The 113,656-nt window shown below is 50.2% G+C and overlaps 9 protein-coding genes, 2 long non-coding RNA genes and 1 pseudogene across 16 annotated transcripts; 5 read left to right on the top strand and 7 right to left on the bottom strand.

The window, feature by feature from the left end:
• The first annotated feature begins 10,432 nt into the window (after positions 1-10,432).
• Rln3 (relaxin 3) lies at positions 10,433-12,854 on the top strand. The gene is made up of 2 exons (XM_048444491.3): positions 10,433-10,924; positions 12,151-12,854. Exons 1-2 carry the CDS (start codon positions 10,738-10,740, stop codon positions 12,387-12,389), a joined length of 426 nt encoding a protein of 141 aa, XP_048300448.3. The 5' UTR covers positions 10,433-10,737; the 3' UTR covers positions 12,390-12,854.
• LOC146890350 (uncharacterized) lies at positions 11,782-15,814 on the bottom strand. Its single transcript, XR_014999222.2, has 2 exons — positions 15,676-15,814; positions 11,782-13,923 (listed from the first exon to the last, which is right to left on the bottom strand). It is a non-coding gene; the product is annotated as an uncharacterized LOC146890350 (long non-coding RNA).
• Il27ra (interleukin 27 receptor subunit alpha) lies at positions 12,932-25,357 on the top strand. Of its 2 annotated transcripts, XM_048444488.3 has the most exons (14): positions 12,932-13,065; positions 13,312-13,429; positions 14,323-14,480; positions 14,567-14,724; positions 15,769-15,925; positions 16,029-16,102; positions 19,435-19,618; positions 19,711-19,899; positions 22,138-22,239; positions 22,319-22,477; positions 24,072-24,197; positions 24,517-24,607; positions 24,737-24,830; positions 24,933-25,357. In XM_048444488.3, the coding sequence occupies exons 1-14, from the start codon at positions 12,978-12,980 to the stop codon at positions 25,107-25,109; spliced, it is 1,875 nt and encodes a 624-aa protein (XP_048300445.3). In that variant the 5' UTR covers positions 12,932-12,977; the 3' UTR covers positions 25,110-25,357. The 2 variants fall into 2 exon arrangements, with proteins under 2 accessions (XP_048300445.3, XP_048300447.3); XM_048444490.3 differs by lacking the exon at positions 12,932-13,065 and having other exon boundaries at positions 13,424-13,563.
• A 603-nt stretch (positions 25,358-25,960) lies between these two features.
• Positions 25,961-49,656, bottom strand: Palm3 (paralemmin 3). 2 transcript variants are annotated; one of them, XM_085682187.2, is made up of 7 exons: positions 48,882-49,656; positions 31,934-31,982; positions 29,947-30,027; positions 29,346-29,488; positions 29,153-29,237; positions 28,136-28,181; positions 25,961-28,004 (listed from the first exon to the last, which is right to left on the bottom strand). In XM_085682187.2, exons 2-7 carry the CDS (start codon positions 31,976-31,978, stop codon positions 26,197-26,199), a joined length of 2,208 nt encoding a protein of 735 aa, XP_085538313.2. In that variant the 5' UTR covers positions 31,979-31,982; positions 48,882-49,656; the 3' UTR covers positions 25,961-26,196. The 2 variants fall into 2 exon arrangements, with proteins under 2 accessions (XP_085538313.2, XP_048300449.3); XM_048444492.3 differs by lacking the exon at positions 48,882-49,656 and adding an exon at positions 34,702-34,868.
• LOC125407155 (basigin pseudogene) lies at positions 35,168-39,094 on the top strand (annotated as a pseudogene).
• Positions 49,073-51,143, top strand: Misp3 (MISP family member 3). 2 transcript variants are annotated; one of them, XM_087900518.1, is made up of 3 exons: positions 49,073-50,120; positions 50,509-50,582; positions 50,858-51,143. In XM_087900518.1, the coding sequence occupies exons 1-3, from the start codon at positions 49,577-49,579 to the stop codon at positions 50,870-50,872; spliced, it is 633 nt and encodes a 210-aa protein (XP_087756644.1). In that variant the 5' UTR covers positions 49,073-49,576; the 3' UTR covers positions 50,873-51,143. The 2 variants fall into 2 exon arrangements, with proteins under 2 accessions (XP_087756644.1, XP_087756645.1); XM_087900519.1 differs by having other exon boundaries at positions 49,074-50,120; positions 50,855-51,143.
• Positions 51,144-57,150: 6,007 nt separating this feature from the next.
• On the bottom strand, positions 57,151-60,122 carry C22H19orf67 (chromosome 22 C19orf67 homolog). Its single transcript, XM_048444494.3, has 6 exons — positions 59,800-60,122; positions 58,677-58,821; positions 58,470-58,570; positions 58,207-58,392; positions 57,692-57,826; positions 57,151-57,325 (listed from the first exon to the last, which is right to left on the bottom strand). The coding sequence occupies exons 1-6, from the start codon at positions 60,120-60,122 to the stop codon at positions 57,151-57,153; spliced, it is 1,065 nt and encodes a 354-aa protein (XP_048300451.1).
• On the top strand, positions 58,602-60,619 carry LOC125407139 (uncharacterized). Its single transcript, XR_014999220.2, has 2 exons — positions 58,602-58,742; positions 59,103-60,619. It is a non-coding gene; the product is annotated as an uncharacterized LOC125407139 (long non-coding RNA).
• Samd1 (sterile alpha motif domain containing 1) lies at positions 60,620-64,115 on the bottom strand. The gene is made up of 5 exons (XM_085682180.2): positions 63,170-64,115; positions 62,500-62,794; positions 62,314-62,410; positions 62,106-62,217; positions 60,620-62,022 (listed from the first exon to the last, which is right to left on the bottom strand). Exons 1-5 carry the CDS (start codon positions 64,073-64,075, stop codon positions 61,864-61,866), a joined length of 1,569 nt encoding a protein of 522 aa, XP_085538306.2. The 5' UTR covers positions 64,076-64,115; the 3' UTR covers positions 60,620-61,863.
• Positions 64,116-65,319: 1,204 nt separating this feature from the next.
• Prkaca (protein kinase cAMP-activated catalytic subunit alpha) lies at positions 65,320-87,434 on the bottom strand. 3 transcript variants are annotated; one of them, XM_085682181.2, is made up of 10 exons: positions 87,238-87,434; positions 79,417-79,478; positions 78,931-79,059; positions 74,691-74,789; positions 73,252-73,334; positions 71,328-71,454; positions 71,146-71,241; positions 70,898-71,020; positions 66,786-66,950; positions 65,320-66,459 (listed from the first exon to the last, which is right to left on the bottom strand). In XM_085682181.2, exons 1-10 carry the CDS (start codon positions 87,281-87,283, stop codon positions 66,334-66,336), a joined length of 1,056 nt encoding a protein of 351 aa, XP_085538307.1. In that variant the 5' UTR covers positions 87,284-87,434; the 3' UTR covers positions 65,320-66,333. The 3 variants fall into 3 exon arrangements, with proteins under 3 accessions (XP_085538307.1, XP_048300453.1, XP_087756360.1); XM_048444496.3 differs by lacking the exon at positions 87,238-87,434 and adding an exon at positions 83,085-83,121; XM_087900234.1 differs by lacking the exon at positions 87,238-87,434 and adding an exon at positions 79,597-79,618.
• On the bottom strand, positions 81,524-82,351 carry Smim46 (small integral membrane protein 46). The gene has a single exon (XM_087900236.1). The coding sequence runs from the start codon at positions 81,750-81,752 to the stop codon at positions 81,603-81,605; it is 150 nt and encodes a 49-aa protein (XP_087756362.1). The 5' UTR covers positions 81,753-82,351; the 3' UTR covers positions 81,524-81,602.
• A 2,329-nt stretch (positions 87,435-89,763) lies between the features above and the next one.
• On the bottom strand, positions 89,764-102,534 carry Asf1b (anti-silencing function 1B histone chaperone). The gene is made up of 4 exons (XM_087900235.1): positions 102,253-102,534; positions 94,127-94,242; positions 91,958-92,134; positions 89,764-90,778 (listed from the first exon to the last, which is right to left on the bottom strand). The coding sequence occupies exons 1-4, from the start codon at positions 102,359-102,361 to the stop codon at positions 90,572-90,574; spliced, it is 609 nt and encodes a 202-aa protein (XP_087756361.1). The 5' UTR covers positions 102,362-102,534; the 3' UTR covers positions 89,764-90,571.
• Between the last annotated feature and the right edge of the window lie 11,122 nt (positions 102,535-113,656).

The raw sequence follows: 113,656 nt of genomic DNA, 5'->3' as shown, positions 1-113,656 counted from the left end.
TCTCTGTGAGTTCAAAGCCAGTCTGGTCTACAGAGCAAGTTCCAAGACAGCTAGGCATACACAGAGAAACCTTGTCTGGAAAAAAGGGGAAAAAAAGTGGATTAAAGGTGTATGCCTCAGAAGATTGGGTTAAAAGTGGGATTTCTGTGGCCTGAAGAGATAGCTCAGTGGTTAAGAGCACAGACTCCTCTTCCAGAGGACCCAGGTTCAATTCCCAGCACCCACATGACAGCTCACAACTGTAACTCCAGTTCCAGGAGACCCGACACTCATGGCAAAACATCAATGCACATAAAATTGAAAAAATAAGTAAATTTTAAAAATAAAAAACAACAAAAAGAGTGGGTCTTCACAGGTAGTCCACCCCACACCCACCTTGTCTATGAACTTCTGGAACATATGAAGGGGCTGAGCCTACAAATTCAAAACTGTAGAATCTACTAGGATCTCCACCACACACACAGGGCAACAATAGGATGTCCGAGAGGAGCCCCAGTGAGGGCCCAGTATTGAGGGTGTAACAGAAGCCAGAGACCTTGAACCAGACCAATGGCTCATTGCAATGGACACTCACGAGTAAAGATGTGTGGACTAAAGGGTGCACTGTGTGACTCACTGGGCCACACTGCAGCTTCCTTGACGAGAATTATTTTTATTTTTGTTTGTTTGGTTGGTTCCTTTTTTTTTTGGATTTACTTTTAAATTTCCTTCCTTCCTTCCTTCCTTCCTTCCTTCCTTCCTTCCTTCCTTCCTTCCTTTCTTTCTTTCTTTCTTTCTTTCTTTCTTTCTTTCTTTCTTTCTTGGTTTTTACAGACAGGGTTTCTCTGTGTAGCTTTGGAGCCTGTCCTGGCAGTAGCTCTTATAGACCAGGCTAGCCTCGAACTCACAGAGATCCGCCTACCTCTGCCTCCCGAGTGTTAGGATTAAAGGCGTGCCCTCCCCCCTTCAGGTGTGAAGTTGTACATTTTAATATGAGCACTTGGGAGGCAGAGGCAGACAGATCTCTGTGATTTTGAGGCCAGCCTGGTCTACAGAGCAAGTTCCAGGAACTATGTAGAAAGATCCTGACTCAAAAAAAATAAATAAATAAAAAAGTGGGTCTTCCCACTTCATGTGATTTATAAAAAAATGCCTCACAGGTGTACTCAGTCACTTGGGTTTTAGTTGATTCCAGATGGATTCAAGTTAGTAACCAAGAATAGCCATCACACTGTGTGTGTGTGTGTGTGTGTGTGTGTGTGTGTGTGTGTGTGTGTGTGTAATAAAATAATAAAAGAAAGTTTAAAAAAAGAAAAGAAACAAACGGTATTCTAAGAGGAGAAGCAGTCTATCTTGTAGGGAATGAGCAAGTCAGAGACTTCAGGAAGTCTCCAAAACTGATCAGATTCACGAGGTTCTCCCCCCCCCCAACCTTATATAAGCAGTAAGGATGGCTATGAGCTAGTCTCAGACTAAAGAAGTAGCTGGCATGATGGCTTGGCAGTTAAGAGCATATGCTGCTCTTACAGAGGACATGGTTTTAGTTCCCATCACCCACGTGATAGTTTACACACCTGTAACCCAGTTCCAAGGGTTCTGATGTTCTCTTGTGACTTCCATGAGTTCCTGCAACCCACATGGTGTATACACACACAGTTAGGCACACACTGAGTTCCTGCAACCCGCATGGTGTGCACACACACAGTTAGGCACACACTGAGTTTCTGTAACCCGCATGGTGTGTACACACACAGTTAGGCACTCACTGAGCATGTGCAAAACTGTCAGCTAGGTGTGGTGACGCACACCTTTAATCCCAGCACTTGGGATTCAGAGGCAGGAGGATTCCTGAGTTCCAGGCCAGCCTGGTCTACAGAACAAGCTCTAGAACAGCCAGGGGTACACAGAGAAACCCTGAATTAAAAATCTAAGCCACCTGAAAGAAGCAGAAGCAGAGAGAAGGTGAGCTGCTTGGAAAGAATGCTTTCAACCTCTTGCAAGTCCTGCAGACTGCAGTGCTCTTGGTCCCCAGCTTTTGTAAGCTGTAATTCATGCTGGGGTGGGCATTTCATGATGCCCTCTTCTGGTGTGCAGGCAAACATTCAGACAGAACACTGTATACATAATAAATTTAAAAAACAAACCACGGACTGGAGAGATGGCTCAGAGAGTAAAGCACTGACTGCTCTTCCAGAGTCCTGAGTTCAATTCCCAGCAACCACATGGTGGCTCACAACTGTCTATAATGAGGTCTGGTGCCCTCTTCTGGCTTGCAGGCATACATGCAGACAGAACACTGTATACATAATAAATAAATAAATATTTAAAAACCACACACAAGCAATTGGCAGTGTAAATATTGGTTGGAGAGATTGCTCTGTGGTTAAGAGCATTTACTTGCTCTTGTAAGAGGACTCACGATGGCAAAGAAGCATGTAGTTAAGGCTCCTGAACAAGGAAAGCCTGTAAATCCTAACTAAATGCAACTGTGCTCCCTGAGATAAGTGGAAGAGGGAGCCGGGCTCCCCAAAATTGAAACTAATGCTTGACCGGCAAGGTTTCCCATTGTGTGGCCCTAATTTGTCATGGAGCTCACAATCCGGCACAGGCTGCTGGCTACTGTGGGACCGGCAAGTGCCTTCTTCACACTTGGTCTGCAGAGGAATTCAGAACCCACGTCTCTCTCACGTGCAGGTGAGTCCTGAAGTTGGCTGTCTCTTGGTGCACTGGGACTAACAAAGACTGGGCTAGGTGTGTGGCTAAGGGGGTAAGGTATTGGCCTTCCATACACAAAGTCACAGGTTCTATTGCCAGCATCTCAAAAACCAGGCCTTGTAGGCAGAGTTTTTCTGTCCTGCAGCTTCTCTCAAATAATCACTCAGAAGCTTAATATTAATTACAAATGCTTGGCCAATATCTCAGGTTTATTACTGACTAGCTCGTATATTTTAAATTAACCCATGTTTTCTTATTTACTCTCTGCCACATGGCGGTACCTTCTTTCAACATGGCACAATCATCTCCTGCATCTGCTGGCGACTCCTCTGACTCTGCCGTTCCTCACCCCATCGTTCTCAGTTTGGCTTTCCTGCCTAACTTTATCCTGTTCAGCTTGTTTATTAAACTAATCATAGTGACATGTATTCACACGGTGTACAGAAGGAATATTTCACAGCAAGGCCTCAAGGTGACTCCTGTGAGCCAGCATTTGGGAGGTGAAGGAAGGAAGATTAGGAGTTCAAGACCATCCCTGGCTGTATAGTGAATCTGAGGCCAGCCTGGGCTATGGGAAGCCCTGTAAAGAGGTAGGGGCTGTAAACAAGACATTCTTTCCAGGTGGTACCCATCATAGAAGCCAGAACATTTCTGCTAACCGCATAAGAGGCCCAAGATTGATTTTCAGGCTGGTCCCTATAACAAATATACAGACTTTGGGGGCGGGCAACAGTTGTGACTGGGGACGAATTTGGCTCAATGGCAGATCCCCTGCCTAGAATGCCCCAGTGAAGGACTGGGATTGTGGCTCAGTGGTAAAGCCCTGCCTAGCACCTGTGAGGCCCTGGGCTCTAGCCCATCAATGCAAGCATTGTATGTATGTATGCATATAGACAGATATATCCAGGGATAAGATCTGGCTGTAGAGGTTGAATGACTCCCCAGTATCATATAAAAACTTCACGGTGGCACAAGTCTAATCGCAGCACTCTGGAGGTGGAGGCAGAAGGAATAGGAAGCTAAGAACTTTGGAATCAGCATGGACAATATAGTGAGACCCCGTCTCCAGAGAAGAGTGGGTCACTGCATGGCCACCAACACCTTGGAGGGGCATTTGCAGAGAGAGGGATGAGTTAGGGTCACACCCAGCAGAAGTCTAAGGAGGTGGTTTGCTGGGTAAAGGGGTTGCTGTGCAAGCATGGGCACCAGAATTCTGATCCCCAGAACCCGTGGAACTGCCATTGGCCATGACAGTCACCTGTAATGTTAGTCCTCAGAAAGTGGACACCAGATCACCAGAGCAAGCTGGTTAGCAAGACTAGCAGTATCGGTGAGCTCTGGGTTTGATTGAGAGATCCTGCCTCAATGAATAAGGTGGAGAGCAATTGTGGAAGACCCCAAGGCCAACCTCGGGCCTACACATGTATGTGCATACACCCATGTATACACATGTGAGATGCCTACGCACACGCACACACGCCTCACACATGCAGTAGAAAAATGCATACATTTGTGATGTCTGTAGCCCCGGCACTGTTGGGAACAGAGAATAAAGAATCACTGATCTGCAAGCAGTAAGCCTAGCTCCGGGTTCAGTGAAAGACTCTGTCTCAAAGGAACAAGGTAAAAGTTACAGCGCAGGGCACTTGACTTCTCCCTCTGGCCTCTGGGGGTGTGCTAGGCTTAGAACTTTTAGCACTTGAAGGCTGAGGCAGAAGAATCCAAAGTTTAAGGCTAGCCTGAGCTATACAGGAAGACTGTCAAAAAACTAAAAACTACAAAACAACCCACAGAACTCCAAATAAACTAAGGCAAAGGTTTGAACTCTGGGAGATGCTTGGGTTCCCACATGGCTACACATGTCAGTTGTGCCTGTTTCCTTCAGAAAGGCAAATTCGGCTCGAAGGGAGAGCAGAGAAGTGAGTTGGTGCTGTTCTGTCTACAAGCGAACAGAAGCAGCATAGTGCCAGCTTGAAGGGCACAGTCAGGATTTAGCCATACAATGCTTGACCCGGGTTACAACACACATCCACAGACAAACACAGGTGCCTACAAAGCCGTGCATCTGGGCTGGAACTGAGCACAGCTGGGCATTTGCCGCCTGCGGAACAAAGCTCAGGAATCTAATCCTAGTCTTGGGGAGGAAGACTAAGACAGAACTATGAATTTTAGGTCACTTTGGAGTACATAGCAAGACCAGGAGAAGAAATGATAGGCAATTCAGAGAAAGAGCAAACTGGAAGGAGCTCTCTGTAACCCATTTCCTAGGCAGATGGCAAGTCTCCTTAATATGAACGCCAGGAAACCAAGAACGAAAACTGGCCCACCCAAGGGGAGGTGGCTAGAGAGGAGAGACCCAGTGAGCACCGCTGAACTGTGGGTGTGCCGCCGGCTGTGCTCGGGAGTGCACGCTCTCTCCTCTGGGCCCACGGGCACCTGCCGTGCTGGCCAACAGCCAGCGTTTAATAGACACTCTGCTGATAAGGCTGTAAGCAAACAGATTCTTAACCCGGTGTGTGTGAATGTGTTGATTTAGCCCTGAAAGGGGGAGCTCTGGCAGTGTCCAAATTGTGACTGTCAGAAACCTCTGGTGTTCCATGGGACTGTGTGACACAGTTTGAGTGGAACTTAATGGATGAACACATCTCTCCCTGGGCCTGGCTTGAATCGAGGTCCTCTGGGCGGGAGCACTCTGCAGTCATGAGCAAGCGAATGGAGGGAGCTAGCGCAGGGACACATTGATGCTCTGCCCTCCAGTCTTGCTTGTCTCCAGTCCTGGGCTCTCATGCTACACCCACCTCACACCAGGCTGTCCCTCAGCCTTCCAAGGCTGTCCCTGGCCATTTTTACTGAAAAAAAAAAAAACTTTTTAAAAAGATTTATTCTTTAATTTTGTATATATGTATATATGTGTGTGTATCTGTATGTTTCTGTGTCTGTATGTGTCTGTGAATGTGTGTCTGTGCGTGATTGTGTTTTTGTGTCTCTCAGTGTGTATGTCTCTGTATATGCATGCCTGTATCAGGATGTCTATGACATTTTGTTGATGTGTGTATGGGTGCTTGTATGTGCTGTGTGTCCGTGTGACTACATGTCTCTGTGTGCACTTGTGGCTATCGGAAGCCAAGCTTGGGTGTGGTTCTCCATTTCCCTAGCACTTGAGGTAGGGTTTCTTACTTCCTGTGCACAGGCAAGCTGGTCCTCAAGGTCCCACGGGTCTTCCTGCCTCTATTTTCCATCCTGCTGTGAGGTCACGGGGTCACGGGGAGGGGCACAGGAGCATCAGCTTTTACACAGGCTCTGAAGACCCAAATTCAGGTCCTCAGGCTTTCAGGACAAGCACACTGACCCTTAGCCCTCCATCTTTTTCTTTTTTAAGACAGGTGCTCTGACTAAACCTGTATCTCCTGAGTTGGCCAGACTGACTGTCCTATGAGCCACCGGGTTCTCATGTCCCTGCTTCCCAGTGCTGGAGTCACAGGTGAGCACCACTGTTTTTATGAGCACCATTTTTATGGGATGAGACTTGGGGCTTCGAACTTGCAAGACAAAGGATTTACCAACAAAATCATTTCCAAGGCCCTAGTGTTTTGTATCTTGTTTGGGGTTTTGGGAAATGGTCTCATGCAGCCCAGGACGGCCTCAGATTCACTGTGTGGCTGAGAATGACCTTGAACGCTGATCTTTTTCTTTTAAGATTTTATTTATTTATTATGCAGTGTTCTGCCTGCACGTAAGCTTGCATTCCAGATCCCACTGTAGATGGCTGTGAGCCACCACGTAGTTGCTGGGAATTGAACTCAGGACCTCTGGAAGAGCATCAGTGCTCTTAACCTCTGAGCCATCCCCCTAGCCTGAACCCCTGATCTTATACCTACATCCCAAGAGCTGCACAAACAGGTATCGTAGCCCGACTCCCCTCTCTGTCTGTTAGGACTCTGTCACTGAACTGGAGACCCATTCAGAAAATGTAGCATGACCTCATTCCAAGACCCTTAACGCATCTGTGAAACTTCTAGTCCCAAATAAGTGCCCACCCTGGTCCCCAGGCGCCAGACTGGGCGTGTCTCCTCTTGGATGTGTGGCCTGGAGCATCCAAGAAGAGACACTCACCTCCAAGTCCACAGCGGCCTGTCAAGCAAACACATTGACTGCATCTTCTCAGTGAACTCAGAGAGGTGTAAGACCTTCCTCCAGGAGCACAGCAACCAGAATTCTATCTCAGCTGGGTGGGCTCAGATTTCAGACACTGTGGAAGGCACAAAAGAGACTCCTGGCTGAGCCAGGCAGACAGACAGGCATGCAGCCCCAAGGGACCTGCTCCTGTCTGCCAGCAGGCTCCTGACCAGACATCAGGATGCGGGAGAGAAAAGGGCAGAAGGTTGCACCCTGTGAGCTGCTCTGGCAAAGGGGCAGCTGGGATTGGGGAGCAAATTATTCATCAGCCCTTTCCAGGGAGCACAGGGAGACGACTCCCAGGACGCCCATCAGAGCAACAAAGGACAGAAGTGCACAGGGCTGACCACACAGGGAGCGACGACGGAAGAACTAGGTGCACTCTTCCCAGCCTCCCTGTCATGTAGATGAGAAACTGGGCCTCAGAGAGGTCAAGTGACTCTCTTACATTCACACAGCAAGAAGGCAGGTAATGAGATACAAACCTAGGCTGCCCATCTCTAGCGTCCTGATGAACATTGTTTTATTTTACTTTTTGATATAGTCTCACTCTGTAGCCCAGGGTGGTTGGGAACTTAGTATGGAACCTAGGTTGATTTGATTGGAACTTGTGGCAGTCCTCCTGCCTCAGCTTCCTGAGGGCGAGGGCTGGGATTAGGAAGTGACCACTGCTCGTGTTTTTTACTTAGCTTTAATTTTAGTATCATTTTGTCCATGGCTGTGTGTGCATGTGGTGCTTGTACATATGCATCTACATGTCAGAGGCGATATCGGGTGTCTACCTCCACTTTACTCTTTAAGAATGGGACCACTCAGTGAATCTGGATCTCATCCATGCAGCTGCTTGTGAGCTCCAGGATTCTGCCTGTTCATCCTTCACCCTCCCTGCCCCGCACTGTTGCTGGGGGCGGATGGCACCACTAAACCTGGCTTTTAAAAGGTTTCCGGGATGGAGCTCGGGTGTTCATGTTTGCATAGCAAGCATCTCATCAACTAAACCATCTCCTAGCCCCTTGTTCTTAGTTTTCAGATTAAGGTGAAGATGACATAAGTCTTTCTTTGTAGCTCTCGAATCCACCCAGTCAGTCATGATCAGCACTGAGCCATACCCTCGGCTCAAACTGACCACTGTAAAGAGTTCTATTTGGGGGCTAGGCCATGGCTCAGCAGTACAGCGTCTGCCTGGCATGTATGAAGCACATATGCGGTAGGGTCAGGGAGCAAGCTCAGCAGGAAAAGGTGTTTGCTGCCAAGCCTGAAACCAAGTTTGCCCCACTTGATGCAAGAGAACTTATGCCCGGAAGCTGTTCTATGCTCCCCAAATGTACACAAACACACAATAAATCAGTGTGATGATGATGATTTGGTGCTGCATGCCTGGGTGTAGACGTCCGCCCCAATGACATGGTGAATTTGAGGGACATATGAGACCCTGACTATTAATGTATACACACATATTCATGCAGATATGAGACCCTGAATATTAATGTATACACACATATTCATGCAGATATGCTCGCAGGTAAAGGCTTTTGCTGTCTAGCCTGCAGACTTGCGTCTCATCCCAAGACCTACACCACATTGTGGAAAGGGAGAAGTGACTCCCAAGTCTTGGAAAGTATTCTTTGACCTCACACTCATGTCACAGAATTAGCACAAGAACAGAAACATAAGGGCTGGAGAGATGGCTCAGTGGTTAAGAGCATTGCCTGCTCTTCCAAAAGTCCTGAGTTCAATTTCCGGCAACCACATGGTGGCTCACAACCATCTGTAATGAGGTCTGGTGCCCTCTTCTGGCCTGCAGACATACACACAGAATATTGTATCCATAATGAATAAATAAATAAATATTTTTTTAAAAAAAGAACAGAAACATAAAAAATAACTGAGCAGTGGTGATGCACACCTTTAATCCCAGCAGTCGGAAGGCAGAGGCAGACAGATCTCTGTGAGTTCGAGGCCAGCTGGTCTACAAGAGCTAGATCCAGGACAGGCTCCAAAGCTACAGAGAAACCCTGTTTTGGAAAACCTAAATAAATAAATAAATAAATAAATAGAAATTGTGATGTTTAAAAAAAAACACTATTAAATTATAATCCAATAAAAAAAATCCAGCCCTTCACAAACCCACATCTGTGGACTGCGGTGTGGCTCAGTGTCACTTTCTTTCCAAACGTGCCTGAGGCCCTGGGTTCATCTCCAGGACTTCAAAACACTAGAACTCTGTGAATGGAGACAAGAAATGATGAAAAGGTGAAAGGCAGCAGTCATCTGGGATGGAAAGGAGAATGGTAACCGGTAGGATCCGGTAGGATCCGGTAGGATCCGGTAGGATCCAGTAGGCTTCGAAGAGGCCGTTTGCATGTGTGTTTGTACAGTCTCTGGCCTGAGGAAGAAAACAGCGGCAGCCTGTTTATATCCACCCTTTAAATAGCGCGTGTCAGGACTGAGGACCCTGCTCGGTGGGAAAGAGTGTTTGCTGCAGAAGCATGAGGGCCTGAGTTCAAATCCCCAGAACCCACATTAAAAAGCTGGGTGTGGCTCCTTTGCTGTGGATGTTGGAGACAGCCAGTCCACTGAGCCACTCAGGAGGCTGAGGCAGAGGGATAGCAAGTCTGAGAAGGGCCTAGGCTCCGCAGTCACCGACTGGCCCAGTATGCGGTTAAAATTTTATCTTTGCCGGGTTTTCTCAGCAATGAGGATTGAACCCAGGACAAGTGCTCTACCACCCTGTCTATTTATTATATGGGTGTGTGTGTCTGAGTGAGTTTATGTGTAGCATGCGAGTGCAGGGGCTGTGGAGGCCAGAAGAGGGCACCAGATGCCCTGGAGCTGGAGTCCTGGGTGATTGTTAACCCCCAATGTGAGTGTTGCACCACCCCTCAGCCTCCCAGCCTGTCTGTTTTTTCAGACAGAGTCTCATCATGTTGCCCAGGTTAGTCTCACATTTCTACATTTCTACAATCCTCCTGCCTCGGCTTCATGAGTACAGGGAGCACAGTTGGCCCCCAGGATCCAGGGGAAAGGTCAAGGGTCACAGCTGTCCTGCAGAGTTACCTTTCTTTTTATTGTGCGCTTTTTATTGCTGCTTCTGTCTATATATGTGCATGTATGAGCATGTTTGCGGGTCCCACAGGAGGCCAGATGGGGTGTCAAATCCTCTGTGACTGGAGTTACAGGCAACCGTGAGCTTCTTGCTTTGGGTGCGGGAAATCAAGCTTGGGCCACCTGGAAGAGCAGGACACCTCTTATCTTCTGGGCCAGTGCCATTTCTTCAGCTCCAGTGGAGATCTTGATGCTAGAGTTTGAGGTTAGCCCGGCTAGGAGATTGTCTATAAATAAATAGAAAGGAGAGAAAGGGGGAGGGAGGAATGAAGGGAGGGAGGGAGAGGAAGAGAGAGAGAGAGAGAGGAAAGGAATGAAGGAAGAAAGAAAGGAAGGAAAGAAGAAAGGAAAGGAGGAAGGGAGGAAGGAAGGGAGGGAGGGAGCAAGGGAGGGAGGAAGGAAAGGAGAGGGAGGGAGGGAGGGAGGGAGGGAGGGAGGGAGGGAGGGAGGAAGAGAGGGAAGAAGGAAGGAAGGAAGGTAGGTAGGTGGCGGCTTACTCCTACAATTCCAGCACTTACTAGTAGACAAAGCTCGAGAACTTCTCGGGTGTGGAAGGATGACAAAGAGCTGAGCCATGTCACCCTGTCTGCATGAAAGGTTATCTTTTGGCAAGGAGATGGTAAAGGTCAGGCTGCCCACTGCCTCCCCTCTGTGAGGAAGATAACTCAGGTCAGCGGGAGGGGCAGAGATCCAGCCTGTATAAATGGGAGGACAGAGGTGGTGCAGAGAGAGCCACCTCGGTTGCAGGCATCTCAGCTGAGCATGGCAACCCGCGGGCTGCTGCTGCTGGCTTGCTGGGCTCTCCTTGGGACTCTGCAGCTGCAGGCCGATGCGAGGCCAGCGCCCTACGTGGTGAAGCTGTGCGGGCGCGAGTTCATCCGAGCGGTCATCTTCACCTGTGGGGGCTCACGATGGCGCCGGGCAGACATCTTGGCCCATGACTCTCCGGGTGAGTATGTGTGTGGACTGGGTGGACAATCACCTGGAACAGGTGGCCAGGTGGGCACATAGCCAAAATAGAGGAGGAGTGTGTGAACCAGGCATGGTGCACACTGGACTTCCAAATATTTGGGAGGAGGTGGCAGAAGTTTCCTGCGTTTCAGGGCCGCCTGGGCTACAGATTAACACCCAGCCTTCAAAGTAAAAAACGGGAGGTGTGGTGAAATAGAGTCCCTCTCTAGCCACAGGCTGTGGGAACACCTGCCTGGCAGAGGTGCCGCTGTTCCTGAGGCACCTGCTGAGGGCACAGCAGGTTTTGGAGCCCAGTGAGCAGGGCAGGAGGAGGGCTATGAGCATAGGGCTTATTTTTGCCACCTCCTGGCTGCCCCTGCTCCCCCTTGGAGCGAGAATTCCTGGCGAAATGGAAGACACAGCAGGTGAGATCTGGCAGAATTCTTTAAGGGTGGAGTAGGAGAGGCTAGGAGGGTGCAGCTCCTCAGAGGCAAGGCTAGCTGGCACATGGCTAGAATCCCAGCACTCTGGGAAGCTGAGGCAGGAGGGTCATGAGTTCCAGCCCAGCCTGAGACTCTGTTCTCAAAAACAAAACTGGGGGAAGATGGCAGAGAGGAGGGCGGAGCGATGTGTGGGTGATGGACGCGTGTGCAGATAGCAGTGTACCTGGGTTAGAATCAGTAGCTCTATGGCCGAATGGCTGTGTCCTCACAGGAGCTCACTGAGGAACCACCGGCTCATTTGGACAGGTGGGTGGCAACAGTAGCAGCTCTGTGGCTGTCACTGAGAGGACCAAGGAAGTTAATGTGGCAAACGATCAAGACAGTCAATAAATAATCAGTGTTCATTTGAGGCTCATTGTGTATCCAATTTTATTGTGCGTTTGCTGGCGTTAAGCCTCCCACTATCGATAAAACTGGAGAGTAGGAGCTATTATTTCCCCCCACTTCATGGAAAAGAAAACTGAGCCTCAGAGAGGAAAGCTCATTTAATTCTAAGTTAGGGACCCTAGCTTCCAAATGCATACTTTCATTTACCTGGTCCACATTAAATAAAGAATAACATAAAATCCGTGACAGGAAAGTCAGTATTGAAACTAGTAACAAAGCCCAGGACCACATGAAATAAAACTTTGGATAGCAACCTTGATTCTCAAGACCAGAGATACAATCTGGCCAGACAGGAGCCGTCATTCTGAGCCCTAATGCTTCCTCTGCTTTGCAGGGGACTTCTTCCCTGATGCAGAAGCCAATACGGACAACCTGGCCAGCGAACTGGACGAAGCTGTGGGCTCCAGCGAGTGGCTGGCCCTGACCAAATCCCCCCAGGCCTTCTATGGTAGTCGACCCAGCTGGCAAGGATCGCCTGGAGCAGTTCGGGGCAGCAGAGATGTCCTGGCTGGCCTTTCCAGCAGCTGCTGCGAGTGGGGTTGTAGTAAGAGTCAAATCAGCAGCTTGTGCTAGGACCCGGGTCGGGCGATGGGGGCCGGTCCCCGTGCCTCCAACCTGCTGTCTATGCGACGCTCAGGAGCATTCCTACAGGCAAGGCATTGAAGGCTCCGCGTTCTCCTCACAGACCTTCTGCCAGGACTCTACCTAGTCCCACCTTGCTCCGGACCACACCCATACTCAGCCAAGCAGAAACTTGATCTTCACGGTTCAATTCTTCCCCTCCCCAGCCCCAGCTCCAAAGAGCCCGGCTACAGCCAGGCGTCCACCTACCCAAATTAGCCGCCACACTGAGAACCCGCGTCCTGTCCGGTCCTAATTGCCGCCGCTGTTTCCTGACCAGGCCATTGCAACCTACCCCCTGCTTCTCTCCCTTCCGTCCCCAGCCCAAAACACTCTTCTGCAGACCCCAGGGCTGGGAACGCGAGGTTCCCAGTACTCAGTATTTTCCACTACAAAATAAAGGTTCAGTTCTGAGCATTTGCACGCGTGCGTGTCATTGCTGGGGGTGGGCGGATTTGGGGACTTCCCGCCAGGGGCGGGGTGTCTTCCTTCTCAGGCTGCAAGCCCCAGGCCTGGCGGTGTCTCTTGTCCCTGGGAACCATGAGCGGGCTCCGGGTTGCGCGCCTCACGCCTTTGGAGCTGCTGCTGCTGCCACTGCTGCCGCTGCTACTTGGGACGTGGCCCCAAGGTGAGAGGCTTCGTGAGTGGCCAACTTGGGATCACAGTTTTAGGGCGGCGGGGACTGGGTGACAACAGGATGTAGCAGGATTGGGGAGGGGTCCGGGACTCCCTCTGCGCTGTCCCAGCACGTGCCAGGCCCTGGGCTCGGGTCCGGCATTCCCGCGGTACCGGAGAATAAACACATCCACAGTCCGGCATGTTTAGGGCCCTCGGAACTTGATCGTGGCCGTCTCGGCCCTCTGCGCCCCCACAGGCAGCCCCGGCCCACTGCAATGCTACAGCGTCGGACCTTTGGGAAACCTAAACTGCTCCTGGGAACCTCTGGGCGACCTGGAGATTCCTCCTGTGCTGTATCACCAGAGTCAGAAGTAGTGAGTAACCTGCAGCGGTCTGGGGAAACTGAGCGCGGGAAGTGACCACTCGGATTGCAACTGGCTTTGGTTAAGAGGACCCCCGAATCCTGCTACTGGAGATTTCTCCCACATTTTCAAGACCCTCAAGCCAGGTCCCACTCATTTCCTTACTGCATAACTCCGGACTAGTCACGTAGTAACTAGTGCCCCCCCCTCAAATGACAGTAATGACGGCACGTGCCTCCCATGATTGATTCTGCCCATCAATGCGGTAGGCACATGGCAAAGAAAAAATGCTTAGTACCAGGAAGCAGGTTTATATCGCCGTTCAACATCAGGCAGATAATTTGACTTTTTCGAGCAGTTTACTTTACTCTATGAACACACCAGTCTAAGCCAGCACGGTGACGCACACCTGGGACCCCAGCACTTGGGAGACGAGGCAGGAAGATCAGGAATTCAAAGCCAGCCTCAGCTTCATAACCAGTGGCTAGCCTGGGCTTCTGGAAATCCTGTCTCAAAAAAAAAAAAAAAATCAGTCTAGTGCTTGGAATCACAATGAAAGTTGGTGCTGGGGGTTGGGCAGGGTGCAGATGTGATCTAGAAACACCATTTTAGTTGGACTAAGTAAGGGACAGTGACAAGGGCTTTGTGTGAAGCTAGCCTCTAACAATCCTCCTGTTTCTATCTCCTGTGTGCTGGGATGACAGGGAACCGTCCCCTGGCCCACTACGGAGCTCTTTCAACATGCACATTGACTGCAGGCATTTGTAGAGGAGTAACAGAGAGGTTAAGGCTCTTGCCTCAGGTCACACCGCTTTGAAATAGCACAGGTCCAGCGAGGGCTTGACATCAGTGCAAGGGTGCTTAGCCAGGACCAACCTGCATCTCTTCCCTGTCTCTCCCCACAGCCATTCCAATAGAATCTGGGAGGTAAAGGTGCCTTCCAGGCAGAACTGGGTGACCATTCCCCGGGAACAGTTCACCATGGCTGACAAACTCCTCATCTGGGGGAAACAAGAGGGCCAACCTCTCTGGTCCCCTGTCTTCGTGGACCTGGAAACCCAAAGTAACTCAGTGGGAGGGTAAGGCACAGTGTGGGGGTGGGGGTAGTTGGAGGCCCTAGCTCAGTGTGCTCTGGCCTCCTATTCACAGTGAAGCCAGGCACCCCCCAGCTCCTCTCTGATGTGGACTTCTCTGAGGATGAACCCTTGGAGGCCGCTATGCTGTGGAAACCACCTCTGTGGCCACCTCATAAGGTTCTCATCTGTCAATTCCAGTACAAAAGATGCCAGGAGGAAAAGTGGACTCAGGTGAGTGTGTGTGTGGGGGGGGGCTTCTTTCCCACCCTATCTCTGGTAGATGGGATTCAATCCTGTCACGGAGTTACCCCTAAATCTCACATAGAAGGCCTCATAAGCAACTTTGTTCATTTGTTTCTGGTTTCTGTCTGCGTAGCCATGCAGCCAGCTAGGCTGGTTCAGAAATGTGATCCCCCAGCCTCAGCCTCCCAAGCTCTGAGACAGCAGGGTTTCAGTACTGCCTCTAGATACTGGGGATCTGGTTGGGGAGAGGGGGAGCAGTGAGACAAGATTTCACTGTGTGGTTCTGGCTAGCCTGAAACTCACAGAGATCCACCTGCCTATGCCCCCCATGTTGGGATTAAAGATTTGCACACACCTGGCCTGTATGAGTATCTTGATCAGTTAAAAGTTTTGTCTTGGGCTGGAGAGATTGCTCAGCGATTAAGGGCACTGGCTGCTTTTCCAGAGGACCCAAGTTCAGTTCCCAGCACCCAATCTGATGTCCTGTTCTATCATGTAGGAATACATGCAGAGCATCCATCCATACATAAAATAAAGATATTTAAAATAAAAAGTTTTTTTTTTTAAATTTTGTCTCAAAACAAACAAGCAAAAACCCAAACAAACCATAGACTACAGCTGGGAAGATCGCTCAGTAATCAAAGTGACACACAAACATGAGATCCTGAGATCCCAGCACCCATGGAGGAAAGACAGCATGGTAGCACCATGTAACCGCGGCAGAGACAGACACAGGCGGATCTCAGAACTTACCGACCATCCAATCCAAGGAATGAGTCAGCGAGAGACCTCGTCTCAAAAATGAAGTAGAGGCTAGCGAGATGACTTAGTGGGTAAAGGAAGGCACTTGACACTAACACCTGTACACGCACGCACGCACGCACGCACGCACGCACACTCCGAGGGCCTGCTGTAAATACTCAGTACTAGAGGGCTTACCTAGCCTGTGCCAGACCCAGGGCCACAGCTTTGGGAAAAGAATTCGCCTCTGCACGGAGAGCTACCACGTCACTTTCCCCATCCTTTTCCTAGCTGGAGCCACAACTGAAGACGGACCTGCTGGCTCCTGTTGAGATGCAGAACTTGGAACCCGGCACCAGCTACCAGGTGTCCGGTCGCTGCCGAGTGGAGAAAGGAGATCTGTGGGGCGAGTGGAGCCCGGACCTGTCCTTCCAGACGCCGTTCTTGCGTAAGGATGCCTCCATTAGTGTTGTACTCCTGGGCCTCGGTCCACCACAGATCAGGCAGCCTTGTCCATCTAACTGTACCTGCCTTTGCTTTGTCCTCATCAGCTCCTAAAGATGTGTGGATATCGGGCGCCGTCTGTGAGACAGCTGGCAACCGGGCAGCCCTGCTTCTCTGGAAGGTAAGCGCCAAGTCCCAAGGTCTGCAGGGGTCTGGGAACGCCCAAGCAGCAGTGCCTTCCTCTGCTGCCCCCTGGAGGTTATTTCCTGAATTGCAGCGGTCTCTTGCAGTGCTGGTCCACAAACACCACCAACTTGACAGAGATCTGAGGTGTTGAGCGGCAGAAGGCAGCAGAAATGAAAGTCTAGACTCAGGACATTATTTCAGTGCAGCTTGGCAAGATGTAACACTTGTACTGCAAAGTCCCGCGCTGCATCAAACAGGTGGTAGAAGAGGGTGTCATAGTCCTCCTGACTCAAGGTGGCCCACGCTTGTGATCCCAATGCTCAAAAGGCCAAGGCAGGAAGATTGCATGTTCAAGACCAGCCAGAGTGAGTGCAAGATCAGGACATCTTAGTCTAAAAGACAAAAAGATTTTAAAGGGGAGCTCAGGGCTGGAGAGATGACTCAGCAGTTAAGAGCACTGGCTGCTCTTCTCAAGGACTTAGGTTCAATTCCCAGCACCCACATGGCAGCTTGCCACTCTCTGTAACCGCAGTTTCAGGAGATCTTACACGCTCACACAGACAAACGTGCAGGCAAAACACCAATGCACATAAAGTGAAATAAAACAAATAGGAATGGAGGGCTCAGTGACAGAATACTAGGCAAGAATGTATGCAGTCCCAGGCTTCATGTTCAGCAATGAACAAATTTACTATTGAACTTCTAATGTCTGCTGGGCATGGCTGAATTCTGCAAGGAATAAAATATATATGGCCCTTGAGCCACACTAAATGCCGTCCATTTAGTTCCACATATATTTATGCTTGTATACATGCAAGTATGTGAGGGTGCATGCATTTGAATGCATGTATGTGTGTATACATGTGTACATGCATGTGCGTAAGTGTATGCATTCATGTAAAAACATATGTGTGTATATGTGTGCGGATGCATGTCTGTGTACATTTATACTCTCAAACTCACAGAGATCCCCCTGTCTCTGTCTCCTAAGTGATGGTTTTGAAGGTTCTAGATGTTGCTCCTTGCTAGAGTTTTCTGAAATTCACTTCAACTGGAATCAGTTACACTTTCCCATCCTCGTAAGTTTCCACTGGGAGGAAGTGACAAAGCCCTAAGGGAGGGAGCCAGAGGTGGCGTCAGGGCAGGAGCCCTTAATAAATATTTCAAAGCTCTTAGGTCCTGCTGGGATGCAGGCCAGAATGCAGCTTCCCTAGAATGTCTGAGGTCACGGGCTCTGTCTGCAGCACTGTGTGAGGGTGCAGCTGTAATCCCAGCAATGGGGAGGTGGGAGCAGGAGGATCAAGGACCAACAGTGTGCAAGGTCGTCCTTGGCTGTATATTGAATTTGAGGCTGGCTTTCTGTTTGTGAGGTCCTGTTTCAAAGAAAAGAGAGAAAACAAGGGACGAAGTGCTAGGCAAGCCTGAAAGACAGCGTTCAGTCCCAGGAACCATGTAAAGAGCGGGTGGAGCTGGAGAGAGGGTCAGCACAGGCTGCTCTTGAAGAGGAGCCACAGTCAGTTTACAGAACCCACATCTCAGCTCACAACTGTCTGTAGTAGCTCCAATTCCAGGGGATCCAATGCTTTCTTCTGGTCTCTGAGGGTGCAGTTATGCATATGCAAGCAAAACACTCCTACACACAAAAAACACAAACAAGCCTGTTTGTTTGTTTTGAGATAGGATTTCTCTGTGCAGCCCTGACTATCCTTGAAATCGGCTCTGTAGACCAGGCTGGCCTTGAACTCAGAGATCTGCCTGCTTCTGCCTCCCCAGTGCTGGGGTTAAAGGCGAGCGCCACCATGCCTGGCTAATAAATCTTAAAGATACAAATAAACAAAACCACAGTAAGCTGGTGCTGTGGCGTGTGTCCCAGCACGTCTCCAGTGAGAGGAACCGAGACAGAAGAGCCCCCTAGCTCTCGGGCCAGCACAGGGGCAGAGACGGTGAGAGAGACACCCCTGAAGATGTAAAGAGAAAGCCAACTCCTGAGAAGCTGTCCTCTGACTCCACACGTGTGCCATGGCAATGTGCATGTGTGCACACACACACTCACATAAAATAAAAAGAATTTGATACTTAAGATAAATGTTTCTGGGGCTAGAGAGACGTCTCAGCAGCTAGGTGAGCTTTTCTGCTCTTGCCGAGAATGTGAGCTTGGTTCTAAGCATTCATATCAGGCAGCTTTCAACTGCTCATAATTCCAGGGAATCCTCTGGCTCCTCTGGTACTGAAGTCATATGCACATACATCAACACACACGTGTGCACACACATGTGCATGCACACACATGTGCATGCACACACACATGCACACAAACTCTTGAAAAAGATAAATATTAGTTTGTGTGTGCTTGCACGTGTTTAAGTGTGTATATGAAGAAGCCAGAGGACGTGTTTAAGTGTGTATATGAAGAAGCCAGAGGACATGTTTAAGTGTGTATATGAAGAAGCCAGAGGACATGTTTAAGTGTGTATATGAAGAAGCTCAGGCTCTGACCACCATGGTTTTTTTTTTAAATATTTATTTATTTGCTTATTATGTATACAGTATTCTTTCTTCAGTCCAGAAGAGGGCACCAGGCCTCATTACAGATGGTTGTGGGCCACCATGTGGTTGCTGGGAATTGAACTCAGGACCTTTGGAAGAACAGGCAATGCTCTTAACCACTGAGCCACCTCTCCAGCCCCCCCCACCATGGTTTTTGAGACATGGTTTTTCAATGTTCCTGTAACTTGCCAAGCAGGGATTAGAGGTATGCACCACCACTGCCTGGCCCACGTCCGGCTTTCTAAACATCTGTTCTGGAGATTGAACTCAGGTCCTTATGGTTGCACAGCAGGCCCTTTGCCAGCTGAGCCACCTCCCCAGCCCTGTATAGACATGTGTATTCCAAAAACATCAAGTCGGCAAACTCAAGTGCCAAGACCAGGGTGCTATTTTTGTTGTTTTGTTTGTTTGTTTTAAGTCATGTTTGATTGCTACCTAAACCAAGATTAGCAAGGGCAGAATGAGGCAGGGCCATAGGTACAGGATCAAAGCTATCTTTGTGTAAAATTGGTACCCTGCTTGCAGGGTCACATGTAGTCCAGGCTGGCCTCAAACTTGTGGCAACTCCTCCTGCCTCTGCCTCCTGAGTACTGAGATTACAGATGTGAGCCATCACACCAGGCTCCTCCTTAAACTCCATGCCTTCAGGGGTGTCTCCCTGCTCTCCCCAGACCTCCTCTGTAAACTCTGAGACTCATGAGCTGCCGCGCTGCCCGACTTAGCAGGTGCCTTGTCATCATCATTGTGGGGGGATGCTAACTACAACTTTTCCTCCCTTAGAACCCGGGACCCTCTGTGCAGGGAACTTACAGAGTCTGGTTTGGGGTTGGAGATGTTACTATGACTCAAGAAGAGGTCCCTTGCTGCAAGACCCCCATCCCCACACTGATGGAGTGGGCTGTGGTGTCCACTGTCAGCACCGTCAACAGGACGCTTCTCACCAACCTGTCTTTGGTCTGCTTGGGTAAAACGACATGAAATATCCTCTGTCCAATACCTTGGGGGACAAGATAACCGTCCTGAACGAACAGTCAAGATATCTCCTCCTGCTTCCAGCTCCAGAATCTGCCCCCTATGCTGTGGTGGTCAGCAGCACTGATGGGAGCTCAGGGTTACTGGTGACCTGGCAACAGGGGACCAGGGAACCATGGGAGTATGTGGTAGACTGGGCTCGAGATGGTGACAGCCTGGACAAGCTCAACTGGATCCATCTCCCCACTGCAAACCTCAGCACTCTGCTACCAGGTTAGGCCCTGGGACACCTGGGATCCCATCTACACCGGTGCACGGGCTGTTGCTAGAACAAAAGTGGGGCTGAACACTTAGAAAGAGATTTGTTTAGCTCCCAGTTCTGGAGGACCCAGAACATGGTGCTGACTCTATGGGTTGCTTTCTGGTGATGGTGCCCTGGTGGGAGTCTGTGCCAGAGAGAGGTCACCTGTTGACACAGGAAGTCAGATAAGATCCAAATTGTAACATTATGGGGCTAAAACTCCATAGGCCATCAAAGGCTTCCGGACTGAGGCTTGGTATTTGGATGTGTGTCTCAGGTTTGAAGGAAGAAAATGAGGCGTTGGGAGAGAAACGTAGGTTAGATGCTCAAGCGGATGTGTGCACTGAATGAAGAGAGGAGTCCTAGCCCGTGATGGTCTACACCTGACCTCAGGAGGCTGAGGCAGGAGGATCACTATTTACTAATTTCAGGACAGCCTGGGCGGGAGTGAGGGAGAGTGAGGGAAGTAGGGAGGAGGAATGAGAGAGGGAGGAGCAGGGGAGGGGTGGGAAGGAGGGAGAAAGAGAGAGAAGAGGACTGGGTAATGATTCTAGAACATTCCTTCTTTGGCCCGCTTGGCTGGCACAGCAATTTAGAGGCAGGTCTTCAGGAGCCTGACTCCCCTGAGGGGAGTGTCGCTCACATGCAGGTCTGTGTCCACGCCTTAGTGGCCTGCACTTTTATTTCCTGGCCTCGGGGAAAAATCACACTGTGGTCCCTGACAGAGCCGGCACACCTGAGCATGAATGCTGGAAAATTAACAGCCCTGGACCGGCAGTGAAGAGGGCTGAGCTGTGCTCTCCACGTCCCCACACTGAGAGATGTAGAGCCTTGCTTCCCTACTCTGGGGACTTACTTATTTTATTTTATTTACTTATTTTTGTTGTTTCTGTTTTAGGTTTTTTTGAGACAGGGCTTCTCTGTGTAACCCTGGTTGTCCTGGAACTCACTCTGTAGAGCAGGTTGGCCTTGAACTAATAGAAAATCTATCTCGGGGCTGACTTTAAAGGTGTGAACTATGATGCCTGGCTTCTTACTCCCCTTTTTCATAAAATATTTATGTGTATGGGTGTTTTGCCTGAATGTAAGTATGTTCTAAGTATGTAGAGTACCCATGGAGACCAGAAGAAGGTAGTAGATCCCTGACCTAGAGTTACAGATGGTTGTGAGCTGCTATGTGGGTGCTGGGACCTGAACCTGTGACCTCTAGAAGAGCAGCCAGTGCTCTTAACCACAGAACCATTTTTCCAGCCCCTTAATCCTTTTTTCATTTTTGAAATGGTGTCTCACTGGGCAATCCTGCCTGGCTGGAACTTCCTGTGTAGACCAGATTAGCCTGGATTAAAGGTGTGTCATCACTACACCCAGATATTATCTTAGTTTTTGTTTTCAAGACACGGTTTTTCTGTGTAGCAGTTCTGGCTGTCCTAGAACTTGCTTTGTAGACCAGAATGACCTCAAACTCACAGAGGTCCGCCTGCCTCTGCCTCCCTGAGTGCTGGGATTAAAGGCGCGTGCACCACCACCACCCAGCTTTATTTTAGCTTTTAGTCTATTCTTTTTTTTTTTCTCCCCAGGTAGTCTCATGTATCCCAGGCTAGCCTTGAATTCACTAACCAAAGATGATCTTGAACTTCTGACCCTCCTGTATCCACTCTCCAAGGGATGGCATTCCAGGCACGTGTCCCTACTACCAGTGCCTTTGATCGCAGCACTCAGGAGGCAGAAGCAGAAGGATCTCTGTGAGTTTGTGGCCAGCCTGGTCTACAGAGCAAGTTCCAGGATAGGTTCCAAAGCTACAGAGAAACCCTGTCTCGAATAAACAAACAAACAAACAATAAAGTAAAATAAGAGTCTGGAGAGATGGCTCAAGGATGAAGAGTCGTACTGCTTGTATTGAGGATTTAACCAGGGCTTTGTGTAAGTCAGGCAGGCACTCTGCCCACGGAGCCATAGCCTCAGCCCTGCTTCTCAGTTCCTGGATGTCTCTCTGTGTAGCCCAGCCTCAGCGAGCCACAGGTGCAAGTCACTGTATACCACTGGGACTTGTCCCTTCCTGGGCTGTTTACAGCTTGCTTCTCTTCGCCTCCAGTCTCAGGTTGGCACTTCGTGGAACAGCCTCCCGCAGCGGCCCAAATGAGGGCTCCCACAGCTCGGCGCTGGGGAGGGAGAACCAACTGTAAATGTTCTCTTCTTCCTGTTCCCCCCAGGGGCTTTTGAAGGAGGGGTCCCCTATCGAGTTACAGTGACTGCAGTATTCCCTGGGGGGTTAGCCGCTGCCCCCTCAGTTTGGGGATTCACAGAGGAGTTAGGTAAGAAGTGGCACCGGAGGATGAGGGAGGGGCCTCGTGGAACTGCCGAGAGATACGGATACGCTGGGTTTCTTCACAGTACCCCTTGCTGGACCAGCAGTTTGGCGACTCCGAGATGACCCCCCAGGGACACCTGCTGTAGCATGGGAAGAGGTACCAAGACACAAACTGCGAGGCTGGGCTACTCACTACACCTTGTGTATACAGGGTGAAGCTATCCCCACCGTCTGTATGAATGGTGAGCTTCCTGTATCCCCAAAGATCCATCTGTCATCCACCCTGTCCCTACTTTCCCAGTTCCTGGGAATTCTATGTCACCAAGTTCCCAGAAAACAGCTTGTCTACCGCTGAAATGGACTTACTGAGACATTAAAAGGAAAGGCTCCGGTCTGGCCTCACTGACAGTGACGGTACCTGTCACATTTCATTAAGTGAAAAGTATAAAAAGGACCACAGATTCTGAGATTGTTTTTGATAAAAGGCCCAACATTGAGCAAAGCCAAGGCTCAAATACGCCAAGAAATTTCTCTCAATGTCAACAGGGTTTGTGGAATTGCTTGTGACTTTTATTTCCTTCTGTTACCCTTGAGATTGGCTAACGCTTTCCTATAATAACAAATTCCCGGGACTGGGGCAAAATTCATCAGTTAAGAGCACTGACTGCTCTTGTAGAGGTCCTGGGTTCGGTTCCCAGCACCTATAGAGTCCTCCAGTGTCAGAGTATCTGACGCCCTCTTCTGGTCTCCACCGGCACCGCATGCACGCGGAGCACAGATAGACATTCAGGCCAAACACCCATACACCTAAGAAACATTTTAAAAATTTAAAAGGACAGATTCCTTTTTTAAAAGATTGTTATGGGATTGGGAGGTGCCTCAGCATAGAGTTCCTGTCTGGAATTCCCCAGCGAGGGGCTCAGCAGAAGAGCCAGTGTCCAGCATGTGCGAGGCCTTGGGTTTTACCCCCTCACTGAAGAAACAAGACTGTTATTCTTTTCTTCCTACCTATAAAAGTTCTCTGAACTTGTTACAAAGTCTGACTCACAGGCCTGTGAAATGGCTCACCAAATTAATACTCCTGCCACTGGGTCTGACGACTTGAGTTCAGTCGCATGGTGGGAGGAAAGAACCAGCTCCCACATGGCCTCCACACTTGTGCCATCACACAGAGACTGAGTCCCCATGGGGACACCCCAGGGACATCATGATCTCTTCTTGCTCCCATTCGGGAAGTGCAGCTTTCCTGAGTACTGTGCACACATGGTTACAAGTGGGTTTGGGAAATGTAAATGTTTTGTTTATTGAGACAGGGTCTCCCTTGATCTCAACCTGACCTGGAAATTACATTCCGAGGAACTGGAATGACAGGCACACACTACTGTGCCCTTGACCATCTCCTTCCTCAGGGCTGGGGATCAAACTCTGGGCCTTGTGCATTGGAGGCAAGCACTCAGGCAGCTGACTTCACAGTGGGAAGAGTCACAGACATAGACAACAGAGATAGCATCTAATGGTGCTCAGAGATGCACACAATGGTGCTCAGAGATTGGGTAAGGGAATGACAGTGCACAGAATTACAGACCAGGGGCTGTGAGATGGCCCCTACCACAAAGCCCAAGATACCTATGGTGGAACAGGTGGTGAGAAATGACCTCTGACCTCATGTGTGCCATGACATGCCTATGGGCAAGCCCCTCAGAAAATAATGGAATGCCATATAAATAAACAAAGAACACCGAGACAGCCATGCGGAAGGTGTAGACAGAGCAGCATGGCAAAAGCTCCAGGGCGTGATCTCACTTCTCCTCCAACTTCTTTGGTTGTGTCCTTCAGTGAGCAGTAATACCCAAACTGTCACTCTGCGTAGCCTTCACTGGGGTTCCTTCGAGCTGTGGCTGACGGTGTCCACCATTGCAGGACAGGGCCCACCGGGTCCTAGTCTTCGGCTTCACCTACCAGGTACGATGGGACTACCTGCCCACTTCCGGCTAGGGGTGTCTTGAAGTCATAACAGGGGCTTCACTAGTGGATAGCTTCGGATGGAGAGGATTATGTATAGGCTAACACGAGGACCGCACCCCATTTGCCTCAGGGTACATGTATTATCCAGTGTATGTCTGCAGCAGCATCCCCCCAACCCTGCTTCTGCCTGTCAGCAAACCCCTATGCACCTAAATCTCACCTGCTTCTTCATGATGGCTGCTCCCTCAGCCCCACCCATTCCCAGAGCCCTTGTTCAAGATGACTGTATAGCCTTCCGTATCCTCCCCACTCACAGACAATGAGGTCAGATGGAAGATTCTGCCTTGTGTCCTGTCCCTCTGGGGCTTGCTCCTGATGGGTTGTGGTCTGAGCCTGGCCGCCACCAGGTAAGATTTTCAGATATAGTGTCTCTACTCTGTTGGGGGTTCAGCAGCTAAACCTAGGGTGGGTGGCCTCGGGACTCAGGAAGTAATGGATTCTAGCAACATGTTTGCCACTGGGTCCTTACTGGCCAGGTGCCTCCACCAGCGATACAAGTTATTTCCACGGTGGATCTGGGAGAGAGTTCCTGACCCTGCCAACAGCAATTCTGGGCAGCCTTACATAAAGGTGAGAAGATGCCAACTGTGGGATCACTACTCTCTACCTGGAGGATGCTGGGGCAAGTGGGGTGAGGGAGGACCACCGAGTGTCAAGCCTCCATCTCCCCAGGAGGTGAACCTGCCCCAGCCACCCAAGGAAGGACCCATCCTGGAAGTGGAGGAAATGGAGCTGGAACCGATTACTGAGCCCCCTCCAGTCTCTGCCCCTCTGCACTCCGGATATGAGAAACACTTCCTGCCCACACCAGAGGAGCTGGGCCTCGGGCCTCCTGCCTCTAGGTTCTAGCACATTCTGCTTCAGGATGGGGGCTGTGTCCCTGTTCTGGATTAGACCTTTTTATTTGTAGTTTTCCGATACAGGATCTCACTACGTAGCCTTAGTTGGCCTGGAACTCACAGAGATTCACTTGGTTCTGCCTCCCGCGTTTGGAAATTGAAGGTTGTACTACCAGGCCTAACCAATTCTTTGTTTTCTAGCCCCTGCATCTTGGACGCCTTTGTGTTCGTGGAGAATTAATATTCTCACTGACCCGATCCTTTGGCTGTTGTCTTCTTTAGTGTGTCGGAGTCTTGTTCCAACTGTGATCTCCTGCTGCACACCCCCAGCGCTGGGATACAGGCGTGGCATCTCACCCAGCCACAACCTTTGATTCTAGTAAGATTTACTCCCAGGCAGCATAAAAGGAGGTGATTCCAGCTCAAAAGGCACATTCCAGAGGCTGGAGAGATGACTGAGTTGTTAAAAGTCCTTGTTTTCCTGCAGACTAGTTTGGTTCCCTGGTCTTGCAGAGAACCCAGGTTCAGTTCCCAACACCCAGAGGTTGGCGCAGAATCACCTCTAACTCCAATTCTGGGGAATCCAGTGCCCTCTTGTGGCTCCATGAGCATTCACATTCATGGTTAGACACAGGAAAAATGCTCACACACATAAAAAATATATATATAAATAAATAAGCCAGGCAGTGGTGGTGCACGCCTTTAATCCCAGTGCTTGGGAGACAGAGACAGGTGGATCTCTTGACTTTGGGGCCAGCCTGGTCTACAGAATGAGTTTCAGGATAGCCAGGGCTACACAAAGAAACCCTGCCTCAAAAAACACCAGGCAAAACAAAACAAAAAGAAGACACACAGTCAGGCTGCCAGAGTGCCTTAACATTTAATTTTCAAGTATAAAGGCTTCATTGCAGAAGGGAGTCAGGGCCACAGGCAGTGGGCGGGGAGTCTAAAAGCCCAGGTGTAGACACAGGGGCCTGCTGTCTCCTGGGTACCACCACCAGTCCTATGGTACCCTGTCTGTGCCTGGGACCTTCTGCTGGATGCCAGGCAGCGAGGTAGCTGTGAGAGGAGTAGGGTGCTGGGCGGCAGGCGTAGGCTCACATGACCACACAACACTGGCACGTCTTTTGCTTAGGGCCACTAGCCTCTTTGGCCTCAGCTAGCTCAAGCTGCCGGGCAGGTGCATAGGTAGGTGCGGGGTGGTCACCTGGGTTGGTGCTGGACACCTCCTGATGGAGCAGTGGCTGGCCTTCCACAGGCTGCTCCGGTGCTGGGGTCTCTGCCAAGAGGGGGGTGCCATCCCCGGGGGGACCCTCACTCTCAGCACAGGGCTGAGGCTCCCTGGCTGTCTCTTCCACTGGTCCTTCTTGCTTCTCCAGGCCTTGCAGTCCTTGTTCCTCTGATGTGGGCTTCTCAAGAACCAAAAGAGAGGTCCCTGACTGGCTGGCATCCTCCACCAGAAACTCTGCTCCTTCATTGGGTTTGTCTTGTTCTTCTGGGCTCACCTCCTCCTTGGGGCCTGGGGTCTTCTCTGCCTCTGATGATAGCTCATTGCCTCCTGGGTCTCTATCCAATAATGTCTTACTTTCTTTAGTTTCTTCATCCAATGAGCCCTCACCGCCTGGCTCCTCATCCAATAGCTTCTTACTTTCTTTAGTTTCTTCATCCAATGAGCCCTCACCTCCTGGCTCCTCATCCAAAAGCTTCTTACTTTCTTTAGTTTCTTCATCCAATGTGCCCTCACCTCCTGGTTCTCCTTCCAATAGTTTCTCATTTGTTTTTGACTCTCTGTCCAATGAGCTCTCACTGTCTTTCTCCTGGTCTGATGGAATCTCACTTCCTCTTCTCTCTGGGTCCAGGGGGCCCTCTGGTTTTCTCTCTGCCACCAATGGTGTCTCAGTGGTGGCTGGCTCTTCCTCGCCTCCTTTTTCTACTTCCAGTGGCTCTCCATCTTCCTTCTCTTTCACCGCCCACTTTTCCTCATCTGTTGTTACCTCTGCCAGAGGGGGGCTTTCACCGTCCTTTTTCTCCCCCTTTTCTGCCTGGCTTTCCTCTCTTTCCTGGACTGGCTCTGGCACCTCGGCTGACCCAGCTCTCTCTACCTTGAGGTTTTCTGTCATTCCCCTCTCTTCCGAGCCCTCTGATTTCTCTGCCTCCCAGGACTCTCCACTGCCTCTCAGCTGTGCTCCCACCAAAGCCTCAGGTCCTCCCTCACACCCTACCCCTGGAGGCACTTCCAAGCCCTCCATCAAGAGCTCCTCCCAGTCTTCGCTGAGGGCTACTCTCTCCACCCAGATGAAGGACCCCTCCTCTCCTTCAGGGCCCCCCTGCCCAACACCTTCAGGACTATCCCTGGAAGCACCTTCCTCTTTTCTGGAAGTTTCAGCTTCAGATTGCTCCTGGAGCCTCGGGGAACTGGCTTGTGTGGCCTCTGCATCCCTGTCTGACCCCCCTGTGACATCGGAATCACTGCCTCCCAGCCCCTCCCAGACCACTTCCACCACACCCCTCCCCTCCTTCACCCAAGTGGGGAGCTCAGGGCTGCTAATGCCCTGCCTGGACTCAATGGCCTCCAACACGACCTCTTCCACCTTGGCCTCCAGCTCCACGCCCGTAGGGTCTGTGGCACTGTTCTCCGTGGCCCGAAGCCCAGCCCAAACCACCTCCACCACACCATCTCCTTTGGCCTGAGTGGCACTCGCTGCCCCTAGGCTGAGCTGCTCTTGAAGGGGCCTATGCCCAGGGCAGGGGCCATTGGCTTCTGAAGAGGCCCCTATGGCCTCAGGGGATGGCCTCAAGGCTGGCAGAACCTCACTGAGCTCCTGCCTGGGATCAGAGGGGGACTCGGGGGACATGCCCACTGGACCAGCTGGCAGGGAGGTTCTCTTGTCCACATCACAGAGGCCTGGGGGAATGAAGGGGGAAATGGTAGGGAGGTCAGGAAGACAGGGGATGAAAAGGCCCTCATCCCAGATTCTTTTGGGTCAAGTGATCTGGTGGTGGCTGTACCCTAGACCTCGGGATTCCAATACTTACCTGCAGGACCTGCCTCCATGGTGGGCTGAGAGAGAGGACGGGGACCCTGCAAGGAGAACAGAGACAAGGTCAAATCAGCCGTGGTTTCTACCTGCTTGTGCTCTGCCTGCTTCACCAATATACTATGTTAATGCTTCACTGACCAGCTTCTGAGGTTGCCATAGACAAAGGATTTGTGGGGCAGGGAAGAAGTGTTGGGTTGGAGCCCAGCACCTGGGGCACTCAAGGCCACCTGTGCAGCACAGCTGAGCCATGAGCCCAACCTGAGCGGACCTGACACAATCAGACTAAGTTCTGATGGGAAGAGGAAAGTAATCAACGTAGCAACAAATAAACACACGACGTTTGCACGTTGGGGCGGGGGAGAGAAAGGAGCAATGATGGGAATATGACGTTTGTACATGGGGGTGGGAGAGAGAAAGAAGCAATGGTGGGAAATGAAGCCAGGAGCGATCTGGGGGTGTCAGTGTTTGCTGTAGAGACAAGCCTGGGCAGGGCTTCTGGAGGAGGGGGGGGGGGTGCTCTGTCCAGAGTACTGAGCTGGAGACAGTTGTTTCAGACTAAGGAAACAGCACTGCCCCGTGACAGCAAGGTAAAGGGATAGCAAAGAGGCAGTGTGACCCACATGGGACGACAGAGAGAGGTGAGGAAACTGGGGCAGCTGAACACACCTGCATGCACACAAACTCCATTTGTGAGCAAGGCACTGGTGAGAGAAGCCCGTCACCCTACCGCTGGGAAAGCTGAGTGGGAAGAGCGAGAGTTCAAGGTCACACTGGGGTAGTAGTTTTAAATTATAATCTCGCCGGCCCCTCCCAAAGGCACTTCTAAGTTGGTATTCCCATTTCAGGAATAGGGCAACTAAGGTCTAGACAAGAAAATTAACTTCCACAAGAACAAAGAGCAAAGTAACGGTGAGTGGGTTTGACCCACTGTTGGAGAGAGCGCTGCTCTGCTGAGTCTGGTTCCACCGCTGCTGGCCACACCCCCTCCTCCCCATCCTTTCCAGCCCCTCACCTCTCTGCGCCAGGCGGGCCTGCCAGCAGGTCTGTGTTGGGCACCTGTGGACGCACTTTGCAACAGCTGCAGTTGTGACTGGAGTCTGAGGGAGAGAGGGAGCCGCTGGAAACCGGGCCGGACTAAACCTGCTCCATTTCTGAGGGCAGTCAAAGGCTGGGGCAGGGCTCAAAAGCAGGGATTCCCGACTCACGAAAACAAGCTGTCTTCCAGATTACGAATTCGAGCCTGGGCCTGTCCCTCAGGCGACTGCGGGTCCTTGGAGGCCAGATCCTCCGGCCGCTCTGGCCCTTCAGCCGCCCCATCCATGAGCCAACGTTCTCGAAGAGATTTCCTCTGGGCATGGGAAGGGAGTCCGGGGCTGGCCACGGGAAGCCTACCTCCCCACCCATAGCTTGCAACGCCCAGAGGGCACATCCATCAGGCTGGAAGACATGCCCATATCTTGTCCCCCAACACCTTGCCAGCAAGTAGCCTTCCCAAACAGAGGCACACGACCATTATCCTTCCAGCCTGCCCAGTCGACTGGTCCTGCCAAGCTCAGAAAGACCTCCCAATGCGCCCCTCTCCACCCCAGCGTTGACCTAAGGCTCCTTTCATCTCATCCAAACTGGGAGAAGCCCTTCACCTTCCCCATACTCTTCCAGAGAGGGGCAGCTGTCTCCATGGCTACCTTTCTCCCGCCTCCTCTTCATCTCCCCCTCCCTAAATCGGACAGAGGTTCCTATTGTCTCTCAGTCGGCCTCACAAAGACAGCCCCACTTCACTGCCGGGGCTGGACCGGAGTCCCCAACCTTGAGCCGCTCCACGCGGAGTTTCTCTTCCTCCAGCTCCCGACGCGTAGCGCCGATCTCCTCCTGCAGTCGCCGCTTCTCCTGCGCACACACGACCCAAAGCTGCGGGCGGGTCCAGTGCCGCCCTTCGCCCGCCTCCTCGGGGCTCCCGGGCCTCCCGGGCCTCCCGGGGCGTCCTCCCGCTGGCGGGGGCCGCAGAGTGCTGACTCAGCAGCGGGAGGGGCGGGGCGGGACCAGGCGGCCGCGCCCTGATGCTGCGGAGGCCCGGCCACGCCCAATGGTGGTCCGCAGATGGGGGCATGGGGCGGGGCTTAGGAATGGGGACTGGGGTTTTGGGCTTCTAAGATGGGGAGGATGGCCAGGCGAGGTGCACACGTTTGTAACCCCAAGACAGGAGGTGGGGGTGTGATGGTCTCCATGAGTTTCATGCCAGCCTGGACTACACAGGGAGTAGTAACTCGGAGGCTACTTTGGGTCAAAAGACCCTGCGACAAAAAATTATTTAAAAAGAGGATTTAAGGGTTCAAAGATATGTGGGTCTAGATGTAGGGAACGTGCTAGTGAGATGGAGTTCAAAATGGGGGTGCAGGGGTAGACAGCCAGAAACTCAGGCATAGAGGTGGAGGCAGAGATGAGGTACAAAGAGGGAAATGCGGTAAGTTGGGGTGCAGAGATTGGGTTCAGAAATATGAACGAGGTGATAGTGAACTTAAAGTTGGGGGGCTGAGGAATGGGGTCCAGAAAATGGGGTTGGATGAGGTGGGAAAGTTAGTAAATGAAGTACAAAAAGGAGGGTTAGAAAAATGGAGGGGTGCAGCAGGTGGCCAGAGACTTGGGGTACAGACGGCCTCCAGGGTTGAGGTGCAGAAGTAGGCTACAAAGAGTTGGGGCGCTAAGAGGTAAAGTCTAAGATGACGTGAAGAAAGACGGGGTGCAGAGAGTGGAAGTCAGGGAAATGGAGCACGGAGGTGGGGATCAGAGAAACAAGGGCGCCGAGGTCAGGGTTCAGGGACCAGATAAAGGTTCTAGCCGGGCCGTGGTGGCACAAGCCTTTACTTCCAGCACTTGCAGAAATAGGCGGATCTCTGTGAGTTCGAGGCCAGCCCGGTCTACAAGAGCTAGTTCCAGGACAGGAACCAAAGCTACAGAGAAACCCTGTCTCGAAAAAACCGAAAGAAAAAAAAAAAAAAAAGAACATAGGTTTTATGCGCCGGGCAGTGGCGGCGCACGCCTTTAATCTCAGCACTTGGGAGGCAGAGGCAGAGTCAGGTTAATCTTAGTGGGTTCGAGGTCAGCCTGGTCTACCAAGCAAGTCTACCAAGGACAGAAGGACATCCAGGACTGTTAAAATACAGGAAAGAAAGAAAGAAAGAAAGAAAGAAAGAAAGAGAGAGAGAGAGAGAGAGAGAGAGAGAGAGAAAGAAAGAAAGAAAGAACAAACGAACGGAAGGAAGGAAGGAATAAAATAGGTTTTAGAAAGGGTTCTGAAATGTAGGGTGCAGAAATATGAAGTGCAAAGTTGGCTTGGAGAATAGAGGTGCATCGTGGTAGTCAGAAATAGGGAGGGCAAAGATGAGGGTGCAGAGAGCTGAGGTCCAGAAATAGACTAGTGAGGAATGGGGTGCAAAGAGGGCTGTCAGAGAAATGAGAGGTAGGGGACAAACGGGTAGACCAGAAGAACAGCGCTCATAGGATGGGGTTCCCAAAGAAAAGACTCCAAATGAGGGGTGCGATATATGGAGATTTAAGATCTTAAGTGGCATTGGAGGAGGTGTTTCTGGAGGTGCCAAAAGACAGGCATCCTCCATTCCGGCAGTGACAGGGACCGGACACAGGAGCTGCCTAAGGGGTTCCCTGGACAGATTGGAGCTGAAGGTGCAACTCAGTTCTTCATAGATCCAGACTCGCTTCTTCTGGGGTAAACATTCCCTACCCTGATGGAGCAGGGCAAGAAGAAGCCTCAGGGTTCTGGGAGTGTGACACTTACAGCGATGACCTCCAGCCGCTGCCGATAGAGGGCGCTCTCCGCCATGACCCTGTAGAGAGAGTGGCGGGGCTGAAGAGGCGTTTCCCAAGGACTCCATCCCTCAGCAGGCGGGCTCCTAAAAGTCCTTTCCTAATTAAGATCTCTGGGCTGCCAAGAAAGAGCCCAGCGCGTTGCCTCTGTTTTCCCCTCTCCACCAGGGAAGCGCCTGGGAGCTGACTGGAGTCTGGATGGTGGAAATGAGAGACCAAGACCATCAAGCTAAGGCTGAGTCTCACATCTTTCTCAGCCTCAGGCTCACCTGCGAAACCGGGCAGGGATAGCTTGATCTCAATCGTGCAAGAGAGCAATCTAAGCAGTTTCCACACTTAATTCAGTTTGTACATAACTACAATAACTGTTACAAACAACCACAGACATTCTCAAATCCTGCCAGGCTCCAAAGAGGCTGTGTCTCTTGCTAGTCCCACGCCTTCTCTGAACCTTAGCTTCCACCCTTAAGCACTAGGGTGTGGGGTATGAGGGAATGTGGGGCAGAGAAGTGACCATTAAACCATTACCATGGTAACTCCACAACTGTCTCTTTTCTACTTGTCTACCCTCTTCCTGCTGGGGGCAAGGGTCACTGGGCCATCCTGCCTCACTGTGGACTTTGAGCTCCAAGGAGGGGGATTTGAGGTTTACGGTTTAACCTGATATTTCCCCATCCTTGTCCTAACTGAAATGTGACAGCATTCTGCTTTCCCACCCCCAGGGGGCTCCTGGATCTTCATTTAGGGGACAGGCACTGTCAAAATAACATGATCATTGACCAGCACAGGTGTGGGGTTGTGTTAGCCCTCCTTCAGCCCATGGTCAGAAGGGCTATCTACCAGCCTGTCTTCCTCTGCGGCAGACGGGGTGGGCACAAAGATCTTTAGGTGTTTGTCAATCTAAATCCTAACAGGTCGGGGAGAGAATCCCAGCCCCACTGTCCACATTCCAGCCAAGTCCTCTCGGGTCCTCCGGCCACACCCTGAAGGCACAACGGAGCTATTTATAGTGCCCTAAGTGCCCTGCAGGGCTTCCGCTGGACCACAGCCACCTCTGCTCGGCTCCACCCGCACCCCCCCCCCCCATCTGACACTCCAGCTAGGAACAGACCCGGCCAAAGTAGCCACAGGCCACACGCCGGTCAGGTTTTGAAATGCCCTATCTGGAGAAGCACTTAATCTTCCCCGTGATCCTATGATCCATGTACCAAAGGGAAAACTGAGCCTCTGAGGAGTAGCTAAAGAACTCGCCCATTGCTGGGGACAATGCCCAGTGAGCCGATGCTCAGAACCAGCTTAAACCTGTCCTCTCAGCTCTGCTGCTGCAGCAGGACAGCCTGGTGTATGCAGCAGCAGGATAGCATGGTGTATACTGCAGCCAGATAACCTGGTGCATGAAGCATCCGGGTAGCCCAGGACATGCTGCAGCAGGATAGCCTGGGGCATGCAGTAGCAGGATAGCCCAGGATAACCTGCAGCAGGATAGCCTGACTGCTTGGCTCAAACAAGGTGAGTGGAAAACAATGTAAGGTTGTCCTCTCTACACACACACACACACACACAAAATACACACATATGCACACTCTCACACCCTTGCACACATTCTCATGACACACACTCTAACACACACAAACTCACACAAGGCACCCACACACATACACTGTTAAACACTCTCCCTCCCATATACTCACACACTCACGTATATGCATTCACGCACACACTCTCAGTCACATACACACAGACAGCACAAGACTTGTCCCAAGTCAGGAAGGCAGATGGGAAGCACTTCTCCCTCGCTGCTGACAACACACAGTTTGGGGTTCAGGGCCTCTAGAGACCTTCCTTTGGGCAGCCATGGGAGGCCAGAGACCCACTTAGAGGTGGGGACTTCAACTGGGGCAGGGGCTGAAGGTCGCCTGACAGGTGTCCCTAGGGAAGTGTAGACTCCGGTTGTTCATCTCTCTGTCCCTGGGGGAGGGCTGAAGTCCCCTCAGCTGTCCCACTCCTAAGATGCTATCTCCCTAACTCTTGCTGGGGGGGGGGGATCGGGTTCCCGTTGCTAAGCAACCAGGTTTGTACTTGGTGAATAATGCAATGGAGGGCACAGGAGAGTGAAAGACAGAATTGGGGTCCCTAGTGGAGGGAAGTCGTCTTTCTGGAAGTTTCTATAATCCTTTGGAGTCCCGCTGACCATCCAGCTCCCTGCTAGGGATGGAACCAGACGCATATTAGGCAAGAACTGGCTACTGAACCAAGCTTCTCTCGCTGTGAAAAGCCCTCAGCTAAGTCGAACTCCCTACACCTTCCTTCACGTAGCTCATCTCCTACTCCATGGTCGCGTCTCAGCCATAACCTGCTTGGTACCGAAAAGGAGCAGAGGAGTGGCCGCTGCCTCGCTACACTACGACTTTACCAGTCTTTGGAGGCTGGAGCGCTTCCTTCCTTCCTGGACTCTAGCATTCTTGCTCACTCTGCAGACTTGGGGAGTTTGGTGGCAGGCACTAAACTTGGATGCACATTCTTGTACCCTGACATTCTCTGTCCCTCGCCTAACTTTGCAGTAGGCCGAACTCTCTGGGGAAATGGCTCTCAAGGAACCTCAGGTTTGACCGTCAGCACCCCTTGCTCTCCCCTAGGTTCCTTATTGAGAGGCCAGCTGGGGCTCCCGGCTAGGTCAGCGCCCCACCCCCGTTGCCAGCCTTTTCACTCTGCCCACCCACCCTCACCCCAGACACTTACATGGGTGTGGCTGTGGCCGGGGACAATACCGGGGTCTGCAGGGCCATCTCTGCCCAGTAGCCCTCTCGTAGTGTGAGCCGAAGCTCCCCAGTCTGGGCCCTGGTTGGTGGGAGGGGGCTGCGGGGCGGAGCGGGAGAGCAGGTCCGGCTGGTTTGGGCGGGAGGCGCGGCCCGGCTGGGGCTGGGGCAGTGCTGGGGAGCGCTATCAACTTCTTAGGATGAATTATTTACCAGCCTCCGGCCTTCACGCTGCACTCGGCTGCCTCCCAGTTCACACGCACGCAGCCACGCCGGTGCTCCAGCAGGTGGGGGAGAGCGGCCAAGCACTGACCCGCGGCCGCCCGGACACCGGCGCCTGCGCCTGCGTTGGGCACTCAGACTTTAGAAAAAGCCCAGGGTCACTGGCTCCTTTCTAGGACCTTGGAGCAGGCAGTGGGGAGAGCTCACTGACTCAGCTTCTGGAGACCATGGCAACCAAGAAGCCTGGGATGAGGGTCACTGTGGGCAACTGGTATCAGGTTTCAAAGCCTCAGTTTGCTTCGCTGTGAAATGGGAGGATAAGTACAAATGGCCTGCAGATCAGAAGACTCTATTGTGTTTAGAGATGGAGTTAGAAATGAGAAAGGTCAGTTATGCTGCCAGTGGTGCACACCTTTAATCCCAGCACTTGGGAGGCCGAGAGGCAGGAGGATCTCTGTGAGTTCAAGGCCAAACAAAGTGAGTTCCAGGACAGTCAAAGCTGTTACACAGAGAAACTCTCTCTCAAAAAACCGAAAGAAAGAAAAGAAAGAGGGAGGGAAGGAGGGAGGGAGGGAGGGAGAGAGAGAGAGAGAGAGAGAGAGAAGAGAAAGGACAGGAGGTGATCTCCAGTTCACTACTGAGGATTCCTTTCCTTTGAACACTTAAGTGTTGCGATGCCAGCCCAACACAACTAGACCAGGTTTGATCTTTATCCTGTGAGAGCAGCCCTAGTCTGTTTCTGCTAGGTGCTTCAGAGGAACTCCGAGCAAGGCCCCTCCCCTCCAGCCAGAGTGGTAAGTTCACCTACATTCAAGCCTTCCCGGTCCTGGCTGCTTCAGGGACCCTTGTTCACCTTTGGCGTGTAAAATGGAGGTCCTCTGCTTGCACGAGGTCCACCATGCTGCTGTGGGCTGTCATCAAGGACTGGGATCACCTACATCCCACTAGTACAGACTCCAGGCAGGTGGCCTGACCTGGGATCCCACTACTAGGTGTTATGCCCACATCCGCGAAGTCCCCCCCCAAAAGTCAACAAGGAGACTGAGTCCCGTATGTAAAAGCAAAAGAGCCTTTATTTTATGCAAGTTTGCAAACTCGGTCTCTCCACATGTACAACATATCGGAATAAACGGAGAGTCCTGAGCTCAGTTAGAGTTGGGTTTTTATAGTAGTAAAAGTGGGGGTGAGGAGTTTCTGAGGTTCAGGACCCCTGATTGGCTGACATTTGTTTAGGAGCGTCCTGGTGCGTGTGTGCTGGCAGGTGGTCCTATCTACAGGGGTTGGAATGTTAGGCATTTCCTTTGAATGGTCTGTTTTTAGGTGGTGCTCAGGTAATCTCAGTTTGTGGTTCTTCCTGCAACCAGGTATTGCTTCAGGGTAAACTACTGAGACTCAGGCCTCTGTTGAATTTATCGATGGCTGAGTCCTACTCTGGCAGGTAATGGTTGGAAGTAAAGAACTTCCTTTGGGTGATCTGTACATATTTAACTTATCATGGCTGGCTCCCACACTAGGGAGGCTGAGGAAGGAGACTGGCAAGGCCAAGCCTTACCTGGGTTACAGAATGAGTTAAAAATCAGCCTGGTAGCCAGGCGATGGTGGCATACGCCTGCCTTTAATCTCAGCACTTGGAAGGCAGAGGAGGCAGGGCAGGTGCTCAACACAGTTTAGCGATAGAGGCTTGTCTAGCATACACGAGCCCTAGATTCAATTCCTAGTACAGAGAGGAAAAAAAGTTGTATTTGAGTTTCTAGATCATTCTGAAAATATTCCAGGATGGGAAGAGAGAGTATACATGTGTATATATATATGAATACATATTTGTGTATGTTGGAGTGGAACCTAGGGTCATAGGCAGACAAACTCTCACCACATAGCCATGCCCTAATCCTTCTTTAATATGTGTCTATTTTTTGCACATGGAGGCAGATGTTAGTGTCAGGTGTGTTCTATCCACCCCCACTTTATTTTCTGAGACAGGACCTCTCATTGAACCAGAGGTTCACCCATTTGGCTAACTAACTGGCCAGTAAGGCTCAGGAACACACCTGTGTGTCTGTCTCCACAGTGCTGGGATTAGAGACATGCTCCTACACAGGCTCCCTCACACACAGGCTCCTGCACACACAGGTTCCCACTCACATAGCCTGCCCTGCACAAGGCTCTTGCCCACACAGGCTCCTGCATAGGCTTCTTTACTTGGGTGCTGGAGATACAAACCCAGGTCCTCAAGCCTACACAGCAGGAACTTTGGACTGAGGTATCTTTGCAGTTGCCTTGAATGATTATGCTTTGCTTTGCTTTGCTTTGCTTTGCTTTCTTTCTTTCTTTCTTTCTTTCTTTCTTTCTCTCTTTCTTTCTTTTTTTGTGGTTTTTCGAGACAGGGTTTCTTTGTAGCTTTGGAGCCTGTCCTGGAACTAACTCTTGTAGAGACCAGGCTAGGCTCGAACTCACAGAGATCCGCCCGCCTCTGCCTCCCGAGTGTTGGTATTAAAGACATATGCCACCACCACCCGGCTTGAATGATTTAAAAAAAAATTTTTTTTTTCCAAGGAGGTAACATGGTGGCGGCACTGCTGCTGGCGGCCAAGGGAGGTGGGCACCATCTTAACCTCTGTCCATGATGTCGGCTCCAAGACATACCTTACCTGCATTTTGAGCAGCAGTAGTGACGACATTGTTGGCCACCGCGGGATGAGAGGTGGCCAGGTACTGCAGGTACTGCCTGACCTGCAGATGCAGTACATCGTGGACACAGATGACCGCTCTGGGGACTATTCCTGCATCTTCCTTCCCGAGCACGTGGACAGGGGCGACATCCGTGTGGAGAGGACACCCCGGATCAAGGTCGGAAAGAAGTCAGAGCATTCCAGTGAGGGAGAGAACATGAGGCTGGTCTGCAAGTCCGAGTCACGCCACGCTCCTGTCACTGGGTAGAGCTGGTTTAAGACTCTGACTCTGGGGATCAGCTGATCACCAATGGCTCCGTGAGCAAGTACATCATGATATCCACAGTGGAGAGGTCAGAGCTGACCGTCAGCAACCTCCATATCAACAGCGACCCTAGTACCTACGTGCGTAACGCCACCAACACCCAGGGTAGCGTCCAGGAGAGGATGATACTGTGCACCCGTTGCCACCTGGCCGCCCTCTGGCCCTTCCTGGACATCGTGGCCGAGGTCCTGGTGTTGGTCACCATCATCTTCATTTATGAGAAGCGACAGAAGCCAGACCAGACCCTGCACGAGGATGACCCTGGTGCTGCCCCACTGAAGGCAGCGGGCATCATGTGAACGACAAGGACAAGAGTATACGCCAGAGGAACGGCACCTGAGTGGCAGAGCAGGCTGGGGTGGGGGCACCTGGGCACCTGACCCCAGCCAGTGTCTACCTCCACTCCTGTGTCCCATCTTGTCCCAGCCTGAGCCTACCCACCCCAACCTGGGTGAAGACAGCCTCGCCTTGCAGAAAGTCCACCTAGAAGAAGCCACCCACAGCACCTGTTTCTAATTTAAACTAAACAAGGCTTCTATGTAGAGAATCTGTTCCTTAGGGGGGTTTGTTTTTGACTTTTTAAGCGTGTCACTATAACCCTGTGGAGTGGGGGATGGGGCCTTGTCCTTGGCCATGAGAGAGAGAGAGACAAGGGTAAGCTCTGACTTCTTGGTGGAGAGAGCTACCACCTGGTCCTTGTATAGAACAGTCCATCCCCACCAAGGACAACATGGCTTACTTACCCCCCCCCCGCAAAAATCATTTTCCATTTGTGGCAATTAGCACACTCACACTTCTATCTAGATCAAGAACATCTCAAGCTGGGCAGTGGTGGCACACACACTTGGGATACAGAGGCAGGCAGATCTCCGAGTTCAAGGCCAGCCTAATCTACACAGCTAGTTCCAGGAAAACCAGGGCTACACAAAGAACCCCACCCCTGGCAAACACCCCCTGCACCTGTCTGTGCAGTTTGCCTGTTCTGCACGCACACACAAACACAGAGGCACTGACACAGAGTAGCCTTTTGTATCAGACCTCTCTCATTCGGCGTCATGTTTTCTTTTTTAAATTAACTTACTTAATTTTGGTCTTTTGGGCACATTCTCATGTAGCCCAAGATGGTCTCAAAGCTACTATGTGGTGAAGGAGGACTTTGAAGTTCTGGCCCTCCTACCTATACCTCCTGAGCACTGGGGTTGCAGCACTGCAGCCACGCCTGGCTAGCATCCTGTTCTCAGCCTGCCCACACTACAGCGACAATCAGTGCTTCGTTTCCCTCTGTGGGTAAATAACAGTCCACTGTGTGCATGTGAAGGTAGAAGAACAATCTTCAGCGTGGCTCTTTGGCTGCCCTCTTGTTTGAGACACAGGTACTTTGCATCCGCTGCGGCTCGCCTTCCATCTCACCATAGCAACGGAGATTGCAGATGTGTGTTGTGGGATGCCTGATCACACTGTGTAAAGATGTGTCTCTGTCCTTCCTCACCTGCCTAAGGCATCTTCTGATTGGTTTAATAAAGAACTGAACAGTTAATAGCTAGGCAGGAAAGAATAGGTGGGACTTCCAGACAGAGACAGGAACTCTGGGAAGAATCTGAGGTGGGGTGTTGCCGGAGAGAGGCAGAGGAAATCAGATGTACTGTACTAAGCAGAAGTAATGAGCCACATGGCAGAACATAGGTGAATATAAACGGGTTAATTTAAGTTCTAAGAGCTAGTTGGGAACAAGCCTAAGCTAAGGCCAAGCTTTCATACTTATTAAGAGGTCTCCGTGTCATTATTCAGGAGCTGGCGGTCCAAAGAAGGACCTGCTACAGATGCGCACCACCATGACCAGCCTCTGTGTGGGAATTATACAGGACTACACAGACACTGGGAAGCCATCACCCATCACCCGTGCTGGATGCAGGCCTAGCCCCTCACCCACTGCTCTGTAAGTCAAATAAACTCATTGGTTCCCTAGTATGAACACTGGTGGGATCACCTTTGGCTTGTCGTTGGGACAGAGCGGGAAGAGGTAGGTGATATTTGTATCTCCTAAGGGAGGTAATTTTAGAACCAGCGAATGTGGGGTTTGAATGAAAATGGCTCCCATTGGCGCATATGTTAGAATACTTGGTCTCCAGTTGGTGGAACTGTTTGGGAAGGATTAGAGGGGATGGCCTTGTTGGAGGAGGTGTGTCACTGTGACTGGACTTTGAGGTTTCAAAAACAAGCCCACATCATTCCCAGTTAGCTCTCGCTCTCTGCCTCTGGTTGTGTTTCATGAAGTAAACTCTCAGCTACTGCCCAATGCCATACCATGCTTCCCATCACGATAGTCAGTCATGGACACTAACCCTCTGAAACTGTAAGCCTCACATGAATTCTTTCTTTTGTAAGTTGCCTTGGTTACAGGGTCCTGTCGCAGCAGCAGTAGAACCAGAACCAAGACAGTGGGTTTTGGAGATGTGAACACGGGGCACCAGGCTTGCAGGGGAAGTGCTGTATGCACCAGGTGCTTTTTTAGTCTAGCACTTAGTATTTGTTTTTTTGTTTTTTGTTTTAATTTTTTTTAATTTTTATTATGTATACAGTGTTCTGTCTGTCTGTATGCTTGCTGGCCAGAAGAGGGCACCAGATCTCATTACAGATGGCTGTGAGCCACCATGTGGTTGCTGGGAACTGAACTCAGGACCTTTGGAAGAGCAGTCAGTGCTCTTAACCTCTGAGCCATGTCTCCAGCCCTAGCACTTAGTATTTGGAGGGAGACGTCCTTTTGTTTGTATTTTGAGGCAGGGTCTCACTATGTAGCTCTAACTGTCCTGGAACTCATTATGTAGACCAGGCTGGCCTCAAACTCAGAGTTATCTCTGCCTTCCAAGCGCTGGGGTAAAGGCAACTGGGCTTTTTACTTTTAAACATTGTATAGCTAGTTAAGATGCCGGATGGTCTACTGGCAGTGAAACACTCCATTCTGCAGGGAAACTCCTCCAGCTCAAGAAGTAAACAACTTGCTGGGTGATGGTGGTGCACGCCTTTAATCCTAGCACTTGAGAGGCAGAGACAAGTGGATCTCCGTGAGTTCGAGACCAGCCTGGTCTACAAAGTGAGTTCCAGGACAGGCTTCAAACTACAGAGAAACCCTGTCCCAAAACAAAAACAAAAACACCAAAAAGAAGTAAACAACTTATAGGCTTTAAGAAGTCCCTGAAATTGAATATATGTACTTGGACCACCCCCTCCCCCAGCAAGAACTTCTGAGAGACACTCTCAGAGGAACTGAGTGCCTGACAGAGACACTGCAATCATCAGACTGTACAGTGACTCCAGGTTCTCTGCTTCTGTGAGCTGTCACCATTGCTGGGTTAGGGTTCTCAGTAATGCAACAGTCTTTGAGTCATTTCTGTTTCCGTAAGTGACCCTTTACCCATATTCCTGTAAGTAACCTCAATAAAACTCATTGGTTTTACCAAGTTGGACTTTGGTAGTCTCCTCACTTGGGTCTGTCCTTGGTACCTTATCTTGGATGGGCAGATATTTGCTCCAATCTCTCCAAGAATAGTGTCACACCACAAAATTTTAATTCATCATGTGTCATGTGTGTGTGTGTGTGTGTGCATACGTGTCACAGTGCAGGAAGCAGAGGGTAAATGGAGGAGTTACTTTCTCTCCTTCTGTTATATAGGTCCTGCGACGGAACTCACGGCACAATGCATGGTGGCAAGCAAGCATCTTTCCTTTCTGAGCTCCCGCACCAGCCTGACTCAAGAGCTGAAGAGACAAACATAGGCACCCCAGGGTGTGTGAGGAGTACTCAGTTTGCAAGTGCTCAGTCTGAGGTGTCTGTCCCCCTGCAGGCTGAGGGCAGGAGGCCTCAGAAGAGACTATAGAAATGGTGTTCAAAACCTGGAGCTGGCCTGTCGTGATTCTGCACGCCTTTAATCCCAGCACTCAGGAGGCAGAAACAGATGGGTCTCTGAGTTTGAAGTTTGTGAGTTTCAACTCAGTCAGAGACAGAGAGTGAGATCCCCACCTCAAAAAAACTAAAAAAGATATGTTTTTAATAAATAAATAAAGCATGAGTTTGAGATTTTGCAAGGTCAGACTTCTAACTGTGGGTCTGAGTAACGCTTGTATCCCAGAACTTTCTAGTCTGAGACAGGAGTATCTGGAGTTCTCTGTTTCAAAACAAAAACAACGGCAGGATATGGTAGCATATACCTTTTATTCCAGCACTCTGAAGGCTTCTGCTGATCTCTGTGAGTTCAAGATCAACCTGGTATACATGCTAAGCCCCAGGCCTAGGGCTTCACAGTGAGGCTCCCATTTCATTACAAAAACAACATCTGCAGAGATAGCTCAGTGGTTAAGAGTGTTTACTGCTCTTGCAAAGAACCAGACTCGATTCTCCCAGCAGCCATGTCCAGTAACATATAACCTCCTGTAACTCCAGCTCTGGGGATAAATTGCCCTCATCTGACATCCTCAGGTACCTACATATATGTGCACGTACACATCAATTAAAATAAAATTTAAAAAAGAAACCACTCATAAGAAGATCCAGTTTGATCCTAGCACCCATTCCAGGTAGCTCACAACTACTTTTAATCTCTCTCCTGAGGAGAGCCAAGAGCATCAGAGCTCATTTGCATAAATCTGCACTGATTTACATACACATACATACACATAAAAATCTCTAAAACCAAAAGAAGGACTGAATGCCCATCAAAATCCCAGCAAAATTCTTCAAAGACCTCGAAAGAATGGTACTCAACTTCTTATGGAAAAGCAAAAAACCCAGGATAGCCAAAACAATCCTGTACAATAAAAGAACTTCTGGAGGCATCACAATCCCTGACTTCAGACTCTACTATAGAGCTACAGTACTGGAACAGCCTGGTATTGGCATAAGAACAGACAGGAGGACCAATGGAACCCAATAGAAGACCCGGGTATCAATCCACACATCTTCGAACACCTGATCTTTGATAAAGAAGCAAAAAATATCAAATGGAAAAAAGAAAGCATATTTAACAAGTGGTGCTGGCATAACTAGTTATCAACATGTAGAAGAATGAAAATAGACCCATATCTATCACCATGCACAAAACTCAAGTCCAAATGGATCAAAGACCTCAACATAAAGCATTGGCACGGGGAACCACTTCCTAAATATAACCCCAGTAGCACAGACACTGAGAGAAACAATTAATAAATGGGACCTCCTGAAACTGAAAAGCTTCTGTAAAGCAAAGAACACAGTCAACAAGACAAAACGGCAGTCTACAGAATGGGAAAAGATCTTCACTAACCCCACATCAGACAGAGGTCTGATCTTCAAAATATACAAAGAACTCAAGAAATTGGACACCAAAAGATCACATAATCCAATAAAAAAAAAATAGAGTACAGACCTAAACAGAGACCTCTCAACAGAGGAATCTAAAATGGCTGAAAGACACTTAAGGAAATGCCCAACATCCTTAGTCATCAGAGAAATGCAAATCAAAACAATTCTGAGATTCCATCTTATACCTGAAAGAATGGCCAAGATCAAAAACACTGATGACAACTTATGCTGGAGAGGTTGTGGGGAAAAGGGAACACTCCTGCATTGCTGGTGGGAATGCAAAGGGGGTTGTACCCCCTTTGGATGTCAGTGTGGTGATTTCTCAGAAAATTAGGAAACAATTTTCCTCAAGACCCAGTAATACCACTTTTGGGTATATAGCCAAAGGATGCTCAATCGTGCCACAAGGACATGTGCTCAACTATGTTCATAGCACGTTTGTTTGTCATAGCCAGAACCTGGAAAGAACTTAAATGCCCCTCAACCATAGAATGGATAAGGAAATGTGGTACATTTACACAATGGAGAAAAAAATGGCAGCTTAAATTTTGCAGAAAAATGGATGGAGCTAGAAAACATTATTTTGAGTGAGGTAACCCAGACACAGAAAGACAATTATTACATATACTCTCTCATAGGTGGTTTTTAAATATAAAGCAAAGAAAGCCAGCCTACAAACCACAATCCCAGAGAACCTAGACAACAATGAGGACACTGAGAGAGACTTACATAGATCTAATCTACATGGGAAGTAGAAAGTAGAAAAGGACAAGATCTCCTGAGTAAATTGGGAGCATGGGGACCTTGGGGGAGGGTTGAAATGGGGAGGGGAGAGGCAGGTAGGGGAGCAGAGAAACATGTAGAGCTCAATTTAAAAAAAAAACTTTCAATAAACGTTTTAATAACCAAAAAAAAAAAAAAAAGAAAATACACAGTCTACCTGGTGTGGCCACATGTGCCTGTGGTCCCAGTTACTTGGGGGGAAAAAAAAGAAGGGCTGGAGAGATGACTCAGAGCTTAAAAACATTGGCTACTCTTCCAGAGGTCTTGAGTTCAATTCTCAGCAACTACATTGTGGCTCACAACCACCTACAATGAGATCTGGTACCCTCTTCTGGCCAGCAGGCATACATGCAGGCAGAATACTGTACACATAATAAATAAATGAATCTTAGAGAGAGAGAGAGAGAGAGAGAGAGAGAGAGAGAGAGACTAAGGAGTTGAGTGGAAAGAGAATTTACACACTCTCAACATTCATATAGTATAGTGCCCCAGGTTAGCAACAAGTAGTCACTGTCCGACTCCTACAAAGAGTTTTGTGTGTAGTTGGAGGCAGCCAGTAGGCTTGAGGGTGGAGGACAGGTGATATATCCTGTTTGCCTTCTCTCCTACCTGGTGACCTTGATGGAAGTCATCAGTAGACAGAACCAGAGTCTGAGAAGGGAATGGTGGCCAAGTCAGATGAAGCCAAGTGGAAAAGGGCAGAGGAGGAAAGAGACTCGCTCTGCCAAGTAAGCATCATAGGTGCCCTTTGATGGGGGAAGGCTTGTTTGCTTGGGCAAACAAGGGGCCCTGGTGGAGGGGAAGGGACAGAGTACAACATGCCATGTAGAGATTAAAGTATCTGTTATAACAGTGTCCCAGGCTGGTCTCAAACTTACTGTGTAGCCAAGGATAAGTTTCAGCTTCTGAGTTTCCTGCATATACTATCCCAAGTGCTGGATTACAGGCATGTACCACCATGGCAGTGCTGGGGATGGAACCAGGACTTTGTGTATGCTGACAAGTGGTGTTGCTTTTAATGGTTAATGAATAAAGCTGTTTCAGCCAGTGGCTTAACAGAATAGGGCAAGGTGGGAATTCCAAGAAAATAGAGGAGGAGAGAGGAGGCAGAATCAAGAAGTCATGTAGCCACAGCAGGACACAGATACTGGACATTGGGTGGAACCTGGCCGGTAGGCCATGATCACATAGCCTACCACAATACATAGATTAGTAGAAATTTAAGATGTAAGAGCTAGCAAGAAATACACCTAAGCTATTGTCCAAACAGTATTGCAATTAATATAGTTTCTGTGTGTTTATATCGGGTCTGGGCTTCTGTGAAAGGGCAGTCTTTCACCTTCAGATTGGTGCCCACCATCTGGGGCATGAATCCACATAAGACAAAAAAGAAGGGCCTGGAGAGATGGCTCAGAGGTTAAAAGCACTGCCTGCTCTTCCAAAGGTCCTGAATTCAATTCCTAGCAACCACATGGTGGCTTGCAACCATCTGTAATGAGATCTGGTGCCCTCTTCTGGCAGGGAGATGGTCATTCAAGAGGAACATTGCATACATAATAAATAAATAAATTTATAATAAATCTTTTTTCAAAATGTAATATATAATTAAGCAATACAGATTAATAGATAGTCATTTATAATAGTCAAACTTGTAATCATGTTAGGTTTTCCAGATATATAGTTATTCTTCAAACCTTTCAAAGACTAACAGAATATGGCATTTAAAATGTTTTAAGAACTTAAGACTTTTCATGACAATGAGGCACATCTACTCCTGGCAGCACCAATCTACTTCAAGAGGAAGATGGGCATTGAAGAGGCTCCTTGCCCCGCGCTACCTTCTCACCCGCAAGAACAACGCGGGACACTTAGGATTCTTCTGCAGTAAAGCTTTATGCGTCTTGAGAGGGAGAGCATAAGCTTACATGGCGGAGACCCAGAATGAGGGGAAACCCAGCCCTTATAAAGGAAACAGTCCTCGCTTCTGACGTGTCACTCTTGGATTGGTCCGCTGCCCATTATCCCAGATGATGCCTCGGGAGTAGGCAGGGACTCAGCGGTAGAGAGTTACCAAGCACGTGCGCTGGGATTAAAGGCTTAAAGGCGTGTGCTACAATACCTTGAACTCACAGAGATCTGCCTGTCTCTGCTTCCCAGGCATTGGGACCAAAGGCGTGTACTACCACGCCTTGAGGTCACAGAGGTCAATCTGCCTCTGCCGCTCAGGCATCAGGACTAAAGGCGTGTACTGCCACACCTTGGGGTCACAGAGGTCAATCTCTACCTTTGTTCCTAGAAGCAATGGAGAATGTGGTCCGGCCCTCCACAGCTCCTCATGGAGTTGATTAGCCATTTGGGCAAGAAACTGTTCTTGTCTGGACTGCTTGATGAACTGGACATGTAGGACCCACAGAGAAATGACTGCTGAACTCGTCTAAGGTGAGATGTCCGTCAGGGTTCCTGCTTCATGAAAGAGTCTGCCAGACATTCTGCAGGACACAGAAGAAAGTGACTGACAAATTGCCAATGTAGGCAGAACTGTCTTTGAAATTTCCTGCTTTATGGCAAAGTCTGCTGGATACTATGGGTCTGTAGGCTGAAGATGGACGCCCCAATGATACTGAAGAACTTTGGGTGACTATCCAGGTAGTGAGATGTCTCTGTCAATTCTAGAGTTTTGGAAGTTGCTTACGATGCACTTCCTGTTTTCTCAGGTAATATTATATCCTTTTGGAGTCTTTGAAGGAGTTAAAGAATAGATAGTTATAATTATAGCTTTCCTTAGTTATGATAAATGATAAAGTAGATATAAAATAAATATTGTAACTGTAATTCTTACTTGATACCTGTTTTGTTATATGTAATTTTACTGTGTTGAAGTTAAAACCTTCCTTTTTATTTAGACAGAAAAGGGGAAATGGTGTGGGAAATCCTTTTGTATATGTGCTGCTTTTATTGGTTAATGAATAAAATTGTTTCGGTCAGTGGTTTAGCAGAATAGGGCAAGGAGGGAATTTCATGCAGATAGCGGAGGAGAGAGTAGGCAGAATCAAGAGGAAGCCATGTAGCCGCAGCAGGACACAGATGCTGTACACTGGGTGGAAGCTTGTCGGTAGGTCACAACCATGTGACAATATACAGATTAGTAGAAATGGGTTAATTTACGATGTAAGAGTTAGCTAGAAATATGCTTAAGCTATTGGCCAAATAGTATTGAAATTAATATAGTTTCTGTGTGTTTATTTTGGGTCTAGGTTGCCGGGAAACGACCGAGCAGCCTTCCACCTACAGACAAGCACTCTATAAGTTAGTCATGTCCCCAGTCTCTTTTGTGTGTACATGTGTGATAAATGTGTATGCCTCCATACAAGGGCAGGGTCCTTCACTGAGCCTGGCACTCACCCACTAGATTAGACTAGATGCTGATCGGCATCAGGGATCCAATCCTCCTGCCTTTCCCTGGCCCTATACATGGGCCACCAGCACTTTACAAACCAAGTCATTATTTCAGGCCTTGTTGTTATTATTTAAAAATTGTTTATTTTTATTTTTATGTGTATTGGTGCTCTGCCTGGAAGGAGTCAGATTAGTGTGAACCATCTTGGTCCTCTGGAAGAACAGCCGGTCCTCTTAAATGAGGAGCCATCTTTCCCGTCCAAGAGAAGGCAGCACTTGAGGCCAGATGTAAGAGGAGAGACAAGAAGGAGTGATCAAATTGTTGGTGGTTGGTAGCCCTCTATTTCCTGTTTGTTTTTTGGAACAAGACCTCGCAATGTAGCCCTGGGTGACCTGGAAGTGTTTCCGTAGAACAGGCTGGTCTCCAACTCTTGGAGATCAGCTTGCCTCTGCCTCCTGAGCGAGTACTGGGGTTAAAGAAGTGAGCCACCACCCTGGCTCCTTTATTTTCTTTTGAAATTTATTTTTATTTTATGTTCATTGGTGTTTTGCCTGCATGTATGTCTGTGTGAGGGCGTCAGAAGCCCTGGAACTGCAGTTACAGACAAGTGTAAGCTGCCGTGTGAGTACTGAGAATTGAACCCGGGTCCTCTGGGAGAGCAGCCAGTGTTCTCAGCCACTGAGCCATCTCTCCAGCCCCTCTTTCTATTTTCTTTAGGTAATTGTCTTTTTTTCCAGATTACTATAGAATAACGCGGAGGTGGGCCGGTTTTATGAAAGTCGGCATCCCACGAGAGTGAGTGGTTGACCCGCAGTCTGGAGCATCGATTCTGCACTTGAACAACAACAGATCGGCCCCAGAAACAGATCTCCCCCTTTAACCCGGTGGCTCCTGCCCCAGCTTGGGCTACCTCAGCAACCTGTCCCAAGCTGACCGCTTTCCAGCCGCAACGCAACTGCTCGGCGGAGGCCAGGAAGAGCTATATTGTCTCTATTCTCAGTCCTCGCTTGTTCCAGCGGGACACTAGGCCGCCAACGCCTTGCGGGCTTTTCTGGAAGGGAGGGGAGGGAAGCTGCTCCAGGCGGTTGACTGGCCGCAGCCCTGCTGCGAATCTGGTAGAGCAGCCCAGGGCAGCAGGAGCTCGCAGTGCGGCGGCCCCCGGCCGCCCTGGGGCGGGACCCGAGCTGTGTGGAGCCGTGATCTACGTGGGGCGAGGACCGGGAGGCCACGGGAACGTCGCTGACCGCGAGGGGCACCTGCTGAGCTAGCCTGGTGAGGTCAGGGAAAGACGCCCGAGGGAACGCCCTGTAAGGTGGCTCGGAGATCAGCGCGGCGCTCGACTAGAGGTCTGGTCGCCAGACAATGATGGCAAATGAGGCCCCCCCTCCCCAAAGTACCAGCGTGGTCCCAGAACAAGAAGGCGAGACTTTACCTCCTGAGTAGGGAGTTCAGGGTAGCCCTTTCCTAAGAAGCTGTCTCTTCCTTCAATCAACCCCTGGACTCAGGTGGCGGGAATCCGGCGTCCAGCAGAGGAGTCCTCGCCTTGGGGGCGGGCCCAGGGCCGCTCGAACCCAGCTGGCAGGTGCCAGGGGCGGTGCCCAGTCCTGCCCCCAGGGGACGTTCCTGGAGGCCAGAGGCGGGTCAAAGAAGAGGGCTGGCGACGCCTTAGAACCTCGGGCGGCGGCGGCAACCACAGGTACTGCGCAGATCACCGCGTCCTACCTGTCTGGGCATCTCAATCCCGACCCAGAGAACTGAAATTTTCAAAGTGCGCCTAACTCTGAACATCCAGGCTCCGGCACTCGAGAGCCGAGTCCTGGGGTCACCTGAATCTTAGGACGACGTGATCCGGGAGCCGCAGACTCAGGGCACCGAGGGCTGCCGGGGAGGCAGTGAGGTCCTGGAAACCTCTGGAGCGGAAGACTTGGAGACCTCGGAGCCAGAGAGCCAAGTCCCCCAAGTACCAGTTGAGCAGGACACAGAAAGCCCGGACGGACGTTCTGTAGCTGGGCCGCCTGGCATTCGGATAACGGAGGTCCTGGGGCAGTGCCCCTCTTTCTGCTCGAAGGCCTCCCGGTGTGTTTTCCACCGAAGCCGGCATCTAACCCGGCGCCTGCGGAACTACTGATGGAGACGCCCATCCAGCGCGAAATCCGCCGCAGCTGCGAGCGCGAGGAGAGCCTGCGCCGGAGTCGGGGTCTGAGTCCCGGCCGTGCGGGCGAGGAACTCATCGAGTTGCGTGTGCGACCGGTGCTCAGCCGGCCCGGTCCCGGCCCCCCACTGCCGCGCGCCCTGGAGCGCGCTCGGGCCGGCGCGAAGATGCAACGGGACATCGAACGCGAGGCTCACAGGCAGGCGGCGCTGGCGAGCCCGGCGGCTCCGCTGCCCAGCGCCCAGCGGCGGCTACAGCCGCTGGACGAACTCAAGCGCTTCTTTGAGGCTGCGGCGGAGGATGGCGGGGGGTTGCAGCGGCGGCCGGAGGCGGGAGGCCGGCTGCACCCCGCTATGCAGGACGGCTGCGCGCTGCTGGGGCACCCGCCGCCTCTGGTTTCCCCGTCGCTACTGGAGCAAGAGGTGCGCCAGGTGCGCGAGCGCGAGCGGGAGCTGCAGTTGCAGCGGCGCAGTATCTACGGGGCCGCTGAGGTCCGGGAGCCAGCGCCGAGCCTCACCCGTAAGCCAGTCACCCCGGGTCCCAGAACTCCCGCTGTCTCCACCTCCAGTGACCCTTCATCTGTAGGCTTGCAGACTCCCGGGACTCTTAACTATTCTTCTTGGGGTTCGCCTTCTATTCTCCACTTCCATACCCGGAGTGAGGGTCCCCAGATCCACCACACATTGTCTTGGAACCTTGGCTTGCTTCTGGCATTTTCGGGTCCCTTGTAGATTTCAGGTTCCTGTCTATGCTAGGTTTGCCTCACTCCTGTTCTTGGGTCCCCAGAATTGGGTGGAGGCCTCCACAGGGAGGTAGGAGTGCACACCTGTATGTGTTTAAGGGGTGCGGCCATCCTCCAACTAGCAAGAGGAGGGGCAGCCGCGGCTGAGTGTCCCTTCCCCCACAGCGAGCAGGGGAGACGGAAAGTTGGCGGTGATCTGGCCCCCGCGGAGAACGGCCTCGGAGAACGGCCTGGAGAAGGTAGGAGCCTTACTTTTCAAAGCTTGTCGCTCTCCCACGCCTCCCTGCAGCGCCTGGGCGCTGGGAAGGCAAAAGTGCATCCCGGTTCCCTGAAGCGCCACTCTCGAAGTCCCAGACGCAACCCGGAGAGTGAAGAGGAGCTGGGACCTGGAGCCCAAACTGCCTCACCCCTCCCCCCCAACGCACCCCTCCCCCCCAACGCGCCCCCCCCCCCACGCCTGGTTGTAGCTCTTGTCCCTGATGGTGGTGGTCTTCTCTCCCCTCCACCCTAGTAGGAGCGCAGACCCTGAGGTCTGCGAAGGCTGGGACACATGGCCAGAAGTGACGTCCCCAATAAAGAGCCAGGGTAGAGTTACCCTCCGGATCAGCAGAAGTCCTGGAGAGGAAGGGGCCAGCTCTCTTCAATGGCAACTTGAAATCCTGCACATTCTTGATGCTGACTATGAAATTAACCACCTTTCTCCATTAAAATTGTTTAGTCTTCACTGGAAAACTAACAACCACCCGCTAAACCTGTGAGTGAAACACAAAATAAAGTTTCCCCCACTCCCTCCTTTCTTAGGCTTTAGTGCAAGCTGTTTTTCTACTGGAACCCCCCCCTTAGTCTGGGTGGAGCGAGAGCTGGGCGGGTGAAGGACGCTCAGGAAAGCCACCGAGAGAACCGCGCCGGAATGTTGGAATTCGAAAAGCGCTCTGGTCTCTGGGCTGTCTGCTGACCCCGGACTGGAGGTCGGAGCCCTACTGCCCCCTGGTGGTACGAGTGCAAAATGTTGCGCACTGGCTCATAAACTCCACTCTGGGTCTCCAGAGCTCAGCTTTTATCCACGCCAAAGGCATCCTTTGGATGCTCAGGGAGCTGCTAGAAAGAGGTGCTATGAAATTGTACCTGCTCTAGCGAAATAAACAATAGTGAAAAATGCCAGGGGTGGGCTGGAGAGACGGTTCAGGGTAAAGAGTGCTTGCTACTCTTGTAAATGACCTGAGTTCAGTTCCCAGCAGTCACATGAGAGGCTCATAACTGCTTCTAATTTCAGCTCCAGGTGATCCGTTCACCTCTTCTGGCCTTCGGGAGCACCCGAACGTACATTGAATACATTCACACAAAACGTACACATATACATATAAATTAAAATTATACTTATATAATAATTATATACATACATACATACATACACACACACACACACACATATATATATATATTTGAAACAGAGTTTCTTTGCATAGCCCTGGCTATCCTGAACTCACTCTGTAGATCAGGTTGGCTTCGAACTCAGAGATCCACTTGTCTCTGCCTCCCAAGTGCTTGGATTAAAGGCATTCCGCTACCACCCAGCTGTAAAGATAATTATTTTTGTTGGTTTTTTTGAGACAGGGTTTCTTTGTAGCTTTAGATCCTATCCTGGAACTAGCTCTTGTAGACCAGGCTGGCCTCGAACTCACCGAGATCCACTTGCCTCTGCCTCCCAAGGGCTGGTATTAAAGGTGTGATCCACCAACACCAGGCAAGATAATTTTTTAAATAAATAAAAGTCCCAATGGTGGTAATGAGGGGCCAAGTGCCTAGTGGGTATTCTGCCCACCCTCATATGGCCCATATTGGCCTCAAATTCTCTCTGTGATTAAGAATTACCTTGAAAGTTCTTAACAGAGCTATTTTTTGGATTTATGCTGTGTGTATAAGAGTTTTTGCTAGTGTGTGTGTGTGTGTGTGTGTGTGTGCACCACTTGTGTGTAGTGCCTGCAGAAGCAAGAAGAGGACATCAGAATCCTTGGAATTAGAAGTATTGTTAGGAGGCAACATGTGCGTGCTGGGAAATGAACTCTGGTCCTCCAAAAGTATCCTTAACTGCTGAGCCATCTCTTCACCCACCAGACTTACTTTCTTTTCAGTTATGTGTGTGTGTTTGTGTTGGGGTATGTGTGTGAATACAGATGTACAGATGCCCTTGAAGTCCAGAGAATGTGGTGGATCCCCAGAACTGGAGTTACAGTCAGTTATGAACCTACTAGAGATGGGTGGTGGGAACTGAACCTGGGTCCTCTGCAAGAACAGCAAGTGCTCTTAACCACTGAGGCTTATCTCTAACCTAGGAACTGTTCCTGAAAGAGAAAATTCAGGATTGGGGAGTTGGCTCTGAAGTTGAGCTTTTATCGGGCAGTGGTGACACACACCTTTAATCCCAGCACTTGGGAGGCAGAGACAGGTGGTTCTCTGAGGCTAGCCTGGTCTACAGTGAATTCCAGGACAGCCAGGACTACATAGAGAAATTCTGTCTTGAAAACCAAACACACACACACACACACATACACACAAAGAAACAACAACAACAAAACCCAAATCTGTTTGTTACTCACGCGGAGGACCCAGGTTTAGTTCCCAGAACAAAATTTTGAGTAGCACACAATTATTCTCTGGCTCCCTGGAATACACAGGCACACACACTTATGCACACACACATAATTTTTTTTTAAAGACAGGCTTTTTCCTCTTTGTAGTCCTGGCTGTCCTAGAACTATGCAGACCAGGCTGGCCTTGAACTCACAGAGCTCCTTCTGCCTCTACCTCCTGAGTACTGGATTTAGAGGTGTAAACCACCACACCTGGCCACATACATAATTTTTAAAAAATCCTTTAATTAAAAACAAATCTTCATTATTTATCCGGCAAGTACAAGGCCCTGGGTTTGAAACGAAACAAAACTACTTATTTTTACTTTATTTTAAAGGGGAACCTCTTTCCCCTTTAAAAATCTTTTGAGACAGGGACTCACTATGTAGCCCTGGTTGGCTATGCGGATCATGATGGCTTTGAACCTGTGATCTTCCTGCTTCTGCTTCTTAAGTGTTGGGATTGCAGGCCTGTGTCATCACATCAAGTTTTTTTTTTTTCAAAAAAAAACTTTTAAGATTATTCATGTGGGACTGGTAAGGAAGCACATTTGCTTTTAAACTCAGCACTTAAAAGTTGGAGGCAGGCAGATCTCTGAGTTCAAGGCCAGCCTGGTCTACAGAGTGACCAGTTGCAAGAGCGGGAAAATGCAAGTGGGAGTGGACAGGGGCTGGTACACTGCGAACCCTGCTTAACTACTGATAAATACTCTAAACTGTCTGAAGGAACAGCATCTGTGTAATTCACAGCGTCAGGGCAATATAACAGCTTTTTAGAACTGGCTAGGATTGGGGAAAGTGGAACCTCAGAACACTGTAGAACTGTTGTGTATGGCTAGGGATCCAGCTCAGTTGGTTCTTGCCTGGTAACATAGCAACAGTGGTGCCTGTAATTGCAGAGGTAGGAGCACGCAGATCAGAAGTTCAAGGTCATCCTCAGCTATGTAGACAGCTTGAGGCCAGTCTGGTTATATGACACCCTGTCTCAAATAATAAATTAATAAATTAAGGGGCTGAGGAGACGTCTCAGTGGGTAAAACATTTATCATACGAGTCTGGTGATATGAACTCAGATCCCCAAAAACCAAGTAAAAAATCATTGTGCATGCAAAGTCCTGCAGGCTCTTAGTAGGAAATGACAGCTTGTTTAAAATAAGGTGAAGAACAGCTGGGCGGTGATGGCGCACGCCTTTAATCCCAGCACTTGGGAGGCAGAGGTAGGCAGATCTCTGTGAGTTTGAGGCCAGCCTGGTCTACTGAGGGAGTTCTAGGACAGGCCCCAAAGCTACAGAGAAACCCTGTCTTAAGAAAGCAAACAAAACAAAACCCCAAGGTGAAAGATGAGGGTTGACACTCAAGACTTTTTTTCCCACACATACGCCATGGAATGTCCATGATAACATACACGCTGACACACCACTAAATAATAGCATTGTGATTTAAATTCCTGATGTGTTAGTTCCGGCCCTTACAGTCTCACTGTGTTAACCAGGCTTGACCTTCACCTTACAGAAGTGACTAATGAAATGCCAGCAAATAACGCAGGGGACAGGTCCATGTGGTGTTTCACTCAGGAGCTGCTCAGCCCGAGAAGGGTGCTCCCGAGTCTACACCGCTATGACCTTGACTGTGTTTGCAACTGCTGGTGAGACAGCAGAGAGCCGCTAAGGTGGCAAATGGAATCACAGGCACAAGCTGTCCTTGGGTGGGAGTGGTGTGTCTGTGGGACAGTTCATCTGCATGCACACATCTGTGTGTGGCGGCCAAGGCCAACAGCAGATGATCCTCAGAAGCCGTCCACCTGATTTTAATTTTTGGTTTTTCGAGTCAGAGTTTCTCTGCGTAGCCCTGGCTGCCCTGGAACTCTGTAGACCATCATGTGTGTGTGCATGCGTGTGTGCTCATGCATGTCTGGGGCCTGGGGAGGGTGTCTGATGCTATAGAACTGGAGTGACAGATGGTTGCCAGCCACAAGGCAAGTGCTGGGAATTGAACCTGGGTCTTCTGGAAAAGCAGCTAGTGCTCTTACCTGCTGAGCTACGTCACTAGTGCTCCCTCCCACACTATGTAGTCCTGGCTGGCTTAGAACTCACGGAGATCATCCTGCCTTTGCTTCTCAAGTGCTAGGATTAAAGGCGTGCGCCACCACTGCCCGGCTCCCTGACTTATTAAGCAAGGTCTCACTTTGTTAGGCTGGCCTCCAGGTTGTAGCAATCCTCTAGCTCCTCTTCTGAGTGCTGGGATCACAGGTGTGCACCACTGTGCTCAGCCAAGACTTTTTACTTTTGGTGCTGGGGATCAAACCAAGAGCCTTGTGCATACAAGTTCAACCACACCCCAAACACATCAGTGTTTATACTTCTGATGTGTATGAGTGTTTTCTCTTGCCGTATCATCCAAGTGCCTGGTGCCTGCAGAAGCCAAAATAGGGCATAGGGCTCCCCAGGAGCTGGAGTTACAAATGGTTGTGAGCTCGCCTGTGTGTGCTGAGAGGCAAAGATTTTTACAGGAGCGATGAGAATAGACGTAGGAGCTGCTCAGATCAATATTAGGAGGAATCAGAGCAGTGTTGAGGTTATTCTGACTCAAACTGCGGAGGGGAACAGTCTGCAGTTGTTGTGGTTAGCAGAGGCCTCTCTGGAAGAGCCACGGCTTGGTGTGTTACCTGAAGTCTGCTCATCCGATACATCTGTTTAAAACGCGCTCGTAATAGCATGGATCAGGTATTGTTAGCTGACTTCCTGAAGCTTAAGGCATGGTGGCACACTCTGGAGGCCCAGGCTGGAAGAAAAGGCTACAGCTGGATACAAAAAGAAAGGTGCTGGCAAGATGGTGTGGCTAATAAGAGCGCTGGGGGCTTTCTGAGAGGGCTCCTGTTCAGTTTCCTGCACCCACAGAGGCTGACAACTCTCATTCCAGTCCTAGCATATCTGATGCCCTCTTCTGGCCTCTGTGGGAAAGTAGGGAAAGTTCATACACAATATATATATATATATAGATAGATAGAGAGAGAGAGAGAGAGAGAGAGAGAGAGAGAGAGGCTCTCTACATAGCCCTCGCGTCCTGGAACTGACTATATAGACCAGGCTGGCCTTGAACTCACAGAGATCCACTTGCCTTGGTTTCCCCGAGTGCTATGGATTAAAGGTGTGTGCTACCATGCCCAGCTAATAAAAATTGTTTTTTTGAGATAGGGTTTCTCCATGTAACTGCCCTGGCTGTCCTGGAATTCACTTTGTAGACCAAACTGGCCTCAAACTCACAGAGATCCACCTCTGCCTCTCTAATGCTGGGATTAAAGATGTGAGCCACCATCACCCGGCAAAAATTACTTAAAAACCACGAGGCATCGTTCTGGCTTTCAATAGTTCGGGGTCTCACATTCTCAGTCTGAATGTGAAAATTTTAGGATCCAAATATCGACCTCTCAGGATGACATAGGGGAGGAGGAAGGACTCCATTCCTAAGCAGGGGCCAGTTCTGCTTAGAAGACACAGCTTCTGACAGAGCTTCTCAAGAGCAGGACAGTTCATTTCTGTCAGCGAGAGCCTCCTTGCCAGCCCAAAACTGATAAGAGTTCCCTTGGACTCTCCTAGCCTGGGCTCCAGACACTCTTCGTGGGACAAGACAACAATCAGCTCGACTCGGACATCCCAAAAGCTGGAAGAAAGTCTGACTCCACTATACAAATTAATCGCCTTCAGTTTCCTAGGGCACATCGGGAAATGTAGTTTTTTTTTTTAATCCTGGATAGGAATCACTTCCGGGTTAAAAAAAAAAAAAAACAAACACCAAACCGGCGTAGTCTAAGTCTTCCTCCAGCGGGCCTAGAATTTTCCTGCTACCAGAAACTTGTTTTCTGGGTTCCGGTTGCTGACGAGAGCCGCTACTTCCCTCTTTGACTCATTGCATATCTGCGCATGTGCAGCTCTCTCACCGAGGTCTTCGGACTACACTTCCCAGAATGCCCGTCGGTGGGCGGGGCCTACCCGTCCCCGGGGAGGGACGCAGTTGTTCACAGGAGACAGAACCTCTGACCTCGCTCTTTTATTAACAGAAAAGTGTGTCCGCACTTGGTGTTCGGTGGCCCATGCCGGGGCGTACTCAGTGCAGCCCGCCCCTGTTCCTTCCTGGAGTTTGGGGTTATCAAACCCCGGCTGGCGTCTTCTCCTGGAGCTCAGGATGCCGGGGCAGCCCAAGCCGAGGGTCCGGCAGCGCTGGGGGGCCGGGCGGGGCCTACCTGGCCCATGAGGATCTGTACCAGCAGGTCGGTGGCCAGCACATGCGAAGGCTCCTCGAAGCCGATGGTTAGTAACTGCTGGTAGTCCCCGGGTGGCTGCGGGCACAAAATCCTGGGGGCCCGAAGACAAGCCTGGACTTGAGCGCCCTACTCCTCAAGGCTGGGAGGGGCTTTCGGTTAGGTGGGGGGGATACCCTAAGGTAAAGTGTTTCCTCTGCTGACAAACTCCTGAGTTGCAGCACTGGACTTGAGGCTGTTAATCACTTTCCTACCTGTGTCTCCCTGGGAAAGTGACTTATGGACTCTGAAAACATGTTTTCTTCATTGTAAAATGGACTGGTCCACACATTTATGAACTGCCGTGTAGTCTACATAAAGCACTTTTCAGGGCACAGTAAAATGAGGTCCAGTCATTGGTGGGGTTCTGTCCCACCCTCCCTCCGACCTCAAGCCCACGTGGCCATCGCTGACAGCCTACCATGAATCAAGGTCATCCTCTGCCGGGCCTAGGGGCATCCAGCGGCCGATGGACCAGAGTTTCTGGATTTGGGGGCACGAATTGGCTGGACCCTGGCCTGCATCTTCCCATGTGTCTCGGTAACATAAGAAGTAGCTGAGAGAGGAATCAGAAGGAAAAGCAGTTCCCTCAGTTTTTCTGCTGAGGGCTTTCTTTCTGGAGATGAGGGTTCAAGTTCATCTGTCAGAAGTTGCCTTAAGTTCTTAGGTGGGGATGTGGGGATGTGCCGAGGACTTTCCTCCCTGGCGGCTCAATCTGAAGGTGAAGTGGAGTTAAGAAAAACTAAAGGAAGAAGGGGAGGCTCAGTGGTGTGCATTGCTGGCCTAGCAGATGCAAGGTCCTGGGTGTTATCCCAGCACTGCAAAAGGTGTTCATTTTCCTGCCTTGCTTTTCACTCTCTTGGTGGTGCTGTAGAGGCTCAAGCTGACATTCAACATAGGAAGGGGAAGGGTTTTGGTTCTGACAAGGAAACTCACTAATCCACATGGGAGTCTGGTCCTTGGCTACTGGCCTCTGTGGTGGTTTCCAGGTTCCAGCGCATCTTCTTATAGAGGTACCTCGGGAAGTGACTGGCAGTGTACGCAGCTGGGGTGCAGTACCGGAAGATGGACACATCGTGGGAAGGGCTAATGGAGAACCTCCCGCAGAAGAAGCAGGAGATGCTAGCAGGAGATAGAGAGTGGACAGCAAGCTGGGCCCTGGACTCTGCCACCCCACAACTCGTTACCTGCCCCCTTACCTCAAAGGGTTGGTTTCCTCCAGGTCCACGAACCCGAAGGAAGCATACATGAGAACTAACTGTTCCAAGCGCAGGGTGAGCTGCTGGGAGATCTCCAGCAACTGCATGGAAGGTGGGAGATTTCCTGACCTCAGATGGTCGGCCAGAAGCCATCCTCCCATCCCTAGGCAGGAACCCAAGGAGAATGGGACCTGGTAAGGTACACACCCCCTTCCGGACCAGCTCCTGCAGAGCTCCGTAGATTGGAGGGACACTCCTTGCAGCAGCCTCAAGGTACAGGAAGTAAGGTTCGCACATCGTTAGGAAGGTGGGCATGGCCTTGGCTAGCTGTTCCTTCTGTACGCGGTCCCTGCTGAAGGGAGAAAGGGGCCTTCACGTGGCATCACTCTCCCTCCATCTCCAGGTGCCCCATGCTTACCACCTGTATCCCCAGTGCCAGCTTAGCGTCAGCGCGCTTGCATAGCCCATGCGGAGCCCTTGGTTCCATCCCCCGCACCCAAAAATCAAACATAAAAAGAGGGACTGGGAGGTTGTCACTGGTCAAGACTGGGCCGGCCTCGCCACAGGTTTAGTCTCAGCGCTCGCATAAGAAAGATCCCCCGGTGTCAAGTCTTTTTCTCCTTCATCTTTCAGAACCACCTGCATCCGTCGTCGGTTAGGATTTGTGAAAATGCTGACACCTGGGCCGGGAGTGCCCCCGCTGTGGCCCAGTGCTTGCCTAGCACAAGGGCCTAGGTTCCCTCCCCGGTGTGTTTGGAGGTGCACGCAACTTAGTTCTCTGGAAGTTTTGCGGAGTGGGGCTCAGAAAGCTGGGAGTTAAGCCAGCCTCCAACAGACAGACAATCCCTTTCCCCTGGTCCAGAAATTGGATTTTTCCTTGGAAATGGAGTATTGCCTCCCACATTGGAAGTTCTCTGGCCAGAGTTAATGCAGATAGATTTTGTTTGGCTGACTTTCAAGGGTTTTTTTGTTTTTGTTTTTTTTAAAAAAAAAACTAAGTGAGAATTTCAAATTTGGCAGGCAGTACTCAGTAGACTGAGGCAGGAGGGTCGCCAATCCCAACGTGATGAGATACTATAAAAAAAAAATTGGCCAAATCAACCAACAAACCAAAAACAAAATTCTGAAAGACTGGCGCTTGGTGTCCCAAAAGCCCACCATTGCCTGCCCCTGCCTCTCAATTCTCCACAGCCCTCCGCACACTAGTAGAGTGTATTCCTAATCAGCTAGCCGTGAGTAGTCTCTGGGCCCTGAGTTCGTTTTTTGTCCCTGGTGTGAGCTGTACAGCCTGTCCTCCTGTCCTGGAACCTGGGCCCCAGCACTTGGTCACCTGTAGAGCAAGTAGCTTTGAAAGTCATCCGCCTTCCTAAGCAGATAACGGAGCTGGTCAGTGATGGGGCTGAACATGGAGTCCAGTGGGAGGCGAGCAGGTCCGAGCTCCGCTGCCAGTGGCTCCCTGGAGGACGCGGAGGCTGGCGTTTCCATCAGCTGCTGTGCCCGCTGGGGCTCCTGCTCCGCTGAGGCCTCGGGTCTCCCGGCGGGCGACCACGAGGGGTCTCCATAGGGCGGCGGCCCGGGTACCAAATCGTCCGAAGGCGGTGCTACTTCAGGTCTCAGGGCCAGCGACCCGGCGAACCAGGACTCCGCAGCCATTGGGCATCCAGAGCAGGCTCCTCCAGCCTCCGCGGCGTCCCAAGAGGGCAGCACACCTGGGGCCGACCGGTCGGGACAGTGAGCACCGTCACCCCCTCGAACCAGCCTCGACGTCTCTGCCGGCGCCGCCCCGCGAGGCTTTCGCCTCTTTTGAATTGAAGCACGCGGAGGGCCGCGCAGCCAGGGCTTGCACTGCGCACAGAGCTCGGCGGGCACCTGGCGCGCGGGGCAGGGTGATGCCAAGGGCGGAGCCCCAGTCCGGCCCAATAGACGTCTGCAGGTTGGCGCCTTTTCTCTCCCAGGTCGTTGACCGAGCTGAGGGGATTCCTAACATGTTAGGAATCGGGGGAATGCGGGTTACCGAGAGGCCTAGGCTCCACCCCAGCTGCTGACCCCCAAGATCAGATTCTTCACTGATGGAGCTGGGATCTGCCGGTGAACCTACAAGAGACTAGTGACTACCAGTCACTTCTACAATAAAGACCCTCAGACAGTGATTTGATTTATCCCATTGTCTCCTTTATTCCAATATGCCTGCCCTGGTCGGAGAACACACCTCTGACACTTGTAGATTGGATTCCTATCCAAGTGCAAAGACTGATTGGCACTTAAGTACAGCTAGGAAGCAAAATACATTAATTACAAGGCTTGTGATAAAGCAGCAACAGGTGTCACACTGTCCTGCATGACCCTCACCTTCTTGACTGCGTCAAACTCATTTGTCCTGTTCTAGAAAGTGAGTTTTTATGACGTCTGCTTCATGAAACTAGAGAGGAAACAACTAAAGTGTGCAGTTAACAGTCTCAACAAAAGCTTGACAGGTGGTTCTGGAATGAGATGACAAGACAAAGCAACTATTCTGGTTCTCCTAGAGATTTTTGTTTTTTTGTTTTTCTTTTGGTGAGACAGAACTGCAGGTAACCCAGGCTGGCCTTGAACTAAGTAGCTAAGGTTAGCCTTGAATTCCCGATCCTGCTTCTGTCTCTGAAATGCTGGGGACTACGCGTGCTGCAAATACATTTCCTTTCTGCAGCACTGGGGAATGGGACCATGGCGCTCTGCAGGCTTGGAAAGGACCCCTGGAGTCAGTCCGTCTCTGGGGGCTGAGCAAAGCAGTCACTGTTCTTCCCTCCTGCCCCCACACTAAACTCAAGGTTCTTTGCACCTCCTGCCTCCATTCAGAAAATGAACTCTTTTTTTTTAAGTTTTATTTAAAAAACCTTCGGTGCAATATTAAAAAGCAATACAGCCAGGTGGAGCAACAATGGACAGACAGAAAGGGAAGGAGCCAGAGGACCCAAGGTCCCTTACCTCACCTGTTTTCCAGAGGCTAGAGGTCAGGGTGGGGGGGCGGGCAGGGAATGGGTGGTGGAGCAGGAGAACCCACCACCAGGATGGATAGGCAGAACAGAACACTTATATAAGATAACATCTGGCTGAACTGAAGAGGGTTTGGGGGCCACAGGAAGCTCCCCTGATTTTTTGTTTTTCAAAAAATGTCCTGGTTTGGGGAGAAAAGATGGCCCCTGTGAATGGGCCAACCAAGTCCTCCTACCCCACACTCCATGGCTGTGGAGAGGGGATGTAGTAAGGTAGGGGTGTGAGAAAAGGGGAAAATGGAGGAGGGTACCCCCTCACTGGAGTCTGTTAGGAGAGTCAAGGGTGTCCCGTGTCCAGTTCCTGGGCTGTCAGGGCGCTGTGATGCGATCTGGACTGGCTGGGGTAGGGGCAAGGCTGGCACTCAGCCGAGGAAGCCATCAGGGTCATCCTCCTCAAAGTGGCCTTGCTGGAGCACCTTAATGTGGTGCTCGTAGATCTTCAGGGCTGGGCCCAGGCGGATGGACAGGCCAGTCAGCACATCTGTCCGTTGCATGAGCAACAAAGACTTGCCATCAATTTCCTGGGCAGGACAGAAAGGGCAGGTCAGTGGACACCTGCAAGGGCCTGGGTGGAGCCGTGTGCAGTCGCGGGCTGGGAACTCACCTGCTCCTGAAAAGCAGTGGCCTGCTCCGGGAAGCCTGCCTCAGTGAAGTATTCCACCACATCCATGACTGTCCACTCCACTGGGTCGGTTGGCTTCTCTTTGCGTCCAGGACTACATCAGAACAGAGAGCAACAATGACTACCATACAGCTCTGATTGTCCAACACGCCCAGGCGCTAACCCCAATATTCCTAACGCCTCCACTTACGGACAGCCAAAAGGTGTCCCATCAGACCCAGGCAGGGCTGGTTTTCCTGGGGGCAAAGGCACAGGAGATGGCGAATCTGGAGCAGCCGTAACACAGGCTGGGAAGGCAAAAGCAAGTGGCAGTCAGTCTCCAGGCTAGGGTTCCCGGCTCCTGCTCTGCACCGCCCGACCCCAAGGGGGTCCTTACCTGACCCCCCTTCTTTATTCATAGCTGTCATCGAGAACACCTGGCGTGTGCAGCTGCCAGGTGCTGGTCCCCGCCCTTCATCCTGGCCCTGGTAGGGTCCACAGGGCGACCACTCCTTGACCCTTTCCTTCGCATTCTGAGGGGCCCGCTCTCCATTAATCTGGTGGTGCTGAGCACCTGCGGGGCGGTCACTCTCAGGCACTTCTGAGCCCTCTGATATATTGTCCTCCTCCTCCTCCTCGTCTTCATCATCGTCTTCGTCTTCTTTCTCAAACACCCGCTCTTCTCCACCTCTCTGGGGGGCCAGAGAAAGAAGCAGGCAGAGTTAGAGTTCTTCTAGTCCCGGATGGAATCCAGTGTCCGACGCCACCTTTGACAACAACACGGAGTAACTTTTATGCTGTCGTTTCCGTGCCAGGCTCTGGGTTAATAAAGCCCTAAATAGCCAAGTCTTACTAAACTCGCTCAACAACCCCCAGGGGTCGCTACTATCAGCAATTCTCGGTTTACAGCCCAGGAAACTGAGGCCCCGGCAGATCAGGTCACTGACCAAGATCACCGTGTTCCGAGTCCGCGGGGTCCGTGGACGAACCCCGGCCACCTGATGTCCCGCTCCCTCCCGGGACTCTAGTCCCCGCCAACTTCGCCCGCACCTGCCCGGTGCGCTCACCTTGCTCCGCGCCGCGCGTGCGCTAGCGGCCGGCGGCGCCCGTCCCGGCCTGTCTCCGCGGGGCAGTGCGAGCGCTCCCAAGCGGGTGCGCTCCAGACGGCTCCGTGCCGCCTCCTCTTCCAGCAGCCCCTGCACGCGGCCGCGAGTAAGGCGGCCGCTGGGGCCGCCGCTGCCCCCGAGGTAGCGCACGACTTCCCGCAGGCTCACGGGCCGCGCCGGGCCGCCCGCCCGCGCCGCGCCCCCCTCCGGCGGCGGCTGTGGCTGCGGCGGTGGCGGCTGCTGCTGCTGCTGCTGTGGCGGCGCCGGCGGCGGCGGCTCCCGGGCGGCGACGGCGGGCGGCGGTGCACGGCGCGGGCCGGCTGGGGGCGCCGCGGCCGGGGGCGCGGCGGGCGCTGGTGGCGGCGCGGCCAGGGGCGCGGCCCGCTGCGCCCGGGAACCCGGCTGCGCGGGGCCGGGAGAAGGGGGCGCTGTGGCGGCGGCCGCGCGGGGCGCCCGGGTCGGGGCGGCGACGGGCGCGGGCGGCGGGGCGGGCGTGGGCGGCGGCGCGGCGGGGCCCCCGCGGGGGACGCGCGGCGGGGCGGGCGGGGTGGCTCCGCGGCGGGGCGGCTGGACGCGCGCCGCGTTGCGGTACGAGATGCTCCCCTTGTAGCTGACCCGGAGCACGGCGCGCTGCTGGATCAGTTTCTCGAGCTCCGCGCGCGTGCGCTCGGGCTCCGGGCCGTGCCGCCGCCGCACCATCCGGCAGATGCGCTCCAGGTCCGGCCGCGCCTTGCGCGAGCGCAGCGAGTCGATGGTGTCCAGAATCCACTCTTGGTAGTGCGGAGAAGCGGCGGACGACGAGGCGGCGGCCGCCGTGGTGGCGGCCGCCGCCGTCTCCGGCGGGGGTAGGGCCGGGGGCCCCGCCATGCCTCCCGCCCGGCCCGGCTGCACGGTGCGCGCTGCCTCCCTCCCAGCGCGGCGCCCCCTCCCCGCTCCCCTCCCTCCGCCGCTGCCCGCCTCCTCCGCCTCCCCCCGGGGGGCGCAGCGCCTCGGCGGAGCGGCGGCGGCGCTGCTGTTTCTTCGCAAAAAAAAAAAAAAAAAAAAAAAAAAAGAGAGAGAGAGAGAGCGGAGAGCGCGCGAGAGAGACAGAAAAAAAAATAGTGAGAGAGAAAGAAAAGAGGAAAAAAATATGCACACACTCACTCACTCGCACGCACGCACACAACAGCCCCGCTTCTGCTGGGCGCGCGCGGGGCCGGGGATGCGAGGAGGGAGGAGGGGAGCGCGGCGCGGCCGGCCCCTCCCCGCCGCCGCCGCCGCACGCGCGCCCTGCGCCCGGGACACTCCGGCCCCCCTTCCTGCTCGCCCTCCCCCGCTGCCCGCCTTCCTCGCTCCCTCCCACCCCCACGCGCCCGCTTTTAAGGTGGAGCCCAGGCCCCCGCCCGCCCCGTGTACCCGGCTCTCTAGCTCACTCCGGCTCGCTCCGGCCCCCCCTTACAACTCCCGCGCGCTTTTTAAGGAGGCGCCGCGGAGTTGGCGCCGGATCGGGGGCGGGGAGCGCGGCGGGCGGGGGAGGGGGAGGGGAGCGCAGGGGGGGGAGGGGACAGGGGGCGGGCGGGGCGCGCGGGCGGCGTTCGGCCGCCCTCCAGCCATTGGGCGCGGGACCCAGACGTCCTCGGCGCCCAGCCCCCTCTCCACGCCTCTCCGCGCGCAGCGCTCTCGGGACCGCACTTACCGGGAACTAGCCGCGCCGCGGCCGGACGCGCCGCGCTTCTGGGGAGCCGCGGAGAGCTCACTAGCGGCCCTGCCGCACCTAGATGAGGGCTTGGGGGCGTGCGGGTCTCCCCTTCTCCTTCTACCCGGCCGATCCCGCTGCAGTTTGGCCGTACCGGTCCGGGCACCTCCCTCCAGTGCCCCTTCGGTCCAGGACTAGACGAAGTAGGGGTGCGAGCAGATTTGAGGACCCCAAACTCAGGGTCAAAGGACAGTTTGCCCACCCCACCCCTCCTTTCTCTGGCGGGGCGGAGGAAGTGCAGGAATTCCAGCTAAGCCCGGTTTCTCCAGGGTCCCCGAGCCAGGGTCTCCAGAGCCTGGACGCTGAGGTCCGAAATTTCCTTTCCAACACCCTGAGGGTGTGACGGTGTGATCGAAGTCGGGAATACCAGCGACACTTTTATTTTAAAACAAAACTTTATTGGTAATAGTTTTCAAATATGTTTACAACAGCACACTGTTCAAGAGGAAGTCTCATCCTTCCAGCACACAGGTTGAACGGCCCCCCTCGCCCACCCGGGGCCCCCACCCAGGCCTGAGAGCTCCTCCTGTTTGGGAGAAGTTACAAGAGGGACAAACACAGGGATAACTGGGATAAGTTCCCCAGTCGCTCCCCACCTTTCTATTGAGAGAAAAGCACAATCAGACTTGGGGTGCAGTGAGTGGGGATGCACAGCAAGAGGTGATGGACAGCTGACAGCTAAGCTAGAAGTGAGGCGCCCAGGATCGGGAGGGGCTTCTTAAGGGGGCTGATGCGCGGAAGAATTGGCATGAGACCCCTGGAGAGGGGGGCCGGGAAGCTAGCAGCACAGGGCGAGGTTCAAAGCCCAGTTCCTTCCTTGACAAGAGTCAGTTGGCTACCCCGGCCTCATCAGAGTGGATTTGGGGAGTGGCGAGGGGGTTTGGGAGGGGTGGGACAGTTTGGAGGGTGGGAGGCACTGGTGGAACTTAATTTAAATGAAGATTAAAAAAAAAAAAGAAAAAAAAACCTAGCAAGCAGCCCTCTGTACATGTGATTAAAATCTCCCTTTCCAAGTAGGACTGCATGGAAGGGAAGGTTGGCTTTTCTGTTCATCCTTAGTGTCCAGTGCTGGGGTGGGGGTGGAGGCTGGGGCAAATCTGCGCCCCTCTTTCCATACCCTGCCCTTGGATACACCAGTAAGACTGAGAAATCCATTGAAAACAGGCAGAGAAGTGTGGGGGAGAAGGGGAGCAGCTGATGTTGCCCCTTCCCCATTATCTGGCTTTCCTGCTCTCCCTAACCTGGGGGTGTGGAGTGGGTGTTAATTTAGATGCATGGAACTCTAGGGCCCGCTGGCTGTTCGATCCAACCCTCCCACCCCCAACCAGAAAAAAAAAAAAAAAAAGAAAGAAAAAGAATGAAAGAAAACCCACGGGGCACAAGCACACCCCTAAAACTCAGTAAACTCCTTGCCACATTTCTCATTGATGGAGACCCGGATCTCTTCCTCCTCATAGTCGTCAAAGTTACTCGTGTCCCCAGGGCCTTTAAACTTTGGTATGAAGGGAGCTTCCACCTGGAGAGGGATCAAGAATCACCCAGAGCTCATTAGCTGACCTCACACCAGTATAACAATAAAGATGAATGGCATAATAATCAGGAGACTCTGCTGTGGTCCAGGCCTGTGTTCAACGTTAGGGTACTGTGTCTTCTTTGCAACCCAACTTACCAAATGGAAGTCATTTCCCTGAGAATATTTCCTGCCCAAGACCATAAAGTGGCCAGAAGACCCCAGCATCCCATGTCCAGTCCCTTACCAGCTCCAGGAAGCCATTCACAAGATCCTATCGCTGCCTCCTTCCCTTTCCCCAACTCTGGACATGCTGGGAAAATGAAACCCACCTTCCTCTGATAGATGGCAATCCAGTCAGTCGTGGCAAACCACTTGTGGTTCTTAATGTCATTGACCCCATTCTTGAGGTTCCCAAAGCGCTTGGTAAGATCCACCTGCAGAAGGTTCCGTAGCAGGTCCTTCAAGTCGGAGCTGAAGTGGGATGGGAACCGCACCTGGAAAGGGGTGCAGATAGAATGGGGTGCTGCTCACAGATTCAGGGGTACAGAATGTTAACCTTTTTCACTTTTTGAGACAGTATCCTGACACACACACCCCACGCATGCACAGGATATCTCTGAGTAGCCATGGCTTCTGAGTAGGCCTGGCTGTTCTGGAACTCGATCTGCAGACCAGGCTGCCTTGAACTCAGAGATCTACCTGCATCTGCCTCCCCAGTGCTGGGATTAAATCTGTGCTCCACCACACCATGCACCACAGGATCTTAATGTGTAGCTAAGCTGGCCTTGAACATCGGATGGTGGGATCGCGTCTCCTAGCCTCCTGAGTGTGAGAACTTCAGGTGTTTATCACTAGACTCTGGTTGGATGGTACCTGTCTTATCTCACAGTCCTACAGGGGAAAGTCTGTTAAAATGGCTTGTTGGAGCGTGGTGGCACTTGCTTATAATCCCAGCACTCAGGCAGAGGCAGGCGGATCTTTGTGATTGAGTTACTTAAGGCCAGCCTGATCTACATGATAAGTTCCAAACCAGCAAAGGCTACATAAAACCATGCCTCAAAAGAAAGAAAGGAATAAAAAAAAAGAAGGCTCACTGTTGGACCAATGGATGGCTCTGCTCTTGGAGAGGACCTGGGTTTGATTCCCAGTACCCACATGGTGACTCACAACCACCTGTAACTCTAGCCTCAGGGGATCCAATGCCTGTGGCCTACAAGGGTACCTACACTATATGTACATACCTACAGACACACAAATATACACATAATTGAAAAACTAAAGTAAGTAAAGTATAAACAGAAATGGCTTGTTGGAGCTAGCCTACTGCGTTGTAGCATCTGTAGTTCACTGCACATAGTACTCTGCCTTTAGGCCCTAGCAGCCATGCAAACAAAAAAACATTTAGATGCTGAGTCCCCTCTGAGTTTGCTGGCTTAGGAACTATGGGCAAGGTCTGAGAATCCACTACCCCAAGGTCACAGGAAACAGAACTGTAGGAGGTTTATCTCATGTCTGAAGGCTTATATCCTCATCTAAGATTCTTCAGCCAGCTCTGCTGGAGTCTGAGGGCTTCTGAAGTAAGGATATTTCCTTTCTCACTCTGCATTCCTTCGGGGCCAGTTCTTCCGGCCATCCACTTACAGAGGCTCTGCACATCCCTGTACAGCTTCTGGATTTATACCCGTAAGAACTGACTTCCAGGTCTAGAGAGATGGCTCAGTGGCTAAGAGGTCCTGAGTTCAATTCCCAGCAACCACATGGTGGCTCACAACCATCTGTAATGAGATCTGCTGCCCTCTGCTGACCTGCAGGATACATGCAGACAGAATATTGTATACATAGGGAGGGGAGTGGAGAAAAATGTATAGCTCAATAAAAAACAAACAAACAAACAAAGAAAACACCTGACTTCCAGGAGCCAAGGGTGCTGGCACAAGCTTGTCATTCCTGCACTTTGGGGGCTAATGCAGGAAGGTTGAGTGCCAGGGATACATAGTGAGACCCTGCTGTAAAAGAAACAAAACGAGCAGGGTGGTCGTGGCGCACACCTTTAATCCCAGCACTTGGGAGGCAGAGGCAGCCAGATCTCTGTGAGTTTGAGGCTAGCCTGGTAAAGGTACTTGTTGCCAAGCCTGATAATCTGAGCTTGATACCCAAGGCGCACATGGTGGGAGGAGAGAACCTGATTCCTGAAAGCTGTCCTTGACTCACAGAGGGACACTGACACAGGGGCGCAGGCACAATGAACAGATGTAAACAAACTGAAGGAAAAAAGCAGAGAAAGGAGGAAAAGAAAGGAGAAGGAGGAAAGGAAGAAAGGGAAGGCAGAGTAGCAAGAGAAGCAGACCCAAAGGAAGAAAAGAAAGACAAAAGAAACCAACTGGTCCCTGCTACTCCTTTCACGGGCTGTGTGACCTTGGCCAGGGTCCTTAACCTCTCCAGGCCTGCACCGGCCACGTCCCAGGGTTCTGTGTGGTGAGATAACGCGATCAAGGCCCGTGGGAACTGTAAATTGCTACAAAGAAGGGGATTATGCTCAGCCGTGTGCAGCACATGCCTGCTAACCTAACCCAGGACTTGGGAGGCAGCAGCAGGACCCTGAGTTCAAGGGTGACCTTGATTACACATGGAGCTGGAGTCCAACCTGGGACTCTTGTTTTTAAAACAACACAAGGGAATTCCCTCGCTTTCTCCTCACATCAATTGGTGCTTTTTTTTTTTTTTTTTTTTTTTTTTTTTGGTTTTTCAAGACAGGGTTTGTCCATGTAACAGCCCTAGCTGTCCTGGAACTAGCTTTGTAGACCAGGCTGGCCTCAAATCACAGACATCCACCTGCCTCTGTCTCCCATATGCTGGGATTAAAAGTGGGCATCACCACCGCCCAGCCCATGGACTTTTTTGTACTAAGCCACCATCTTTGACATTTCAATTTTCCATTTAGTGTTTCTTCTGAGTGACATCCTGTAACAGGTCTAAAATCTTTCTCTAACCTCACAACAATCGTCCTGCCTCAGCCTTTTGAATGCTAGGATAAAAAGCACTTGGCAGATAGATTTCTGTGTTTGCTATCAGCCTAGTCTACAAAGTAAATCTAACCTAGTCAGGGCTACAAAGTGAGACTCTGTCAAAAAAAGAAAGAAAGAAAGAAAGGAAAAGAAGCAGAGCTCATGCTGCCACGCCCCCTGGCTGTTCGCTGCTTCTCTTCTTCTCTTCTCTGATGGGAGGTGCTCCTACTTCACCCACAGGTGATGGTGAGTGTGTGCCCAGCCCTGAGTTCCACAACACAGAGCGGGTGTCTTCCGACCTCCCAGAGGTCAGATGGCTGATGGGCAAATGAGGCTCAGAGAATCAAAGTAGGTGTGTCTCCATTTCACCCAGTAGTTGTCGCAGGGCTGGGACCTGGAGCCGGGCTGTGCCCACAACTGTCTGAAGCATATGGAGACTTGGAGCCAACCAGCGGCTGTTGTCCAAGATGCTGAAGAGAGTGGGGTGACAGCCAGGCTCCCCTGCTAGGTGGGGCTGCTGAACACAGGGCTGGGATTCTCAGCACCGCCCCCCACTGAGGCTTCCACTTACTTCTCATGGTGCAAACTCAGATTGGTCACACTCCCTTTCTGTACCTCAGTTTCCTCACCTCTCCTACAGGGGTGCCCTTTCTTCAGGATATGGCTAAAGAGTGACCCAGGGCAGGGCTAATGAATGCTGAGGACACGAACAGTCCTCCTCCTGAAAGGAGCACTGCTGGGGCTGTCTCTGTAACCCAGACTGGTCCGGGCTACTAAAGAGCGCTGCTATTATAGGCCTGTGTCACCATGCCAGGCTGACTAAGGAGACCCCACGTCTGGAAAGGGTATACAGCTACAGCAGGATGCGGTTTGCTGGTATGGCTGGGGCGGACACATGGGAACAAGTCTGTTCTGGTCTGTCAGGGCAGCACTTTCTGTATCCAGGGTTCTGTTGTGGCTCAGGCTTCCTCAGTTCTGTCAGTTGTAAGATAGATGCATTGGGGTGTGTGTGTGTGTGTGTGTGTGTGTGTGTGTGAGAGAGAGAGAGAGAGAGAGAGAGAGAGAGAGAGAAAATGAGAGAGAGAGACAGAGAGAGCCACTCCTGACTTGAGGAATTTCTAGATTATGTCAACAGTGGTGTTCCATGGTGGGCAGGACCAGGGAGACAGCTGTGTGTGTGTGTGTGTGTCTGTATTGCTGGGGTATACATGCAAGGCCACTGCTCTACTACTGAGCCACACCCCTGTTCCTTGATTTTTCTCAGTTTCACTAGTCAGCCCAGGCTCTCTTGGAAATTTCTATGTGGCCCAGGCTGGCCTCAGACTTTAAGATGCTCCTGCCTCAAGCTCCTGGGTGTTAGGATAATGGGTTGGTGGGGGAAATGTGGAAGGCTGTTTTGGTTCCTTCCAGGGATGGGCTCCATATCCTGGCCTCACCTTCCCAGAGACGATTTTCTCGTAGATCTGGATAGGCTGGTCAGCGAAGAAGGGCGGGTAACCAGCAGCCATCTCGTAGATGAGGACCCCGAGAGCCCACCAGTCCACAGCCTTGTTGTAGCCCTAGAGCAAGATGGGGGGCCATTCGATGAAGCAAGAAGGTGAAGAGGAGATGATTCCTCAGGGGCAGGGCGGGCTAGTGAGGTGGAGCAGGCCTCAGGGGTGGGGCAGGCTGGTGAGGTGCCTACTTTGCTCAGGATAATCTCAGGGGCCAAGTACTCAGGGGTCCCACACAAGGTCCAAGTACGGCCTTTCACACGCTTGGCAAAACCGAAGTCTGTCACCTGTAGGCACAAGAACATGCAGTAGGTAGGAAGAAGGGCTGCAGGCTTCCTTGTGCCCGGGAGCGCCCTCCCCCGGCCACGGGCACCTGAATATAGCCCTGCTGGTCGATGAGAAGGTTCTCGGGCTTCAGGTCCCGGTAGATGAGGTCCAGGGAGTGCAGATACTCAAAGGTCAGGACGATCTGCGCCGCGTAGAAACGGGCATGGGGCTCGCTGGTGGGGACAAGCCAGGAGGGGATGTGTGGGTGAGCATGACCACATCCGAGTGGTCCAGCAAGTGGGTCTATGTGCCCACAGAGTAAAACACCCCGTGTCTAGCTAATCAAAACGTAGATTCAAGGCTGGGCATGATGCCATGCTCTAGTAGTTCCTGCTGTGTGGGGGCTGAGGTAGGGGGATTACATGACCCCCAGGATTCCAAAGACAACCTGGGTAACACAGACCCAACCAGTAGTGCAAAAACTGGGAATCCTGACATGGTGGCACATATCTGTCATCAGGGTACTGGGAGGCAGAGGCAGAAGGACTGACGTATGTCTGAGGCCAGTCTGGACTACATTATGTGTTTCAGGCCGGCCCAGACTACTTAGTGAGACCCTGTGTTCAAAACAAAACAAAATAAAGCTTTCTACCTCCCCATATTCTAAGCTGTATAATTCTATACCAAACTCAGCTAAAAGAAACTTGAGCTAGAAGGCTTAGAGGGGACAGGCGCCTAGGTGAGGAGTTACCTTACCCAAGGAAGCAGTTTAAGGGGTTTTGTCTGATAATCAGAGTATTGGAAGAAAGTCACCAGGGTCCAGACAAGTGTCAAAACAAAGGCCACCTTGCCAGGCATGATGGCGTACACCTTGAACTCCAGTGTTCCAGAGACCTCTAAGTTTTAGGTCAGCCTGGTCTACAGGTAAGTTCCAGGTCAGCCCAAGTTACATAATGAGACCCTGTCTCAAAACAAAACAAAAAATAACCCCCAAACACCTCACAGGGTCAACCACCAAGGGTTACATGTCAAGCAAAGCTGAAGCTCACAAAACAAGGACAGCTTTTAGAGAACCCCCAGAGGGATGAGCGGTGACCCTCAGCAGCTGCCCAGAGAAAGTACCAGAAAGGAGGAGGGCTTTAGAGAAGAGGGAGTGCAAGGGACCAGAAAATCATGCCCAGGGTCTGGCCAGCATCTGAAAGATGACAGAAATGAAAGGGAAGGTCGTGCGCTCCTGACTAAGCAACCTTCACAGCGGCACACGGAGACTTCGCTTTCTGACTTGGTTTTGAAGGCAGTTGCTTGTGTTTGAGACAGGGGCTTTCTATGTAGCCTAGGCTAGCCTCGAACTCCTGGTTCTCCCGCCTCGACATCCTCAGTGCTGGGACTAGAGGTGTGCACCACCACACTTGACAAGATGTTTGGATTTTAGTGTATACAAGATATATTTATATCTATGTGTTAAGTGACATATTAGTATAAAATTTAAAACTACATAAAATTATCCACTAATTTAAAAAAATCTTTCTAGGTGCAATGGTAAGTTTCTGTGGTTCCAGGAAGCTGAGAGAGAAGAACCGAGTCAGCCTAGGATTTGAAGGTTAGCCTGGACTACATAGTCTCTCTCTCTCTCTCTCTCTCCCCCATTTCTGTCCTGGTCACTCAGCTTGGCTGGCTGAAACATCACAAATTGCTTATCATAACAGGAACAAAACGTCACAGGGGCTGAGTGTGGTGACAGCCGCCTGTCACATCAGCACTCAGGAGGCAGGACCAAGAGGATCTTGAACCAAAGACCAGCTATGGCCAAGACCCCATCAATAAACAACACACACACACACACACACACAGCAAGACCCCATCAATAAACAACACACACACACAAACACACACACACACACAAATAAAACAAAACAAAACAAAACAAAATTCCACCAGAACCTAGAGACATCACTTTCCATTTCTAAGCAGACTGGACTCTTCTGTCCCTGAATGGTGGCCCCTGGGTAGCAGGGGTAGGGCCTGCTTACCTGAACCTTCCGATCCGTCGTAAGTGGGAGAACATCTCCCCACCAGGTACATACTCCATGACCATGTATAAGTTTGAGTTGTCCTGTGGGAGGCAAAGCGAGTCAAGGCCCTGTCTCCAGGCACTGGGCCCCAGCTGAAGACCACAGTGGCCTGGAGGAGCAAGCACAAAACCTCAGGGACAACTATCTTCCCAATGGTCCATGCTTCAAGCACCAGGAGCTGCATTTTCTCTGGGAGCAGGAAGAGGCAGCTGCTGCTCTGTTCTCACAGGGGAGAAAGAAAGGACTTGGGCCCTGGCTAGCTGCAGTCCTGCAGTGGCTACTGCTTCAACTTCAGTTTCATCATCTGCCAAACAGGTAAGAGAGGCCACAGAATTTGCAGGACCAGAACAAAACATGCAGGGCATGATGGTACACAGCTGGAGTCTCAGCTGCTGGGGTGGGCGAGGACTCTGAGATCAGCCTGGGCTGGAGAGTAAGCAGAAAACAGAAGCCCTGCTAAGAACTAGAGTCTCATAGGTTGCTGGAGAGGTGGCTCTGCCTTTCCAGGCTCACAACCAAAAGAACAGAAGGTTATTATGGGGCTGGGGACGCGGCTCAACTGTAGAGCAGTTGTCTCCTCTACACACAGAGCCCCGTGTTCCATTTCCAACACCACAAGAAACAAAACAAAATTGGTAAGGAGCCATGCTGTACACCTACGATTCCAGCTCTCAGGAAGCAAAGGCAGGAGGGATTGTGAATTCTGGGCCAGCCTGGGCTACATAGTGAGACCCTGTCTCAAAAAACAAAAACTATGCCAGGCATGGTGGCTCATTCCTTTGATCCCAGCACTTGGGAGGCAGAGACAGGCAGATCTCTGAGTTTGAGGCCAGCCTGGTCTGCAGATCAAGTTTCAGGACAGCCAGGGCTACACAGAGGAACCCTGCCTTGGAAAAAAAAAAAATCTATGAACTTCTGTACAGCTTCTGCATGGGGAACTTCTGGAACAGGCTCTGGTCGGGACGGTTCTGGTGACTGTTGAGAGGCTCTTATGCACCTGTGAGAACTCCTCTTATGACCTCACAATAGGAGGGCTGTGCTGAGTCCCATTTCACAGATGAGAAGAGCAAGGCCCAGTGTGATCAGTGCCTCTCCTGCAGGGCACAGGGAGGTGCAGCTCCCTGGTTGCCGAGTGGCAGTTGGGTTCCTGGAATGAGTCAGGGTGGTGACTCTGCAGGTCATTCAGGCTGGGTGACGCCCCCAAGTTATTGAACTAGCAGTTGACTAGCTGAAGAGCTCAACTGGAGGGGCCCCAGTCCACCCGTCTCTGGCATTCTTCCTCCAAGGGTCTTCTTCCTTGAAAGTGGGTGGCCCCAGCCTGGGGGATCAGGAAGCCATGCCCAGCATGGGCCAGGAGCCACCCTCCACCTTCCTGAAGCCCTGGCTGTGGTCCTTACCTTGAAGGAGAATTCAAGTTTGACCAGGAACGGGAAGTTGACAGCCTGCAGGATGCGTTTCTCATTTAGAGTGTGCTCAATCTGCTTCAGCTTCACCACCTGAGGCAGAAAAGAGGAGTGGGATGGGCCTCACTTCCTAGGCTTGGTCAGGACCAGGAATATGGGAGTGGGGGCTATTTCTTTAGCCAGATACTCATGGCCCTGGCTGCGTGCTGAGAGCTGAGAGCCCTTGCGTGACACACGACCAGGGCAGAGAGCATGTGTGGGAGCCCCTAAAGCCAGAAGAATCTTGGGGGAGGAAGCCTAGGGCTTACAAAGGCCCCTATCAGACACCTTGAGAAGTCTGGAAAGTGTGGGGGGGGGACCAGAGAAGGCTGCCTGCAAGAGTAGGAGACTTAATGACACCAGCGAGACCCCAAAAGGCATGGCAGCTTAGAAATCAATTTTTCTTTTTCTGGTCAAGCATTTTTTTTTTCTTTTATCTCTTGTGGTGTCAGACATGGGATCCAGGCTTTGCATGTGCTAGATCAGCTCTTGATGGGGCCGAAATTCTATTTATATTTATGTTGTGGGCAACCTATGCATGCCAAGGCATATATGTGGAGGTCAGAGAACAAGCTAAGGAAGTCTGTCCCCCTTTTGCACATGAGTCCTGAAGGTCAAATTTGGGTCACCAAGCTCAGTGACACCTTTCTCTGCTGAGCCATGTTGCCAGTGCCCCCTCAGCAACAGGCACATGTGAAACAACTGTGCCCTGGCAAGGTTTTCAGCCTCTGCATCCTTTCTTGCCTTTCCATGGATTTGTAGGCACAAGATGACCTGACTTTGGTGTACACTTGAAAGACTGAGGCAGGAGGATCTGGAGTTCAAGAACAACTTTGGCTATACAGAAGTGCCAGCTTAGGCTACGTGAGATCCTATCTCAAAATACACACACACACACACACACACACACACACACACCCAGAAAATAAAATTCAGTGCACTCTAAACTACTTAACATGAAAAAAAAATCACAGACTGCTTCACTGGGCACAGTGGTGCATGCCTGTGATCTCTGCATTCAGGAAGACCTCACATGTGAGAGCAGCCTGGGCTACATACCAAGACCTTGCCTCAAAAACAAAACTGTCAAATTTGATCCAAATCTGGTGAGCTGAGTTCAATCCCTAGAACCCACATGGCAAAAAGAGAATACGACTCCTGCCACTCCTTGCGGTCCTCAGGCCTCTACACTGTTGCTGTGGCTCTCATCTCCAGCCCCCAATAAAAAAATGTAACAAATAATAAAAAAAATGTAACAAAAACAAAACGAGCAGCAGCAACTGAGCCTGGTGTGGCAGTGCATGCAGTCTGAAAATCCCAGCACTTAGGAGGCAGGACAAGCAGGAGGCGCTCCGGGCTAGCCTTGGGTACATAGATTTGAAGCTAGGCTGGGTGGTAGTGGTGCACGCCTTTAATCCCAGCACTCGGGAGGCACAGACAGGTGGATTCCTGTGAGTTTGAGGCCAGCCTGGTCTACAAGAGCTAGTTCCAGGACAGGCTCCAAAGCTGCAGAGAAACCCTGTCTCAAAAAAAAAAAAAAAAAAAAAAGAACGAGGCTAGGCTTGCATAGATAGATGACTGTGTCTTAAAACCAACCAACCAATCAGCTTTCCATATACTGGTAGCAAACATGGTTAAAATAAATTCCTGGGATGCAGGGATGGGCATCTAGCCCAGTGGTAGAGCATTTGATTAACAGATGTGGGTCTTGAGTTCTAGTCCCAGTAGCTGGAAAGAAAAAAAAAAAAAGAATTTTACCTGTTTCTTTGTACAGTTTTGATGGGCTGGCAAGAAAACGTCAAAATCCCTGTGTTGGGGTTCAGGGGCAGCTCAGTGGTAGAGCAACTCCCTAAAATGCAAAAGACCCAGGACCACACACAAACACAAATAAAGTCCAATGAAGAAATCCTGTGACCCATGCTGTGTCTCGGTGTCAGCATCAAACAGGATCAGGGAACTTCACGGGTACCTACAAACACACCCGCAGGTGTGCGCACACCTGCACCCACAGACACACACACTCACATACACACACAGTTTTAAGGAAAGTCATTATGGAAGGGTTGAGGGATGGCTCAGTTGGTAAAGTGCCCACTGCAGAAGCAGGAGGACCTGAGTTCAGATCCTCGGCACCCATGGAAAAGCCAGGTGTGGTGGTGTGCACCTACAACCCCAGCACTGGTAGGGGAAGACAGGTGGCTCACTGGTGTTTGGTGACCAGCCAGCCCCACTCCAAGCTTGGTAAAACAAAGTGGAGAGCCCGGCGTGGTATTGCATTTCCTTCCAGGAGGCAGAGGAAGGCAGATCTCTTCAGTTTGAGGCCAGTTTGAGGCCAGCCAGGTTTACTGAGTGAGTTCCAGGCATAACTAGGGCTACACAGAGAAACCCTGTTTCAAAAAACGTGATAATGATGATGATGATGATGATGATGATGATGATGACAGTGACTAAAGGGAAGACCTGGTATAGATCTTATATCTCTACCTAGTACATGCATACACAGACACAAAAACTTTATGAAAAGCTGCAAATGGTGGCACACACCTGCCACCCAGGTACTCTGGAAGCAGAGGCAGGAGGATCTCAAGTTTGAAGCCAGTCTGGCTACACAGCAAGACTCCATTTCCAAACAAAGTTTTTTTGTTATTTTAAGGCAGGGTATCACACAGCCAGGATGGCAAAGAATTTGCTGCGAGGATGACCTCGAATTCCTCATCCACCTACTCCCCTCCTCAGTGCTGGCTGGGATGTTCCCTCACATACAGCTTTAAAATAAAATTCCGTGAGTGTCTGTGTATGCATTCATGTGTGCACACGCATGTTGAGGATGACCGTGGGGAGCTTCCTCAATCAGAGAGGCAGGGAGAGGCAGGTGGATCTCTGAGTTCAAGTACAGTCAGAGTTACACAGAAAAATCCCATCTCATAAAACAAAACTATTCTGCGTGTTTGTGTGCGTCCAGGTGTGTGTACCATGGCACGTGTGGAGATCAGAGGATAACTGGGTGTAGGTCCTTGCCTTCCATCTGGTTTAATGGTAGGCTCCTGTCTGCTGCTACAGGACAGGCTCACGGCAGGAGCCCTGACACAGAGAGTGCGGCTGGGCTGGGCTTTGTGTGCACCTGGGGACCGAACTCAGATCCCCATGCTTGCCTGCGAGCTGACTAGTCCACCAGGGCTATCTCTTCAGCCTTCTAGCTCATTAAGTTTCTTTCTTTAAATTCACTTTCTGTAGATGTGGGGGGTGGCTTATGCCACGACACACTTGGAGAGGTCAGAGGACACTCGCTCTGGGCCAAAGGACAGCTTGTAGGAGTGGTCCTCTTCTTCCACCATGTGGGTTCTGGGGACGGAACTAAGGCTGTCACACTTGGTGGCAAGCGCCTTAAACTCACTGAGTCATCTCTCCACTCCCATCCTCTACCGCACTGTTTTGAAACAGCTGGTCAACAAGCCACACACCCACACCTTCATTTTTCAAAGAACTCCTGTGTAAGTTCAGTGATGGTGATGCACACCTTTAATTCCAGCACTGAGGAGACAGAGGCAGGTAAATCTCTGCCAGTTCAAGGCCAACCCCTGGTCTACAAAGTGCTACATAGAGAAACCCTATCTTGAAAAACCAACCAAACAAACAAAAAAGGAACCATGTAAACCTTACTTTCTCTATAAGATCCCAGCTGTCTCTGAACACCTGTGTGTTTGTGTGTTCTTGTGGGGGTGGCACATGCCCTTATGACCCTTGGGGCTGACAGACGGAGGACAGGAGGACTCACGGGGACAGGTTCACAGACACTGCTGAGTACAGAGTTCTGGAATGTGCGTGTGCAGCGACACTGTGACCCTCACATCCTCTCCTACTTATTTCATCTTCTGCAGAGGTGAGGATGGAACCTAGGGCCTTGAGAATGCTGGTCAAGTGCTCTGCCTCTGAGCTGCACCCTAACAGTGGTCATTAAACCACCAGTGGAGATCTTTGTGAGTTCGAGGCCAGCCTGATCTGCAAAGCAAGTTCCAGGACAGTCAGGGCTGGTACACAGAGAAACCCTATCTCGAAAAGCCAGAAAAACCAAACAAAAAACCCACCAGTGGAATACTTACAATGTCTAAGAAAAGACGCACCCACCCACTTCCCTCTCCTGAGCTCAGCACAGTGTTTGGTAGAGATGAGAAAGCCGGGCAGCTCATCACCTTACCTTCTGTTTGTCCAAGATCTTCATGGCGTAGTGGCTCCCAGTCTCCTTGTGCTTCACAAGCATCACTCGCCCGAAGGAGCCGGTGCCAAGGGTCTTGATTCTATCAAAATGGTCCAACTGGGCTGTATTCTGTGGACAGGGACAGGAGGGCTCAGGGTGCCTCTCTGCATACTTCTGGGCTGGGGAGTCCCCTATGCCACCGGCAGAGGGGGCCCTGGGGAATGGGTGGAGATGACCCAGGGGACATTCTTCCAAGAAGGGTGGCAGGGGCCAGATCCGGCCTTGGCCTGGGGCCCAGGAGTTGCTGGCAGCTGCATGGTGAGCAGGGGCTGCCAGGTGCAAGGGTACAAATGGGGTGGGGGCCTGGTGATGAGAAGCAGGGGTCACCGTGGGCATGTTAGAAAGGAATGGGGCAGGGCTGGGTAAGGCACACAGTGGTAGAGCTGGGTACTGTCCACTGGGAACCGCTCAGTCTGAGGTGCTTACCTGAGAAGGGCTCTCCCATTTTTTCAGGAAGTCTTCCTTGGCCTTGGCTAGGAACTCTTTCACTGGGGGGGGGGGAGAGAAAAAGTTAGGGGGAGAGTCCCTGCTTCAAGGCACATCAAGATTTTCCACTCTGGTAGAAAGTGGGATGCAGCTGTTTCAACCCAGAGTCTGATATTTTACCAGTGTCTTTGGGGGATCCTAGAGGCAATCTGGGGAATCTTGATTGGACTGGGGACTGAGTACTCTTTTAATTAGAGGTGGGTCCCAGATTCTGGTAACTCCTAAACAGGGCTCACAGAGACACGGGCACACAGGACCAAGAAGCACATAGGCCAGCCCACCCCACACTCCCTAGCACTGACAGACATTCCTTGGCCAGGACTGTGCCAGCTGAGGTATTTATAGCCTCTGATCTGGCTGCTCGTTTGTTGAGGCCAGGCTCTGGTGGAGGCCTGTAGGGGTAGTGTAGCAGGCGCCCTTGGGGGGGCTCAGCTGTCACCTTGGCCCCCGTTGGCTCTGTGCCTGCTTCTGCTGAGGGGAGAGCTCTTGCCCCTGAACTGTTCACCGGGCTGCCTCCCTTTAGGCACACCCCTCCCTGGCGCCTGCAGCATCCTGAGGCCAGCATCTCATTTCCTAATGTAGAAGCTGTCTCTGGTAACTGGCTGGGCACCCACTTCATCCACACTCTTATTTGATCTACCTGACAACCTTCCTTACATCTACGTTTTACTCAGTTAACAGCTCAGGCAAATGAGGCCTAACGACAGTTCACTGCTGGGTACAGCCCCCGGGAGGCAGCTAGGGGACAACTTCAGGACAGTAGTTCATAGTCTGCCTGGATCATGATGGGCTCTGTGTCTCTGACAACTCATCTAATCTTTCTGGGTCTCAATTTCCCACATGAACAAATGGGGGTAAAGCATTGATGACCTTGTAGGGTGGTGGGGTGGAGTCACAAAAGCCAGGTGTATGGTACAGACATGCCAGTTGTGACAGCTGATAGCTGTGATTCTAACCTTGGTAGGCTACTCAACTACAACCCCAGCAGCTGGAGACACCTGTGAGGGCTTTCTTTATTAGACCATGAGGTGGGAAGACCCACCATAAGCCCCTACAAAAGGCAGGGAGAAGAACATGCTGCTGTGGCCTGCTTGTCCTCTCTCGTACTGGCAAGGCCATCTGTCCTGCTGCTGAGGTGTCCGTTCCTTTGCTGGTATCAGAACCTACTTCTTCAGTATTTCCCTGTAGACTGAAAAGCAGTAGTTGCCTAGGAATCTTCCAGAACTCCAGCACTATTGGGGCTGCTGAGACATCCAGTCTTAGGCCTGAACAACTACCCAAACCACAGCCTGTGAGCCACTCTAGTAAATAAATCCCATATATAAATATTCATTCTGCCAGTTCTGTTCCTTCAGAGAACTATGGCTAATACTTTCTCTTGACTTTGGTTTTCCCTTTGAGACAGGATATCTCTCTATATAGTTCTGGCTGTCTTGGAACTCACTATGTAGACCAGATTAGCCTCAAACTCACAGAGATCCATCTCTGCTCCCGTCTCTGTCTCTTGAGTGCTAGGATTAAAGGCACGGCTCACCACAGCCAGCCCCTCTCTTGATTTTCTGAGACAAGACCTTACACTGTACAAGAGGACAGGACACTATGTAGCTCAGGATGGCCTTGAACTCAGAGCAGTTCTCCTGGCTCAGGTTCCCTAGTACTGGGACAGGTCGGAGAGCAGGGAGGACGATACCAAGAGGAGCAGGCTTGGAGTAAAGGCATAGGCTTATAAGATCAAGACTTCGGGAGCTGAGGCAGGACTCTGAGTTCAAGGCCAGCCTAGAATGTATAGCAAGAACCTGTGCTGAGGGAAGAGACTGGCGCTGTAGCTCAGCAGCAGCGCACTTGCCAGCATGCACAAGGCCTAGGTTCCATTCCAAGCGAGACAACACAAAAGGAAAACCTCAGCTGCAATCCCCGAACTAGGAAGACAACAAGCTCGCACACAGGCAGGCCACTGGAGAAGTAAACAAAGGAAGCAAAGGCGATGGTGCTGCACAGCACACAGCAGGAACTGCCTAGCCCCCCGATGGAGCCCACTTACCTGCTGCCTGCCTCTCCCAGCAGAGCGTGGCATGGGGGTTAGGGAACATGGGCAAATCTGGGGCCCCTCAGCTCCCTGCCAGGATTCAGGGTGCTGACTGGGGTTTTACTCCCCAGAAAGTGTAGCGCAGGTAACCCAGGAAACGGACAGCCAGGTGGGCCCAGAGGAACAGCTGCAGCCACAGCTGGAAGGTGACATCGTCCTCATGCTCACTACTTCCAGACCCCAGATCCATCCCAGGTGGCCCTGGGTTCTATCTGCAATCTCCTCTTTGCTGGAGTAACCAGTGTGTCTTGGTAAGGTCTGGGGGTTGGGAAAGGAGTTGGTTGCCACGGAAGCATTTAAAGGCACCTGCTCCAGGCTGGCCAAGGTCTGCTGAGGCTCTCCTTGGCAGCGGGAGGTGGGAAGATTCTCTAGAGGGTGTCCCTCTGGCTGGCCTGCCCTTCCAGGGATGCCCATGGCTCCCAGGATGTCTCCCCCAGTGGTGTAGTCTGCACGAAGTCCATGCCTGCTGCCCATGGGCAGAGGTGAAGGAGTTAAGGCCCCAGCCCAGGCACCAGGCATCAGCTCTCCAGAGGTTAAAGAAGCCCCAGAGCTTGTTAATTAGCTGCAAGAACAGCCGGAGAGGAAGGCCTGGGTGGGAAACAGTGGCAAAAGCCACCTATCTTCTCTGAGTTTCCTCTCAATAAGAAGCCCCCAAATCCTGCTACCCCTGAGAGAAATGGGCAGATCTGGGTCTCTGTCTTGTTCCTTTGCAGGGGTGAGAGGGGAACAGTGTCCTGGGATGTCCTTGGCCTGTCAAACCGTGCCCTGTGCTTGGCTCTGTTCTCAGCCATGAAAGTCCAAACCGGAAATGAATGGCTAAACTTGGGTGGGGGAGGGGAAATAGCGTTAATCATCATCTTCCTTCTTTCCAGGCTCCCAAAGCTGAGAGCTCTACAGTGGCCTTCCTGGGGCTGCCTGGCACCCATGGGCCCCTGCTGAACAGGAAGTGGACAAGGAGGCTAACCCAGCAGCTCTCAGCCTTCTCCCATCTGGAAGGAAAGGGTGTCATTGGCCTCCTCTCTCTGGATCTGATGTACTGAGAAAACTCCAGATACCTCTAGGAAAGTCAGTGCTATAGCAAGACATGGAAATCACCTTGGGTTCAAGCAGGAGAGACACAGCAGCAGGCCAGAGTGCACTTCACCGCACCCCCAGTTTGAGGGCCCCGTCTGGCAGGGTTCAAGGTACCAAGCTGGACTATACCCAGGTCTAAGGTGGACCAATCCTCACTCTGGGCTGAATCCCAAAACTAGGTGGGACGACTCCATGCTCTGTCTAAGCTGGAGCTCCACTCCAGACAGACCATCTGCTTTGGTCTGAAATGGACCATTCATCCCTGTGCTCTTCTCACCCAGGCCCCCTAGTCCAGGATGTTAAGGAAGGAGGGGTTTCCAGGGATACCCATGGAGTCCACAGATTCTTTCTCTCCACTTGCTCCCCTAAACCCCTGTCACAGCCCCTCCCTGACTTAAGGGGCAGACAGTGCCTAGGAAGTTGCTATAGCAACAGGGCTCAGCCTCACCATCGTTGGAGCTGGAAGCCATCACTCAGTCTTTCTCAGGGCACTAGCACACTACGGTGGCTGGGAAGCCTCATAAGATCTGCTGCACCAGTTTGGCTGCCAGTCCTCAGGGCCCTGCCTGTAGAGGGAGCCAGGGAGTTGTAGGGTGGGAATAGGGTGAGAAACTCAACCTGTAGACTAATCGGTGCAGGGGAGTGCAGATAGAATCCTTCAAACTTCTGTTGGCCTGACTGGGCAAAAGGCAAAGCTGTCTGGGAAGACCCTCTTGGGCACCCATACAACTGCCAATGGTAACAAAGGGTTTGACCCTGTTGAGCCTCTATAGGATGTTAGAAGACAAGTCTTTCTATCCAGGAATGTCCTGAGGACGTCTTTTCCTCAGTGACTGGACCGACTTGTCATGTGGACTTCTTCGGGGTTCCCTCTACCACTCCTGCCACGTTCCCTGTGGATCAACTCTGAGGTGTGTACTAGCTGAGACCTGAGCCCCACTTGGCTATTCACACTGGCAGCCTCCTGGAACCTGACCTTTTCCCTCTGTTCTCTAGGCTTCTGGCCCATCAACATCCGTGGCATTTTAGGGTGCAGACTCCCCTTATCTTATTCCATACTGGGTTGCTTCTAGACCCTTGCCCTCTTGGTCAAGGAGACAGCAAGCCTTGCCCTGCCTGAGCAAAGCCATGGCAGTTCAGTGGGTTGCAAGATGCCTGCTTGGGGCCTAGGACAGCTTGGGCATCTTCCCAACCCCACAGGGGTAGGTATGTGGCAGACGAAATGCAGGTGCCCCCTGCAGGCTGGTGTGGCTACTGCCCCAGTCCCGCTTACATGAGAGGAGATCCAGCTTTCCTCCTTCCTGTAAGAAGCTTCCAGGCAAAGGAACTGACTCCCTTTCTCACCCCGTTCTCTAGGGGTGGAAGGATGCCTCCAAAGTCTGACTAGGTCTCAGGGGCAGAGCACAAAATTATTATTATTTTTTTAGTGGTACTGAGGGTTGAACCTAGAGTCCTGAACATTCTATGCAAGCAATGTACCACTGAGCTGTGTCTCCTGCTCTTATTTACTTTTATTAAGTATTTATTATTACTTTTATTAAGATAGCTTCTCATTAAGTTGCCCAAACTATCTTAGAATTTAAGATTCTCTTGCTTTGGCCTCCCAAGAAGCTAGATCAATAAGCCTGTATGCCACTTGTGTTTTGTTACATTGTTTTTTTTGTTTCGTTTTATTGTTTTGTGGGTTTTTTTTTGTTGTTGTTGTTTGTCTGTTTTTGAGACAGGGTTTCTCTGTAGCTGTGGAGCCTGTCCTGGAACCAGCTCTTGTAGACCAGGCTGGCCTGTAGCTCAAACCTGCTTCTGCCTCCCAAGGGTTGGGGTTAAAGGCCTGGGTCACCATTGCCTGGCAGTTACATTGTATTTTAATGTACATCAGAGACTATAAAAGGCAATCTTAGACTGCTTCGAAACTATGAGCAAAAATGAGTACAGTTTTTACTTTTTTTTTTATTTAAAGGTCATGTCTCCTTTGTAGCCCAGGTTGACCTCAAACTCAGGTCCTTCTGACTCACAGTCCCTCACTTGCTTGTTCCAGGCGGGAGTCGCTATGCCTGCCTTATTATTTTTAATTTTCCACATTTATTGTGTATGTACACGCATCCTTGTGGAGGTCAGAGGACAACCTGTAGGAGCCAGTTCTCTCCTTCCACCATGTGGGTTCCAGGCAGACAATTCAAACTGGCATGCTTGGCAGCAAAACAGTCTTTACCTGTTGAGCCATCTTGATGAACACAGGTTTTATTTGTATCTTGATACAAGGTCTTGCCATCACCCAAGCTAGCCTTTAACTCTTGGGCTCAAACAATCCTTCTGCCTCAGCCTCTTGAATGGCTGGTAGTACCAATATACACTACTATTCAGTTTTGAGGGTTTTTTTTTAAATCATTTTAAATTAGGAAAGTATGGCTGGGGTTTAACTCCTGTGGAGGCAGTTTAAGAATGTATGGGCTGAAGGCTGGATATGGATTTGCCGCCTTTAATCCCAGCACTTGGGAAGCAGAGACAAGCGGATCTCTTTGAGTTTGAGGCCAGCCTGGTCTACATATTAAGTTCCTGACCAGGTGGAACTATACAGTGAGACCCTGTCCCAAAAAGTCAAAACAAATAAAAGAACATCTGAGTTGAGATGTTCTGGGGTCCAAGAGATCTACTGGTAGACAGGTCTGGGTGTGAATTCTGCCTGTATGATGTCATCTGCGTCATTTCGGCAAAAATCATCAGAATAAGCGTATCTATGGAGACTATTTAAGTTAGAGCTCTTGGATGCCTGATAAACACTAGCTGGACTTCATCCCAATGGAACAGCTGGCCAACTCGGAGACTCTGATCGTTTCCTTGGGCTCTTTCCCCTCTGTGGCTCTTAGTTCCTGCTGAATCTGTTTGATATGCTTGCAGCTTTTCTAGCACTATGTTCAACTTTCAAAAGGGCCACTGCAGTATACAGCCCACTGCCAGGACCATTTCCCTCCTGGTGGGCCTCACCTGCCAAGGGAGCTGGCCCCTCCCCTTCTGCCTGGGCCCCTCCAAGCTCAAGTCCAAGACCTTTTTGAGTATTACCCACCTGCTCCTGTCATCAAGCCCTCAACTACAAGCACTTGCCTCTTCGTCCCCCGCCCATCCCCATCGGTGACGCGCCAGGCCTCTTAAGGCTGCTGTGCTGTCTGGAAGGTGGGGGAGGGGCAGAAAGTTCTTGGGCTTAGTAGCATTCTGGGGACTCAGATGCTGAGAAGGACAGAGCTGGTCATAGCCTTCCTTTTGGGGAGGTCTGACTATTTCTGGGTAACCGAAGGGGTTCTCAGCGGCAGTCCAGCTTTAGCTTGGTTTACACCATTTTAAGAGACGCAGGTATTGGGGACAGGGCACAAGGCCCTTTCTGAAGTTATTTCAAATACAGAATTCTTCTTTTTCAAATACAGTTTCTTTCCCCGGTTGGAAAAATTCAGCATGTTTAGGGATGGGGGCGGGGTGGGGAGGGGGGGAACACACCTCCCTTTGGGTGACTCCTGGGTATGCACAGAAACCATCGGCCCTCAGCAGACCAAATCGTTAGCTGTCACCTACTGCTGAATGGCGTTTCTCTACCCTTGCAATTCCTCCTTCTGACCATCCCAATTCAAGTCGAATGAGCCCTTGCTAACACGACAGACAGCCGTGAACCAGGAGGAGTGAAGCAGCCCCAGGGACTGGGTGAATGACAGAACCGCAGTTGTGAAACGACCATTTATTGGTTGGGGGGGCTTCCAAGGAACCCAGAGCTCAGGACAGGCCAGGAGATGGGAGGGTGCTCGGCCGATTCCCCCACCCGCAACCCCAGAAAGAGGACAGACGCAATGGCTCTAAGCGAGACCAGCTCGAACTTGGATCTGGAAGCGCAGAAGCAGCTCTCTAGGTTCATAAACAGTCTGCCACCCCAGCTAGGGCCAGACGCTTACGGAGGAGGCAGAGTGACAGGATGAGAGGGGCAGAGGGACCCAGAAAGATCTTGTCCCCCATGCCAAGTGACACAGAAGGGGAAAACAATGCAGGAGGTGGCCCTGGGAAGCGCTCATGGGGGTAGGGGGGATTGGAGGTGGGGGCTGTGGTTAGGAGGATCACAGGCAGGGGTAGGGGAAAGATGGCGGGGGGCTGGAGGGGGAGGGGTGTGGTCACCAAGTGGCCAAGGTCCCTGAAGAGTGGACCCCACAGCGCTCCCGAGACTGGCAGGAGCCTGGATCAGGGTCAGGCATTGGGGCTTGTGTGGAAAAGGTGAGTGACGAAGTGTGGGGAGGGATTAGAATCTGGGAAAAGGGACTAGAAGAGGAGGGGGTGGGGTGGTGACAGGGCCCCATCTGGGGCCCCGGCGGTCATACATGCAATGGTTGGCAGTGACAGCTGGGTGGGGGGGCACGGCCTTTGCAGTGGGGGATGGTTGGTCATGGGCACGGGGGCCCTACCGGGGGCAAGGTACGTCTGCGGTGCTTGGACCCCAGCGTGGACAGGCATCAGGCAGGGGTGCAGGCGGACAGGATTGGGGGGGCCTGTGGGGGAGGGGCCATGCAGTGATGGGCAGAGCACGGGCAGGCCGCACGCAGCGGAGATCAGGGTGACGGCCGGGAACTCACCGCTCTCCTGCTCGCTGCCCTTCTTGGCGGCGGCGGCGTTGCCCATCGCGGCGGCGTCGCGGCCGGGGCCCGTCCCGGAGCTGCGGCGCGGCGGGTGCTAAGGCGGCCGGCGGCCCCGGAGCGCGCTGGGCAGCGGAGGCGGCGGCCCCTGGGGCTGGCTGCGCTGGCTGCGGCGCCACGACCCCCGCCCAGCCCCTGCTTCCCGCGTCTCTCTGCGCCCGCCCGCGGGGGAGCCTCAGCCCAAGTCCTCTGTCCGTGACGCCCCCGCAGTCCGCCGCCCATTGGTTCAGACCTCCCTGACTGACAGCCCCACGCCGTTGTCTATTGGCCCGCCGAAATCTTCCCGCGCTACCATAGGCTCCTGGGCGCGTGACGCGAGTTGCAGGCGCTCAGCCACTCACGGGCTCGCGAAGCCACAGTCGGGCGGGCGATTGCCTGTGATTGGTCGAGAAGCCTTACAAGGCTTGGGGCTCGCCCTGCGAGGCTGCCCATTGGCTGAGACGCGCGGCTCCGGTCTGTGTCAGTCTCGGGGTGAGAGGGCGGGGCAGCTGCGCAGGCTGCGGCCCGGGCAGCGGGCGGGGCGACGACTGGAGGGTGGCCGGGCGGCAGGCGCTCGCTGCGAGGTGCGGGAGGCGGTCCCGGCGCACGCCCGTGCGGCACCGTGAGCGCTGCAGTCTCCCGGCCCTGCCCAGTGCGGCAGCGGCCACGGGCCAGCGGAGGTTGACGACACGGCGGACCGGCGCAGCGGCTTGTCCACCTGCCAGAGGGGGAGGGGCCGGCTGGCGCCGCAGGTCAGAGGTCGCCGGGCGCCGTTCGGCGTCATTCATAAGGCCTGACGCTGGGCAGCCGTGACCCAGCCAGCCCGGGATTCGCCTTGTTTGCTCTCGCCACAACCGGAGCTGCAAGAGGATGCTGGACACAGAAGTGAGGGCAGGCTGGGAGGGGGGATCTCAATGTCCACCGTTTACTGTGGCCCAGCCCTAGAGCTCCGAAAACTTGTAAAAACTACACTGACCAAGTACATGACTTCTCGTTCTCAGCACGTTGGTACTGTCATACTCCCATTTTATGGACGAGGAATGATCAGACTGGTTCCTTGCTCTTAACTAAACTCCATTTGCCTGGACATTGCCAGTGTAACTTGTCCTCTGGGGGCAAGCAAGGAGCCTTTTTTTTCCTCCTGGATGCTGGTCTTTAAATTTTATTTTTATGCAATGCAGGGATTGAACACAATGCCTATCAGCTGCTAAGCAAGCATTTTACTTTGCCCAGGGTGCTCTTTTAAGTCTGCGCTGCCAGAACATGGTCAGTGTCCCCCTATGCCACACTAGGTTGGTGTTCAGAACCCCCACCCTAATACTGGATTCTGGTACACTTTCATCTTCCTGCTGCCTGGGGCAACACAAACCATCTGCAGACATGCTAAATGTGCTCTGGGAAACAAAATTATCCCCATCCCTACCAGAGAACCTCTGCAGTAGAGGGTAGCCAGGGTGGAAGGTGCTGAGGGGACAGAGTTAACTCTCCCTGGGCAGTTCATATCCAACTTCTAAGCCAGCAACTGTATGCACTCTTGTTGCTAGGTCAGCTGCAGTCTACCAGTGGGAAAAGTACCCTGCCATAGAGTAGAGCTTCTCTGGATTATAGGAGCTGGCAGAACTGCCAAATGCTCCATTTCTGATTTGGGGAGTTACACCATAGCTAAGTGAAATTATCTAAAGTGTGGCGCTGTGTGTCCTTGGTTCACAATGTTACTCTATGCCTGTGGGTCAAGGTCAAAGAAAGATCACTGGTCATCAGTTGAACAACTTGGGCAAAGAAAAACATTTGAGCCTCAGCTTGTGGTGCAAACTGTACAACCAGATGAGACTAATAGGGGAGCAAGCAAGAGGAGAGGGGCCAACCACTTTCAGAACAAGAGGTTACCCATAACATGGTGAAGGAGACACAGGAGGCCAAAGAAGAAACAACATATATGTAAAAACAAATTTACGGAGGTTAGAGATGACTTAAGAGCACTGTGTGCTCTTCCAGAGGACCTGGGTTCAATTTCCAGCTCCCAGGTGGGGATTCACAACCCTCTGTAACTCTAGTTCCAGGGACTCCAAAGTTCTTTTGACCTCTGCAGCCACCAGGCACTCAAGTGGTACACAGACAACATACAGGCAAACACAGAAATAAAATGTTTTAAGCGGGGGGTGGTATGCCTTTAATCCCAGCACTTGAGACAGAGGCATCCATTCAATGAATCTCTGAATTTGAGGCCGGCCTGGTTTACAGAATGAGTTCAGGACAGCAAGGGCTATGCAGAGAAACCTTGTAAAGCAAAAAAAAAAAAAAAAGTTAAAAAAAAAAAAAAACCAAAAATCTTTCCCCAGGTGTGGTGCTGCACACTCTTAATCCCAGCACTCCAGAGACAAAGGCAGGTGAATCTCTGTGAGTTCGAGTCCAGCCTGGTCTTCAGGCATGTCAGGGAGCAGGGAACATAAACAAATAAATAAATAAATAAAAAGCAGAAACAAACAATCTAGATGAAGTGCTTTTATTTTTAAACCAACCAAAACTTTTAATATAAAAGCATTTTAACATACATACTGCAATCACAATACATCTGTGTAGCAGCAAGGGGCCCAAGGCTTAGCATAGGGGCAGATGGAGTAGGAGTTTCTCAGGTCAGTCTGCCAGTTGCCTCCCAGAGTACTGGGTAGCTCATGAGAACATGTCATCAAAGTAAACCCTGATGACTCCATGACACAGGACCTCCAACAAACATACCTATTCTACCCAGGGCAATCCTCTCAGAAAGGTTCATCTCAGGTTCAGTCACGAGATGAGAAGGTAGCTGTGACCAAGTACCCACCATTCCTCCTTGGCCTGGGGAGCTCACCTTTGGGAGTTCTCTAGTAGTGGTTAGACTAAATGACTAAGACACCCTGGAAGGACAGTGGTGATACTGAGTCTGCCTGAGACCCCAAGAACTGGAGTGGGCAGCAGTGACAGCCTCTGGCCAAAGGCTAGCCAGGCATCGCCCAAACAAGCCTCAAGACATGTGGTAGAGAGCTTCAAATAGGAACAGATAGTGTAGAAGGAAAAACAACACAAAGAACGAGCATATAAGTAAGTACCTGCTTCTTAGAGGCTGGTGGGTCAGAAGTGAGATGATTCTTCTGGACCTGAGGTGAGAGATTGTGATCCATATTTTCCTTGGGGCTGACGAGTCTGGAGGCAGTTGATGACCCCCAAATCCTTGAGATGACCAAGCACGAGGGCCTTAGATCCCCTTCAGGTGTGCAAGGAGACTGGCCATGGTCCTACTGGGACCAGCCTGGCCCCATCAGATGCAGTCCATGGAGTTTTCCGGGAGAAGGCCTGGGATGCAGGTAGGGAGGCCCAGGCTTTTGAGAGGAGTGCAACTGAAGGGAAGGCCGAAATCCAGACTGGGATCCTGGTTCTCTATGACCTCCAACCTGTCTGGGTTGTTGTCCCAGTTGATATGGAATCGGGTCACCCGGGGATTAGAAGCCAAGATGTTTCGCTGAAGCTGGAGCAAGAAGAAGAATGTCAGTCCCTATCACCTAAGTGTTTGTTTGTTATCCCTAAAAGACCAGGATTCCCTCAGACCCCCACTTTGAGCCCCAAGGATGCTTGTACACTGTGGAGTAGGAACAGGGTCTTCCTTGTCCTAGTTTTGCTTGGCTTTGTTCATTTGTTTTTGGATTGTTTTCTTTTTTCTTTCTCTCTCTCTCTCTTTTTTTTGGTTTTTCGAGACAGGGTTTCTCTGTAGCTTTTGGAGCCTGTCCTGGAACTAGCTCTTGTAGACCAGGCTGGCCTCAAACTCATAGAGATCTGCCTGCCTCTGCCTCCCAAGTGCTGGGATTAAAGGCATGCACCACCACCACCCGGCTGTTTTGGGGTTGTTTTGAGAGAGAGTCTCAACTATGTAGACTGGGCTAGTCTGGAACTCACCAATGATCTGCCTGCCTCCAAGTGCTGGGGTTAAAAGTATGCACTACCATGCCTAGCATGATTTTTTAAAAAGTTTTATGTGTATGGGTGTTTGGCTACATGTATTTCTGTGTCCCATGTGTGTGCCTGGTGCCTTTGGAGGCCAGAAGAGGGCAGAGATGCCCTAGAACTGGAATAAGAGTCACCATGTGGATGCTGGGAATTGAATATGGGCTCTGGAGAACAGCAAGGTTCTTAACTGCTGAGCCCTCTCTCTGGCTCACTTGATTTTTTTTTTTTAAATAACTTTACTGTATAATGTTTTGCTTACACATATGTCTATTGGTTCCATTTGTGCCTAATGCCCATGTGGGTCAGAAGAGGGCATAGATACCCTGGAACTAGAATTAAAGGTGGCTGTGAGCTACTATGTGGATGCTAGGAATCAAAACCAATCAAATCAAATCTTAAGAGTAGCCAATGCTCTTAACCACTGAGTTATCTCTCTAGTGGCCTCCAGCACTCCCTCCTATGCCCCCCTGGAAATAGGGTCTTACTATGTAGCCTATGTTGTTCTGGAACCCATGCAGATGAGGCTGGCCTCTAATTTATGAGGGCCAGGGTGGTGGGATCACAGTGTACTCCACTTCCCCAGCTCTAGCTTTGATTCTGTTAGGCATGCCTCAAGAAAAGACTTGCTCTATCCTAGCTCTAGCTCAGACAGCTGTAAAGAAACTGGCCTGTCTGAAGCAGGAAGGGCAGGGACAGGCCTTACCTGAGAGAAGTCTGGCTTTGGGGGTGGGTTCTCCCGAAGCTCTGGGTCTGGGTACTCATTGTTGACATAGTAGCCCACACGAATGAACTCTTGTCCATGGTAGGTGCAGGTGATAAGAACCACAGTCACACCCACAGCATCCGTCTCGGGAATGAGGGATGGGTTTGGGGCATCAGCCTGGGGAGACATATCCTAGGCTTTAGTACTGCCAATCAGGACACAAAGACTAACCAAAGAACTGGGACGAGACAAACTGATCATACAGGTGACTATAAAGAAGAGATCATGAATTTGATTTGGCAGCATCATTGTTCAGCATGCATAGTCCTTAGTCCCAGTAATAATAACAACAATAATTAATTCAAAACTGCCGAATTTGACTAAGAGACAGGGTGTTCAGGCAGAGTGGTGTACAGGAGACTGACTGGTCATGTGGATACAGAGCAACCCCGGGCATGCTTGGGAAAGTGCGGTGTTTAGAGGAGGTAAGGTCTGAAAAGACCGGTGGCATGTGGAGGTCTGGCTGCGGGAGCCAGGCAGGAATCATCCTGGAGAGGATGACTAAACCCAGTGACAGAGAACAGAATCACAGATCAGTGTGAGGGAGCAGTTATGTTGTACAGAACCAATGCAAATGAAAACATGTACACCTAAGCAAGCTTAAGCACCTGCCAATGAGCCTAGTAACACCGGACTAGACATAACACCATTTGGAAGTCACAGCCCATCTTCATATTCACTGATTCTGAGTTTACAAATCCGCCAACCCGAAACATCTAGAAACTGCAAAACCAACAACTGACACATAAAGAGCAAAGAAAACCTAGTGCTCAGGTTCCAACATGTGACCAAACTAGGGACCACCTGGCTTTCTTGCTTCCACTTTCAATAGAGGACAAAGACCCTTTGACTGTCTACCTTCTGCCGAAACTCAGGAGTTTCCTATGGTGAGCTTGGTTTCTGTCTGTCAGAGTGTGAACAGTTCTGCTACACAGTCCAGCTACCATAGGATTTTCTCTCTTGGCCTAGAAACATAGAGCTTAGCAACCAAAAATGGAACCCTCTGGAACCTTTCTTTGCTACATTACCAAAATCCCAGGGCAGAGCACAAATGCTAAGTTTTACATTCATCACCACTTTTACTACACCCCCTTGTATTTTGTCTGTTTGTTTAGGCAAAGTCTCACTATGTAGCCTTGGCTGGCCCCGTGCCTGCCTCTACCTCCTGAGTGCTCAGTTAAAGATGCATCACACCTTGCCTGCTTTTTTTTTTTAACAGCATTTAGCTATGTAGCCTAGGCTAGCCTTGAACCTGAAGCAGTCTTTCTACTTCAGCCTTCCATGTACTGAGATTAAAAACAAATACCACTAAACTCAGCTATACCTTTAGTAGAAGAAATTGAGTACTTACTTGATTCATTATATATGCAAATGTTTAACTCACTGATGCCAAATGATTTATTGAGATATCTTAAAATGTAATCAATAAGTAAAGATTTACATCATACAGTAAAATATTAAAATAAGATCTCCCAATGCAGTGAAACACTGCTTGTGTAAAAGCAGCTTATGGAGAATCTTGTGTTGGGTGAGCCTTGTTTAGACATGGCCTAGTGCTACTGGCTGAGTTCATGAGTCAACATTTATTAGCAAGGTATTCGAGACAGGGTCTTGCTGTATAGCCTAGGCTGGTTCCAAACTGGATGCTGGGCTTATAGGTATGTGCTTAACTCTGGCTGATAAGCAAGTAACAACAAAACCCCGTAATCCTTGAGGGGAATAGTTCAATATTCATGACTGTGTTCATGGGTTTGGTACAACACAACTCCTGTGAACAGATGACAAGTTAGTTGCCCAGAAGTCACTAAGAGCTGTGACTCAGAGGTGGGGTCTTTGAAGCAGTCAACCAGGATATATGGCTCAGGCAGGCCTTGAAGTTGTGGTCCTCCTGCCTCACTATCCCGAGTAGTTGGAACCATTTCCAGTTCAATTTAGGATTTGAACTTAAACCTGACTGCTAAAGCCAGTGTGCTTTCAGGTAAAAGAGAAAGGTTCTAGGCTTGGGTGTGGCTCAGTAGGGGAGCGTATGTCTAGTATATGTCAAGTCCTGGCTCCATCTCCAACCTGTAACATTTCTAGAAATCAAGGGCTAAGGTGCAACTTCCTTACCTGAAAGACGAACATATGTCTTCCAGCAGGGACAGGACCCACCAGCACTGAGTCTAGGATCTGATCAAATTCCTCACTTTCTGCTGAGCCCACATAAATGATCTTCCACTCCAGGTCTGCAAGCACATGGGGGGTAGGGAAGTTGAGGACTGAAAATAGCTGGAGAGCAAGGCAAGGGTCTTCTTGTTAGTTTTAGGCACATCTCACTATATGTGAAGGTCCAGGGAATTGATGTGTTTGCTGGGTGTAGGCTCAGGCGCCATAGTCCTGAATTAGAGCAAGTGTGAAGCTCTGCTTTAGTGGAGACATTTTCCCTGTGGGGCCTAACTGGGCCAGGTGACCTTGACTCTGGCCCTCCAGGGAAACAGGCCTCTCAGTAGTGGAGAGGAACCACATAAAATAGGCTGACTCAGGAGTCCTGTGACTATGGCTTGTGGAAGGAGCAGGGAGTTGAGCTACTCAAGGACCCTGGTCTCTGGATAGGAAGCAGCATCTTCTTTCACAGAAGGACTGGTGCCACCAAGTAGAGCAGATCCCTCGACAACTAGGGCAGAGTGGCAGATTCCAATCCAGCAGGAGAGCCAGGTGGCAGAGGGGAAAGGCAAAGCTGCTGGGAGAACCAACTTGTCCCAGAGTTGTCCACATCTGGCACCAACTCATGCCTACTTGTGCACATTTGCGGGACAGTGGCTTTGCCAGCAAATGGTGTGTGACAGGGCATACCTCCAAAACTGTTCTGTACTCCATCATTAAGGGGGCTCAGTCCTGGAGTAAACCCCCCCAAAAATGAAAGAAAAAATACCTGGAGACCCTTCCCATTAATCTCAGGCGAACCCCGGTGCCCACAGCCTCTTGCAGGAGGGCCAAGGTCATGCTAGTACAGAGAAGCTTGGCCTCAGACCCAGAACCTATTTTAGGCTCTTTGAAATTACACAACCCCTAGCTCCAGCAGCTGGGAAAAGTTGCACAAGCTGAGATTTTCACAGGGAGCATGCTCTTGGAAGCTGCTTGGCCCTTGGTCCAGTGTGGCACAGGCATCCAGCACTGGAAACACACTGACACCAGATCATACTATGGAAGTTATCACCTGAGCCACAAAACCTTCTTTGATACATAAACTCCCTTGTCCCTTTATACTTTGTCACCTAGGTCCTTCTGGGTGACACCAAGCCTGTGGTTCACCAGTGTTCAAACTCCGGCTCAGCATTTCTGGGAAATTTTATTTTACTATAACCTTTTTTTTCCTTTTTCTTTCTTTTTTTCTTTTTCTTTTGTTTGAATGCTCGTGAATTTTCCAGTTTTAGTATATGTGCTGAAGTGAGCATGCCCTTTCATTTTTTTAAGCTTTATTTTCCTGTGTGCCTTTCCAAAGGCTGTGTGTAGGTGTTTTGCATGCATGTCTATTTACCCTTTGATGCCTCGTGCCCATAAAAGCCACAAGATCATGTTGATTCTGTTGGAGCTGGAGGTACAGATGGTTGTTAACCGCCATGTGGGGACTGGGAACTGAACTGGATTCTCTGAAAGAGCAATCAGTTTTCTGACTGCAGAACATCTTCCTAGTTGTTCCTAGCTATTCACTTCTTTGCAGCACTGGGGATGAAACTCAGGGCCTGCACGTGCCAAAAACATGCTGTGTGGCTAAGCCAGGCTCCCAGCCCCATGAATTTAGTAAAAAGTGACACACAAGAATCAATGTTTCTGGAAGGATAGAAAAGTATGCTACCCTTGCTCTTACTTGCTAAGATGGCTCTGTTAAATTCTACTTTCTTCAGGCCCCTTTCCCCAAACCTATGGAGTCATATATTCATACAGTTAGTTAATGTGCTAGAAGGAGGGCTGGGCAAAAGGAGTTTGACACAGGACAGTCCTTTGTGCCCCCAAGGCACCTGACCTTGCTTAGTCTAGGTCAACACTTTTTGGCGAAACCTACTAAAAGAAAAGATGTAGTATATACAGAAAGCAAGTAGAACTGAAGCCATGGGCCAGACACAGATTCAAGAATTCACAAAAGTCCACTTAAAATACTGACCAAAAGTCAAGAGTTTATCAAACCATCTACAAAAACAGATGCCTGAAAAAAGGGCCCATAAATTGCAATCATTATAAATTTGACAAACTTTTATTTTATATTTTCTTTCTTCAAGAGGTAACATCACACCGGTATAAGCCTTTAATCTCAGCATGTGAGACACAGCTTTAAAAGGGGAGGGAGGCTGGAGAGATGGCTCAGTGGTTAAGAGCACTGACTGCTCTTCCAGAGGACTTGGGTTCAATTCTCAGCACCCACATGGCCGCTCACAACTGTCTCTAATGCCAAGATCGGACACCCTCACATAGACATACATGGAGACAAAATACTAATGCAAATGAAATAAAAGTAAATAAATTATTTTTAAAAAAAGGTAGGGTTGGGGCCTAAGAGATGGTTCTGAAGGTTAAGGCACTTGCCACAAAACCTAAAGATTCAGCTCAATCCCCAGAAAAGACATGGGGAAAGGAGAGAACTAACCCCAGCAAGCTGACCTCTAACCTCTACATGCCTTAGCACACACATAAACATAACAAATGTAGAAATAAAGGAACAAATGGCAGGGTCTCCCTATGTAGTGCAGACTGGTCCAGAGCTCACAATATTCCTGCAAGCTTTCCAAGTATTGGGATTACAAATGTGAGCCCATGTGTATTTCTCATTGAATCTGAATCTTGCTGTGTCAGCTGGGCTGGTGGCCAGTCAGTGAGCCCTAGGTCTATACTCACTCTCCCTCCCTAATTTTTACCTGAGTGCTGAACAGTCAAACTCAGGTATACACACAACAGAGAAACTAAGATTTCATTTCAAAATATACTCAGCTTTTAGCACCTGTAGGCTCTGTTACCAAAAGCTCAAAACAATGACCACAGACAGGAAATACTAGAAAACAATCCAGGGCTGGAGGCATGGCCAGAGGTGGAGTGCTCATCCCAGCATTTATGATGCTTGGGTTCCACCCCCAGCATCAAACACAAAACAAGTTTGTACTGAACATGAACATATGTAACTTTTCTTTTTCTGTCATTTATTCTCACACTACATATCCTTGGCAGGCCTAGAACTCAGAGATCCACCTGCCTCTGCTTCTCGAGTGCTGGAATGAAAGGCATTTCATTTATTCTCTAAAAAAAAACATAGTATAACTGTTATTTCTACAACACTGACACTAAGAATAATGGCTCAGTAATCGCAGTGCTTTCTGTGTAAGCTTATGAAAAGGGCATGGGGTTCCCTATTTAATTCCAACCTCAGAAGGAGGACATAGGAGATCCCTATAATGAGTAGCTAGTAAGGTTAGTCACACCATCAAACTCTGGGACTGAAGGACACTGTCTCGATGAATAAGAGAGAAGAGTAACTAAAGAATATTGCTGACATCAACCTAGGAACTCCAGTGTTCACAATCTGTCTCCCCTAAAAAATGGAAAAAGAAATAAGTCCCTTGTAGACGAGTAGCAGTCTGGGGGTGGTTGTTGTGGCACACACCTGAGACCCAACCAAGCATTTTGGAGATGCAGGTAGGAGAATCCAGAACTCAAGACTAGACTCTTGTTACATATTAAGTTCAAGATCAACCTAAGCTTAATAGACCCTGTCCAAAAATAAAAAACAAAACAAAAAAACCAAGAAAGCATACTAATAAACGTCTATGGGAGACTCTGTGTATGTGCAGGTTCTAAGCAAATACTACATCATTTTGTAGAAGAATCTTGAGCATCTGTGGGTACTGGGACCTGAAGGACCTCTGAAGCCAACGGTGAAGACGATTTCTTCAAAAGGTGTGAACCACCAGTCACTCATACGTATAAACTCATACTGACCAAAACACAGGATTGAATTTCTTTTTCTTTTTTGAGACAAGATCCAACTGTATAAAACAAGCCGGCCTTGAATTCACAAAGATCCTCTTGCTTCTCCCTCTCGGGTACTGGGATTAAAAGTATCCACTATTTTTGTTTTTTAATATGTAAGTGATGCATTTACATGCATGTGAATGTGGGTGTGCCCAAGCCATGAGGTCTATGAAGATAAAAGGACAATCGTAAGTGTGGTGCATGTCAGTATAGACAGATAGCTTTTGGAGATTCTATTGTCTCCACAATATTTACCCACTGAGTTATTTCTGTAGCCCAATTCTGTTTTGATGCCTTAAGTTTATAATGACCCTGTTAAGATACACCTTTTACTATTTGGGAAAACAAAACCAAAGCTGAAAACATAACAAAATACATGTTGAAATGATCATAGATTAGCTGAGCTTGTTTCACACAGCCCTGGGGACAGAATCCAGTTTCATACATACTAGACAAATGCTTCATGAATGATCTACTGCTCAGACCATTCCTCCCCCTCACCTCCTTTGTTTTACTTTATTTCTTAAAACAGGGTCTCAATGTGTAGCCTTGGCAATCCACCTGCCTCTGATTCCTGAGTGCTGAGATTAAAGGTGTTCACCATGCTCTAGCCTTCTTTGCTTTTTCTTTCTTTCTTGAGACAGTTTCAGGTAGCCCAGACTGATGTGGAACTTGCTATGAAGCTAAGGTTGACCTTAAACTTCCAATCCTCCTCCCCACCTCACCCCTAAGTGCTGGGATTATAGGTATGTGCTATATCCTTCCTGCTTCTTTGAGAGCAGGTTTCCCTATATTAGGGGTATAGCTATGCACACTATTCTTTTTTTTTAAAACTATATATTTATATTTATTGTCTGGCCTTTTGCTCATCATACAGATCAACTTTGGTGCACAAAGTCTGGCTTCTTTCAGATGCTGAACAGAGGCAACCACAGGACTTGGGGCTTTTTGGAAATGAAGGTTGGCTAACCAGGGCTGAGGGAATTTGTCAGGATTCAGCAGATAGTGGCAAAATGTAAGGAAACAACTGTACAATTCATGGAAAGGAGGCCAGGAAGATGAAGCCATCTTGCAGGTCAGAGTGTAAGGAATAGAACCAATCAGCATAACTTGAAGGAAGAGCACCCTCTTCTATCCTTTCAAAGCGTCCTGGTTGATAAGAAATTCTATGGTCATTCCTAATATGTTCTACTTCTAAACTAGACTGTTGGGTTGGCGACGCATCTCAATGGCAAAGTCACTGTTTAGCATGTGTGTAGTCCAGGGTTTCATTTCTAGACAAAAGCAAGAGATGCCACAAAAAGAACTCTTACCCCCCCCTCAAAAAAAAAGGAAACAAAAAAACCTTATAAGTAGGGACTCAGCATTTAAGAATACTTGCTACTCTTACAGAGGACTCAAGTTTGATTCCCAGACCCACATGGTAGCTCACAACTGTCTCTATTTCCAGTTCAGGAAATCTTGCACCCTCTTCTGGCCTCTGCAGGCACTAGGTGTGCATATAGTATACAAACATACATGCACGCAAAATACACATAAACAAAAAAGACCTACAAGTAAATGTTTTCTTCCATTTTTAGGACTGAAGGAAAGATAAGTTATCTGGGATCTGGCTAGATGTCTCAGCAGATAAAATATTTCCTAAGAAAGCCTAAGAACCTGAATTCAGGGTGCCAGGGACAACAGCCCTTAGAGCTGGGCAGTGGTGGCACACACCTTTAATACCAGGTATTAATACCTTTAATACCTGAGAGGTAATACTACCTCTCAGGAGGTAGAGGCAAGGGGATCTCTGTGAGTTCGAAGCCAGTCTGGTCTACAAGAACTAGTTCTAGGGTAGGCTCCAAAGCTATAGAGAAACTCTGTCTCATAAAACCAAAAAACAAACCAGAAAAAGAGAGAGAGACAGAGAAAGAGAGACAGACACAGAGAGAAAGAAATAGCTCAAGGTTGAAATTCAATATTGCTCTTAAAGACCCTGACTTGATTCCCAACACCTGTATCAGGAGGCTCAAACTAGCATTAGAGGATCAGATGACTCTGCCTTCCAGGGACTCCTGTGTACATACCACCCCCAACACACACACATTTACCCCAAACCAGAAAAAGGTCAAGTGTGGTGGTACATGCCTTTAATTCCAGCACTGGGGAGGCAGAGACAAGCAGACTGAAGATCTTTGGGTTCAAGGCAGCTTGGTCTTAAACAAGCTCAAAGACAGCCAGAACTACTTAGTGAGATCCTGTTTCAAAAAACAAAAAAGAAAAGAAAACACCACTACCAAGGAGGAGGAGATAGTGGATCCCTGGCTCACTAGGTAGCCAGAAGGTTTTGTAGACACTGTCTCTAAAAGAGGTAGAACAGAGCTGGGCGCCAGCCCATGGGGTAAGAGCACCAGCTGCTCTCTTAGAAGCCAGGTACAATTCCCAACACCTGCATGATGACTCCCAAAATCTCTAACTCCAGCTCCAGAACACCCAGTTCCTTCCTCTGAATTCTCTGGGCTCTAGGTACTCAAGTGGTGCCATAAATACATGTAGACAAAACACACACACACAAACACACACAAATTAAAATCTTTTTTTTTTTTTTTAAAAAAGAGCAATGAAGAGCAGTTGAGAAAGATCATTTGATGTGTCTCTGGTCCACACCCACAGGCAAATTAAATTCAAAAAATAAATTTAAAAAATTGATCTTAACTCAGAACCAAACTTCAATGGTGACATTTCTCCTCACTGTCTGGCTGACGTAGATAAACCACCCTGTTCCTATTAAAACATGACTAGCAGGCTGACTTTAGGCTTGGTGTTCTAATTTTATGAATAAGAAGCAAAGTAATACCAGGTAATAACCATGCAACCATTTTTAAATGCAAGGAACACACTCAGGCTGATTGAAACCTGCTCTCTTGGCATCTGGGAACTGTGACCCCCTAACGTGTCTCCTCGTGGCTTTCAAATAAACCTTACTCCACACTGTTACTCTACCTTTTCTTTATTTACTTACACCCTGCCTCGTCTGGACAAGGATTTAACCCAGCTTATTCTATGGTTAGTCATAAGCAGAGTCCCATAACCTTAAGGAGAAACTAGAGAGAGACTGGGTTACTGGCCCACCTGACAGCAGCTTCAAGCAAACAGGAGTGGCTGGGTTCGTCTGAACACCACCCAGGAGCTGTCCTGAGGCATGGTGGCCACAACCTAGCCTCTCCGAGTTTCTCCTCAGCTGCATCTCTTTAACCCTCAGCAGAAACACTGGAGTGCTTTCTCCTGGAAGCAGGATGAGCCTTGCTGTGGAGCTGAGCCTCCAAAGGGACCTCATGGCTTATTTGTTCACACTCATCTGAAAGGTAGTTTGCTCTATGGGGCCCTTGTCTTCTCATCTGGGAGATGACAGGTCTTCCACGTCTACCTTTATGTCCCGCAGATGAATTAAGTCATTCTGTAAAGATTCACAAAAGCCAGTGACCGCTCCCCAGCTGACTGAAGTTGGACCCCCATCCCTGTTTGGCCAGTCCACCCACTCCCCAGACCAGATCAGCCCATCAAAAGGGAGGAGGGATTTCTTGAGTCAGTTGGAAGCTGGTAGAAAACTCAGAAGCTGGCAGAGGGCTGCCTGGCTGTGGCACCCCTCACCTGAATGTTCACCCAATCCCATCACAGAAGCTGGGAGACCTGCACAGACTAGAGCCAGAAGCTTCCTTCCCTGGGATTTGGGACTAACCTAAGGGGACGCCCCGGTCTCGGCAACAGCCATGCCAGGTTGTCTGGGGAGGGTATTGTTGAGAGACAAATGGGGTGGAGGTTTGGCCATGGGCAGACAAGGTGACAAGAGGAGAGTCTGTGTGGTCTGTAGGAAAAGGGAGAGGGGGTACTGGAGGTTGGGTTTCCATCGAAGAGGATAGATGGGAGGTTTCTTGGGAAGAAACCAGCATGAAACTGGAGCCTAGACATAGGGAGGAAGGCGAGGCTGCGGTCTCCACAGGTTAAACGGAGGCTGACACCACTACAGAGAAAAAGTGCCAAGGACGAGCAGTGCAGGACAGGGGTGACGCGGTTCCCACGAGACAATGTAGGGTACTATGCAGTGTCACGTCCACCGAGACGTCGGAGTTGGGGCCATGGAGGCGTATCACCAAAGGAAGACTCAGCTGGCCAAGGGGAGACGTTTCTAGGGAGACTGGGAGTGGCAAGAACGAGGGCAGCAGGGCTTGGGGTCGCCTGCATAGGCTCAGCCTCACCGTCAGACAGGGCCTCACTGCACTCGAAGCTGATCTCGAACCGGAAGGGGCTGTGGAAAGGGCTCGGGTTCTCCAGCACAGCCACATTCAGCACCGACACCTTGGCCATCACCTCGCCAGGGGACCGCAGCTGCAGTGGAGCCTTCTTCGGTGTCCTGTTGAGGCAATGGCGACTGGGGCAGAGATCAGCGAGGCAGCGTCGTGGCCGTGACTCCAACTTTTCCCTCTAAAGAGCGTCTGGGGTCCGCGCGCGGCCTTCAAATAGCCGACTCCACCCTCCAGCCAATCGCCGCTAAGGAACTATGACGGCAAGAGCCCCACCAGCCAATCCTAGGGCGTCTTCCGGCGCGCGCCTCGACCCCCAGACCAATCAGAGAAGCTCCCTCTTCACGGTACACGGAAGGCGGAATGATAATCTCCTAGCTTCGTAAAGTGTCCATCCGGAACCAATCCCTAGAGTCTCCGACTCGAAAAGCTCGCTCCGGAGTGGGCGGAGTTAGATCGCGGAACTTCTCTTGTCCAATCCCAAGGGTTACCGCACCGGCCTGGCCCGCCCCCTCATTCTGCTCTTCCGGTAGACACGCCCCATAGAGGTCAACACCGCCAACGGCCGAACGGTGGCGCGCGACTCTCACTTAAGACCGTAAGAAACCCGTACTAGCTCCCGCGGTGATTGACGGGCGGCCAAGGGGCGGGGCTTAAGCACGCTTCCGAAATGTAATTGGCTAATGTCGTGGCTGGGCTGGAGAACTGTGGAAATCTCACTCCTACACAGTGAGAAGAGCGTAAAGGGGAAAAGTGGCGTTCGCAGCTCTGGCGGCTTTGGTGTCTGTCAGCTGGTAAGCGTTTCCGGGAGCTACCCTGAGCGATTCCCGACTTTGAGGACGGCGGTCGGGGAGACTGTAGCGAATGCTGTCAACATTTGTGTCACCCCTGAGACAAGATGGCAAGCCGGTGATACAAGATCGAGTCCGAGTCGACCAGGACCAGGGTTTGACTCCCGTCTCTACACAGTGCTATGGCCGGGCGTGGTGGCGCACTCTGGAGGCCGAGGCAGGCGGATCTCTGAGTTGAAGGACAGCCAGGGCTACACAGAAACCCTGTCTCAAGAAAACCAAAACAGTTAACTGCCACTATTTATGACGATAGAATGCAAGAAACTCGTCTTCGCTCCATGCCTTCCCGGCTCCCTATATCCTGCCATCGTCTCCTAGGCATACAGCCAGTGGGGACTCAGGCTAGTCCAGACCTTCTGTGGGGTGAAAGGGCCAGAGAAACCCACCCAGCAATGGGGAAGGCGTCTCTAAAGTGACAGCTCTGTCCTTGCTTCTCCAGCCGCCCAGCCCCGGCTCCAGTGCTCCCGAGTGTAGCAAGTCTGCTCTGCTAGGGCAAGGTTTCCCCAGCCAAAGTGACACAGTCCTGCTCTGCTCTGTGGAAAGAAGGTCCTCACCACACCTCCTCCAGGAGGTTCATTGGAGGAAAGGATCCGGGAGTGACTGCCTCTGCCAGGGTGAAAGAAGCGCAGCTAACTGAACAAGCACAAGGCTTATATAGGGCTTCTTAGGAGTGGAGTTTTTCCAGGGAGAGGAGGGATTGGTTAGTTATTCCCTGCTCAGGGATTGGTTAGTTTAGTTGGTCAGGGGCAGAGATGGCTGATTTCAGAGCCAAATTGTATTTCTTTCACTGGCTTTGTAAGTTTTTTGGCTCTAGTTTGGGGCCAGGGCATATTTCTTTCACTGACTCTGATTCTAGGGACAAAGTGTTTCTTTGGTACTGATTTCAGAGTCAGGGTGCATTTGAGTCTGGGTTTGGGTCTAAAGCATTTCTTTCACTGGCTCAGGTCTCAGAACCAATGTGTTTCCAGAACCAGGGTGTGTTTCTTTCTTTCACTGGCTCTGAATCAGAGCCAGGGTGGGTTTCTTTAGTTGGCCCTTTTACCCTACATTCTTCCCTCCCAATAAGTCTCTTCGATTAGGTTTGGATGAAGACCTTTAGCTGGAGCAGAGAGGAGGGAGTCGAGCTGAGCAGGGCTGTAACACTTTCGCTGGGGAAAGCCTTCCCCTGGCAGCCCCAAGTTGTTACAATGAATTGTTACAGCTTCACTGGGGAAGTCAGAGACTGAGCAAGCAGGGCTGTAACACTTTCGCTGGGGAAACCTTCCCCTAGCAGAGCAGAGTTGTTACACTGGAGAATGGAGCTGAGCAGCGGAGCTGTAACAACTTGGCTGGGGAAGCCCTCTCTTGCCCCAGCAGAGCTGTTACACTGGGGAAACCGTCCCTAGAGCAGGGCTGCAAGCTGCTTCCCTTACTGTGTGCCCTGTGCCCTGTGCCCTGTGCCCTGTGCCCTGGCTCCCGACTGCCAGAGCAGCTTCCACCAGAGCTGTAGCACTCAGTATTCCTGGGCTCCTGAATGCCGGAATCCCTTTTCATCTGAGCTGTGACACACCTTTTACTAATCACATTTTTTAAAGGAAATCAAAAACAAAAACAAAAAAACCGGCTGGAGTGGTAGTGTACGCCATTAATCCCAGCACTCAGAAGTCAGAAAGGCAGACTTCTGTGAGTTCAAGACCAGCCTGGTCTACACAACGAGTTTGGAGAAGTAAATGAATAGATAAATTCATTTTCACACTTGACCAGTGCAAAAAGGTCAAAAAATGAAGAAATTGATTTTAGTTGTACATTTAACTCAATAGAACAAAAATGATAATTTAAAATATGATCAGTATAAAAGTACTAATGAGCTATTCTGTATCCTTTTATTCATTGAGAAGTCCTTGAGATCCTGTGTATGTTTCACATTCAAACATGTCTGTAACCTGGCAAGGGAATCTCCACTTTTATCTAAAAGAGGTAATCTGGCCTTTTATATTTCACGAAACTTACAGTTGAAAAAAAATTTTTTTGTTTTTGTTTTTGTTTTTGAGGGGTGTTGAGACATGGTTTCTTTGTATAGCTTTGGAGCCTATCCTGGAACTGGCTCTGAAGATCAGGCTGGCCTCAAATTCAGATTCACTTGCCTCTGCCTCCCAAGTGCTAGGATTATAGGCATGGGCCACCACTGCCTGGCTACAGTTGAAAATGTAAGCCAGTAATTTCAACACTTGGGAGGCAGGGCAGGCGTTCAAGGTCTCCTTAACATGAGGAATTTGAGCGGTGGAGAGGTGGCTCAGTGCATAAGAGAGTATACTGCTCTTGAACTGGACCTGCGTTTGATCCCCAACACCTACATCAGGCAGCTCATATCTGCCTGTAACTCCAGCTTCAAGGGGTCTGATGCCCTACTCTGGCTTCTGGAAGCATCTGCACTCATTGTGGACTAGAATATTTGTTTAACTATGCAAAAAATGGGTTGCATTTGTTTGTGTTGTAGAATAATTAACTATGCAACAATGTGTTGCTTTTTATGTTGCACTTGTTTAATTATGTAAAGATGTGTTGCTATTTCACCTTGCCTGTCTAAGGCACCTGATTGGTCTAATAAAAAGTTGAATGGCCAGTAGGTAGGCCGAGGAAGGTTAAACAGGGATGGTGAGCAGAGAGAAAAGGGGAGCTAGTTAGCTTGCCAGAGTGGCCAGCCTGGGCAGGTCAGCCAGCCAACCAGCCAAGGAGGAAACAGGAAAGGGAAAGCAGCACATACAGAATGAAAGAAAAGGAAAAAGCTCCGAGGCACAATGTAGATGAATAGGGGGCTGGAGTAATTAAGAGCATTGCCTGCTCTTCCAAAGGTCCTGAGTTCAATTTCCGGCAACCACATGGTGGCTTACAACCATCTGTAATGAGGTCTGGTGCCCTCTTCTGGCCTGCAGACATACAGACAGACAGAATATTGTATACATAATAAATAAATAAATAAATAAATAAAATGTATATGAATACAAACAGGTTAAATTAAATTAAAAGAACTAGTGGGACAAGTCTAAGCTAAGGCCAAGCATTCATAATTAGTAAGTCTCTGTGTCATGATTTGGGGGCTGGTGGTCCAAGAAAGCCTGCTACAACCCCCATATATTTAAGGCGTTTAAAGGCTGTAGCAATTATTCAGAAATTAAGAACACACACTGCTCTCAAAGAGGACCCAAGCTGGGTTCCTAGCACTCTCAAGGCATGGCAAGTCAGCCATCCATGACTTCAGTTCCAGGAGATCTAAAGCCCTCTTCTGAGTGCACCCGACATCCATGTGTTGCACACACGTGTAGGCAAGCAAAACACTCAATATTATAAAAATAAATGAACTTTTAGAAACACAACAGCACAGCGGCACATTCCTTTAATCTCAGCACTCAGGAGGCAGAGGCAGAAGGTTATTTGTGAAGCTGAAGAACCCCTGACATAGTGAGCTCCAGGCCAGCCAGGGCAACACAGCAGAACCCTGTTGGGTTTTGTTTTTGATTTTTGTTTGTTTGGTCTTTTTAAAAAAAGATGGGGCTGGAGAGATGGCTCAGCGATTAAGAGTACTGGCTGTTCTTCCAGAGGTTCTTAGTTCATAACCATCTGTAATGAGATCTGGTGCTTTTGTCTGGCCTGAAGGCATGCATGAAGGCAGAATACTATATACATAATAAATAAATCTTTTTGAGAGAGAGAGAGAGAGAGAGAGAGAGAAAGGGACTGGAGAGATGGCCCAGTGGTTAAGATCACTGACTGCTCTTCCAGAGGACTTGGGTTCAATTCCCAGCACCCACATGGCAGCTCACAACTGTCTATAACTCCTGTTCCAGGAGATCTGACACCCTTACACAGACATATATGCAGATAAAACACCAGTGTACATAAAATACAAATATTTTTTTAAAAAGAAAAGAAAAGAAAGAAAAAAACGTCTGTGGGGACTTGTATGTTTGGATATGTGGCCCCCAGTTGGTGGACTGTTTAGAAAGGGTTAGGAGATGTGGTGTTGGAGGAGGTGTGTCACTGGAGGAGGGGGTGGGTTTTGAGGTCTCAGAAGACTGGTAGAATTCTCTGTGTGTTCAATGCCTCCTGCTTATGGATCAAGATGTGAGCTGTCCCTGCCACCAGGCCTTTGCTTCACCATCATGGACTCTAACCCTCTGATACCCTAAGCCAAGTTACTCTTTTTAAAATTGCCTTGGTTGTGGTGTAACAGAAAGTTAGCTAAGATACCCACATTATTAAAAGCTTCCCACTCCCAGAACTGAATAAAGTTACCAAGTCTGCTTTGGAAGAGTAAGATAGGAGGAGTGGAGGAGTGTACACAATTTTGAGGCCAGCCTGGACTAAACAATAATGCCTTGTCTCAGAAAATAAAATCAAACTAATGATGAAGTTGCGTGTATTTCCTAGGCCAAGTTCCTCTCCTTTTGCGTTCTGTACTTTTTTAAAAAGGGATTTATTGTGTACACAGTGTTCTGTCTGCATTTTGGCCTGCAGGCCAGAAGAGGGCACTAGATCTCATTACAAATGGTTGTGAGCCATCACGTGGTTGCTGGGAATTGAACTTGTGACCTCTAGAAGAGCAGGCAGTGCCTGCTGAGCCATCTCTCCAGCCCATGCTGTGTATTTCTTTATCCCCAGCCCCATCCTCTTCATACCCCAGAAAAACTTAGCCACAGTAGTCTGTGGTGCCTTATAAAGAAACTCCTGACCAGGCGTTAGTGGCACACGCCTTTAATCCCAGCACTCGGGAGGCAGAGGCAGGCAGGATCTCTCTGAGTTCGATGCCAGCCTGATCTACAAGAGCTACTTCCAGGACAGCCAGGACTGTTACACAGAGAAACCCTGTCTCAAAAAACAGAAAGAAAAAAAAAACATTTATTTTATTTTTATGTGCATTGGTGTTTTGCATGTGTAAATGTGTCCAGTCGGGCTGGAGAGATGGCTCAGTGGTTAAGAGCACTGGCTGTTTTCCAGAGATCCTGAGTTCAATTCCCAGCAACCACATGGTGGCTCACAGTCATCTATAATGAGATCTGGTGCCCTCTCCTGGCATGCAAGCATACATGGAAGGAATGTTGTATACATAATAAACAAATAAATATTTTTTAAAAATGTGTCCAGTCCCCTAAAACTGTAGTTATAGACAGCTGTGAGCTGCCATGTGGGTGTTGGGAATTGAACCTGGGTCCTGTGGCAGAACAGTCAGTATTCCTAACTGCTGAGCCATCTCTCCAGCCCCACATTTATTAAATTTATTAGTTACTTTCAAAATATTATTTTATGTGTATGAATGTTTTGTCTACATGTATGTCTGTGTACCAGGCCTGGTACCCAAAGAGGCCAGAAGACTACATCAGATCCCTTGGAAGTGAAGTGTTGGGTGACTGTGAGCTGCCATGTGGGTGCTGGGAACTGAACCTGGGTCCTCTGCAAGAGCAACAAGTGCTCTTAACCACAGAGTCATCTCTCCAGCTCCACCAGCTTGTTTCTTTGGTACAGGGTTTCACTTTGTAGCAGGCTGTCAATACAAGGATCCTCATCACCTCCCAGTGATGGGGATGGTCTCCTGTCCTTCAGTGAGCTAGGTAAGCACCCTACCACCCAGCTATAGCCTCAGACCCTTATGTTAATTTTGAGCTGGGCTTTGCCTTATTATCTCTCAGAAGATAAGAATTGGCTCGGAAACTGAAGTCTCATCTGGCTCCCATCTTACTGTTGGAGCTTAAAGCCTTAGCATGGAACCTGATGCACAAGTAAAAACCTGCACCCCCCCTTTTTTTTTTAAGAAAAAAAAAAAAGGATGCATCCATATGTAGTCTTAGAGTAGTACTTTCCTGGGCAGCAACCAGGAAAGCTAAGATGTGGATAGTATCAAGAAATAGCAGCTTTTTGGCACTTGGGTTTTTATTTTTAACTATGTGCATCTTGGGGTGTAGGTCTGTGCTTGAGTGCCAGTGTCCTTGGAGGTCATCAGAGGCCATTAGCTCCCCTAGAACTGGAGTTCCAGTTGTGAGCCTCCTGATACAGACACAGGCTGGCCTGGTACTTACTCTGTAGAACAGGGTGGTCTTGGACTCACAAGATCTGCTTTCTTCTGTCTCCTGAGCGCTCAGATAAAAGGTTTATGACACCATACCTGACTTTTATTTTATTTTTAAAACATCTTATATGTATGTCTGTTTTTCAGGGATGTATTTTTTTTTGCACCACATGTGTTCATGTGTTCCCAGTGTGAAGAGGCCAGAAGAAGGTGTTGAGTCCCCGAGAACTGGAGTTAGAGCTGCCATGTGGCTGTTGGAAACTGAATCTGGGTCCTCTGGAAGGGCAGCAATGCTTGTAATCACAGAGTCAGCTCTTTAGCTTCATCTTTCTTTCTTTTTCTTTTTCTTTTTTCTTTCTTTCTTTTTTTTAGGACAGGGTTTCTCTGTAGCTTTGGAGCCTGTCCTGGAACTAGCTCTTGAAGACCAGGCTGGCTTCGAACTCACAGAGATCTGCTTGCCTCTGCCTCCTGAGTGCTGGGATTAAAGGTGTGCACCATTGCCCAGTTTCATTCATCTTTTTTTTTTAAACAATTTCCTCCTCAAGCATGCTCAAAGGCTTGTCATATATATATATATATATATATATATATATATAATGTATACAATATTCTGTCTGTGTGTCTGCCTGCAAGCCAGAAGAGGGCATCAAATCTCATTTCAGATGGTTGTAAGTCACCATGTGGTTGCTGGGAGTTGAACTCAGGACCTTTGAAAGAGCAGGCAATGCTCTTAACTGCTGAGGCATCTCTCCAGCCCCTTCATTTATCTTTTTAATATTAAAATATTCCCCAACCTTTCACCCCAGAACTTGGGAGGCAGAGGCAGAAGAATGGCTGTGAGCTGAGTAAGACCTGCAGAGGGATACTCTGTCTCAAAAAGTCTTATAATTAAACCGTGATTAGCTTAACAAATACAATTTTATTTTTATTTTAAGATTTTATTTCAAGTATATGAGTATTTTTCCTGTATGTATGTCTGAGCATCACGTGTTTGTCTGGTGCTTGTAGTAATCTAACATACACTCTGGCCTCCAAGGTCACACACATGCGACACATACATACATGCAGGTAAAATATCCATACAATAAAATAAAATAAGTAAAGATTAAAATACTGTGTAGTAAAATGGAATTTGGTAGATTAAAATTTTCCCAGAGGACCATAAAATTATGAATGTGTACTAAATACATTTAAATTATAAGTTGAAAGGATCCAGGCATAGTAGTTCATACCTATAAACCCAGTGCTCAGAAGACTGAGGTCAGAGAATTGTGAGTTCAAGACCCATCCTTGACTGCATAGCAAGTTCAAGGCCACTTGGGCTACAAGAGACCTTATCTCAAAAAACAAACTAAATGGTAACATGTGCAGTGGGTTTCCAGGTTATAGAGTGTGAAAACTTTATTAATCCAGTCTCAAAGTTCACATTTGAATTACTCCCCAACTCCAGCTTGGGATGAAATTGAGAACTACACACACTAGGCAAGCATTCTAGCACTGAGCCACTCCTTCTGGCGCCAGATGACTAACACAGCACCATTTGTCAAGATCTGGGACAGAAAACAAAAAGGAGGCTGGAGAGATGGCTCAGCAGGCACTGCTGAGGTCCCAAGTTCAATTCCCAGCAAACACATGGTGGCTCACAACCATCTGTAATGAGATCTGGTGCCCTCTTCTGGCCTGCAGGGACACTGTGTACTTAATAAATAAATAATTTTTAAAGAAGAAAGAAAAAAAAAGAAAATAATAAGGAATATCCTCATCTAAAACGGTTATTAAAACACTACTCTCTTTGCCAACTCTGTATTATAAAAACCTCAAATGGCACAACAAATGGGGGTGGAGGGCCAGCGAAAAAGGCTCCGTGGGTAAAGGCGGCTGCTGACAGTGCTACAGAACCTGAGTTCAATCTTGGGACCCATATGGTGGAAAGGGAAAGCTAATTTCCTCAGGCTGTTCTCTGACCCCCCCCCCACATGAGCATGTGCCTTCAGGTATCCATATACGTACACAATAAATTAATAAATTTTTATTAAATGTGGGAGGGTGTCGAGATTTTTTGATTATTATTACTAGTTTTGTTTTGCTTTTGAGGATTGTTTTGGTTTAGTTTTTGAGACAAAGTCTCTCTACATAGTCCTAGCTGTCCTGGAACTCACTATGTAGACAAGATTGACCCTGTCTACCAGTCCCAGGCTCCAGAGTGCTGGGATTAAAGGCTTCAGCCAAGGACATCACACCTCTTGAAACTAGAGTTATGGATGATTGTGAGACATCATGTGGATGCTGGGAACTGATGCTGTTCTTGCCTCTGCAAGAACAAGTGCTCTTATCTGCTGAGTCATCTCTCCAGGGTTTCACTACCTTTTTTAAAAAGCAAAATTTCAAACTGGGCTTGATGGTGCACACCTTCAGACACAGAACTCAGGCGGCAGAGACAGGTGGGTTCCCACGAGCTCCAGGCTGGTCTGGTCTATATAATTATTTCCATGCCTACTAGGACTACATAGAGAGACCCTGTCTATAAAAGTGGGTGTGTGGGGCCCCGGGCAATGATGGCGCACACTTTTAATCCCAGCACTCAAGAGGCAAAGGCAGGCGAATCTCAGTGAGTTTGAGGCTAGCCTGATCTACAAGAGCTACTTCCAAGGCAGCTAGGACTGTTACACAGAGAAACCCTATCTTGAAAAACCAAATAAATAAATAAATAAAAATAAATGGTGTGTGTGTTATATTAGTATGTTTTAAAGTCTCTCAGCTTTAATTTCTAATATAATAGATGTTAATATAGTCCTCACAGACAGTAGCTCCTGAGAGCTAGCTATGGCTCATTTGCCTCCCAAGTGCTGGGATTAATGGCATGTGCCACTACATCTGGCTGTTGTAGTAGTTTGAGACCTTGTAGACAGAGCTGTTCTTCCTCTGGCAATTTCTAACCCCGCCTTTGTTGTAGAGCAGGTCACCACCCATTCAAGTTTTCTCAAATCTCTGCCTGTACCAGTACCACATTGTCTTAAATATCACCACAGCATAATCAGCCCTGCTAAGGCCGCTTGTTCTATCTTTCAACTGTGTTGGTCTTATGCCCTTTATTCCTGCATAACAATAGCAGGCCAAGAGCTGTCAAAGGGAGAATAGTTATCTGCAAATGATGGCAGAACCTTGCTCCCAAATCCCAAAGGTCTCTAATTCACCTATAGGGGTCTGTCAGAGGCTCCAAACAGCATCCCTGTCTGTCACTGACACCTCAGGTACCATGGGGTCTACTGGATCATACGGTCCGAGTGGCAGAGAAGCCTGTAGAGAAGCCTGGAAGAGCCTTCTCTCCAGGCCCCAGAAAGCTAGCAGCTTTCTGCGTCACTTGGTCTATGGGCTGGAGAATACACCCAAGCAAGGAATGTGCTGCCTCCAGACTCCAAAGAGGCCTCTAAGTCTTGTTCTTTTTCTCTCTGTGGTGTTGGGGGCCAGGTGCAATCACACCCTTTACTGCAGGAGGGGTATCTCTGCATGCCCACACCACTGGACTTCTAAGAATTTCTCTGAGACAGAAGGCCTTGAATTTTGGTTAGATTAACTTCCCATCTTCTGATGTGCATATATGTTATCAATGAGTTCAGAGTGATTGCTACCTTCTGCTCACTTGGTTCAATCAGCATAATGTCATCAATGTAGTACACCAGTGTGATATTTCATGGAAGAGACAGAGGGGCAAAATCTCTTCTGAGTTATGACACAGGGCAGGAGAGTTAATACATCCTTGAGGTAAAATTGAAAGTGAAAGGGGCTGGAGAGATGGCTCAGCAGTTAAGAGCACTGACTGCTCTTCCAGAGGACCCGGGTTCAATTCCCAGCACCCACATGGCAGCTCACAACTGTCTGAAAATCCAGTTCCAAGGGATCTGACACCTTCACACCAATGCACATAAAATAAAGTTAAATAAACCATAAAAAAATATTTAAAAAAAAAAGAAAGTGAAAGCCAGTTGCTCCTGTTGGTCCGTATGAACAGGTACTGAGAAAACGACGTTTACTAGATCAATAGCTGTATACCATGTACCAGGAGATGCATTAATCTGCCTAAGTGAGGGCACCACATTTGGTATAGCAGCTACAGCCAGAGTCACTGCCTGATTAAGCTTTCAATAGTCACCTGCCATTTTCTACCATCTGTCTTGTGTGCTGACCCGATAGGAGAGTTAAAGGAAGATGTGGGAGCCACCACCTCTGCATCTTTCAAGTCCATAATAGTGACACTGATTTTTGCAGTTCCTCCTGAGTGTGATTTTGTTTTTGGTTCACTATTTTCTGGCAGAGGCAACACCAGTGGCTTCCACTTGGCCTTTCCAACCCTAACAGTCTTCACTGTAGTGATCAGGAACTAATGAGTTCAGTCAGTTTCTGTCAGTTTCTAAGTAGATTCCAAGTATACACCTAAGAAATGAGTACAGAATTTCAGGGACCCACTGGG

The sequence above is a fragment of the Myodes glareolus genome, chromosome 22 (assembly GCF_982192425.1).
Source record: "Myodes glareolus chromosome 22, mMyoGla1.1, whole genome shotgun sequence".
NCBI lineage: Eukaryota > Metazoa > Chordata > Mammalia > Rodentia > Cricetidae > Myodes > Myodes glareolus.
This window is presented reverse-complemented; position numbering and strand designations above follow the sequence as displayed.

Bases quoted from the DNA above. Each gene is read 5' to 3' on its own strand.
- Prkaca (XM_085682181.2), bottom strand. From the start codon at position 87,283: ATGGGCAACGCCGCCGCCGCCAAGAAGGGCAGCGAGCAGGAGAGCG. The intron at 79,479-87,237 runs GTGAGTTCCCGG...CCCCCCCCCCAG, and splicing joins GGGCAGCGAGCAGGAGAGCG to TGAAAGAGTTCCTAGCCAAG. The intron at 66,951-70,897 runs GTGAGGCCAGGA...ACCCCTTTCCAG, and splicing joins AGAAAATCGTCTCTGGGAAG to GTGCGGTTCCCATCCCACTT.
- C22H19orf67 (XM_048444494.3), bottom strand. From the start codon at position 60,122: ATGGCTGCGGAGTCCTGGTTCGCCGGGTCGCTGGCCCTGAGACCTGAA. The intron at 58,571-58,676 runs GTGTGTACCTTA...CCTTCCATGCAG, and splicing joins AGGAGCTGGTCCGGAAGGGG to TTGCTGGAGATCTCCCAGCA. The intron at 58,393-58,469 runs GTAAGGGGGCAG...ATCTCCTGCTAG, and splicing joins GAGGAAACCAACCCTTTGAG to CATCTCCTGCTTCTTCTGCG.
- Smim46 (XM_087900236.1), bottom strand. From the start codon at position 81,752: ATGGATCTGGGGTCTGGAAGTAGTGAGCATGAGGACGATGTCACCTTC.
- Asf1b (XM_087900235.1), bottom strand. From the start codon at position 102,361: ATGGCCAAGGTGTCGGTGCTGAATGTGGCTGTGCTGGAGAACCCGAGC. The intron at 92,135-94,126 runs GTAAGGAAGTTG...ATGTCTCCCCAG, and splicing joins GACATATGTTCGTCTTTCAG to GCTGATGCCCCAAACCCATC. The intron at 90,779-91,957 runs GTAAGGCCTGTC...TTCTTGCTCCAG, and splicing joins CAAAGCCAGACTTCTCTCAG to CTTCAGCGAAACATCTTGGC.
- Il27ra (XM_048444488.3), top strand. From the start codon at position 12,978: ATGAGCGGGCTCCGGGTTGCGCGCCTCACGCCTTTGGAGCTGCTGCTG. The intron at 19,619-19,710 runs GTAAAACGACAT...TCCTGCTTCCAG, and splicing joins CCTGTCTTTGGTCTGCTTGG to CTCCAGAATCTGCCCCCTAT. The intron at 24,608-24,736 runs GTAAGATTTTCA...CTTACTGGCCAG, and splicing joins CTGAGCCTGGCCGCCACCAG to GTGCCTCCACCAGCGATACA.
- Rln3 (XM_048444491.3), top strand. From the start codon at position 10,738: ATGGCAACCCGCGGGCTGCTGCTGCTGGCTTGCTGGGCTCTCCTTGGG. The intron at 10,925-12,150 runs GTGAGTATGTGT...TCTGCTTTGCAG, and splicing joins CTTGGCCCATGACTCTCCGG to GGGACTTCTTCCCTGATGCA.
- Samd1 (XM_085682180.2), bottom strand. From the start codon at position 64,075: ATGGCGGGGCCCCCGGCCCTACCCCCGCCGGAGACGGCGGCGGCCGCC. The intron at 62,795-63,169 runs GTGAGCGCACCG...CTGGCCCCCCAG, and splicing joins CACGCGCGGCGCGGAGCAAG to AGAGGTGGAGAAGAGCGGGT. The intron at 62,023-62,105 runs GTGAGTTCCCAG...TGTCCTGCCCAG, and splicing joins CCACTGCTTTTCAGGAGCAG to GAAATTGATGGCAAGTCTTT.
- Misp3 (XM_087900518.1), top strand. From the start codon at position 49,577: ATGGAGACGCCCATCCAGCGCGAAATCCGCCGCAGCTGCGAGCGCGAG. The intron at 50,121-50,508 runs GTAAGCCAGTCA...CTTCCCCCACAG, and splicing joins GCCAGCGCCGAGCCTCACCC to CGAGCAGGGGAGACGGAAAG.
- Palm3 (XM_048444492.3), bottom strand. From the start codon at position 34,748: ATGGCCCTGCAGACCCCGGTATTGTCCCCGGCCACAGCCACACCCAT. The intron at 29,489-29,946 runs GTTGGGGACTCC...TCCCATGCCCAG, and splicing joins TCCGCGTGGAGCGGCTCAAG to AGGAAATCTCTTCGAGAACG. The intron at 29,238-29,345 runs GTGAGTCGGGAA...TCTCTCCCTCAG, and splicing joins CTGGAAGACAGCTTGTTTTC to ACTCCAGTCACAACTGCAGC.